Here is a 144,179-nt window from a genome sequence, read left to right on the forward strand (position 1 = left end):
AATAGAAATTAGAAAACGGCCGGGAACTTAAGCTGCATGGGAGTACCAAACATATTATGTCAGCCATATTATGGGTTATATGCTATGAGCCAAGTGCATTGCTATGTGAACGCATAAATTATGTTTTGTTAGGCATACTTAAAGCCCCCCCCCCCCCCAGTTTGAAATTACCATTAAAAAACAGTTCCCAAACCGAATTGGTATATATACCTGGAAAAAAAAATCACAAAGATTTGATGCTATTGGGGAAAAGGACTCACAAAGCATTAAATTCACATTGCACTTTTGTTTCATCGAAACTTCGTTCCCAGGTATATACTCATTTATCACAATACTATTCTAATTCTAGGCAAACAATAACATGCTTAGAGTTTCCATGACAACATGTCATATTGCCCACCCTTCTTGTTATTGTAAATATTATCCATTGTGATATTCATTGCACCACAACTCAGTATGGGTCGTTTCGCATCCTCCAGTATTCATTTTTCATTTTACTTCATTTTACACAAGACGTTCGAGGACAATATTTATGAGTCATATCATCGAGATTCATTGTCTGTATTATAACATCGCCATCAGCGAAAATCGATTAACATTGAGAGTAAGTGGCACAACGACACTAGGGATAGAATAGGAAAATACTAGATGATAATAATTTGAAGGTCTCCTTTGGCCTTGCTTTCGGCCTTCATTTCAGATTCTTTTGATATGTCTTCTAAATTGTTTTTCCTTCTCAGTTTTTCATGAAGACGAAAACAAATCGGCCAGTGAATCTAGGGATGAGATAAATGTGAAATACGTGTTTCAGTCAACGACAAAATGTGTGAATGGTTTGATGTATTTGTTAGATCAGCTCCATTTAACATCTTTTGAAGAGTATTCAAATCTTTTCCCATTTATTGTCATCAAAGAAATCAATGTATAATACAATTGACATTCTCATTTGCTCTGTTTGTATAAGTCTATCATGTCCTGTGGCATTATGTCATATTCCCACTTTTTTAAAGCGATACATGGTCTGTGATGTCAAGTAGTAATGTCTGAGGGAACCTTTGTTTATTCTCGTTTATAATAAATTATCCGTAGTATTCCTTTAAAAACAACGACATCCACTTTCTTCTACTCACCTTGGTTTCACGAGTTAGTTGTTTGGAGAAAATCTCATATTTTCCATCATCATCTGCTTTCTCTTTTTGATATAGCAAATTTTTATTTTTATTTTCATAAGTGTCGTTTCTCACCCCCAAATTATTTTTAGTTATGATTATCATATCAATTGTTGGTTATCACAACAACAATCATGAAAACCTCGATCGAGAAAAAAAATATAATGTCAGAGATTGTAGTACCAGTTTTTAGGGACACCTTTAAGCATCCCTTGATTTGGGGTGCCACCAAAATTATAAATTCCTTCTCCATTTCTGTCGATGTTATTCTTCATCACTTGATTAATTTCATTTACAAAGAATGTTTACTTCCATACCACTTTTAAAAATCAAATGGCTTATATACATTCATCACGTTCTCGCTTTGACCGTGCACATTTTTTTTTTTGAAGTATTGAATGATAAAATTATGTGTACAAATCATTTCTGACTACTTTTTGTTGGCCTTGGGTGTACTGTACAGTGAAATAAATATCAATTTATTCTCATTTTATCCGTTCGATCAGAGAAATGTTTTCTTTTCATATACGATGTATATGGGATTTATATTCAATTTGGAGATTTAATCTATAAAAGCTTTCAGTAAAAATATCTAAATCGTTATCGTACACACGGAGGTGCTACTATAAGAATAACTGTCGCAATTTTCATTTGACCTTAAAGGTCCACATGAAAGTTGATTTCATTCATTCATTCATTCATTCGTTCGTTCGTTCATTCGTTCATTCGTTCATTCGTTCATTCATTCATTCATTTCATTCATTTCATTCATTTCATTCATTTCATTCATTTCATTCATTCATTCATTCATTCGTTCATTCGTTCATTCGTTCATTCGTTCATTCATTTCATTCATTTCATTCATTTCATTCATTTCATTCATTTCATTCATTTCATTCATTTCATTCATTTCATTCATTTCATTCATTTCATTCATTTCATTCATTCATTCATTCATTCATTCGTTCGTTCGTTCGTTCATTCATTTCATTCATTTCATTCATTTCATTCATTTCATTCATTTCATTCATTTCATTCATTTCATTCATTCATTCATTCATTCATTCGTTCGTTCGTTCATTCGTTCATTCGTTCATTCGTTCATTCATTTCATTCATTTCATTCATTTCATTCATTTCATTCATTTCATTCATTCATTCGTTCATTCGTTCATTCGTTCATTCGTTCATTCGTTCATTCATTTCATTCATTTCATTCATTTCATTCATTTCATTCATTTCATTCATTTCATTCATTTCATTCCTTTCATTCATTTCATTCCTTTCATTCATTTAATTTCATTCATTTCATTCCTTTCATTCATTTAATTTCATTCATTTCATTCCTTTCATCCATTTAATTTCATTCATTTCATTCATTTCATTCCTTTCATTCATTTGATTTCATTCATTCATTCACTTTCCTTCTTTCTGTTTTTCTCCCTCTTCTTATATTGCTTCCCCTGCCCCCATTCGATTCTGCCCCAAAGGCACATTTTTATGCATCCCCATATGTATTTCTTTTTCTGTCAGCTGGGTTTCATTGGTCTATCGCTATTTATTTTATAAATTGTATATTTTTTTTTCATGTATATAAGCAGATTTCTATGCAGTTTGTATGGATGTAAGCTGTAATAGCGAATACTTTTAATTGTGTCTTGAATAAATTGAATTAAGATACACAACATAACTTCATGCATTATCGTCACGATCATGAACATTGAACCTAATGAAATGAACTTGCACTTTTCGTCCATCAGGGGTACATACCAAAGTTATTATGAACCCCATTACCCTATCCTTGTTCATGTGTATGCAATATTAATTATAGGCAAATACGTCGTTGAGGGTGCGTGTAGAATATATATCAACATTAAATACAAAGCATTTCATTATCCACCCGTAAAAGCATTCGTTTACATTCATTATTCCCTCCATTAATCAACCTCACTGGAAATGTTGACATGAATAACTCCTGAACTAATGATAGAAGTGATGACATGGATTCCCGGTGTGTCATTAACCTGTAAACTCTATGTGAACTTATATCCTCATCGTAGCCTACCCTTCATTCCATTCAAGTCAACTAAAAATTAATTTTACACAGTGCACAGATTACTAAAAGCAAATTCTACCTTTTCAAACTATTATAATGTCAGTCTATTAGAATTAATATTCCAAAACTTAAAATGGCAATTTTTTTTTCATATTTACTCTCCAGTTACTTGAATTATCGTTCTTTTTTAATGAAAATCATGAATTGTTCGGTATTTTACCAAAACCAGACAGTCTCACATTTAATTACATTCTAAAGTTGCAATATGATTTTTTTTTTTCTCGAACCACAATTACATCTTTCGTTCCAAAGGTTATTATAGATACCCTTCTCTTTCCCTATATCTTTGTGATTAAAATGAAAAGAGATAAACTAAATAAACTTCATTGGAGAGGAACTATATGTCCTGGATTAAATCCCATACAGAGCGCGTGAGGCGTGCTCCCTATAGGGGGGGGGGGGGTACAGGGAGGGGGAGTTTCCCCAGGCCTCCCGAGCGAAGTTTTCGATGCCTCATCAAATTCAAATCAAAAGGAGACGTCTCTTGCGTCTCTAGTATTCCAAATTTAATTAAAATGCTGAGATAAAAAAAAAAAAAAAATTGAAAGAAATACGGGAAAAGATTAATGAATTTGAAATAATTCCTCTTCCCGCGCGAAGCACGGAACGTAAAACGTTTTATAGAAATTGAGAACAAAAGTTGTGTAAAATGCCTTCCTTGATTAGATCTGATTTGATAAAAAAAATATTTAGCCACATTACACTTTCAGAAGACACGTATGCAGGGAGGAAAGAGTCCCTCGAAATTTCTGAATTTTTTCTAAAAATTCAGAGAAATTCCGAAGTTTCGCAGGAAGGAATATTTGCAGCGGAGTTGTCGCCGGAGCAAATGTCATATGGAACCAAAGTTTCTCCGTTTATACTTTTGCATTATAGCACGGCGCGAATTTAATGCCTGTCCCCTTGAGCAGATAGTTTGCCAAAAATTGGTTGCTGAAAAGCAGAAATTGCATATGCGGACTCGGAGAGTGGCGGTAGTGTTTACCCGCTCTGACCAGAAGAGCGGAAATTAAATAAATACTTATCATAATATTTTAAACCAAAGTATACTTCATAATTTCTGGCAAGAAAATACACGAATCCCATTGCCGAGGAGTTGAAAAACGGAGTAGAAAAAGTTGTGGGAAACAAAGGGGTAAGGCAATTTTTATATTTATCCCGCGAAATTTTGCATGAAGAGAGAGAAGAGCATCTCGTTTAGGTTTTTATACATTTGACAAAATACAAAAAGGAAAAACAATAAAGCTACACCCTTCTTCTCTTTTCTCGCTTCGCTTTTTCTTTTTCTCCTTCCCACTTTCCCCCTTTTTTCTCTCTTTTATTTTTTTTATTAATTTTTTTTCTTGAATATCTAATGAGGGGCAGTTACCCCGTTGCCCCTATCCCTTTGAAGTCTCCCCTGGTCCATATGGATGGAAACCTATGAAGTGTGTCTTTGTTTTTGTTTTAGATGAAATGACAACGCAACTTCGAGGCTTTTTATTGAGGGGGGGGGGGGTGCCCGGGTAGTGGTCGTGTAGGCCTTTACCATATAAGCAGAGAGCACGCAGGCACAGGTTGTATGTAAAGAAAGCAGGTAATTTGTCCATCTGCATTCTTTCTAACCCCAAAATGATCTACCCACGAACTTGTATAAAAGAAAACCAAAACTGACAAAAATAGAAGAGAAGAGCCCCCACATAGATCTCTTGACCCCCACCACACCACGCGCGATTCAGATCTGAGATAGACTGAGCTGAGAGCGTCGTATCGCGAGCGACGTGCATATGCATACTATACTAGTACCGGTACGTATACCGGTACCGGTAATTATGCGGCTAGCTAGCTAGCCAGCTCAATGCTCTTGCGCAATCATTTGAATCGCTGGTACTAGGGCTGAGAAGGCATCCACGCCTCAATTTATTTGTAAATTCACAGCAAATACATTTTTTTTGGATTCATACTATCTGGCAATTATATTTTGGATCATCATATATTATTGGATCAGCCGCGGAATTAGAGAGGATAAGTGAGTAGTACTTCTGTTCTGGATCTGTGTTGATTTGAGACGTGATCGTGACTGAGCTGAACGGAGCCCCGAACATAGCCGGCCAGGCCGACCGCGACGGGGATAGGAATCCACTGGCATCGTACTGCCACACACTCTAGTAAGTATTGGGCCTTGAATGCCAATGGCAATGGCACAGTGCACCAGCCATGGCATTACTGGTGCACACATTGTCATTGATAATAGACCCTTCTCCATAATTTGATGAAAAACCCTCCATTATTCTCGACATATCACAATCAGATGGTCATTTTGTAAATTGTTTTACAGTTTGGAAAAACAAAGTGAGGGGGGGGGGGGGGGGAGGTAGCCACTTATTAAACTGACGTGCTTAAAGGTCAAGTCCACCCCAGAAAAATGTTTATGTGAATAAATAGAGAAAAATTATATACTAACATAATGCTGAAAATTTCATCAAAATTGGATGTAAAATAAGAAAGTTATGACTTTTTAAAGTTTCGCTTATTTTTCACAAAACAGTGATATGCACAATTCAGTGACATGCAAATGAGACAGTTGATGATGACCCTAACTCACCATTTCTTTTGTTTTGTATTGTTTGAATTATACAATATTTTAAAGATTTGGCAATTAGGACCAACTTGACTGATCCATATATTGTCAAACAATACTAATTCCACATGTTCGGAGAGGAATTAATCGTTTCACTTAAAAATGAAGAGAAAATTAGAATATTTCATGTAATAAAATACAAAGAATTAGTGAGTGGATGACGTCATCAGTCTCCTCATTTGTATACCGACCAGGATGTGCATATAACTGTTTTGTGAAATTAAGCGAAACTTTAAAATGCCACAAATTTTTTATTTTACTTTCGATTTGATGAAATTTTCAGTGTTTTGCTTGTTGGATTTTCTCTTATTATTCAAATCAACTTTTTGTTGGGGTGGACTTGTCCTTTAATCTTCACAAAGCCAGGGATTCCTTATCATTCACCTACACACATGGTTGTTTTTTCATGGGTAGACTAAAAAACTATCAAATCTTTATCACCATTTGCGTGTGGGGGGTAAATATACTTGTAGCCCATTTACATATAAAGTTAGGCTAGAAAAGTTAAAGACTTTATATTTTTTTACTAGAGTCTATAAACCATGGGAAAAACGACTGTTTGTGGAGATGAATGCTATGGAATCCCTGGCTCCGTGGAGATTAAACATGCAGTGGAATGACTTTAATATCTAGGAGCCTCCTGGCAAGGGGGGGGGGAGGAGTGTACTAGAGGCTGAAGCCCTGCAAGCCTCCCCCCCTCTTCAGCTCCCTCCCCAGTCCTGGGGCCCCTGCATATGTAAGTATGTACATTTCCTTGGCCTTGCTAAAGTAAATGATTGTTAATAAAGGATAGGTTCACTTGGATGTAAAAGCAGAAAAAATAATGGTGATGGCCAAGGTAATACATGTAAGTAGTGAAAGTCCTAACAAAGAATCAGAGGGTTATGGATTTTTGTATTTTTTTTATATTGATGTCATATACAACCAGCTTCCCCATGTATCATGTGATATAAATTCTATAAATGTAATACAAAATTCCATAACTTGCAAATGTTTATGGAATATGATTATACCATATATGAGAATTTTTTTATGGCTAATGTGACAAATGTTCAAGAAGGTGGTATATAATGATTTAAAACTTCCCCTTTAACTTTGTAGCTTCATGTAGGCCTACATGTCTAATAAATTATTTCCTTTTCCATTAGCTTTTTGAAATTTTATTGGAGGGTAAATATGACAGACTTGCTAATGAGGAAATGTTCACTTTTTCGTGAACGATGTGAATTTACACTCTCAACTTCATTTCATAATAGTGTGCTGTGTGAGTGACATATAACATTGTAACGTCATATACGTGGATTGTTAAGAACTGGCGAGTGTTTCCTGAGACAAGAAATCTGTGAATTTCACTTACCGGTACTGGTTTGTTTCTAGTTAGATGCCAGTGAAAATTAATGACTCTTTACATGTAATGCTCTCCTTGTGTCATGGCTTATTGAATGGTTTTACTTTATTGAATGAATAGAAAATGTTCAGTCCTGAAAATTCATAATCTTTCAGAAAAAAGATTGAGTAGTGGTAACTCGGATAATTAAACTAATTAAAAGTGATCTCATGAATTATATAAATTGATTTTTCCTTGGACGCAGTACTGCTGTTATTAAAACTTTACAAAGTGCTTTACCCAGGGAATCATCTCGCATGCGGTGCTCGCGTTTGACAATTTTGGGAGGGCTTGGGAACTGAGATGTCTCGTAACGGCCTAACGGGGGTCTTGCGAGAGGGGCTGGGCGGCTTCTTAACTGAACTTTTGTCATTCGGAGTATCTAGAGAACTGAAAATTAGGTTTGAAAAAGGGGGTCATCAAAGCGGCACGGCCCCGTACTCCAATATATGTGAGTGCCCCCCCCCCGGGGGAACTACCCTCACATGCACATTCATGAAATCCATTTTAAAAAAAGAAAGTGGAATTCAATCAGTTGTTGTCACAATCTGACCTAGAATTATGAGTTCATGATGACAGCTCATATTAAACCACCCACGTTCACTGGAATTCAAATCTCACTAAACTATTTGTCAGGGATGGCTAATTCAATTTAGAATTTCATCAGATATTTTAGCATGCAATAGAGGATGTAATTGTTTTTACCCATAAACAAAGTCAACAGGAATTCTACATGTACGTGGGTATGAACTATGAAATGTCATTAGCAGTTCTTGAGGCCACTCAAAGGGTTTGTGAACTGCTGCTTTTTGGTAAAAATTTGACAAGCATTACTAATTCTTTGTGTGCTTCAAGATTTTGGAGAGAACACAAATACTTTGAACAACAACTTTTGTTTCAAAGGTGTGTTGTAAGACAAAAATACTGCTGATTATTATCCTCATAGATCTCATATTTACAAAACAAAGGAGGAGTTATAAAAATGTGATGATTGATTACATGTGATGGTGTGTACACTGATATTAAGAGAATGAATTTTGGTACTAGTATTTGGATAGCGTATTGCAAACTTTTGCAATTTCCTTCCAAATATTGTAATAAACCCTGAATAGTAAAAACACTTTCCAAAGATTTTGACATTCTGTCTTTTGCAAACTGTATCTGTCATTTATAAATAGTAGAATTATTTCAATTCAATTCTCATATTTTACTGTTTTATCTGTCATACATGTTTGAAAATTACATGTAGATCTGAGACTTCTTTTATTCTGAAATTATATTTTTAGCAGTGTTGGAATGAAAATTTTCCATTAACTAACTCGTACATGTATCCTACACATAAGATATTTTAGGTATCATCATGTGCAACCCGTAAAACCCTTGATCGATCTTTCACTTCATAGTGTTTACACTTCAGTGGTGTCAAATTTGTCAAATATTTGTGATTATTCATTCACCTATTGTTTGTGTAATACATCATTGAATAAAAATGAGCTCATCATGCTGGAAAGCCCTTTCCTAGCACTAAGAGTGACAAAATTCTTGACATACCAAATATTGATCCAACCAGACAGAAGGTGATCTAGATAAAGGCAGTCATCCTTTGCAAAGTTGTCTATTCAAGATTAATGGATGTATACAGATTTAATCCCCTTTCAAATGTCTCTGCTTTGAACATCAGGGATTGAAGATGTTTATAATGGGATCAGTGAACTATCTATCACACTCAATCTCTTTGATCCTGTACAGTTAGATGGAAATGATGTTTGGGTTTGCGTTATGCAATCTAACAAAGCATTCTAAAAGTAAAAGTGCTTTATGACCAATTTGCTATTCAACCATTCTACTCCAAGCTTCAAAAGTACAGTACCGGGGAGTTAAGCCACTGAAAGAGGGTTTTCAAAATAAAAACTGTGACAATTTTTGCACCATTTGCTTAAATTACAATTGAGCCTACATGTTTTGCAAAGGTTACAAATAGTCATATAAGACAAGCCCCTTTATATATAAAGTGCTCTCTGTAAACATGATATTAAAACGATATGAATGTACATGTACATGTAAACCAGCACAGAGAATCGCAACCCAATTGTCTCATGGAGTTTAATTTAATGTAGCTCAATGCCAACTGGTGTTATTGTTTTAAACATTACTTGTACCGTATTTGGTTATACACTGTACATGTATTCAAATGTAATGAGGTATACATGTGTACTGCAGTCCTCGATTAGCATTGACCTGTGTTTATTTGAAGTGTGCCAAAGTAAATCAAGAGTAGACCATGGGCATGAAGTAGTCTGTCCAAGTATTTGTTAAGGTTATAAGGTCATGATAATTTGATGGAGGAAATGTTTTCAGGTTGTACATGTCATGGCTACATGATGTGTAGGAAATAAGCTCCAGCAGGGGTTTGTACAATTGTAGTCGGTACATGTAAGCCTACTCACTACTGAGTACCTAGGCCTATATATTTTCTTCCTTATTGTATAGTCCACATTCCCTCATTTGAGTAGGCCTCGGTATAACAAAAAATAGTGATCAATAGGGCCTAATATTTCTTTGTACAACCATATACCATGAATCCCTGGTAAACTACAAGTAGGCTCTACATTTTTATTCCCATTCCACACACACACACATGGTCTAAGAAAAAAAATCCTATTGCTCAAAGGTTCTTGACATTTTGTATGAACTGGTTTACAGTATTTGTTAATTCTAATTAAATTATGTTTTTTCCTTGATATCTTGTACCCCCTTCCTGTGAGAAGCCATGCTAATTAGATTGAAATGTCTTGACATTTAGATTACCTAGTCTAGTAATTTTTCTATCTGTCTTTTAGAGTAAATATCCACTTTCCTGCCCCCTCGGTGTATTTCATTATTCCTTCTAATTATCCCATATATTGCTGCCTTCTTGTACCATTTTCCTTTTCTGATTTTACTCTCAGTGGATTAGAAAGTCAGTGAAAGTCTAGCTTTCACTGAAAGCAAGACTTTAAAAACTAAATCACAAGAATACCCATAATTTACAAGAACTTAATTTACTACCCATAATACCTGATAATTCATTTTGTGTGTTCCAGCGTTGGGGGTACCCTCCTCATTACCCGGTATGTACCCCGTGTTCAGAAAAATCTAGCCTTTATACAAGGCCCCATGTCTGATATATATAGCACGCATTTCAGAAACTGAGTGACTAGTAAAACCCCCATTCCACAGAGAACAAGACCGCTGAAAGACCATGAATTCAGTGGTCTTTGTGGTCTTCATGAGCCCAAAAACTTTTGAAACGGTTCAAAACAGTCTTACAATGGTCTTACAGGAAAATGGTCTTTCAGTGGTCTTTCAGCAGTCTTTCAGCGGTCTTCCGATGAACTTTCAAAGGTCTTAATATTCTTTCAATGATGTTTCGGCAGTCTCTCAAGATTTTTGCGGAGATCACTGTAAGACTCATGAGAGATCATTGAAAGATCATTCAAAGATCATTGAAAGACTAGGCAAAGTCCATAGAAAGAATTCTGAAAGATCACTTGTTGCATAAAAGATCTCTGAAAGACCATTGAAAGATCTCTAGAGGACTAGTCTAAGACCAGTAAGACAAGAAATATCCATCAGTCTTTCAGAGTTCTTTGAGGGGTCTTTCTGAGCCATTCCACAGAGATGACAAATTTCAGTGATCTTGAAGACCACTGTAAGACCTCACCAATTGTAAGTCTTTCAGTGGTCTTTCAATGGTCTCCGTAATCGCTCAAACCTGGGTGAATGAGCCATACACTGGGCCTTTAGCAACCCAATTTGGATTTCTTATGTTTAACACAGTTCTTGTATAGCGCATATCACGTAACAACATCCCTACATGCTTCCAAAGGACTTGGATATTATTTATACCTTAGCTTTAGCCCCGCAGCTTTTTACAGCACGATGGCATCTTGAAGGAATAAATTCCTGCCAGGTACCCATTTACCTCACCTGGGTTGAGTGCAGCACAATTATGGATCTGTTTCAAAGTCAGAAGACTAATCCACTGGGCCACAACGCTCCACAACCATTGTTCCCAGCTTGAATCCGTTAGGCCTACCTTAGAGGTGGCCAATCAGCAAATGTTTGCATCCATGAACCCTGTATGACCCCTTACCGTAGAAGCAAACTAACATGTCCCATTACATCATCATCAGGCATCGAAAGTGCAGAATGGTGCATCCGCATGCTCATAACCCATAGCAAGCAGTGAAGGCCAGGTTCCAAAAGGCCTCGCAACTGAAGTTGCTCGATTCCGCATTCATCCTGGTTTCGCCAGCTATCTTCTTCGACTGCTACACATGTAGTCTGGTTTCCGCTACTACTTGACAAAGATATATAGCCAAGTCACAAGGCCTTGGCTGAGAAAAAGCTGCCTCATTTTAGGCACCCAGGCATTGTTGACCTATATTTCTGGGAAAAAAAGGGTTACTTTTTCAGTACAACATAGTAGGAGTTGCCAAAATCTCCCTTTCTACCCCATCACACAATCACCATAATTTAGGTTTGCTATCAAAATTTTGTTTTTGTGTTTGTTCATAAGGGAAATTATTTGTGAATTATAAAGCATTTTACTTGAGCCTCTAGCCTTGTTAACGCTGATGCATTAATCACTACATTACTTCAGCCATGTCTTTGTGGATTCTTTGTGAAAGGATATTTCATTCTATTTGGAAAGAAAATACACATCTTCATTGGGGAATGTAAAATAATTGAAATTATATCATGGGCTACGTGTAGGGTATGGCAGAATTGCAACAAAATATGTGAATGGATGTACTTTTCAACAACTGGCATTAGTGAGGTGTGAGAAGGGTGCCCAACAATAATATTTTTGTTCTCTTGGTACCCTGAACATTTTGTTAGGATCACCAGCAATGATTGTAACAATTCCCATAGTCCTTACTCTGCATTGTTTATGTTTATTCTTTTAAACACAAATGCCAATGAATGGAATGAATTGTTATGAGATGTATTTGTCTGAAATATGATTTATGAATGAACTCTCCAAGCATTGAAGAATTATTATGGTGAAGGAGAGTACAGATGGTGTAACAATAAGCACAGTCTGCAGCTGGTTTATCAATGATTACAGCTGACTGGTCTGAAGTCTGTTAATTGAAGGGAGAAGTTCAAACCCCATGATGATATGCTTCAGTGAGGAATTTATCATGTTTTCTCTTACTCAGAGATCTTCCAATTAAAATTAAAGGGGCAAATCAGGCTGGAAATGCTTGCTGTCTGAAATTTGACCATGCATACACTCTAAAAACAAATCAGTCAAAAATGACTAGTTAATAGGGTCAGCTGGGTGCAGCTGTTATTCTAGTCATATTTGACTATTTTCGAGTCAGAACAGAGTTACTTCTGACAAGAATATATGTCAGAAATGTGACTATCAGTCAATTTGACTGATAGTCATGATTTGTTTTAAGAGTGTAGGCCTACATTTTACATGTACGACAGGCATTAATTTTTTTTCTTATTTTCGGGGAGTACAGTACTTTTCACAAACTAGTAGTACTCACTGTCCTATCGGATAGCTTTAAAGGACAAGTCCACCCCAACAAAAAGTTGATTCAAATAAAAAGAGAAAAATCCAACAAGCATAACGCTGAAAATTTCATGAAATCGGATGTAAAATAAGAAAGTTATGACATTTTAAAGTTTCGCTTAATTTAACAAAACAGTTATATTCGCATCCTTGTCGGTATGCCAATGAGGAGACTGATGACATCACTCAGTATTTCTTTTGTATTTTATTAATATTATGTGAAATATGAAATATTCCCATTTCTCCCTGTTGTCGTGTGAAACGATGATTAATTCCTCCCTGAATTAACATGTGCAATTAGCTTTGTTTAATACTATATGGTTCAATCAAGTTGGTCCTTATTGTCAAATCTGTAAAAAATGAAATATTTTATATTTCAAACAATAGAAAACAAAAGAAATAGTGAGTGAGGGACATCATCTACCGTCTCATTTGCATGTCACTGAGATGTGCATATCACTGTTTTGTGAAAAATAAGCGAAACTTTAAAATATCATAACTTTCTTATTTTACATCCGATTTTGATGAAATTTTCAGCGTTATGCTAGTTTGATTTTTCTCTATTTATTCAAATCAACATTTTTCTGGGGTGGACTTGACCTTTAATAGTACATGTAAGTTCCCCGGAAAAGTTACTACCTATATCTCTTCATGATGCATACTTTTTGCTAGACATTATTTGTATACTGTTTTGTGAGATAAATCTGGTCTACATCTTATTCATCTGAAGAAGTGATTGCTGTACAGTATGAAAAAAAGATTATACAGGTCAAAAGAATTAACTGATTAATCAATGACAGGGTCTACAGTACCGTATCTTGTTCCTTCAAGAACCATACAAACAAACTATAACAAAAGATCAATGTCATTGAATGAGTATTTGTGCATCAAATCTTGTTAAAGTTTATCGGATATTAATATGGGATTATGTGCATTTGATTGGAGATGTCTTCAGATTTTCTTTGAAAATACAATATCCTACTTGTCTTCAGCATTGGCTGCTTGCTGAACCTAGATTTGATATTTTACACAAGTAATGAATAGCTGTATTCCTTTTAAATAAAATTAATTACTATTCATAAAATGTCACTAATCCTGATAGATCTTCCATGACAACCTTCACGAGTATGATCTAAATGTTTTTAATTGCTTGTCTTTATTCCCACCTTGGTCATTTTCTTATCACAGAACCAACAGAACTATCTAAAGTCAATAGTGTTTAGGACACTCATTACAAGGCTATGAACGATTCTAATAAAGTTCAGTTCACACAACATATTAGACACAATATTGTGCGGGGAATACTGTAGTTCTCTTTGCCCAAAACTTGTATGAATCAAAACAGATTGTTATATTTCTGGTCAGGGCAGTGGCGTACAAATGAGGGGGCTTGAGAGGTGCTTGCCCCCCCCCCTCAATTTTTCACGACCAAGAAAAAAAAGAGAAAAGGAAACAAAAGAAAAGAGAGAAGGGTGAAATTGGATACTGTGTTCTGAATATGATGTCAAAATTTATCACAAAATTTGATTTTTCTAATAATTTTTTTGAATTTTTTGCCTGATACACCATATCAGACTCCCTCAAATCTTGACTCATTATGACACTGGGTCAAGGGATGTATTGCCTGTGTACTGGGCTCTTGTGAAGCTCTATGTTGTACCGTGGCATGCAGACATACATGTACTTAATTTTGAAGTTAGATATTTACATACATGTACTTTATAGACCATATATTTTGTGCTTATATTTTGCATATTTACATGAAATCCCAGATTGGAAATTCCAGAGAGTTGTATCAATATTTCAATGCGCAATTCAATTTCTTTGTTTTACAAGGAAGTGAACATTTTGTTGTTGTTTTGTAAATTTTGCATAAATGAAAGCATTGTGAATTGTCTTATTTCATGATACATGGTGACAATATATTAAAACATTGTTCTTAATAGTGTAAATCACTGTGAACCCCTTCTTTTATAGATGTGAATGGATTTTTGCATAATTTCAATTTAAAACTAGACTATGTTACATTTAGTTCCATGTGAACATAACTTGGAGCAACTAGGAAGTGGAGCTTTTGATGGTCACTTAATTAAAATTTATTTGAGATGTCAAAGAGTGTTAAAGGGATGGTCAGGTTGAAAATATTTATATCTTCATACATAGAGTAGAGTTCACTGAGAAAAATGCCGAAAATTTCATCAAAATCGGATAACAAATAATAAAGTTATTGAAGTTTAAAGTTTAGCAATATTTTGTGAAAACAGTCGTCATGAATATCCATTAGGTGAGCTGATGATGTCACATCCCCACTTTCCGTTGTCTTATGTTATTACATAAAATCATATTTTTTTCCATTATTTCATACTTGTGTGAATAATATGTCTCCCTTATATTTTTTATAATGAAATAAGTTGCAGCATTAAATATCTAATGCACTTAATCAGTTGTCAATCCAATTTTTCTAGTTCTTGGAGCAAAAAATTTGAATAAACCTAATTTCATATAATAAAATACAAAAGAACAAGTGGGGATGTGACATCATCAGCCCACCTAATGAATATTCATGACGACTGTTCACAAAATGTTGCTAAACTTTAAAATTCAATAACTTTGTTATTTGTTATCCGATCAGTGAACTCTACTCTATTTATTTAGCTATAAATACTTTCAGCCTGGACCATTTCTTTAAACGTTTTTTTGTCAGATTTAATTGTTTTATTATAGTCCCCATTTGAATAAAGCTCTGGTCGGTCAGTGCCTGTCATAAAATTATTGAATTACTACATGTATATGGCTCGATGTGATCATAAGCCCTGGCATTTTTTCTTTCAGCAAGAAAATTACCCACATTGTGCTGCACTTAACCCAGGTGATGTGAATGGGTACCTGGTAGGAATTTATTCCTTGAAATCATAATCAGCTGCTCTGCTAAAGACTGGATCCTACTACATTGTAGTAGTATCCATGGCAAAAGCCAGGGTAATTTAACTGTATGCTGCATTACTAGCCCTTAATAGAGACAGGCAAGTAAATATACATGTAGAAGCACTGATGCTGTGAATTTCTCAAAGCAAAATTAATGTTACTGCTTTGTGCGGACTATTTCAGTGTGCAGGAAAAACAAAATGAATCACTGAAAGGGAATTTAGAAGTAGATTTACAAAAATTTATGTCAGTTAGGAAGTTGTTTGAGCAGGGAATATTGGTTTGTATTAACAAATCTTCACCTCTGATATAAAAGAAATACCTCAGTTTTGATGAACTTGAAAACTTTGCATTATAAATTCTTCTGATACTCTATCACTCCATAGTGTAGTGGACTTTTGTCTTCATTGTGCTTTTCAAAAGCTATAAATGTACAGATGTCTATAGTTTTTAGTATACTGGTATCTTTTAATACCCATAGTATAGATAGTGTACATACTACATACATGTATACATGTATTAATTACCTGTAAGTAAACTATGGTAATGATTATTATTCCAAACATGGCTACATGTATGCAAGATTTTTTTTCCTGGGGGGGGGGATGGAGATGGGCAAAAAATTTGAAATAATATTCAAGCGTATAGTGGGGAAGTAGAGCCACCAAGCTGATTACCAGGAGAGCTGTTGCTCATTTCATTTTCAGGTGGAAAATTTTTGAAATATGATTTAGATTTGGAAATTATTGTGGGGTGAAGGGGGGGGGGGGGGGCAAGAGCCCTCCTTCCTCCTACCCACTGCATATACATGTATGGCAATGATTCCAAAATATCAGACAAGAAATAGACTTTACTACTTTACATGTACCTAGTATCATTTCAGATCAGTACAGTGTTGTCATAGGGACTTTTAGTAGAATTTTGTCTCTCCAAGGGGCTTGTGTTATGATTCCAAAGTACAAAAAGTAATAATAATTCAACATTGTGACTTCTTTTTGTATAATTCATAAACATAAATGGCATAAATACACGTAGGTGAACTATGCATCATGCTGATGGAGCTACTATTTTTTGGTTTACATGTACTTGTACGATGGTTGTAGATGTATTAACCGTTTCTGGATGGTAGTCTTGCAATAGCATCATGCTAAATAATTTGTTGATCTAGTCTCTGCATCATTTGCATTTAATGAGACAATTCTGATGGGACTCTAAATAATCAAGGATGTGGCATGCCCGAATCCATGTGGGTGTTTGGATTGTGCTAGCCATGCATGCGTGAGAGTAGTCAAGACATCTCTAACCCCAAGAGGATTGGGATGGAAGTTGAAGAGATGGTAATGTAATTCCTTTGACCTTTCTTTAAAGGTTCTTATGTCTTGTCTGTCTGCAAGAAAATCCTATTATGCTACATGTACATGGATTCAAAGAAAAGACCATGTCCAGATCATGTATTTTCTGTTGTATGCTTTGATATGAGGGAGGGAATATACATGTAGTGATAATGTCTTTTCTCAGTCAGTTTCGTAAAAATGAGTTGTTCTATTCAATATTCACTTGAAACATAAGTTCATTTGAATTTATATTCAAAGTGGAATACAAAGTTTGAATTATCTTGCTCTGCATAATTATACAAAGTTACAAAAATATCAAAATTTAGATATATGTACAAAATCACAGAATTATGTCCTGTACATCCTGTGCTATGAAACCTGTAATGCAGGCCCAAATTTATTATTATTCATCCAGGAACATTTTTCCCAATGCTTTTTTTTATCACTCCAACCCAATTGTGCGACAGTACATTTATGTTTGATCCTATTCTTATGGAAGTTTCAGGGGCTAGTTTTCCAGTGCTCTATTAGGTGTTTCTTGGGGCAAATTTCCCCTTTATTATTTAATTTTCCAGTTATACATGGAACTCTTATGTGGACTCATTAACTTTGACTTTATTTTTGTAAAGAAGAACAGAGACTAGTACATGTATCACTGTACCTCATAGATGAGATATGCATGACTGTACACTTTTTTGCTGTATAATGGAAAAAAGGTGTCAGTAATTATTACATTATACAGGTATACCAATTTTCCATGGCACCTGTGTATAGTGAGAAGTGTGCTATTAAGACTTTATGCAGTGTTCAATGAAGCTTATTTTTGCTCTTAATTATTCATGGTACATGTAAGTAACAGTCACACCAATAAAATTGAGTCATAACCAACCAATTTGCATAATAATCATTGGAAATAATGTACCCTGTAATACATTAAGTGGATTAGGGCCCATTGCACAAAAGCTACTAAAGTATTTGCTATCGAGTATCCAATGGTAATGTACCATGGTAACAGTGCTCATCAGCCAATCAAAATCAACGATTCCATGAAAGTTACCATAATAGTAACTTTTATGCAACTGGGCCCTGGAGTTTATTTTGTGGGTGTGACAGTGGCATGAGTCAAGAATCTGAGAGGAAATTGATGAAAGCCTGTTCCGTGAAACCTGTCACATTTTGGCAAAGAGTTTTAACAACTAGAAGCATCAGTTGTGTTCATTGTAGTACCTCAACCCACTTCCGTTTTATACCCAAGTATTAATTTCCTTCCATGCAAGAATGTAAAAAAATGTTAGAGTATTAAAAAGATGAAATTTACTATTGCCATTAATCATTGAAAAGGTATTCTTGGAAGTATGTTGACTTGCTTTATTAGTTGCTTTTTTTCCGTTTCTTGAAATGGTAATGAAGGTTCTAGCTTTTTCATTTGTAGAGAGGTAGCCTATAAATCTAGACAGAGGCATCACTTTGCTGTTCAGAGCTGTTACACAAAATTTAAGCCATACATGTACGTCTGCACAGCGCTACAACAAACTAACTTTCCTCTTTTTAATGAGATTTTTTTATTTACTGATGGAGGTCTGGTGGCATTTTGCTATATGAAAACTCTGCCTGTGACTGATATGACGTGTATTTCAGACTCCGAGCGACTATAAAGTAAGAAATACTAATCGCTCAAACCCGGATGAACGAGACTGTCCACTGGGCCTTTAGGAACCTGACGTGGATTTAACCATTGTTCCAGGCTTGAATCAGCTACCAGAGAGGAAGCGACCAATCAGCGAACGATTTGTTTGCATTCATGAACCATGTATGATCCCGTACCATGGAAGCGAAGGTACAGGTCCCATTACATCATCAGGCATCGAAAGTGCGGATTGGTGCATCAGCCTGCTGATAATTCGGTGGATTCAGAAGTATGGTGCGCCATCTTTTAGTTGCAGTGAACTGACCAAAATTCTAACTTTGGGGTCGACATCGCGCCCAGGCAGCGCACAGTGCTAGTGCTTAAAAAATGAAAACCAAATTGCAGAAACGGTCTAAATTTTGCAAAGAAATATATGCAGGCAAATTTCTCTCCTACCTCCTGGACCCTAGTAAACGGCATATCCGATCAAGCCGCGTCGGCCAGTGCTTAATTATCGCATGCATGTATTCACTATTAGTACTAGCACGCGCAACAGATATCAAAATTTTTCTATAATGCATTGCGAATTTCGTCCTGTCCGCTGCAACCAATAGATGGCTCACCATATTGCGAATACACTGAATTCATAGCAAGAAGTGAAAGCCAGGTTCCAAGAGGCCTTGTGACTGAAGTCGCTTGATCTCGCGATCACACGGGTTTCGCTGGTTCTCTTCTACAACCGCTAGTCTTGTTTCAGTCACTACTTGATGAAGGTTATATCAAAGTCACGAGGCCTTGTCAAAAGGCCTGGCATAGGTTATACCTGGACTAGTGGTTCAGTCTGACACCTTGTGTACTACAATTTTTAGGCAGATGTGTCAGTTGTACCAGCATACAGCTACCAGCATCAACCTCCTGTTAAAATACATGAAGGCTTTTATTTACATGCATTATGAGATCTTGATTACATAATCATCCTGTCATAAATGTCTTTCTTTACTTTTCACAAACTCGAAAACAGAAAGTTCTGAGGTATGGGGGGGGGGGGTAGATTTTGGGCCGATGCTCATCCATTTATTTTCAAAACGGAATAAGGATCCTAAAGTAATCTTGCTTTGATCTCAGAATACCCTAAACAATATTTTCCATGTATTTTTTTGATAACTCTTCACTGAACCCACATAAATCGCCAACTCATGAAAATAACCCTTTTGTCCAGTTTTTGTGGATGAGCATGCTCATTAAGACCGAATGTCTTGTTCCCTTTTATATAGGGAAAGCTTACCCTGATTGTTAAAGTTTGAAGAAATTTATCAAAGATGAAAAAAAAGTTATTAGAATTTTATTTTTTTTATTTGTGACTTCATGTTATGCGAGCAGCTTCCCCACATGTATGTCTCGTAATAAAAAAATCAATGATAATATAATTTTCTCAAAAAATCGCTTTCTTTTTTATAAACTTAGTTTCAGTATATCAACAGACAAATCATTTCACACCCGCTCCTTAGAGGAAATAGATTGTTTGTCCTCATGAGCCATTAAAAATATGAAATTGATACATTTTAGATTACATGACATAGGGGGCAGCTGCTCATGTAACTTCATATATCAAAAACTTAAAATTCAAATAACCTCCTTAATCTTTTATGGATAATTTTCCTCAAACATTCACCAATTCTTTTTATTATTTAGTTCTTGTATTTTTACAACATAATTTTCATCAGGGTGAACTCCCCTTTTTATAATATAGTACATGTATGTACTCCCAAATACTCCTTGGACCTATTTTTTTGTGGGGACATTTTCCCTTTGATATTGGATTTTGAAAGCACTTTGAATGAACCTTGAGAATAGTAATGATGACCTTTGCTCAGGATTGATCAGTTCTTCTATTAGCATAGTATTGATTTAATTTGTCTGGCCCATAGTCTGTTCTCTACACATGGCAGACAGCAAGGATCTTATGGCCATGTTGCTTATTGAATTGTTAAAGGGATATATCAACTTTGTCAAAACTATTTAAATTTGCTTCTTATGGAACAAGAGGTTGACAGTTTCTTTTCGAAGTGGTTAATCACAGTGTAAAGATAAAGATTTCATTCATGAGGGCCGTTTTAAGAGGTTCAACTAAATACATGTAGGCCTACGTTCAGATGACCCATAGGCAAACAATTGCACTATGGGTGTGTTTATGCTTCCATTGCGAGGACAGAATCAAACGTTGTTTCAAAACGCCGATGGTAAACCTGGTTTTGGGAGTGCTGTTTATGCTTAACTTTTCAGAGGCGAAATCACGAACTCCAGCTGGCTTCGCATCGTAATATTCGTTGAGCAGGAAAGCGAGGTCATATTGGGCGCGCCCTTTTTCGAAAGTTTTTTTTTCCGAGTGTTGTTGTGGGGAAGGTAATTGACTGTTATTTAAACATCGAACAATTTCCGATATTTTAGTCATTGCATGGAGCTACATGTACTTGACATAGCCATATAATTTCCACCATGGTGAGGATAATAGTGAGAAAAAAATAAAGAATATTAAAGTATACATAATAAAATAATAAAACATTTATTTGTTTATGCTACTGGGGCATCTGGCGATGTCTCCTCATTATAACTCATGTTCCAGGTTTTTTTTTAAATCCCTCAACAATCATCGTAATGACAAATTGGAAGAGTAATACTAGTGATAGTACTTAAATTAATTATCACACATGCACATGCAAATGTAACAAGGGAGATGAGAGGTAATTCCGTGGAGGTAACATGCGACCATGGAGCAATGCGACTTTATTTGCCTGCGGATTTTCATCTCACCGGAAGCATGCATCAAATGATGTCATTTAAACACGTTTACGATTGTGGTTCTGTTTTTACTTCCCCAGAAAGCCTGATTCTGGTCAAACGACTTTAACAAACGCACCTTTTTGTGAGTTTACGATCAGCAATTTGAAACGTCGTTTAAATGAAAGTAAGCATGGACGCAACCGTGTTTTGGACTAATCATGTATGGAAACGCTGATTCTGGCCTGAAAAGTGGAAGCATAAACACGGCCTATGACCCATAGACAAACAATATGTTTTTTTTTCTGTCATTGGCGGTAGCCCACTTTTGCATAAAAAAAACCAAACAACCTCAGAAAGTACAGAAATCGGGCTAAGGCTAAATTGGTACTATCGGTATAGCTCAGTCCTCGTTAGAGGGGCAGTGGAACATTGGGTACAATAATGTGAAGATGACCATCAAAATTGTGATTTTAATGCATTTTCAGCCTCCCTTCGGTCAGCTTAGCCCTTTAAAATTTGTTTTGCAGCCCCTTTGACATGGAAGTTAGGCCTTCGCTGCTGAAAATAATTTAAACAAAGCTGTTTACTATGTGCATCGCACAGTAGTTTAAAAAGTTGAAACAAGTGTTTAAAATGCTTAAATTATTGATAATTAAATATTGAATTTAAACTTTGTTGTTTAAGATTTTAAACACTTGTTTAAAATGATTAAACAACTACTGTTTGATTCACATAGTAAACAACGTTGTTTAAATTATTTCTAACAGTGTTCTGTGAAATACTGTAGAATCCAGATCATCCAGTCCCAAAGAGTTTCACTGTTCAATCAAACATGTTTCCCAACCAGGACATTTTACAACAGACATCTCACAACATACCATGGAGTACCATTATATCCATGCCAGCTTATTCAAATATTTGTTGATGATGAGAAGACATTATGTAACATTTTAACAAGGTTGAAGTCATAAAATGTGGTTTCATGACTGGGATAAAATTTGTTTAAAAATGTATCATTAATTACGGACACATTAATGATTAACTAAAATTAAGGCTGGATAGATGTTGAAAGGAACTCTTATTTTTTTTGTTCAATTTGTGCTTTGGAAGAGTGGCCTTTGCCTATGATATTTAAGGCCTGGGCCTGCCTTCAGTTCCACCTGCTCAGGGGTTTCATTGGTCCCAATTTAGGCTCCATACCAATACCCCTTTCCCAAGGCAGCTCGCATGCAAGGTTGACTTCACCCCTGTGCAGGCGCGTAGCCTGGGGGGGGGGGGGTGGTGGGGGCGGTCGCCCCCCCCAAAAAAAACGTCCCCAAAAAGAAGAGACAAAAAGAGAGGAGAAAAGGAAAAGCGAAGGGAGGAAAGGGAAGAAGGGTAGCTTTGTGGGTGTTTTCTTTTTATTCTTTATTTGTTTTCTCAAAAGAGAAACTCCTTCACTCTTGCTCTAAATTCATATGTGAATTTTGCTTCCGCGCTGTGCGCGGTTAAATGACAATATTGCAGTTCTCCATTGTTTCCCCCACCCTTTCTTTAACCCTATTTTTCACCTCAGCTATATGTGTTTTTTGCCAGTTAAAGTTCAAATGTATACATTAGGACATGGAATTAGAGTAAGGTTAGGCCGAAGTATATGAAGTTATCTTTTTTTTTAATCAATCGCGCAACTTCTGGTCAGGTCGGCTCCGGGCAGGTAAAATCTTTATATCAATTTCTGCAGTCACCTCCATATAGGCAACTTCTCCTGCTTTTCAGCTCATTACTAAACAACCATAATTTTGGGGCAAACAGGTTCCTAATTTAAAAAGAGGAAGGTATAAATTTGTGTCGTATTAAATAAAAAAGTACAATATTTTTTTCAAATTCTTCATGTCAAAAAATGTCAAACTTCATGTCATTTCCCTGCACATTCATCTCCTGTCCTTTTTTGCGCCCTCAGTTTGAAATTTTGAATGACACTTACGTTTCTCTATCATTCAAAATGAAGCGCTTCAGGATAAGTCAAAGAAATTATACATCATCCTTTTTTATATAATTTCAATAAATCACAGAAGTTTCAACTTTTTGCGCACTATTTTCCTTGTAATGAACTTTATTAATCTTAGAAAATCAATTGAATTAGAGCCGATGGGGTATTAGAGATATCTGCATTTGATGAAACGTCCGCCCTTTGAAATTTCAGAGTTTCATTGCTCTGCGCGGGGAGGAATATCTTCCTCCCGGCATATACACTTCTTCTCCTCTGTTTTGGGAGTTAAAGATATGCACTATCGCTAAATTGTTTGTAATCAAATCTGATCTTTCCAAGGGAAGTATTCAATATATCTTAGAGAATACCATTTTCTCGGGACCCTTTTCTTTGCAAAAAAATTGATAAAACTCTGTAGCTTCCGCGCTTCGCGCAGGGTTATTATTATTTTAATTTCCGCCATTGTATTCCTTTTTTGTGCGTTCACAATCACTGTTGAAAACAAGGTTCAAAATCACAATATAGTCAACTGAATTGGAGCTGATATAGGTACTAGAGACAAGAGAGATGGCTCCTTTTCATTTTAATTCATGAAACACCGAAAGCTGCGCGCTTTGCGCGGGAGGGGGACCACCCCCTAGGGAGCGCGCTTTGCGCGCTCTGTAAGTGTTGGCACACTTCGCGTGCATTTACCGCCCCCTCCAAAATGAAATCCTGGCTACGCGGTTGCCCCTGTGCATTCATGCTTTCCAGCAAGAAACTACTATATGCCACTGCCCTCAACCCAGGTGAGGTAAATGGGTATCTGTCAGGATTGATTCCTTGAGTTAACAGCAGCTTGAGCTAAAGCTGGGGTGATAGTAAATAACAATGGAATCTGGTGGGCTAACCCCCCCCCCCCCAGCCAACATTAGTTAATCAAGAAATACATGTATTTGTGCGATGGCTACTAGATTTTCCTTCATTGTGATTTGTTTTCACCCAGTCTTTAAGCATTTTAAGGCCCTGTGACATCGTTGTGTGCAAGCCTTGCGGGCATTCATCCGTAACTCGCCTGCAAAAAAGTTTTGAGCATGTTCAAAACTTTTCTGCATGCAAATCAGCGCTTCTGCTGGCAACTGCGTGTGAGATACGTGCAAGTTACTGACAATGCAGGCAACCTGCGGGTAGAAAAAATAGTCATACGCAAGGCTTGTATGGAACGATGTAACAGGGCCTTCCGTATTTAGAATCACACCAGGATCATTTGTCTGAAAGCCCACTTTAATAGCGTCTTTGTTTTTAAGTGTTGGTAAACAAAAGAAGAGCTTTTAACCAAACGGTACTTTATGATGTCTCCCTGTTCATTGACTTTGTTATTATCTGTGTGAATGATTAATAATAGTCAGCCAGAGTATATATTTGAATAACTGGGATCCGCTAACACTCAGACACATGATTCACTAATACTCAGACCCATGAAGAGTAAAGACAAGCACAAGTAGCAACAGATGATTGTTAAAATAATAATGGTAAATCATTTTGATATTGCACTACGCCTTTCGTAGGTGAATCTGTATCTCACACAGTGCAATTAAAGAGCAAAATCGAATGACGAGAGTCAAGAGCTGTACAGGGGAGGGTAGAATCCCTCTCGCATAGCCTGGCGTAAATCATCAGAGATATCGATGGGATAGCACCATCAACTCTTAGACCCCTGTTACACCGGATTTCCTGCCCGAGACTAGTTTCTAAAAAGTTGACCTAAATTTTTGACCCCCTAATACACCGGAATAGTAACAAGTCTCAGGGCGCCCCGAGACAGCGTTCTGTGCATCTACAACGAATTACCAAAGCTGTCCGAGATAGTTTGGTAAGGGGCCAAGTGGGTGCTGTGTTTGTTGTTTGGATAATCGTTCCACCTTGTGGTTTGCGTTTACACCGAATCCAAAGCAGTCTCGGGGTGCCCCGAGACCGGTCTCGGAACACATCACGAGGTGGTCCGAGATAGGTTTGCTCAGAAGGGGTCTACTCTCGTGTAGGTTTGTGCATTTACACCAGATTAGAAACCTGTCCGAGACTAGTCTCGGAGAGCCCCGAGACTACTTAGGAAATCCGGTGTAACAGGCCTGAAATGAACCAACCAACCACAACCATCTTGTACAGGCTTTTTAACCCCAAGAATCAGGAAATGCTTTAATTACCCACAATCCACTTCACCCCTCTTCGCACATAAAACCAATAGAATAGACACTGATAATGAGGTGCATTGCACAATAGACACTATCATAGATACCTGCACTGCATACGTTGATTGCAAATATTTCTCACATAAAGGGTAAATTAAAGTCTACCCTGGTATGAAGAAGAATAATCAAAGGAAAATATTAAAGATCAATTTTCCACAAAAATCCATCCAAGAATAAAAACAGAAGTATGAAGTATGTTTTGATCTTGTGACATCACATCCAAACTGCTCTGCAATAAGTCCCATATTTCCATAAATTCATTTTTTGTAATGGTTCATGATAACTACAAAGATATCTGAGATATAAGTATGAAGTATGAATGAACTCCATCACCGACAAGGATCTCGTTCTGTGAAATAAACATATTTCTTATAAATGCTGTAAGTTTCGTTATTTTGCATCCAATTTTAATGGAAGTTTGTTATGTGTTTGTCATTTTTGTTTCATTTATTCAAATACTTATTTTGTTAGGGGTGATCTTGGCCTTTAAACAGAGACAAACACAGATGCTTGGGTTCCTGGCAACTGAATTGATTATTAATATGAATTGTGCAAATACGAAGAGAATGATATCTCACATTTTGTTCGAAGTTCATTCACATCCAAACTTAGTTATTACTCCAGGTATATTACATGAATGACTCATTCTGTTGAAATCTTTCAGACACAGTCACACAAGCAAAATTGACTCCAGGGCCCCGTTTCATAAAGAGTTACAACTGTTGTAACTTTGCCATTATGGCAGCTACCATGGCGACAGGGCTCAGCAGCCAATCAAAATCAAGGTTACCATGGTAGTTGCCATAATGGCAAAGTTACAACAGTTGTAACTCTTTATGAAACAGGCCCCAGATTGACTGAAGCTATCATTTATTACCACTGACATACCATAAGTCTGTTTGCAATGGGTTTTGTTGGCGTGTGACTGTAGCATTAGGGGGAATGATGGAACAGAAAGGCTTTAAGGCGATATTTCAGCTATGATGATCGTGTTTTGCACAATATATTTTGCGAAACTCTTTTAAATTTAGTTCAGATTTTTAAATAGATTACACAAAATAGCTCCCTAACTGTCTGGATTGCAGATAGTCTTGATCTTGTTCTTATTAGGATGGTATGCCAGGGGTTTAACAAAGAAATACCATCATAAATAATATTTACAAATGATTCAAAAATAAAATTTAGTACGATTGATGGCAACAGTTTGTACATGGTTTGCCATAAGATGTAGGGGAAGGCGGGGTAAGTTGTGACACTTTTTGCATTTTGCATGTTTGAATTGATATGACTAATAATATTGTAGAAATAAGTACCTTGCCTTTAAATTTGATTCTTGGGAAATATTTTTCACCTATATATAACTTTCTACCCCTACACCAAAATTCATTATGACCTTTGAAAAAAAACAATGTCAAATGGCTCAACTTGCCCCATATGTGGGGTATTAAGTTGTGCCACCGTCTGGGGTAAGTTGAGCCACAAAAACTATGTAAAAAATGTATGCGGGAAGAAGCAGCATGTTATTTTCTCATTTCAAGTCTTTTCACTTGCTAATTATCTATAAATACTAACATCCTCTAAAAGTAAAAGAACTGTCATGTGAATTTACACCTTTCTGCCTGTATATCAATGGCTTTCAAGTTAATTTTTAGGTGGTCTGTCATTAAGATGACAGATCACCTATTATATTCGTCAGAATTTTCTTTATTTTTATTGCCAAATCTTTGTCCACCTCTATCTCAAAATCGGGCCTGTCAATTTCCTTGATTTTCATGTCATGTATGGGCATCATTATGGACATGGGAATGGAAGCTTTTCAAGGTTATCAAATCATGATGACGTCATCTAGGCGCCATTTTGTAAAATTAAATGATTGATCATATCATCGCAACTAATCATCAAAAATCATCCATATTTGCATCATATCAAGTTCAGGTGACAGGTCATCAGGACATATCATCAGAGGTCATGCAAAGGTCACGACGCGCACGTATGCGCGCGTCAAAATTTTAAATTTCCCCAAATCGACCGTGGTCAAGTTTGGGTACGTTTCTGGTCATTTTGAGCATGTCAAGAATTTGCGCGCGCACAGGTATGCGTGCGCGTTCTTGCACCTACCATCGTTATGCATCTTCGAGTCATCATTTCTTTCATGTCTTTCCATTGTCCATTATCTTCTGATTAATTTGATACCTCATTCAGCCTCTTACGACCAATAATACGGGAATGCGCGTCCATTCAAATTTGCATTACGCGCGCGTAAATGGGCTAAAATATGCCTATATAAAATTCACTGTAGCTCTTCAGGGAGTCCGTTGACCCCAATTTTTCTTTTCATATTCGAATAGAGTATGAATAGGAGATATGATTTCATGCCACATTTGACTCTTAATTACATCGTGACGTCATCAAAATGGCGTCGGAACTAAGAACAAGTGTTTTCTGTTTCATGATGTCACCACAGTCATTTAAATTGATTTTAATTCCGTAAATCTTGGTCTGTTCTCGCCAAATTTTCAATATGTTTTAGCTTAGAATGTATCCTTTAGACAATATCTCCACTGTTTCATTTTAAAGCTTGTACTATTCTCAAAACTAGAATTTGTAGAGTTTTGTCATCATGCCAATTTGGAATTGCAAGAATGTACATTCAATGTCAAGTTGACAATATGTTTCCTATTTTGCTCTCTGTGCTTGTCGAACACACTGTGGCCGACTGGATAACACACCTGACTGGTATACCAGGGTTCGGTGGTTCAAACCTCGCTGGACCCCCTTTTTTTTTTTTTTTTTTTTTTGGTCCTTTTTAGGTGGTCTGTCATTAAGATGACAGATCACCTATTATATTCGTCAGAATTTTCTTTATTTTTATTGCCAAATCTTTGTCCACCTCTATCTCAAAATCGGGCCTGTCAATTTCCTTGATTTTCATGTCATGTATGGGCATCATTATGGACATGGGAATGGAAGCTTTTCAAGGTTATCAAATCATGATGACGTCATCTAGGCGCCATTTTGTAAAATTAAATGATTGATCATATCATCGCAACTAATCATCAAAAATCATCCATATTTGCATCATATCAAGTTCAGGTGACAGGTCATCAGGACATATCATCAGAGGTCATGCAAAGGTCACGACGCGCACGTATGCGCGCGTCAAAATTTTAAATTTCCCCAAATCGACCGTGGTCAAGTTTGGGTACGTTTCTGGTCATTTTGAGCATGTCAAGAATTTGCGCGCGCACAGGTATGCGTGCGCGTTCTTGCACCTACCATCGTTATGCATCTTCGAGTCATCATTTCTTTCATGTCTTTCCATTGTCCATTATCTTCTGATTAATTTGATACCTCATTCAGCCTCTTACGACCAATAATACGGGAATGCGCGTCCATTCAAATTTGCATTACGCGCGCGTAAATGGGCTAAAATATGCCTATATAAAATTCACTGTAGCTCTTCAGGGAGTCCGTTGACCCCAATTTTTCTTTTCATATTCGAATAGAGTATGAATAGGAGATATGATTTCATGCCACATTTGACTCTTAATTACATCGTGACGTCATCAAAATGGCGTCGGAACTAAGAACAAGTGTTTTCTGTTTCATGATGTCACCACAGTCATTTAAATTGATTTTAATTCCGTAAATCTTGGTCTGTTCTCGCCAAATTTTCAATATGTTTTAGCTTAGAATGTATCCTTTAGACAATATCTCCACTGTTTCATTTTAAAGCTTGTACTATTCTCAAAACTAGAATTTGTAGAGTTTTGTCATCATGCCAATTTGGAATTGCAAGAATGTACATTCAATGTCAAGTTGACAATATGTTTCCTATTTTGCTCTCTGTGCTTGTCGAACACACTGTGGCCGACTGGATAACACACCTGACTGGTATACCAGGGTTCGGTGGTTCAAACCTCGCTGGACCCCCTTTTTTTTTTTTTTTTTTTTTTGGTCCTTTTTAGGTGGTCTGTCATTAAGATGACAGATCACCTATTATATTCGTCAGAATTTTCTTTATTTTTATTGCCAAATCTTTGTCCACCTCTATCTCAAAATCGGGCCTGTCAATTTCCTTGATTTTCATGTCATGTATGGGCATCATTATGGACATGGGAATGGAAGCTTTTCAAGGTTATCAAATCATGATGACGTCATCTAGGCGCCATTTTGTAAAATTAAATGATTGATCATATCATCGCAACTAATCATCAAAAATCATCCATATTTGCATCATATCAAGTTCAGGTGACAGGTCATCAGGACATATCATCAGAGGTCATGCAAAGGTCACGACGCGCACGTATGCGCGCGTCAAAATTTTAAATTTCCCCAAATCGACCGTGGTCAAGTTTGGGTACGTTTCTGGTCATTTTGAGCATGTCAAGAATTTGCGCGCGCACAGGTATGCGTGCGCGTTCTTGCACCTACCATCGTTATGCATCTTCGAGTCATCATTTCTTTCATGTCTTTCCATTGTCCATTATCTTCTGATTAATTTGATACCTCATTCAGCCTCTTACGACCAATAATACGGGAATGCGCGTCCATTCAAATTTGCATTACGCGCGCGTAAATGGGCTAAAATATGCCTATATAAAATTCACTGTAGCTCTTCAGGGAGTCCGTTGACCCCAAATTTTTTCTCACTCTTTGATATAATCAATATCTCATTTGTAGATTTCGTAATTACGTTAATATTAAGTTATCAGTGAAAATTACATATTTTCGCAACATACGTCAACGTACTTGACTGTATCTTCTTTATTACTGGTCAGTTTTCTCTCAAATTTTGATATCATGTAGTGAAGATAATTCTCTACAAATAACGTGTGAATAATTTTGACTTTTGACCACAGCATCAATGTGTTATGATGTGTTTAATTTTTGGCAATTTTTTTCTGGACGTAATTTTTGCGAAATTCTTTGGAGAAATGTTTTATTAACCAATTGTACAGTCTTCCTGAAAATTTCAAGCCCACTTGCCTTGCATTTTTTTATGTAGGACAATTTTTGTAATTTTGCCGGAATTTTTTAAGGGGCAATTTTAACATTGTAAAACATCATTTATGTATTTTTTAGTAAACGCTGCAATATTTAAACGCTATTGGGTTGAAAATTTTCATTCCGGACATTTTGCGGAAATTCCTGGATTTTTTCCGTTTGTTCATTTTTACTTAATATAACATATAACAAATTTTCAGGTACCTTCTGTGAAATGAAAAAAATTGTGCAATTTAGTTAATTACACATGTTCCCGAAATTTTGCGGGAAAATTGCCAGTATTTGAATCTTTTACCTGACTTTTTTCAGTAAAAATCATCAAGAAATAATTTTCAAGTAAATGTCAAAGTCATACACAATTAAATGGATATTGAAAATTTTTGACGGAAAATATTATTTGAAATGTTTAAAAATTTTCAGAAATTTGGCAAAGATTTACAAAAAAATCTGGTTCTTTTATCAAATACATCACTGATGAATTTTGATGTGAATGCTGTGAAATTATAGCATTATGAAACTTCTCATTAAAATCTATTGAAATGTAGCAGAAAATTTGAACAAAAATATTTAAGATATTTTAGCTTTTAAAAAGTATCACCTATGAATTTTCAAGTATTCTGTGAAATTAATACCCACTGACATTGTGAAATGTCAGTGGGTGAAATTTAAAAAAAAATGCTAAAAGTACAAAGAATTTTTACAAGATTTTGCATAAAAAACATCAAACTGTCGATTAAAAATTAGCTGCTGTGAAAATTAAGGCGCCTTTCATTGCGCAATTTTGGAAAGCAAATTACGGTTAAAATCGTCTGAGATTTTTGGAGAGTTTTTAAGCCGGCATTTTACGTGCTCCTAACTTTATTTCGTATTTAACATATTGCATTATCACCACCATCATTATAATCATCACGATTGTCATCACTATATTTATAATCACATTCAGCAATGGTCAAAATTTATTCCTTTGATGTCTATGATCAAGATTATCAATCATATCTGAATGATTCATTCCCGGGATTCATTTTATACAACATTAGCCGACAATGAATGAAAAATCATGACAGACCACCTAATTCGTCCGCATGACGAATTAAAATCTAGTTTATGTTTTATTCTTATTACCATAAGAATTGCCATGGCTCAACTTGCCCCATGTTGGCTGGCTCAAAGTACCCCAGTCCGAACTTAATGCGATATTTTCACATCCACACATTTCTTATGCATCCATCATTTAAAAGACTATGACAAGAATGAAGATCTATACCTGGACTAACAATATTCTTATTTCTTTATTATATTTAAAGACGTGTGTGGGTAAAAAGCACTCCTCGATTTTACACCCTTTTTTACTTTTTTTGCTGAAATTTGTATTTTTCGGTCTAAAAAAGTACTTTATGTTTCAAAGTCGAAAACAATGTGGTTTGGTAAAGGGTTATGTAATGGGTCATCAATACATGACACCACCACAATGTCTGACTCATTCATTATTGGCCTGGGGGTGGTGGCTCAACTTGCCCCTATGCTCAACTTACCCCGCCTTCCCCTACAGCTATGCTAAATTGAACGATTGTGGTCCTGGGATGAATACACTTCTTTGTTTCACTTAATTTTAACGATCTATTTCAAATATATATATATATATATATATATGTACATGATTATTCATGAAACTTTTCTCTCCAGTCTTTTCTGAAATAGTATTCAATTTGCGTAATCAGGATTTTACAAACATTTGAATAGTCACATGACTTTTCATCAGGGACCGACATTCATTGAATGTGACTATTTAAAAGATGTGATTCAGGGCTTGGAACCATGGATGTGTGAATCAGTTTTTATATTCCATGCAGGTACATACAAATGTGTAGGCTATATATGACCAGATTGCCACCATCCACCCAGGAAATCAACAGAGCTTGTGTGTGCTCCCCCTTACAATTCAATAGAATATACACTCAAGATAACTTCTTGATTCTATAAAGTAGATGCTTCACATTACGAGAAGAAATAGGGTAGTGGAGGGTTGTCCATGGTATATAGAGCCTGCTTCAGAACTCAGAACTTCAAAACTTAGATTTCAGAATTCAGAACTCATACCTCTGTTGCAATAAAAAGGCTTTGTGCTTTATATTTTCGACACTGAACAGTGCACAGAGTTTGTAGAGTTTTCAATCATAATTCATGTTGCTGTTTAAATTTGAAAATGGACATTGAACATACTTTTAGTCTACCAGGGTCTATATGATTGTCTGTAATTTGTTTAGCATATTGTAACTTGTGCTAGACTTATCTCCACACCCACTTCTTTGTGGAAAGAGCCAGTAAGGGTTTGTACCTTCGGACTAGGGTTAGAGGTAAAATCAAGTTGAAGTCTAGATGATTTCAGTAAATATACATGTCAGTATGGCGATTCCAGAGAAGATTCCCAACAGGATATAGATTGTGTGTACATGTACTTCCCCTTGCAGTAAATAGAATACACTCAAGATAACTTCTTGATTCTTTAGAGTAGATGCTTCGCATTGCCAGAAGAAATAAGTCTTGCTTGTTTTAGGCTGCGTTTATGCGACCTCAAGCCAGAATCATGATTCGAATCATGATTTGAATCATGATTCAAAACACAAACATGAATCACAATACCACAGAATCAGCGTTCAGACGACCTTCATTTTAAAGCTGTTTTTCCTCGGATTCGGACCGATCCAGTGCGCATCACAGTGCGCAGTTTGACAGAGGAAGCTAGGTCAACTTTTTTCGCACGTGTTTTGGCTCCCGAAAAATCAATCCTGTACCTTCCGAATTCAGTCTATTATACCACAATTTGTTTACCTATTATTCTTCTTGTCGGTTTATCGAAAATTTGTGTTCGGATGTAAATTTTAGCGTAGATCCAATTTCATATTGACACTTGTTAACTCAACAACAATTGGTATCATTGTCTGTTCAGTTAGTTCATTTACTAGTTCACTTGAAGTTGAAGACATGACCAAAAAAAAGATGAAAAGAAGTGGACGATGCGATGCCCAACACAGAAAGCATGCATATCATATTATGTATAAATGCACTGAGCATATAGCGCGTCTTGAGCTTGGCAAGAGTCAAACCTAAAGTAGCCCGACACAATGACGTCATATAATCATGATTGTAATCACGATATCGTTTATTCGAACATTTTCGTACGTGATTCTGCAGAAACGTCTTTCCAAACGCCCCTTTTTTCGTGTTTCATGTTTGTGATTCTAATCATGATTATATTCAATTTCGACTAAACGCAATCGTGATTCTGCAGAATCATGATTTGAATCATGATTCAGATCATGATTCTAGGGTAAAAAAGTGGCGGATAAACGCACCCTAAGTCTGGTGTATATATACATGTATAAGGATGTGTTCACTGTTGGTTTCCAATTTAAATGGCAACATGCATCATGATTGTAAACGTGATTACAAAACGCAGATATAATGAGAAACAAAGGGCGTGTTCAATGCCCACTATTCCCGGTCGTAAAAGTAAACGTCTTTCAAATCATGATATGGATAAAGTTTAAACGTCAAAAAAGATGCGTTTGTAAATGCGATCAGCTCAAATTTACAACCTTGAGCATCGTGAATGTGACATTGAACACAATTGCGTTTTGAAACGTCTTTAAATACCTGGTATGCTCTTGCAGTGGAAGCCTACACAAACGGGTGCCAGAACTGACCTTTCTTGTGATGGGTCAAACTGAGCACTAAAGCTGCGCTAACGAAAGCGGGAAATTTAAAGACGATGAACATATAAATGGCTTTATATTTTCAACACTGAATGGTGCACCACTGATCGTGTTTGTGTTTGGTGTTTTGGCATCGAATTTTCAATCATGATTCATGTTGCTGTTTAAATTTGAAAATCGACATTGAATGCATCCTTATACTTGGTATTTGTAGGAAATTGTTGCTTGGTTGTTATTGTTCGTACGATATACAGGTTTTTTAGAGGTGTTGTGGCTCAGTGGATAAGTCTCGGGACTTTGAACTGCAACGTCTGAGGTTTAAATCCCACACTCGCGTCCTTTGGCTAGGCATTTATCTACATTTGCCACTCTCCAACCAGGTGTGTAGTAAATTGTACCTGGTAGGAAGGAATACTCGAGCGTCCGATCAGGGTAGCAGTGCTAAAGCCGGGGTAATGTTCAGTATGCAGCACTTAGAAAAATGTGCTATGTAAATGTTACATATTATTATCATTATACAGCAAAAAGAAAAGTGAAAACAAATAGAAAGCCAGATAATACTGGGGCTTGATGACCTTTGATTATTTCATCAATTTATCATTTTGACAGGCACATGATATCAATTTAGTGTAGAGCTGTGCCTTGTGCTGCTAGCTTGATAGCTTCCACAGTAGCACACTAAATTGTGGATGGGCACCTTGGACAAGGATACAGGTGCTTGTAAGTTGTAATTCCTTCAAACGTACTGTCTTGGCCTTTACTTGGCTTATGATTTCTACAGAACATACGTGTCTAAATATAAACACAGATGATGAAATTGTGATGTAACACTTTCCTAACATATTCTTTTCAGTCGAATTTTGTTATTTTTCTTGCATCATCAGTATATAGTGATGTTGGGTATGAGATAGTCTGCAAGCACAGATTCATTTTTGACACTTTAACTAATAACAGGTGTAGAGTAAAGACTACATTAGACACCAAGGGCTCTGTCTGTAGCCAGTCACAGTAGTGAATCTAGTCTCACTACTTCAGACTCTGCATTATGCACTATGCGAATTGCAAAAACCAAGGGTCTGTGTCTGCAGACTATGAGATAGTTGTGATCAGAAGGGCCTAAATATTTCAGTTGTCTTTACGATAACGGAGGGTTTGAACGTTATATCAGCAGCAGTGTGAACAGTATGTCTGAATTGATGAGTGTAAGATCAAAAGGTTATCTCTTTCTTCCTGGGATGATATGGGTATGATGAAGAAGTAGTCAATCTAGGGAGCTATAGTTGAACGGATCGGATAGATTAAAGGCCAAGTCCACCTCAAAATGAGTTTAAATAAATAGTATAATGATGATATCAATAAGCCACTTTCATATAGCGCTTGTACAATCATGTAGGGAATATGTGAATGTCTTGAATGGTGTTACAGAACTATTATTTCCCTGGTCATCACATTCTGGCTTGCCTATTCATATTGTATACAATTATTCATTTTCTTCACTCCTTGGGGAACATCCTGACAAGAGTTCTTCAGCTGTAGTTCTAATGCATCAATTCAGAAAAGAAAAATAAACAGAAAACAGTGTGAGTTAATGTTAACAAAAAATCTTGTTAGTTAGAAAATAATAATATCATGAAAGTTGCAAGCATTTTGAAGTTGTGAATTGCTTCGTCTTCTTTAAGATATTTGAAACGTAGTATACAAAGTTGTAAATTTTTTTTTTTAATTAATGGACATCCTTTGTTGTTGACTACCTGTGGACAAATTTCTTCATTCCATCCAGTAGATGTATTAGAAAAACAAAGAAATTTTGGTTGCAATGTGAATGACTATCTTGTTTTATATTATCTGATGTTCAGTCAATGCAGATACTGGTAACGGTACCTTTAGGTAATTAGAATGTTAATTAGAAAATAAACCTTGATCCGTTCATGGACCCAAAGAGGGATTATATGGCTTTAATAATAAGCTCAAATTATTGTGTATGACATTGAATGATCTTTGTTATGATGGATGTCTCTGTGGCAGAACTATCATTCATGTAGGTTTTTTGACAATCAAATTGTGTACAATTTGAAACATTAGAAGCTGTTAAATTCAAATATAATCGGTTTATTTCAATATGTTTTGCAACATAAGATAAGATCGTACAAATTCACAATGAAATGTCCATGTGTAAAATTAAATGCAAGGCTTTTCCATGAAGGTCACAAAATTTTAGGATTACCCAATTTGTTGTTCTTACTTCTTATTGTTAAGTATGCAGAGGGGCAAGATTTTTTTTGCAAACATACATGTAGAAAGTTTGGAAATATTTACATTTCATAGTAAATATAATTTATAATTTTGTATTTATTTTTTTTCAAACAGAGCTTTGATTGATAATTCCTACTCAAGATGCAGTGAGGTTAGAGGAGAATGAATCGTGTAATCAGACGTTCAAATGCAATACACTGAGGAGGTAAGAATGCACATTCTCAGAATTTTCTTAACCAACCCCAAAGTTGGTTAAAATGTGCACTTACCAACTGTTGGTTTAAAAAAAATCCCAAGTCAATTTGAATGCAATTTGTTTTTTACCCAACATTTGGGTGGTTCATATTGAGACCAACTTTAGGTTGGTTAAAAAAGAGGGCATTGCATTTAATTTTTAGTCCAATATTATTTTGTCCATTACTTTAAGATGAACTTTATTCCCTTTGATATTAACATGCAGTTTTACATCGCGGATGCAAGGGATTATTAAAAAAATTAAGAGAAAAATAACAAGGAAATATTTAAAAAAAAATTGGTTGGGGGGAGGGGCATGATTCCATTTCATTCCTGGCATCAGATGATGAAAGGGGGGCTGAGATTTTGTGTTTGCTCATATAAGTTCAGTTTTTCTGCTTGGATGTGAAGGATGTGTACTTACAAATTACTCTGCCCTTTGATCAGAGGAACATGGTTAGAATTTCATGAATACCACAGTGGGGTTTGAACCCTGGACCCTGTTGTTCAAAGGACGCATTGATGCTTCACTGTGAAGGAAGAATGAGTGTTTTCAAAAACGTGTCCTCAGATTCCATCTTTTTTAGAAACACAAATCTTAATCATCTACTTGTGAGTTTATGATCATAGTTTACTCTTGGCATTAAAATTCAAGTGAGGACGGACACAGCCTTATATTTAAAGTTCTATTAAATTGCATTACTTGGCGCTTCATTTAAAATGGCTTATTGACAAATTGGACATTGTTCATTGCCACGAGGCTGAATTACAGATACATGTATTTATCATAAAAAGTTGCATCAATGTGATAGAATTCCATAATTTCTAAAATACAACTCTATAATCTCTACATTTGACACCTCATGATGTCCAAATACCCCGAAATTCATCTCCAATATGAACATTATGTTTGGCCTGCAGACTATCAGTATTATGCCATCTTTTTTGATTATTTCTGCTTTTTTCTCCGTTTATCTCTGAGTATCATTTCCTGTTACAAGGTTTTGATCTTTTCATCCAGTCTGGTATTTACAGTTTCCTTTATGCAAGCTTTGTGTTATTGTTTGCTGGTTTACATACACCTTGTCTGCATTATATGATTGAAGGGATTGTATTGAATAATACTACTTACTACCTGTATTTCCTAGAATATATACTACTGGTACCTGGGGAAATAATACATGGTCAAAATGTTGATTTGCACAATGTACATAATTCATGTTCTCTCCTCAGTATGAAAGGATTGAAATTTTATTGACTTGAGTTCTAGGAACTTTATTTCTATTTTTTTACTTTGAGACGTGGAGACAATCATCTTTGGGATAAGCCTTCTGAAATACCTTCTGAAACTAGGCTTCTTTTTACCAAGGTACATTTCAATACCAGGTAGAGACTAGACGGGGGGGGGGGGGGGGATGCAGCTGACACCCCCTCGCAGGAAAAGTCACAATTGAATGTGATCTTTGTTTTTATCATGGTAACCCTTGAAAATCATCCTTCATGTAGAAGAATGTTGAACACATTTTCTTGTACCTGCAGAGTGTTGTGAATATGATTGATTTTTAAATTGATAGCGACCATATGCCTTGTGTTTATAACAATTTGTGAAAAAACAAGTGGAATGAATTTTTGTATGTTAGTTTTCTCAATCGGTTTTGCTTTTATACATTTCAGGCAGTAGCCTATGCAAAATTTTGATATTTGCTTGTAGTTGGTTTTCAAGTCATGCTGATTTCTCTATGTGTGAACCCCCCTATTGGTTTTTCATTGTTGGAAGAGTCAAGTGTACTTCTGAGCATTAAGCCACATTGTGATTGTGGGAACCAAAAGACGGCTTTTAAAATGTCCCATGGCAGAAGATTGTCTATTTGTTCAGGAAGACGATATTCTCAGATCTTCTGCTCAGCGACGGCACTGAATAGAATCCTGTTTGAAAGGGTTTAATGTGTAAATCAAATAGAACATGCTGTCAATACTCTCAAAACTATATGCCTTTCCGGAGTAAGTTTTGTCACGTCTTCATCAGTATCACATTCGTATGGTATTCTGAAAAGTGAAAAGGAAAGAAAAACAGCAAAATTGAAATCTGAGTCATAGTGATTCTCATGCACATTCATACGGTATTAAATTAACATTAAAGGTCCACATGTACATGGAGTATTGTGGACAAATGAAATGTGATGAAATGATACCTTTACAAACTGAAGTTTATAATGTTTTGTTAATGATCAGATCAATTTTCAATCATTACTTTACTCTTAAGTATTACTTAGCTAGGGAGGGGATCCCATAACAAATGCTATAGCAAGAGACTGCGCCGATTTTTTGAAACCACACATAGAATAGATCTTCCACAGCACTGTACATACTCATGCACAATTCTACAAGTACGATGATACAACAACCTGGTGGACTGTACTTTAACGGATGATGATGATGATGAGAGTTTTTAGTAGGGATTTAAAAGAAATTTGCTCAAATGAAGATGATAATGGTTAAATACTAGTGCTTTCAAATAATGGAATACATGTAGCAAAAATGATTTGGAAATTGATGAAAAAGAACCAATTCACAGAAGAAAATGAACAGTTAATGCATTTTCCTTGAAGGGTAAGATCACTTCCTTGATAAGATAAGATAAAATGAAAGCGTGTGACACATGTGCCCTGAAAGTGATCTGAATTAAGAATGCCATGGGGAATATGTGTAAAATGAGATGCAAATGTGGAAGAAATAGGAGAAAGGAACAAGTGAAGGAGAAATCAAAGCTCTCTATCAGACAGCTATAACTAGGGCATGGGTATCAGGTTTACCTTCTCTCCTGTATTGATAATATCCAGAAGCAGGTACATGTACAATGCATGCAGTAGGCCTGCTTTTATAATAGTGGCTCAATGCATGTTCTGGATGTACATTGAATTGAATAGAATGGAATTTACTTGTAACATTAAAATCAACATCAAAATAATAATGTTGGTGATGGTGAAAGTAATGACAGTGATGACTACGATGATGAAGATGATGATGTCGATAATGATTTGTAGAGAGCATACACACCGTCCAAAGATGATCATGGCACTAGGTCAGCAACCGTTCTCATGCAAGATGTAGGCCTACTAAAACGATTAACAAAATAATGGGCCAGGACCTCTAAATGAATAAAAAGTAGCTTATGGTTGGTAATATCACCAAGCAACATAACAGGTAGGCGCAAAAGAAGAAGTCAAGTTTTCCAAGAACTATAGGGCTTTCAATTATGATGGAAGGAATGTAGGTTATAGCACCTTCAAGGCACCACAGTGAATTCAACTACCTATCGAATTGTCATATTAACATCAGCTCTAAGAATAGAAATTATCAAGAGAGGCTGTGACCTGATCTTGACCCCCTATGGTGAGGGCAAAACCAAGGTCTCTGGGAAAGACATGGTTTCCTGTGTTTCTGGACTACATCTGAAATAATGGCTGTGTTCATTTGGCACATCCAAAGACCTAGGCCCTGTTGCATAATTTAAAGGTCAAGTCCACCCCAGAAAAAAAGTTGATTTGAATAACTAGAGAAAAAAATCAAACTAGCATATCGCTGAAAATTTCATCAAAATCGGATGTAAAATAAGAAACTTATGACATTTTAAAGTTTCGATTATTTTTCACAAAACAGTGATACATGTATGCTCAACTCAGTGACATGCAAATGACACAGTCGATGATGTCCCTCACTCACCATTTCTTTTGTTTTTATTGCTTGAATTATACCATATTTAAGTTTTTACAGATTTGACAATAAGGACCAACTTGATAGAACCATATAGTATTAAACAAAGCTAATTGCACATGTTAATTCAGGGAGAAATTAATCGTTGTTTTGATTGGCTGTTGATCATCTTCATCAAGGCAGTTACCATTGCATGACAAAGCTATCATAATAGTAACTTTTATGCAATGGGGCCCAGGGGATGTGGAAAGATTTTGAAGGGGAGCGGAGTATTGTGCTGACCATGCAAGAAATCACAATATGATGGTCATTTTCACGTAGGCCTATTTGTGTATGTTTGCTGAAAAAAGGTAAGACATAAAATTCCCCAATACCCCCGCCGGTTTCTCGATCCCAGAACAATATTTCAAAGATGTGTATTTCAAATTGCTCTATCCAAGTAATTTTTTGAAAATGGAAATTCTGAAAAAAGGTGTGCTTTGATTTGATTCTGCATAATCACGGATGTTCAAAGTCGATTGAGTGCAGGAGAGATTTCAATTATGCTTCAACAAGCTTTCTTCTTTGTTATATCCTATCATGATATTCCTCATGCTTTACACAGACCAATTATTCATGATTTACTGTCAATTAGTAATCTGTTAATTATTTCTTAGTTATTTTAAATCAGTCCTTTGCTTGAAACTGAGAGTGGAAAGTAAGACACAGAAATTACCAAGAGTGACCATCTTATACCCTTTTTACACACGCTAAAATTTCCTTAACCCCGTACTATAGGTGGGGCTAAATTGCCATTTAGCCCCACCTATAGTACGGGGTTAAGCTTAGCCCACTTTCTTTTTACACAGCATTTTTGCAAAGTGGGCTAACCCCACCTTTAGTACGGGATTATTTGGCCCTGCAAAAAAGCAGGGTTATCCCAGCAATTGCGGTGCTAAGAGCGATAGTACGGGGTTAAGATCGCTAGTGTAAAACGAAAGTGGGCTAAGCTTAACCCCGTACTATAGGTGGGGCTAAATGGCAATTTATAGTACGGGGTTAAGGAAATTTTAGCGTGTGTAAAAAGGGTACGAGTGAATGAGCTACCACTAGTCCGGGGTTAGTGAGTTTCGTGTGTGAAAAGCAAGCATTCCTTATCCGGGGTTAGCAATAACAATTTGGCATGTGTGAAAAGGAAAAAAAATAGTACGGGGTTAAGGATAGTACGGGGTTAGCGATAGTCCGGGGCTAAGAAAATCCTGTGTAAAAAGGGTAAAAGAAAAGTCACTTTTGAAAATAATTAATTTCAAGGAAATACTGTGCATGTGTATGTCAGGGCTGCCTAGTCTGCAGATACAGACCTGATTGAAACTTTGATTGAAGAGGAAGTTCACCCAGACAATAAGTTGGTTTTGATAAAACTAGAAAAATTAGAGAAAATTAATGGCAAAGGATTGATGGAAATTCATCAAAGAACGAGTTTCGTTAACATTTTTAAAAGATTTTAATTTGTGACACTTATGTGAGCTAAATACTATTTTCTTAATGAAACATGATGAATAAAAACACGTTGTGTCTGATGATTATCCCCCCTGAACAAAAATTTAATCTCTTTCATTTTTTTGTCTCGCCTGCATAGCAGAGCGAGACTATAGGCGCCGCTTTTCCGACGGCGGCGTCGTCAACATTAAAATCTTAATCAAGGTTAATTTTTTGAAATGTCATCATAACTTAGAAAGTATATGGACCTAGTTCATGAAACTTGAACATAAGGATAATCAAGTATTACTGAACCTCCTGGCTGAGTTTCAGGTTACATGACCAAGGTCAAAGGTCATTTAGGGTCAATGAACTTAGACCATGTTGGGGGAATTAATATCGAAAGCTTAACCAAGGTTAAGTTTTTGAAATGCTGTCATAACTTCAAAATTATATGGACCTAGTTCATAAAACTTAGACATAAGGGTAATAATGTATCATTGAAGATCCTGCCTAAGTTTCAGGTCACATGATTACGGTCAAAGGTCACTTAGGGTCAATGAACTTTGGCCATATTAGGTTTTTTTTAGGAATTGTCATCATAACTTAAAAAGTTTATGGATCTAGTCCATGAAACTTGGACATAAGAGCATGTATGTATTCCTGAATATCATAAGCGAGTTTCAGGTCACATGACCAAGGTCAAAGGTCACTAGGGGTCAACAAACTTTAGCCATGTTAGGGGTATTTGAGGAATTGTCAACATAACTTTGAAAGTTTATGGATTTTGTTCATGAAACTTGGACATAAATAAGAGCAATCAAGTATCCCTGAATATCATATGCAAGTTTCAGGTCACATGACCAAGGTCAAAGGTCACTTAGGTTCAACAAACTTTAGCCATGTTAGGGGTATTTGAGGAATTGTCATCATAACTTTGAAACTTTATGGATCTAGTTAATGAAACTTGGACATAAGAGCAATCAAGTATCCTTGAACATCCTGTGCGAGTTTCAGGTCATATGACCAAGGTCAAAGGTCATTTAGGGTCAACAAACTTTGGTAATGTTGGGGGTATTTGCGGAATTGTCATCATAACTTTCAAAGTTCATGGATCTAGTTCATGAAACTTGGACATAAGAGCAGCAATGTATCCCTGAATACCCTTTGCGCGTTTCACAAGCATGGCCAAGATCAAAGGTCATTTAAAGGTTAATGGCCTCTGGTCGTATTGGGAGTATGTGGTGAATTGGCATCATAACTTAGAAAGTTTATGGATCTAGCTCATGAAACATTGACATATTAAGAGGGTAATCAAGTATGAATGATTGTTTTGCACATGTCTTAGGTCACATGATCATGGTCAAAGGTCATTTGGGTGAATGGACACATTTTATTATCATATTATTGTTTTCTTCTATGAATAATTATTCATTAGCTGTTTTCAGAGGCAGCACTGCTGCTATATCGAATTGCGTAATGCAGGCGAGACTGCCAGAGGCGTTCCACTTGTTTACATAAGTCGTCTTTGAGACATTTTGAGTGATTTTCAGCTTGAACAGATTCTTTCAAACCTTTCTATGATATTTATGCCTTTATCAAAACCAAATTACTGTTGGTAAACTTCCCCTTTCATTTGATCTTGAGACAGGCCTATCATAAATACAACTTGTTGTCAATACATGAGTCAAAATCATGGCCATTAGGCTGCAAAATCAGACCAGTTTCCTATCAAAGTGAAAGGTTATGTGCAACAAACTAAACTGCCTCCTGCCATGCACAGCAAAAACGCTGTTTAAAATTCTATGCAGCGTTGTTTACAATATGAACCTTGCATTATGTTTAATAGTTTAAACAACCTTGTTTAATTTATTGAGAATTGATATTAAAAATTGTGCTGTTTAAGATTTTAAGCACTTGTTTAACAGCACTGTTTTAAACAGCATTATTACTGTGTAGTAGATTAAATTTTCAACTTGATCTTGAACCGTGGATTTAAACAATAGACTGGTTGAATAAGCTGAGAGGTTAATGATGTTATCAGACAGACATTAGGTGGTTTCAGACCGCCTCGAAGTTCGTCAGTTCCAGGTATTCTCTGATCAGGAAATTTACCCCGATCAGAAAATACCAGGTATTTTGGTAATGTGAAAGCAAACTACGCGTAATTTCCCCGAAAGAAAATACCCGCTAAATAGTAGGTACTTGGCGAAATTACGAGAACTTTCGCGGGGATTTTTCCAAGGTCGCAGGTATTTTGGCAGTGTGAAAGCAAATTACGGGAACTTTTAGCCCAGCGTGTCGTTGGGCGCAGGCGCCGTGGGTGGCTGCTGGGCTAGTGGTTTTGAATCTCGCGCCTTGCCTGCTTATTAGACCATACTGCGCATGCTCCTAACTTCGGGAATTTATCCCGAAGTGTACGTTTCGGGGCGGTGTGAATGCAGGAATAATTAATGGGTATTTTTTAGCCTAAAAATGTTCTCGTAATTTAACGGGGATTCTTGTGATCGAGGCGGTTTGAAACCACCTAAGGTGTTTGATATGAAACCTGAGAAATCAAACCGTCACAGGTGTGAAGAAGAATAATTGCCTGCTGTGATGGGGCATAACAAGTCAGTTAAGCAGCGTGGGGGACGTAAAGAAATATAATTTTTTTCCCTCATAAATTCCGATCTAGAGAACTATACATGCTATGTAGATGTAAAAATGTAAGATTTCCAATCAAATGCAACCTGCATTGAAAAAAAATATGATCTTGAGAATCGTTCCCTTCTCAAATTATAAAGATTTGAAAATTATATAATTTTCTTTCAAATGCATCCAGTGCTTGCAGAGATTCACTTTAGTTTTAGGGTTGAATTAAATGTTAATACTTGAGTTTATGAATATTTTGTCTGGTTGATGCATTTGCCAGAAAATTAGTCTGTAAATTTAATATTGTCTTGTGGCAAATAAAAAAAAAACGAGCGGTTAAAATGAAAATAATGTTTATATTAATGTGCTTTGGCTAACTTTTACAGGAGATATCAAGAGTACACTCCTGTTATGAAGCTTTGGCCCCCATCATCCCTTTCTGTTTTCTGTTTGAATACCCTGTACTGACATTGTCACTTTATAAACCAGGATGTCATCAGAGGTCATGTGAGGTCAGAGGTCAAGTGAAACTGATCTCTGATTCTCACAGGAATCCAGTTACACAACCTATCTCACTTCTTTCTCACCCTTTATTTATCTTTCACTTCTCTTTCTCTCACATCCTTTCATCAGGGAAGTGGGAGTTTTGCTTTTATGAATCCTTCTCTCTTTCTCCCCCTCTCTCTCTTTCCATCTTTCTGCTTCCTCTGTCTTTAGTTTGTTGTTTGTATATGGGGGGGGGGGGGGGTTAGCTATCTAGGCGAAGACACTATCTTGTAGGGGTAAATTGCCAATTCATCTATTACCAACTCGTCCACTAATCACATGGTCTACCTTCGTTTAGTCTAATGTCATTCCGTCCATCAACATTTCATCCTATCAACCATTTTGTCCAATAGCCATTTGACCCAATCTTCACTTTGTGTAATTACTAGTTCGTCTGTGACCATTTCGTCTCATAACCAGTTGGTTTATTCCCCAGTTTATTTCTTATCATTTCGCCCAAGTAACACTTAATCCATTTAGACAAAATGGTATATGGACCAAATGGCTATTGGACCAACTGGTTATAAGATGCCATGGTGAGAGGTTGAAATGGCAATTAGACCATGTGGATAGTGGACAAACTGATGTTAGACCAAATGATAGTAGAGGAGTTGGTAATTGGACGGATTGGTATTAGACCAATTGATAATAAACCTCTTGTTGGTATAGGCCTACATGTATTTCAGTAGTAGGCCTATACTCGTAAAACATAATTGTAAGAAATATACATTGTCCCGAATGGACCTCTAGGAAAACAGACCCTTTAATATCAATGTTCTGATTAATTAGCAAGATCCATTAGGCCTATATTGTGTTAACATTCTCATTATAATTCTTCATATTTGCACTGTGTATAATTGTGATATAAGGTAAATGAACAAATCAAACCAAAGGTCAGTTTAAGTATTCAAATAATTTTGCAAAACAACATTGGTAACGATGGTGATTGTGGTTGCAGTTTTTTAAAGTATATTCTAAAAATGCTATTTACTTTCTGGTGGTGGAGCCATTAACAAACGTTTAGGGTGATTATTTTATTTTTAGGAGCTATCAATTCATTTTGAACATTGGGCAATTAGGAAGATGTAGGCAATTGATTGTAGTATAAAGCCAATCAATTGAACAATATATTACATTTTTGTTGGAACGGTAGTGAGTAATAATTGGGTATAGTAGTGATTAGAGAATTAAAAAAAAACAGTTTCAATAGAGTGTTCAAAATTTGAGGGTGGGTTTTAAGTTAATGCACTATTGTGTTATTAAAGGGTACAATCTTCTGTCTCCCATGGATTATTTATTAATAATAATAGACAGTTCTTGTATAGCGCATAACACATTTAATATCCCTCATGAAAAATTTGTTGCTATTTGATTGGTCGTGAGCCCTTCAAGTGACTAATCATAATTTCACCAGAAAAATGAAATTCATCGGAGATCAAAATAGTTTGTGACGTCAGAGTAGAATAGTTTTTTTTTACTATTTTGCGTCCGACTGAAAACCCATAGACAAGTGAAAACCATGTGATCACTCAGGCACAGCGCACGGTGGACTACCTCCACCGGGTAAGTCTAGTGATGCAACCGCGCAGACGCTTTATCTGGGGTCCGCTGAGCAAAGCGCAAACAACACAGATAACAATGCAATGCTAGCTCAATCACAAACTCTCTGATATAACTGTCAATGTGAAATCGCGTAGATCTAATTGCTTGTTTACAATGAATCTGTATGCTGAAAATAAAATTAATGATGGCCATCATTCGATCATCGACTGCCTGATTTTAGTTCAGCAGGGTTAGTTCACAACCGGGAAGTGGAATTATTAGAAGATCGATCTCACCAATACAGCACGTACAACCGCCGCGCATCGCAACACGAACCACCCTCACCCTGAGTGATGCTTGGGAGAGTCTATTCAGAAACCGGCTAGCTGACAATGATAGGGCCTTAGCCAATTTTGCTTAAATTAGAGCTAAGCAGATCTAAAATTTGTTCTAATTTTCGTTCTAACTTTAATTATAAAAGGGATATAAAACAAATATACTGGGCATTTCTTTCGAAAGTGTAGTGGAAATATTTTATCCTTGGTTGTTTCGGCAATGTTACTAAATAATAATTGCCCAACCAACCTCGGACAAAAATATTTTCACTATACTTTCTCAAACCCGGTATATTTGTATAATGAATAACGTCTTGGATAGTATTACCCCGGCTGTAGCTCAAGCAGCCTTCCTGTGCTCAGTGCATTTCATGGAATAAATTCCTGCCAGGTACCCATTCACCTCACCTGGGTTGAGTGCAGCACAATGTGGATAAATTTCTTGCTGAAGGAAACTACGCCATGGCTAGGATTTGAACCCACGACCCTCTGTTTCAAAGTCCGAAGACAAATCCACTGGGCAACAACGCTCCATTTCTGGGGAGTTTTTCATGAAACATCTTATCAGTGTTCTTCACTGACTAAATTACCCGTAAGCCAATCAGATTGCAAGGATTACAGTAGCTTATAACAATTGTCAGTGAAAAATCACTATTTTGTGAATACATGCAATACCCCTTTGATGCTGCCTGGTATGATATAGACCATCAAATCAAATGGATGCCACCATCACACTTTACAAGGCCTCCCCATCACAACTCTCATCAGGTTGCTATATGAATCATGATCAAAGTACCCTCCTTTCTCACCTATATTCAATCATGGCTCATCTTCACATCATATATCCCATCAAAATGGGTTAGAGAGTAGTGCAGACAGATTGCTCCTTATGGAATGAGTTCATGAGTACATTGAACAAATGTATTATCCTTCCCCTTCTCTTTCATGTTTCCTTCTCCTTTAATAATCTTCTTGTTTTTGCTTCTTCTATCTCACTTTTTCTTGTTAGGTGGTCTGTCTCTGACAGATCACCTCTTAATTTCGTCAGAATTTTCTTTATTATTTCTTTATTTATTTATTTTTCGCACCTATGTTTGTCGCCAACTTTTCTCCAAAATGTCCTCTATCCTTCTCCTCTCCCCTCCCTCCTCCAACCTTTTAGTCAGTGTTAATAAAAAAGGGCTCTCAATTATTTATTATGAAAAATGAGAATATTCATGTTTTTTTATAACCTTTGTTCATGTAGATTTGATGTGTATGATGATGATGTTATGTTAGGGGAACTCTCCTAAATCTCAGACCGTCTATCTTCTCATAACTTCACCCATCAATTTAATAGGATAGAGGAGTTGACATATCTAGTCTGACGTCTTGATGATGGGTGCCGTTTACATGTACACTGCTTTCAGACTATACCACAACTCGTGTAACTGTAAAGGGTCTTGTCTAAATGTATTTTAAAAGAAACATGTGGAACAAAGCAGGGGGGGGGGGAATTACACGGGGACTGGGGGCTATATAGCCCTGAAATGTTCTAAAGAGCACTGGAAACTAAAAAAAAGCCCTGGAAAATCCCCGTTCATTGCAACGTTAAAGCTCATCCAATGTTGCAGATTTAGGCAGTAAGTTGTGAAAAGTAGCCCCTGAAAATAAAAAAAATTGGAAATTTTTTGCCTGCAGCAAAGATGTGTATAGCTTTAAGCAATGTGTTTAAAAAAAGAAAAAAAAACATTATCAAAAGAAAACCTATTCTAGGCCCTGTAACATAAAGCTTCGCGATTGATCTTGATGCTGATTTTTACAATTGATCATATATACAATAATCAATGGAATAAATTGTCGGGACCGACACTACAATCGACCGCTAAGTTTAATGTTAGGGGCCCACGTATGAAAAATTTCACAATCTAGCGTGTGACATCTCAGATTTATTCTGATGTCAAGATTATTCTTTACAGTGTAAATGGGCCTTTAGTGCTTTTATCCAATCCCGCAATGAGTACACAACCTAAGGCAGACTACTATGTTCTCAGCTTTTACCGTCTGGATGTGGGCTGATGAGTTCTTTTCCTTCCGGGTTTGCTGTTTCTAGGCTAGCATATTCATATCTCCAAGATGTTTTCTATCATGGAGAAAAACTGTTTTGTCGGGGGTGGGAGGGGGGGGGGGGGCTGTTGCCTGTATACACATGCACGGTCACAGATTTTCAAATGCACCCCAAATGCTTATCTTTCATTAAAAAATTAAAAAAATTAATGATTTGTGTGTACACTTCATCCCCTAAATAGTGTGTATACCCCTCAAAAGATGCCTATTAGGGATTTTAGATCAGCCCAAGATCAGAACAAAGTATAAAAAGAGATTCTTTAAAGTGTGAGTGAATATAAAATGGAAAAGCATGCCCTTTTTTTTGGGGGGGGGGCATTTTAACCATAAAATGGCATACATTATGTCAGGTCTTTAACAGCTAGATAAAACTTCACTATTTACACCTTTTCCTGGTCATCTGTTTAGAGATAGTGAGTGTGTAATATAGTTGAGGGCCAACCCCCATTTCCCAATAAGATGGGTTTTAAAAGTGATTGTTTAGGAAATCTCACAATTGCAATCCTTTAGCGGAACATGAACTTTCCCACAAGAGGGCAGCATTCAACATACTGCTTGTCACAGGAAGATCAACCTCTCAAAATTTTACAACACAAAGTTTTTACCTTGGATTGCAAACGAAAGAACAATTCTGGTTGGTTATGGATCAGTGATTTGATCCAAATGCGCATACAAAATTAATTTTGATTGGCCTTTGTCATTTAATGACTGACTGTAAATCTTTGTGTTATTGAGCCCAGGGCCCTTAAACACAAAGGTTAGTGATTGATTGCTGAATAAAACAGGCCAATCTAGACCATCGGTGTATGCACATTTTGCTCAGTAGAGTGACTAGGAACCAATCAGAATTGTTCTTTCAAATTAGTGATCGATCTCTAAAATACTTATTTATTTGTTGATTGATTTTGATTATTTTTGTTCCATCTGAGAGGTTCCAGAGGTTCACCAAGGTTCTACACAGAGTTAAGAGATTTTTACTAGAAAATTATTAATGCTTAATTCATATGAAATTTATTCATAGATCACAAAAAATGCTTCTATGTCATTTCTTCATCAATTTCAATTCTATATCCTCAATTTATGTCACCAATATAATTCACTACAGTGTCAACTGGGTGTTAAATTTCGTTGTGAGATGCAGGATGAGCTCCACATCATTGATGTGCTAGTTCTCTATTTATTCAAGTCAACATTTCTCTGGGGTGGACTTGACCATTAAGTTTATCTTCAAATCTTAAATCTAACACTCCACGAATGAGCCAATGCAAAGCAGAACTTCAGTTGAGACAATAACAATATTTTCAATTTAGATGTTTTCTGATGGAAATCATAGGTACTACTGTCATTTCATAAAACATTAAAAAAAAGAAGTTTTCTTGTGCATATTTTATTTTTTCATAGGAAAACAGAAAACAGCGCTCTTAGAAACACCCATATTAAGCACCCTGTATGTTTTGTAGTATATACTATAAGTGATTGGGCTTTGAACTATATAGCAGTGATTTTTCATTTGAATTCTGTATTTTTATCGGTAAGATGTATGCAAAATTTCATGTTCAATTTTTTTTTAATTGATAAGATCAAAATTTCTTCATGAATCATATGATTGTTTAATTCATCTACTTCACTCTTACTTTAATTTTATTTATGAAGAACTTATACTTTCCTTTTTGGGTTGAAAAGTTCAAAATATAACTCGAAAAGAAAAAAAAATGGTCATGGAACACATTTGGAGTGCAACTTTGCCCCTTTCAGACCAGAGATTTCCAAAATTACACCCAAAAACTATTCCTTCAATGTGGCATTGCTAAAAATGTTGAAACATCACCGTAAAATTTATATTGAGAATAAAATCTGAATTTGAAACAATCTGGTTGTTGACTGTGGTCATATAGTTGAGCTATTTTATCAAAATATATGCCAAGTACATGTATGCATATTAGATTTCATTCAGTCTAGCAGTTACTACATTGAAGTCACTTTGGACATCATAATATACATCATTTTTTTTCTTTCTTTCGATTTCATTTGTAGATTTTGAGATTGAATTTAGATGTAATATGAACGTGACTTGTAAATAATGTGAATGATAAAGTATAAATATTGTAATAAAAATGATACTGTATTGAAAGTTGAAAATATAGATTTATATGAATTGAATGGAAAAATCCATATTTTAACATGAAGTTTACACTAACTGGGTATAAACAGATTGCTAAAATGAATTATTTTTTATTGAAAAATCATTTTTAAGAAATATTTTTGTTCTTAATTTCTTTTCCCCTAATAATATATATAAAAAAGAACTCACTAAAAACATTCCAATTGTAGATGCCCTCAATAAATTCCAATCTTGCTTCCTAATAACATCAGTACAATACAAATTCTCCACTTTAATTTGATCACACTTTGGCTACACTTCTACAGAATCATCAATTTGATTTGTGTAAACATAGCCCTCACACATCATGTGTCACTGTGGACTCATTTTGATTATGAATTCATCAGCTATAGTATGGGGGGCCTTCTCCAAGCATCGTTATGCATGGTAGTGTGCGAGAGCCCGGCACTCATCATTAACGTCAGTCCTAAAGTAGGGGGAGACAGAGATGAGATGAGAGGTTTGCTACGTCATACATAGAATTCATTAGCTCTGCCCGGTACATTCCATTTTCATATTGAGGGGTTATTTGATTCTGTCTCTGCATGCTTAAAAAAAAGATAAATATATAGTGAAATAAATTTTTCCAAGAGCTGAACAATGTTGGTCACTCATATTTGGTAAAGGATTGTATATTAAAGTGAAATAAATTGGCTATGAGGCGGTCGTAGCTTCTATATCCTCCTTCATTAGTCTAGCTTTCGATCATCAATGATCTTCAAATGTACCTCGAAGAAGACAGCACTTGGGAGAAAAATTAGAAGGGATAAAAATGATTGACTTTGGATAAACTATAAAGCATGTATATGATGGACTATTGTATTGTGTAAAATAAACATAAAGTGAAGAATTAAAAAAAAACATATAGTATTCTGGTCACAAACGAATTGAATGAAAATGACTTATGAAGTAAACTCACTTTAAAGGTAATCCTTCTCTTCGTTTCACTATAATCAGCTGGTCAATTAACATGCATATTGCATAATGCTTTTTGATAGATGTAAATTCAATACACGTTTAATACCAAAATAAAGGTAATAATATACAGTGAGAACTGGGCCCTGCCTTACACCAAGATAGATTAATCTGATCACTCAGCCACAAGTATCGAATGCCAGCAACCCCAACATTTAAAAAGCATACATCATTACATCTGTTCAATTTTTGTTCTAAATACATGTACAGTATGTTGTATATTCATGCTTGCATCATTGTCTTGACAATCTAAAGGTGATTATCTATATTTCCAAAGAGAGATTGTGCCAATTTCATGCATGATAATTTATGGCATTGTCACATTGATGGCTTTTGATATAGCTGAGGTTGATCAGATCAAAAGGACCAAGGTATTCAGATCTGATATCTGTAATGGTAAAGCCATCTTATGCAGATGTGAATGTACCACCATGTGAGTTTTCATTTTGAGTGTAATAACAGGTTTAGGATTTTCGGCAGGAATATGAATGTGTCTTCTTACACTGAATACATTTTTTGATATATTGATGTGAACTCATTGATAGTTAATCCTTGTATAGTTTAGAGTGAGGTTGTTATAATAATGATATGTTATTTCATAAAATTTCAATGGAATTTGACACTCTAAAAAGGAATGGGTTAAAGTAACGGATGTTTTGTTGCATAATTATGTGCTGATCTCCCCCCCAAAAAAAAAAATATATATAAAAAATGGGCAAACTTAACCAAATCATTGGTTTGAATCTCCCAATCCCATGTTCATTCATTATCAAAAGAGGTTAAGCAAAACATGCCAAGTGTAAGTTGACCACTTTTTCCTAAGACACACAAAATAGCAATGTCTTAAGCGAGAATTGAAAAATTAAACCGAACAATGAATCCCATGCCAGCACCAGAAAGAAAGAAGATTATAAATAGAACTACATGTATAAATCAGACCCCAGGAAAGATGTAAATGAGGTTTGAATTTACATTGAAAGAATAATGCATGGTATTGAGTATACCGTGGTTGATGGATTCATGTGAATCAGTGATGATGTGAAAACAAGGGCACAACTTGTGCACATGTATTGTGAAATGTACAAATTTAATATTTATGAGTGTGAGTATGAATTCAACCAACTACATCTATATGAAACTACAAAACCATGTATTGCATTCAAAACGTTGCATTCCAACAACGTTTGATCTATAGTGAGACAACTGATTATTTCTTCTATTCCATACATATACTGTTTGTATTCTAGCTTTGATAACCCAGCTTGTGTGAACAGGGCATACATCTGGTCATTGAGGTTATGATTAACAGTGATAACAGATCAATAATCTGTAGACTGCTCAGACCTCTTTGTCCCTGAAACAAATTAATCAATATGATATTTATCTAGCTATGCTTCCTAGTAGTTTTAAATGAAAATTAGTAATTGATATCTTCTCTCCTACTCTTTTTATGTCTCTTTCTTTCTCTTTATTTGTCTCTTATTTTGTGTGTCTTCCTAGGCATACATTTACATGCATCCCTGTGTCTCCTGTGCTGTTTGTCTTTGTTTCCTGCTATCTGGTTATTGCAATACATATACATGTATTGATTGTGATTGAAAGAAGAGTATTGCCAAAACTACTAGTCTCAAAATTGCCCAGAGTCATGCACAGACAAGGGAATATGCATCTTGTACGGGCAATTTGTATGTGGTATCTCCCCCTGTTACTGGCCATGCAGTATATTTCTCTAAATTCAAATTTAGAAAAACCACCATTTTTCATTCTATATTCAAGTCTGCATTCATTCCTTCTAACTTTGCTTAATATGTGATGAACATTTTCACATGCAAAAACAAGGAATAAACAATAAAAAAAAAAAGGTCTATGAACAAGGCTTTAACTGTATGAGGGAACCAACGTGATGGGAAGTGAAATTATGAGGTAACAAATGAAGGACAGTATTACTGTCATAGCACTAATTAGTTTTTATAACCGGGTGGTTAATTACATCCAACTGAACTCATGTTCTCATTGATCAAACTCAGACATTGTATTGGGAAAAAAAATCATTTGATTATAAAGCAAGACTGATAATCATTTATTTATCAATGAGACTATATAAATGTATATATTGTCGGTGGTCATCCGAAGTGTCGTATCACACATACGATGGTGCAAACCCATTTCAGATAAAATCAACTTCAAAGTTTACTATAATTGTAACACTTCGTTCCCCATCCTTACAGCATATTCATTGCTAGAAAATTGATTGGAAAGACCAAGACAATTGCTTGACATTGATTGGTATCCTTATTTTTACACAAAACCAAGGATCAGAGAAAATATCGCAAAAGAGCTCCATGCTTGTAATTTCGGTTTGAGCATTTGAGATTTCCCCTCTACCAAAACGTCATAGGGGATACAACAACTCTGACCACGATTTCAATGCGCGCAGTCAAAATGTCGTATCGCTTTCCACATGCAATGTCAATGCAGTGCCGATTGCCGGTTTTGCTGACCGCGCGCATTGAAATCGTGGTCAGTCAAAACATGGTATCGCTCTAATACAGTACTCGTTTCCAATGAGATTTGCGCATTTTATTAAAAATTTGTATGGCATCGCCGTGAAAATCCCCTCATATCTCAGAAGCTAAAATAAATTACTGCTTAGACATTTAGTTTTGAATAGAATAGGACTTGTACTTTCATTTTCTGGAAAAATCTCAAAATCAATTTTTTTAAAAACCAAAATTGCCTGATACGACGGTTTGGATAAACACCGACGATATTTCAGAATTTATTATTTAGCATTTGACTAATTTTAAAATCACTTTTGCTGCTATATTCTAGCATTTTTTATTTAGCGTTTGACTGATTTTTGTTGGTACTCGGTAGATGCAAGAAGATCTATTACTTTTTCCACTCTAATGGTTTATCTTACTTCTCTTTTTCTGATAAATTCAGAGGTCTAAAGTCTTATTTCAAAACTTCATTTTGACAGAACAAAAGAGAGTTGATCATTTGATAACATGCATAATGCCTATTCTCTCAAGTTAAGATTTTCTTCACCAATCTAGCCCACCACATCCCTCATATGACACAACCCCCTATAGAATGAGTGGTAGATTCCAGTCGAATTATTCCCACATAATTAGAGAGAGCGGTGTAGTGGGGAGAGTAATAACACAAGACCATCTGATGGTGTTTCTCCTATAGTATACCCTCATCTGCTTCCCGCATCTTATGAATTTAAAATCACATGCATCCATCCATCCATAAGGGAGGGAGTGATGCCGGTATATGTATACAGATCAGTTTGTGAGGTATGACAGATTGTGTGTGGAGGAGGAAAGCCGGAAATAGCGATTCATTTATGATCACATTTTAGCCATGGTGTCCAGGTATGTGTTGTAATATTTGAATGATATACGTTGTAGTGTCAAAGAGAAATTTATGAATTTCAGGTGAAAATATGGTCAATACATTGGTTGCCTATTTTATTGGTTGTGTATGATAAACATGGCATATGTAAGTTACAAGCTAGAGTGATTGCTGTATTGCCATCATGGTTTCTTTTTTTTACTGTAAATTGTGAAACACTTGGGGAGAATATTTCACAGGGATGCCTTTTTTCAGACTAATGTCTGAAGCCAGTTGTTTTCAACATAGTATCTGCCAAAGAAAACATATTTTTCATGTTGGAAAGGGGTTATTCTAGATGATTCAGACTCAGTTTCTGACCAATAGGTTATTCCCTGACTACATGTTATGTTGGCTCCCTTGGAGATGATCGCCTAATGTCAGAAATTGATAAATAAAAACTAAGAACAGATTATAATCCCTGTCATGAATGCTCCTGTAGTATTCAGATGTTAGGCAATAGGTTGGGATTTTTTTTAAACTTTACTTATGAATATGGTATCTTGTTTCATAGGAGTTCCATATCTTCATAAGATAGTTGAAAGTTTTTACACCATTAGGTTTTGTATGTCAGTTTTCATAAAATGAAATAAAGTAATACAAAACTTTCTGCAATGAAATTATAGTGTAAATGTGGCTCTTTGTGTTAATGAAGTATACATGTACATGTATATTTGTAACTTTTTTATACAAATAATGCACATTGTTTTGGCGATGCAGCGCACTCGAGGGTATTACATTGTACAATATGTTACAAGCACAAGGCTCTTGCGCTGAGTACTTTTGCATAATGATATGAATAACCAAAATGCCTGCATTGCCACTAACATCACAAATTAAAAAAATTGCATCAATTGCTTTATAAAACAGGTTGGTGAAATTACTTTTTAGTGGAAAGTTTGTCTGAAACCCCTTTCAAGTTTTCTAGGATCCTAAAGACAAGAGGTTATATCTGCTTTCTAAATTTATTATGAAATCACAACATTATCTTTTATGCCTGCAAAAATAAGCACATCAAAATTAAATGGACATTGATATGATGTTGAATTCTAACCAATTGATATAGCCAATATATACATTCACTTTCACAGCTCAAATTCACAACTGCTTTGTTGAATTTCAAGGTCTCCTTGATAAATTCAATCAATTTAGATTTTGAATGTCTATTGTTTTCTTGCCTATGGGTATACACCCTAATAATAAAACATCCCTGGTAGGCATATTGAGATTAATATAGAGGTGTATTGGAAGTGAAGTTGCTTTTTTTTCATACATGGTACATATAGATACATTGTAGGAAGTTTTAAAGAGATACCATAATTCCTTCATGTCATGAATATTTTCATCACTCTCTTTTACACCGGTAATTCAGATTTTATTGAAACAAGTGAACAAATATTTCAAACAATTAACAATATTTACTAATGATTGATGCATCTTAAATTGTAAAATGTTTAAATTTAATGGTACCTTGGAATTTTCATTAGATAATTAAATCAATATTGTGGTGTACATTAGATAAAAATGCAAGCTTTATTGTATAAGAAAAGCACAATTCATGTTTATTAGACACCACATTGAAGCATAAATTCGCAAAGATCATCTCATGATACTTGTTGTTCTTTGTTGATTACCATAAAGCCAAATGCTGAATTTTTTTAAATTTTATTTTAATTTATGAAATGTTGGAAGAGTATAGTCCAATAAAGGTTTCATAGTCCATTGGCAATTGTTGTTTTTATCACTCTTCATTTGCATGTACATTTAATCATATTTAATTTCTATTTTGATTAAAATTTTGTTTGATTAATAGTATTCAAGTGAATGTAGATTTTACTATCAATACAATAGAATTTCCCATTTCACCAGTATTCTTTCTTTGAACCCCGGTGTATTGGTCCACCTGCATTCCCCAACCAGTTATCGGGAGGAAAGACCCGCGGGTCACAGTTCTGTGTGCGCGCCCTTCTTGGCAACCCAGATTGGCTGGCTCCTCCAATGCGCCTTTGAATGTCTTTGACAGATATATGGCACTATACAAATGCTGTGCATCATCATCATCATCAATTAAATATACATGTCACATGTTCAGCACATTGCATGAAGTAAAACAATAATTGCAATATTATCGGAGGTTATATTCTGTGAATTTGTCTGTTTCTATGTTATTCTTCAGGTAAAGTAAGTCATGGATCCTATTTTGATACTTGCAAATGTAGGGCTAATATAAAGTATTTCAGTGTCAGAAAATAAATGAATCACAAGAGTCTCCATGAAAACCAAACATTCTTTCAACTTCTGAAAATATAGTATTTTTTACAGTGTATGTGTACATGTATACTGTTGAAATACAGTAGAATTTGGAGGTAAATCATATATGAAGAATTTAGCCAACTTGGTCAAATTTCATATTAGTATATTGTACATGTATGCTATGCTTTCATTGTACCGACCCATGCCTAGAGCAACACGTGTGATCAACCAAGCCAACGCCGTTCAGTGTGTGCTGGATCCACCATGACTCATCCGGCATGCTATGGAATAAATTAAAATGGCCTCATATACTATATCACTATCTGCATGACAATTGTTGCCATGACTACATGATGATTCCCCTTATCCATTGCCCTATATATACCCTAAGCTATGCTCTCAAATAACATGTGTCCTGTATATTTGTATGAGATATACATGTATGTATATTGATTATGTGTATTCATAAACTCTGTGTGCTTGCCTTGTTCCTTTAATTAGCTGTGTCAATAGATATCTTAAGATCTATGAGTCATCAATATCCCAATATATGCTTTGATTATTATTACATCACATTGGTAAGGTTAGAAATGTGAATGTGATTGATTTTGATCATTTCATTAAAAATTATTTCCTTCAAAATTTGAATATAATACTACAGTATTTATTTATTGGTAAACAGATAGAAAATAGAATGAAAAGTGATGAGGTAAGACAATAGAATTGCTCTTTCTATTATCATGCAATATCCAGATAGAGTAGTCATACTTATCATTTATTAAACAAAAAAATTACAGAAAATATGTTGACAAGAGTAGTAGGCAGGCTTATGTGATGAAGAAGGCATGGGTGATAGTGAGAGCAATAATGCGATTAAAGACAAACACATTTTTGTCTTGAATGCAAACATGGTCTCCTCAGTCCATAACACAATCCCTTTTCTCATCTAAAAATTATTTACTGCAATCACATACATCCCCTATGACGTCAATATAAGAGGGTGGAGTAATCGAGGAAGCATTTCATTCTTTCACTCGCCTCATTTACACCAACATAAAAATCATGCATTCTATTGTATGTACTTACATGTACCGGTAGTTAATTTTCACTCTCTAAATTTCAAGGATTTAAAATAAATCCATATTGGCTGTGAATAGATATGAGCAGTATATTGGATTTATTTTTAATTTTAAGGATTAACTTTTAAATAGGAAAAGATTTAAATTCATATCTTCTAGCTTTATATATTGTTTCATGTATATAATTACATGGAGGGATTAGGCTACATGGAAGTGTTAAGCCATTGCTGATTTTCATTTATATTTTTAGGAATTTGTTTTCTTCATTGTCTGGATTGTGACAGTTTTTATGCAATTGAATTTTGTGCCTGGCTAAATCAAACACAGCTGCACATTCTAACATTTCTCAGAAAAGTTTATTGTATTCATGCAAAATGTTTGAACTTTGTGTAAGAAAATGCTCAATTAAGTACAAAAAAATAATTAAATTTGTTTTTCGTAAAGTACAGTTTTACTACAATACATGTATCTTCAAATCATTCTGTTTTGCAAGGTGACTGAAATAACAATGAATGAATTCAAGGTGAATTACAGAAGTTCATTTATTGCATTTATTGCAGTCTGTATAACATTAAGATTGTATTGGCCTTGACTTGATGGCATAGAGAAGGAGGGTAGGATGCAGGTGGTTTAATCAATGAAGATGCATGTGTCATGGACTCTGACTACCCTGTTTCCATGGTAACATGACCAATGACTCATCCGCCTCCAACCAAAAAGAATGGAGATGATGTCATGTAAAGATCCATAGATAGAGAAAAAAATTAGGGGAATTTATTGCTTACTGTAGTGGAAAATATAAGAATTTATTCTTCAAATAAACATTTGACTGAATTTTATAGGTGCTCAGGAATTATTACCATTATTGAAAACAATAATGAATTTAGTTTGTAATTTTGTAAATAAAGTTAGAATCAGATGCTGAAGTCAGACTTGTAGAATTAAATGTAGAATTAGAACTGGACTATGTCCTTAAAGCATCTGGATTATCAAAAAAGAAGCAGATAAAAAGCAGTGATCAAATTTCTGTAATTGCACAAAAATTAAAAATTAATCTGGTGAAATGTTTTTTGGAACCTATCAAGCAGAAGCGCTCAATAAACAATCCCCAAATAATAACAAGGTTTAATCAGAAGCGATTCAAATTTTGATGATAATAATAATGACTTTCATTTTTAGTATCGCTTTTTACCTGGTCTTGGGATTTTGACATGTCCATATGCAATATTAAGTATGCACACCATCTACTCCTTGGGGAACATTCCAACCTAATTGCATGCATTGGCTTTTTATAATCAAATGTCTAGAATGCGGTTAGGACAGAAAAGACTACATTGTGGAAGGGATTGTAATGGCTAATAAGTATTGATTTAATGGAGACATTGGTGCTTTCAATTGGCTAGACAATCAAATAGAATACCCTCCATTGCTTTCAAGTGACATATCAAGCAATATCAATATGTTAAACTTTGTCTATTTCTAATTTGATTGTCATAGATGAAATTGCAACCAGTAGCAAATACAAAAAATGTTCAATGGAAAAGGATGAAAGGAGTAAAAAAAAGGATAGGCCTATGTATTCTTTAATCTACATTGCTTCGCACCTCTTGAACATTTACTTTTATTTTCAATTATGGACTCTTTATTAACAAACTAAGAAATCAAAGTCATTTAATGCCTGTAAGAGGTACAATCAATTTTATAATTGATTGTTCTGTTAGTCTATAAAAAAGTATGTAAAAAAATACAAATTGGATTGTGATAATCAGCCAGGATCTGAGAAGCTGCCTAATTTCATAAAGCTTCTCAAGTTCTTATGAATAAATAATAAATACAAAAATTATGTAACAATATTGCTCTTAACCAATCAAAGTGCAAGATTTCAGTAGCTTGTAACATGAGCTTGTAACTCACCATCAAGGACAGTTTGTATGAAACTGGGTCCCAAGCTGTGCTAGCCAGCTGGTTGTATACAATGTATTGATCGTGTCATCTACTCTAGATGGGGACATGTTATCAGTGAGCTGTTAAAACCTCGCATCTCAAAAATAAAATAAATTGAGGACTACCCAGAATAAGAGCTCTCTTTCCTAGAGTTATGACTTAATTAGCAACCTTCTTTTTCTTTGAAAGACTTCTTGATAAGAATTCGAAAGCTGTTTTCAGACAATATGAGGTTGCCACAATTGCCACATTTCTAGAGTTCAGCTTTCTCTGAGATGGAGCTGTCTTCAAAATCGTTAAGTTTTGAGATAAGAGGTTTTAGCAGCCCACCAACCATGCTGTGTGTCTGTATGCAAAGAGCTTTCTAGCCAGGATACATCCATTAGCCTTTGCATGCTCTGCATCTACTGTGCACACAACATTTAACGGAACAAACAGACATTCCGCTGGTCAAGAGATAAACCAGGAAGAATCCATTTATGAGATGACTATTTGTAGTTTCTTTCCAAATATCATTCTTAAAGTGTTGTAGTCAAATCAAGGAATGGAATGGCATGTTGTACCAAAAATAGCAAAGAAAGCTATAACCATATTTTTTTCTTTCCACATATTCTTCCTTGGTGACATCTCCTTGGACTTGACATACTTTGACAAAAATTGGGTCTACCAAAGTGAGAGGATCCTCGGGCTTTAAATACATGTACATGTGGACATTTTTGTTGCTGATGTATTAGATAGGTCCTTCACCACCACATATGTTTGCAAATGGCTTTCTTATTTGTGTCAGGTGTTTAAAACATACTTTTTGTATAAAGGTTCAAGATACTTTTTATGGCACTGTCAGTCAAGTAGTTCTTTAATGTTGTGAACATTTGTTGTTTGGAATTTTCCATTGTTATGCGCGCAGTTTTCAGCATACAAGATGTTTCCACTTATGGAAACTATACTAGCTTACAATCACTTGTTAGTAGGTAAGTGTATTTCAATGGTTACAATGTGAATGGTTGTTGCCATATCAGGCAAAGACAGTTTGCTATTCATTATATTACATTTTATAATTCCTCTCTGATTTTATAGTAAAAAATGAAAATAAATATTAGGTGTCTCCTGTATCCTGCTATCTACTGAAGATTCAAGTGTTCATGTATTAGTTTGTCAGTACAGTGTACAACTGTGCACAATTACTTCAATTTTTGCTTGGATCATGCCTGGACATGAGTATTCATTAAAGGCAGATTGATATGTGTGTGTGTGTGAAGGGGGAAGAGGTGTTCCCATTCCAAATACTTAAAGTGATTATTAACCAGGATAAAGAGTTAATTTCTCTTTCCATATGAAAAAAAAAATAATCCCCTGACTCCTCTTATATATTATATGTCTTATTGATAGTTGTTATGCAGTGTATTAAAATGCAAATAGTAGGCCTACAATTACATTTTTTTTCCCAAATGTATTTGGGGATGCCTAAAGGCCACTGCACACCTATGACTTGATTTTGCAATAAAACTCAATATTTGATGCAAATATTTAGCCCAGTTCCACCAATCAAATTCGTCGCTGTTTAGTGGGAATGTGCTAGCTACATGTACATTGACAGTGTGTGATGAGCATTTTTTCAGGTTTGCTGACTTGAATGTGTTATTCACAGTGTTCTAACTTCAAAGTGATCCTATTTTTTTTTACAAATCATTATATATCATACTTATTGTATAGCCCCATACACTGTAGCTCAGATCCCAGATCTTGCTGTTACTTCAGTGGGAATGTGCTCGTCGCAACGACAGTATGTGATGAGCATGTTTTGAGATTTGCAGGTCGACATGAATGTGTTATTCTAATGCTCACTTGGTTGATACCGTCATTCAACATTCACATACCAACATACATTCTTGAAATATACATCTCCATCCTACTGCATTCAATGGTCTTGTAAAATAGTGTATTTTGGAATGGCACTGTCACCCACCTCCACCAATAGATACTAGGTGGGGGTTTCATATAGCTGTTCGTAAGTTATGAGTTAGTGACTTTACGAACGACTGGTGATCCTTTCTTAGGAACAGGGGTGTGAGAGTTCAGATTTTTATCTGATTTTAGATTTTTTTGTTTTGATTTTCAGCTTATTTTTGGCCTTCCTCTGTACAAAAAGTATGGGAGCTCTTTCTATTTAAGACTCTTTCAACACTCTTCAGTTTTTTTCAGATCTTTTTATTTGTGACCACTCACACCCCTGCTTAGGAACTAATTCAACACCATTGAAAATCTTGTGTATATCATTTTCCACAAGAAAGGATCACCAGTTGTGCGTAAAGTCGTTTAGAACTTACAAACAACTTTATGAAAGACCACCCTTGCCCCCAGTATTCAGTTTGGAGGTCCTCATCGTTAGAAGAATGATTGTCTGAACTTGAACAACTTTAATCGCTAGAGGGTATTCATTTGTCTCGCAATCTACTATGGTCAACAAGGAAATTCGTGATCACTCTCGCAAAAAGTGTTCACTAGCTTTTTAGGAAATTCGTGATCACTCTCGCAAAAAGTGTTCACTAGCTTACAAGTTCACAAGCTTTCGAGTGCCGCTGCAACTCTTAATCAATTGACGAAAATTTTCTGATACGGTAGTCAATCTACCGTATCAGATAATTTTTGTCACTTGATAAAGAGTTGCAGCGGCACTCGAAAGCTCGTGAACTTGTAAGCTAGTGAACACTTTTTGCGAGAGTGATCACGAATTTCCTTGTTGACCATAGTAGATTGCGAGACAAATGAATACCCTCTAGCGATTATTTCATTCCGCAATAATGGACCTATTTAGTATTATTGAACAACTTTCTTCACCAATTCACTGTGGAAGATGCCTTCATGATTATAGAGAAGAGGGCAATATTTCTCCTAAACTGAACTTTGCAGATCAGATTCCTTGGAATATAATAAGAAATATTTATATATATTTGGCTTTAATTTAGTTACTCATTGGTTTTGTAGTTTCTATCTCTTGACTTTTTGAAAAAAATTGTATCTGGAAATTGGAGGGGAAAATGACACAAATTCTCTCATAGAACCCCTACCAATGATACCAAATTTTGCCATTTATAGAGTTTAATTATTTTAGTTATTTTTTTACAAATATTTTTCAAGAATAGAGTGTTATGTTTGATAAAAAAATATATATTTGAATAGCAGAAATATTTGTAAATTAAAATGTTCATAGAGAAAAAACAGGGCTCTGCATTGAGTATGGGCTACTTTATGACTGCAACAGTACCTCTGAAATATCGATGAATTTTGAATGGCTGTGAATGTTTCATGTCAGGATTACTATAAATACTCTGTGACAGGTTGTTTATCTAGCAGTAACAGTATTCAGCCTTTTTTTTTTGGGGGGGGGTTAGTTTGTAAACAAATAATTCACATTTATGAGTGCGCTAGTGCATGTGTACTGTTACATACAATCACTGGCATATAACATGGGAATGGGGGGGGGGGGCTTGTGGGAAGGGGCAAAAGTTTACAACCAAGAAAAAAAAAACTAGAAAAAAGAAAGAAATAGAGGGGAAAATGTAATGTTATTTTCTGAATAGGACCTATAACTAGTATGTCAAAATCTATTACATTTTCATTTTAAAAAGGCCAAACATTTGGCTCACTTGCTTCGCTCACTCTGGGCTTTTAAGGGACTTTGTTACAGATGCTATGTTGTGCCCCCTCAATTTTTTTTCATGGTGGGGGGAGGGGGTGCGGCTACACCACTATATTTAATTCACAATAATAAAAGAGACCTTGCAGACTTTTAACTACATGTAGTATGGTAATGCCTGTAATAATATTTTTGTAAGATATGGACTCGGGGAAGATGAATTTAAAGTAAAAACATAGTAAACTTGGGTGATATGTCGGGAATTTAACTCTGAAAGCTGCCATTTTCTTTCTGTAGTACAAATTGTACATGTATTATGTTCTCTAAACTTCACCTATTTTTAAGTGTTGTTCTATTAACACTGTATTGGCACAGGTAGATCATACAAAAAAGAAGAAGAAAAATAGCATGAGAAATTAAGAATTTGATTTTCCAGTGCCTTACAATTTTTCGATTTGAATTCCTCTTTCAATTAATACAGTTGAGTTGAGTATTAAAAATTAATAGAAAAATTGATAAATCTGTAGGTTCTTTCTGTCTCAATTCCATATAAATCAACAACCTGTTATATTCAGTCCTCACATTTAAGTTTACTTACCAAATATGTTTAACTGAAGTTGGCCAGAGTTTAAACCTTGTCATGTTTGGATCTATGTACACAGGAGCACAAGGGGCAAGTGCCCTTCACTTATTGCCTCTAATTTGTATCGTGCCCTACAATATTTCAGAAAATGTCACCTCTTTTGGAAAACCCCCCATTTTGTAGACTTTCAGACAATTCAGTGCCCCCTTCCCCACTTTTATATAATTTAGTCTGGACTTTGCCCCTTTGTCCACACTTTGCTGGGAAATGATTTCTCTCTTGGAAGTGATATTTAAAAAAAAAATCGTTTTTCTAGAGAAAATTTTTAAGAATCTACCCACATTTTGTAGAATTTCAGGGAATCCCTAGGGAATCCCTCCCTTTCCTCACTTTTCTAAAATCATGGCTCCTCCTGTTTTCCCTCACTTTAAAAAAAAAAATCTCCCTCTATTAATGGAAGTTATATTAAAAAAAAGTTTGTTTGATAATTTAAAAAAAATCAACCAACTGTTTTCTAGAGAATTTCAGAAAATTTAGCCCCAACCCCACCCCCGATTTTCTTAAATCCTTGCTCTGCCACAATCATGAGCAAAGCAGACAAACCCTCCACTCCTTTCCTTTCTTTCTGTCAAATGTATTTTTTGAAATTCTCTTGTGTAAATGATGAGGGTGTTGTCACATGACCAGGTCAACAATCAAATCAAACAGCATACAAGGTCACAACAATTGTCTTCTATAAAAGAAAATATAAAAGAGAGGAGTTCACACATCCAACCATGTTCAGAAAAAGTAAATTATCATCAAGAACATTAATTTCAGGAAAGTTTTGTTGCAAACATTATTTCCTGGAAGTAATGATGATTTCCTGAAAGTTTCGGTTCAAGCATGATTTCCTGAAAGTTTTTGTTACAATCATATCTTTCTAAAAGTTGTTAATATAAGCATAAATTCAGTGATTTTACGAACCAGCCTAAAACCTGATCCTTTATCATTTGTCAAAGATTTGTCAAAGAGTATCTACTCAAATTAAATGATTCTAATAAGTTTTATAGTAGATTTTATTTATCTTTCATTATATTTTAATAACTCAGCAGAATCTTGTGAGTGATGACTATATATATGCTATTCAAAATGTAAATATGGTTTCAGTAATTCTGTTGTTAAATTTTGGTAAGATATCACTTTCAAGTTTATATTGTACACACTGCATCTTTCTTTTTGGTATTCCTATAGAAATTTTTTTATTTTTGTTATTTTGGGGGCTGCTAAGAAGTTCTGACAGAAATAAAAACTTTTCAGTGTGAACATACCTTCTGAAATTGTATCCTCAATAGAAGCGGTGACATGAAATATTAGAAAGGTATATATTTGCAGAGTGATTTGCTTGAGATACCAGTCCAATGACAGACCTTACTGAGAGTGGATTACTTGTTCTAAGACTCATTTGATTTTCCATGAATCTAATGCAGATTTGATTCTTGAAGAGTTGATTCTTAATCATAGTTATTGTGTCTTATATTTGAGTTTGTAAAATGGAGACTTTTGTGGATAACATTGACAGGTACGTCAAGTATTTCTTGAATTTCCTGTGGCACTCTCATATTTTCTTCTCATTTGATAGGTATTCATATGTCTTGACACCCAATAAACTCAGTATATCCTTTTCAGCTTTTGTCGTCATCCTGATCATAGCAATATGAATATTTTTGCTTTGCAATATTGTTCCAAGTTTTGTCTGTTTTATGTATAAAATATGTTCATAACATTTCTGCAAGTTGCTTGTGAACTTCTGCATAACATTGTCTTGAATGTATGTACAACCTGTACAGACAAACAAGTGGCTATTTTTAACTTTTGCACTGAGATAGAAATGTATGAGCATGTAACTTGATTGAATCTTGACTACTTTAAGAAAGATAACTTTTTGAGTTTAAACGATGTGTATTATCCTTAAGACAGTGAATGCTGATCTCTGCAAAAAGTACCTTTTCTTGAAGCAATAGTTTCTTTTTTTTACCAGAAAATATATGGATCAATACTAACATAACATACCTGTATACACTTCCGCCTGCTAAAGTTCACTTATTATACATGTAGACTAGCCTATTTTCTTTTTTTTTGGGTTGTCATTGTAGACAATAAGATTCCATATTGATGTCTGTTCCTTGAAAATTGACAATAATCTAAGGAACCAAAACTAACTGTATCAAGGTCTGATTTCTACTCATATTTGGTTCAAGCAAGTTTTGTTGGTGTTAGAAATATATATCCTTCCAATTTAGACCTTAAAAATTAAGTAAAAAGAAAAAATATTTTGAAACACAGATTTGCAAAACAATGGTTGTTGAAGATCTATTGAGACGTCGATCAGACGTCGATCATGATTCTGACGTTATTAATAGTAGCCTTCTTTTGGTCTCTCTGGCATTAATGTTATGATTATGTTACTACCCTATCAATTCTTAGCAGCCAATTAAAATCAAGAATTTCATGGAAGTCAGACCATTGGATGACAAAGTTACTATACTCTGATACAGCTGAGTCCTGATTTTGGATGAACTCATACATTCTAAACTGACCACTGCTTCATGGCACAAACTGTGCAGTGGCATGTCATGAAATAAGGGATAATTATATGGATTTTCATGTCATTTTTATGAAAAATGCTTGAATGCTCTCCCTTGATAAGCATATTTTAATTTGTTATTATGTTGATATTTTGATTTGTGATTCTCGATAGTGATTCTATATGTAGCTTTAAGGAATCACTTGAAAACACCCAATAGGAGATACAGAATCATGTATGGAAGAGACTAGGGGTCTGAAATTATTTGTGTATTTAGATGTCACATATTATTTACCTTCATGACAAGGTGATTGATCATTCGTAGACTTCTTTCATGGCTACTATATATGTGCTCATTCTCTTTTGATGAAGTAATCAATTGTACAGATATATTATTGTATGGTTGATTGCATGTAATGTTCAATGTACTCAAGCATAACAACCAGACCTGAAATCAGTTTTGCGTTATAGGACTGAGGTTTTTTTTTTTTGCATCTTACAACTGCAAAATGAAAATGCGTAAAGTGGCGGGTAGTTTTTTTTTCCAATAAATTCAGACTTTTTGTGTTTTGCTGTCTTGCTGAATATGTTTGTCTATTGTATTAATACTTTTTGAGAGAAAAATTGACAAGGCAGCAGCTGTTTGGACCAAGTGGCTGTTTACTTTCAAGACAATGAGAAGTCGAGAACAATCAAAATTTACTTTAAAAAAATCTTTGATAAACAGATTTTATTCCCCTGTTTGTATTCTATCTGTGATTCTTTCTATAAAATTGCATTTTCATTTTCGTTATATGCACACGTTTGGCCAGAATCAATAGGCATTTCGTGCTTCCCCCACCTCTGCAAAATTTTGGTGAAAATTGGCGAAGTGGATTATCAGACAGTTACCAATGTAGAAGGTGGCAAAGCATAGCCTTTAAGCTCAACACATATTTGAGTTACAGGGACTAAGCAAACTGACCATGTGGGTACAATAGATTAGTCTGGTTTCCTCCATTTAAAAGAAAGAAACATGAAAAAGGGTTCAGACCCTGGGTCAGACCTCATGAGAGGAGAGAACCTTGAAGTCTCTTCATGGATAGTTGCAATATTTGTCAGAACATAGTTGAGACCTGGATGGTAATGTCCCTTATGCATTGATAGCCAATGATCATGTGAATGGAAGTCATTATGGGAATTCAAACTATGTAGGTCAAACCTTTATGTATGTTTAAGGATTATAATCAGGAACTAAAAGTCACATTTCAAGAAGTTTGCAATGATCCGCTTCTACTTTTTCCAGCTGAACAGTTCTCTTCAGCATGCACTTCAAAATGATGTATCCTGTTTTGTAAAAGGTTCACCATCTTAACATATTCTTTCTGATAAGTTCTGAAGAACTGCCATGTAAGCCACTTTCAGCAAAGATACTTGTATTGTGATTTTACTTGAAAAGTTCAGTTTATTCAAAAGTTATTATTTTACTATGCTTTTATGTGTGGCAAGAGCTATATACATTTGTGGAGATTTTTCTTTTGCTTTTAGTCATGAATAATGCGAAAACGGAATCATCAAGAATTTCTAACCTGAAAGTGTTATGATTAGAGAATAGAAGGTATGATGTATCCTTCTTCTATGTTCTTCCCTATACAGATCACGAGAGGGAGGTGCTTTCTGCAAGGTTCTGAAGACACTGCCATCAAAATGGCATCTCAGAGCCCTGTCGTCAAGCAGATAGACAAGCAGTTCCTGGTGTGTGGTATCTGCCTGGATCGCTACAAGATACCCAAAGTCCTTCCATGCCTTCACACCTTCTGCCAGAATTGTCTGGAGAATTACGTCCCTTCGGAATCCCTGACCCTGACCTGTCCACTCTGCAGGCAGCAGTCCATCGTACCAGAGAGAGGTGTTGCAGGTTTACAGTCCAATTTCTTCATCACGAACCTGATGGAAGTTCTGGAGAGACCAGAGAGCAATGGGGGAGGAGACTCACCTATTGGAGATCAGATGCTCTCTTGTGCTAGCCATGAAGGGGAGCCCTTGACATACTATTGTGATAACTGTGAGACGGCTATATGTGAAGAGTGCACAGTGACGGAACATTGCGATCACAGTACAGTATTACTAGCTAATGTCATAGAGGAACACAAAGAGACACTACGCAAGATCCTTGAGGAAGCCAAAACTCAGATACCCCAACTCAAAGATGCAATAGCGAAGGTGACTTCAATATCATCAAGGTTGTCAGAGAAGAAGGTGAAAGCAGAAACCCAGATCACTGAATCCTTTGAGAACCTTGAAGAGGAAGTTCGAGAAAGAAAGACAGAGATGATCAAGGAACTTGATACCGTTCATAGTGCAAAACAAAGTGTGCTACAAAGACAACGTAGTCTTCTGCAGGAGAGCTTGAATAGTATAGAGAATAACTGTGACTTTACTAAGCAAGCTCTTGCTAGTGACAATGAAACTCATGTACTGTTAGTAAAGAAGCAAATGCTGAGTAGGTTACAGGAATTGTCACAGCTTACTATGCAACTCAAACCAGAGGAGAATGACTACATCAATGTGTCCTGCGACATTGATTCCATTCAGAAAAGCATTGCTAATATTGGGCTTGTGCAGTCAAACAGTGCCGTTCCACATGAGTCTGTGGCCAGTGGTGAGGGCCTGAAGCGTGCAGTGATTGGTGATCAAACGGCTGTCACTATCACCACTAAGAATAGCCGAGGTATTCTGGTCAAAACTGGCAATGCTCCTCTTTCAGCACAACTAAGAACTCCTGATTCAAAAGTAGATGATCTGCCAATTCTGGACAACCGAAATGGTACCTATGATGTAATCTTCACTGTACAAAAAGAGGGTAGCCATAGTCTTGTCATAAAGCTCTTTGATGAGCATATAAGAGGAAGTCCATTCAAGCTCAAAGGTTGTAAAGATGATGGTTCAACTACTCCAAAGTCACCCTCGGGTAAGATTCCAGTCAGGACTAGTGTTAGGCAGAAAGCCACCCGCAGACCTCAAAGTGCCAGCGGAAATATCAGAACATTCCGAAGCAATAATCCCATTGAGGATGATTTGATTTTGACTATTGGAACACATGGGCGCAACAAAGGTGAATTCACCAACCCTCAAGGTATAACTTCAACTGCATCAGGACGTATTCTGGTGACGGACAGTAACAATCAGTGTATTCAAGGATTCAACTCCAGTGGGGAAGTCAAACAGCGGTTTGGTGTCAGGGGTCGTAGCAATGGACAACTCCAACGTCCAACTGGAATAGCCGTCAGTCACAATGGCAACTACATCGTTGCTGACTATGAAAACAAATGGATAAGCATCTTTAGTCCTGATGGGAAATTCATTAGTAAGATCGGCACAGGAAAACTAGTGGCTCCAAAAGGAGTTGCAGTGGATAATAATAATAACATCATTGTTGTTGACAACAGAGCAAGTACCATCTTCATATTTTCTCCATCTGGGAAAGTCCTGAATAAGATTGGATCAAGAGGAGCACAGGATCAACAGCTATGTGGCCCTCACTTTGTGGCTGTTAACAAAGACAACCACATAGTAGTCTCAGACTTCCACAACCATTGCATCAAGGTCTTTGGTATTGAAGGTCAGCTGATTACATCTTTTGGTTCCAGAGGGGAGGGTAATGGTCAGTTCAACGCTCCAACGGGGGTCGCTGTGGACAACCTTGGAAACATCATAGTGGCTGACTGGGGCAACAGTAGATTACAGGTTAGTGTCAACTAATATCCAAAACAAATATCTTATGAAGTAACTGCATGCACAAATTCTTAATTGTTCAGAAACTTTAGATACTAGCAAGGAGCTTTAGATATTGGCAATTCTGAGGTGTACTTTTCTTTATCATTTTTGTCTCACCTGCATAGCAGAGTGAGACTATAGGCGCCGCTTTTCCGACGGCGACGGCGGCGGCGGCGTCAACACCAAATCTTAACCTGAGGTTAAGTTTTTGAAATGACAGCATAACTTAGAAAGTATATGGACCTAGTTCATGAAACTTGGCCATAAGGTTAATCAAGTATTACTATACATCCTGCCTGAGTTTCATGTCACATGACCAAGGTCAAAGGTCATTTAGGGTCAATGAACTTAGACCATGTTGGGGGAATCAACATCAAAATCTTAACCTAAGGTTAAGTTTTTGAAATGTCATCATAACTTAGAAAATATATGGACCTAGTTCATGAAACTTATACATAAGGTTAATCAAGTATCACTGAACATCCTGCATGAGTTTCACGTCACATGACCAAGGTCAAAGGTCATTTAGGGTCAATGAACTTTGGCCGAATTGGGGGTATCTGTTGAATTACCATCATAACTTTGAAAGTTTATGGATCTGATTCATGAAACTTGGACATAATAGTAATCAAGTATTACTGAACATCCTGTGCAAGTTTCAGGTCACATGATCAAGGTCAAAGGTCATTTAGGGTCAATGAACTTTGGCCAAATTGGGGTATTTGTTGAATTACAGCCATAAATTTGAAAGTGTGTTGGTCTAGTTCATAAAACTTGGACATAATAGTAATCAAGTATCACTGAACATCCTGTGCGAGTTTCAGGTCACATGATCAAGGTCAAAGGTCATGTAAGGTCAAAGAACTTTGGCCACGTTGGGGGTATTTGTTGAATTGCCATCATATCTCTATAAGTGTATTGGTCTAGTTCATAAAACGTGGAAATAAGAGTAACCAAGTATCACTGAACATCTTGTGCGAGTTATAGTAGTTTTCAAAATCAGCACTGCTGCTATATTGAATCGCGTGATGCAGGTGAGACGGCCAGAGGCATTCCACTTGTTCTACTTTATTTATTCTTTTACTGTCTTTTGGAGTTTTGGGTTACAAGGTTTGGTATGTTCCTGTGATCTATGGACATACTCAGTCTTCCTATATTCATGCTCTTTCCTTGTCTCTCCTTTAATTTATTGTCCCTTGACTGCCTGTCCCTCTCCTTTGTTCAGTTAGAGCTTGAAGGTTTTAATACGTTATGAAAAGGTTCATTCATCTGAAAGGTTTATTTATTCCAAAGGTTTGTTAATCAGAAAACAAAAAATATTTGTTATTTGGAAGGATAGAAAGTCTGAAAATCAAGTAAGGATTTTATACTGATGAATCTAATTTTATTTCTGAATTACCAAATCTATGGAATTATGAACCTTGTTTCATTTTCAAACTATTTACTAACAAATCAAATAAAGAACATCTTGATATAAATGAATTGTTTTTTTTTTAATAACGTATGTTCGGGATAGTCAACCTTGAGAATAGTAAACCTTCGGAGTTATGAGCGTTAACCCTTTGATTACCTTTTCATCCCCCCTTCCTCTCCTTCTGCATCTGCCTTTTTGATCTCTTGAGTTTATGCATTTTTAATTTTAACACAATACATACATTCTTACCTAATATAGGTTTTTGATTCCAGTGGTTCCTTTGTGTCATACATTAACACCATGGGTGATCCGCTGTACGGTCCTCAAGACATCTGTATCACCAGCGATGGCCACGTAGCTGTTGCCGACTCGGGCAATCACTGCGTCAAAGTCTACAAGTACTTACAGTAGGAGGTAAAGGAATGTCCTTATGTTGAATGCCGTGGGCTTCTTGACGAATTGTTTAATGTGGCCCCAGGGTCAGAGAGACACAGCTGGAAATACTAGGAAAGTTAATAGGTGGGACTGAGGGATGGTGTTAAGTTGCTAGTGCTTCATTAATCACGCGTCTGCGCATGAATGCAGTACATTTTATAGGATAAATCAAATAAGTTTAGTGTGGCATGGTTCAGAGGGAATTTGATCGGGAGATTAGGGTAGGTGGAAGAGAAGAATATGTTGAAACAGCTAAGCAGTAGATAGTTGAAGGTTTAGTGTTAGGGTATGAAATAGCTCTTGTTGATATGACATGTCTGCTGACAGGTTTTATTGTTGTTGCATTTGTGATACATGTTGCACTCTTGCATGCTTATTATCTGTGCAAGCCATGCATGTTATTGTATAATCTAATCATCCCACCTAATCAAGCAATTAATCCTAATGCTTCAATAATTGCATGCTGCATTATACCCACAATTGCAATATTTACTGTCTATGATCAAGTAGTGGTACCACCTTGCCTAAATAGTTTTATGTGCAATGTATAGAAAAATAATATAGAAATTAGTAGACAGAAATTTGTGTTAAATGTTACCATGTGTGTAAGTGATATGTAGTTGGTGTGAGTAGTGCAGTTATAACCTTGAAATAGTAAAAAATGAAAAGTTGATTGAATGTAGATTATCATGTGATTGGATCAGTAAATTGATTGGTAGATCAATGATTACATCATCAATTTGATAGCTTCTTAGAAGATCACATGATTTGAAATAAGTTGACATCGTTTTTAGAATCACTATCACTCGGTGTCTTAACCCACAATCTCAGGAGGTCATTGAGTGAGATGTGAGGTCACTCATCAGTGTGATTAGGAATGATTGTGGTGTTTGTGCATACGTCAGTGTAATTATATGTGACTATGTGAGATTGAATGGTGTGAGGGTGCTAGACTGTAAAAAACTTGGGTGTTAAAACTTACACCAGTTTGGTGTTTATATCGAGGACAACACAATGAGGTGTTAAAATTGCACCAAAGAGTGGAGTAAATATGTGTTATCTAACACTAAAAATTTAACCCCAGAGTCAAATGTCTAGAGTGTCCTCTGGACACCAATTGACACCACAGATTTTGCTGTAGAAGGGACTTTTCAGTTGCACTTCAAGGAGTCTCTCTTTATGTTTCAGGTAATTGGCTAATTTAAGTTCGGTGATTTTTTAAGATATCGTTGACTCAGTTTGTACTGGTTGATGGATAGTTGCTCTTAATAACATCAAAGACCAAACACTGCACTAATACTGAGGATGATATAGATTTTCTTTCAGCTGCTTCATCATCATTCATGAGCAGCTGACGACTATGCCAATGTTCTAGAACAAGGTAGTGTCATTACTTGCTCACCACATCTTGGGTTAAGTTCAGATAAAAAGTCCCTACAGGACCCTGTTGTATTATAGTAACTGTGCTATCAATCGTAACTACTATGGTAACATAGCTCAGCAGCCAATCAAATTGAAGGTTTCCCTGGTAGTTACCAATAATAGCAAAGTTATAACTGAAGTGTGTTTTCATGCGATAGGACCCTGTACAAGATTCAGTCACACCGACTCCAAATCTACCAATGTTAGATCATTGGTTATGATGGATTAGCATTTGCCAGTCTTGAGTCAGTTTCAGCGGTGTGACTGTAACATATGTCCTCTTATAATCGTCTGTGGTGATTGTTGGTGATTAAATGACTACAGTGACTAAATAGGCTTTATATACTTATGACTGTAAATAAAAACATGCCTTGAAAGATATAGGAAGCATCATATACGTGCCATATTGCTTATTGCTAGATGCAAAGTTTGAAAACTTTTATGTAGCCTGTGGTGCATAAGCGGAAATAATGTAGGTTTGAGGAATTATTGCAAAAAAAACCTTATGGAAACATCTTTTTAATCTGTTTTGCGATTGAGTCATATATGCTAATTGAGTGTGAAAAATCATATTTAAACGCTTGAGTAAACAAACTTAAAAAAAAAAAATGTTTAGAAAATAATTAAGAATCTTGTATCTCAACTCTCACAGTTTTTAGGACAGTCCATTAAAAAAATTATGTTTTACTGTTATGATGACATACATTCAGTGGCAACCTTCCTTTGCCTCGAAAGAGTATGCTCCACATACATATTATGAGACGGTTTTCAGACAATATCTGGTTTGGTTACCATTGCAATAATTTTAAAATACAGCTTCTTTTTGAGCTGTCCTAAAATGCTTTAAACTCCTAATTTTTTTTAGATAAGCCATTTGACAAAATGCCATCTTGTTGCTCTTGTGTGTATGGTTAGTCGTGATGACATGGCGGGGGGGGGGGGGATGGGGGTGCCTGGTCTGATTATTGTCATTATTGTGAGACTTGAATTTATCAATTATATTGTCGTTATAAAGTGCACTGCCTGTGTATATTAAATTAACTATGTATAGTATATATATGTAGTAAGTGAAATTGTGTAATTATTAGTGGAGCTTTGTGATTGACCTGCTATTTCATGCTGTGATATTAAATTCATGACCATTATATAGGCCTATTTGTATGGCTGCATAGTATTATGTGAATAGCTGAAATATATGTGCATTATAGATTTCCTCGTGTATAATCAATGTTTTTGTTTTTAGTTTGTATAACTTTCATGCTGTTTTTCAGTTCTTTCTTATTCCTTGTACCAATTATTATTGCCAAAACGAAAAAATTGCCACAACAAAACAACTACCATTTTATACTTCTTACTTATTAATGTGTTGTAAGAGTAAAATCCAGCTTCTAAAGTGAGATTGTACCTTCATACATACATGTATTCACATTCATCTGTTGCAGGTATTTTAACCTATAATCAAGTATTAATCGAAAAGAAAGAAAACTACCCTTTTTATATATTATTCATTATTTATTATTAATTAGGATGCCTTTTGTCAATAATATTCAACTCAGAATTAGTGTAATTTTAGATGCACCCAACTAATTTACCAACACAAAACCAATATTTGTCTTATAATTTGTTTTTATAAATGAATAATGAAATTTAATACAAATTTCAAGAACCAATTATACACCCTTCTGTTTACTTCAGTATCAGACAATGTCATTCAACCCACAACGGAATACAAACCATCAAAAATTCATGCTTGTTTGTTTTCGCTATATACAGCCAAAATATTTTATGGCCATTTCTGCATGTAAACAAAAATCAAAACAATAACTGCTGTGTATGTCCATCACAACATATGTACGTATGCTAAAATTGACTTCCAATAGTTAAATGCAGTAGATTTATTTGTCATTTTTAACTTTGAAATGGTTATCTTAGAAAAAAAAAATCTGTATTTATCATAGGATAGGATGTTGCAGCATTGTATTCATGTCTAATTTGAACTTGAAAGAGGATTCACCACAAAGAAATTATGAATATTAAAAAGCATAAATCTGTATTAACACTCCATTGTCAATGAAATTATGGACAAAATTTTCATTAATAATAAGTAACTTATTCTGTGTCACACATGAAAATGTCTATCTTGATGGAAAGAGTAGAGAAATAAGGTGCTTATTTGTGTTATTGTGAGCTAGGAATATATTTTGGAAAGTGTGGATTCCTGTTAATAATTCATTTCATCATTCAGGATAAACAAAAATGCTTTAGATATAGTCCATGAAAGTTGTCTTTACCCAGAAATGTATGATGGATAGTGAAACAAAAGAATCTTGTATGGGGAGAAATTCAAAATTCATTGACTTCAACAAACCAAGTACATAAATGATGGAGTAGTGCTATTAACCTTTCTGAATTACAAATAGATGTTACCATGTGAATAATGAAGGGTTTTAGAGTATGACAGAAAAGATAACTTTAATAATAATAATTCTTATAACATCCTGCTTTAATATAATGCTTATCAGATCAGAATTTCTCTTCATTATTAATTGCCCCCCATACAGTGTGTATGCATCTTATGAAGACAACATGTAGGAATATTTTAATATTGTTTGAAAAAGTATAATGATAATAATAATTAGCATTTATGTAGCGCTTTATCAATCTACGACTGTTCAAAGCGCTTCACAATTAATTATTTTTACCCGGTCACTGGATTCATAGCATTTCAAGCAGCCTGTTAGGCACACACTTGCTAAACCAACCACTATGACAGTTGTTTCCTAACGGTACCCAATAAGCACCTGGGTGAGAGTGGCAAAGTGTGGATTGACGCCTTGCCAAAGGGCGCTAGGCCATGGTGGGATTCGAACACACGACCCTCTGATTACAAGGCGAGAGTCAGAACCGCTACACCAAGGCGCTTCCACAAAGTATTAAAGATTCCATCCAAATTGCCACCCTTTTTAAAGTTTGAGTCATAGATAACTTAATGATTCATTTGATTAGATTGAGATAGGACATTATTTACTTATTATTTCTTTAGCATTAATAAGTAGACAGGAATGTCACAATATCTGTTTGTGCATTTGTGGTGCTAAATAGATCCCATCAGAATTTCTTCCACAAATTCTACGACCACCATTTACAAATATTTTACACCAATCAATCTACTTGTATTTTATGTTCTTCCTCTCAAAATCTCTTTCATCATGAATTTCATTCTATTATTTCTATTGCTTTGATTTCTAAAAAATGCTTTCATTTCAGTTTCTTATTTCAATTTTCAGTACATACTTGATATTTGGAATTCATGATTATTTGAAAAAATTATATAATTTTTGTTTGTCGCATGGCAAATATTTATTTTTTATAGCAGTACTGTGATTTATTTACCAAATTTACAAAATTGTCAGTCCTATTGCATTGCATATATATGTACTATTATATATTACCACCATGCTTTAATGTACATGTAAAGATGTGTGTTTTGTGTGTGTGTGAAGTGTTAATATTGAAACATAAATTTATGTTATATGTTATTTTGCTATATAGAGTATATTAGTGTGTGAAGATTAAAGGACAAGTCCACCCCAACAAAAACTTGATTTGAATAAAAAGAGAAAAATTCAACAAGCATAACACTGAAAATTTCTTAAAAATCGGATGTAAAATAAGAAAGTTATGACATTTTAAAGTTTCGCTTCATTTCACAAAACAGTTATATGCGCATCCCGGTTGGTATGCAAATGAGGGAACCGATGACATCACTCACTCACTATTTCTTTTGTATTTTATTATATGAAATATAAAATATTTTGATTTTCTCGTCATTGTCATGTGAAATGAAGTTTCATTCCTCCCTGAACACGTAGAATTCCATTATTTTAACATTTTGTGGTTCAGGCATTGAGGTCCTAATCGTCAAATTCATAAAAATTGAAATATTGTATTATTCAAACAATAAAAAACAAAAGAAATAGTGAGTGAGTGACATCATCGACTCTCTAATTTGGATGTAACTGGCTCGTTCATATAACTATTTTGTTAAAAATAAGCGAAACTTTGAAATGTCATAACTTTCTTATTTTACATCCGATTTTGATGAAATTTTTAGCATTGTGCTTATCTGATTTTTCTCTATTGATTCAAACCAACATTTTTCTGAGGTGGACTTGACCTTTAAGTATAGGAATTTAAAATGAAAGTTTTATCTAATTTTATGGTACATTATATTGTCTTTTATGAGTGATCTTTTCTTGTTTTTGAAATTTAGGTTGTTAAGTTCAGCTTTAATTATATGGAATTACAATGTTTGATTCCTAGTTGTGTCTCTCTGATACTGTGATTGACTTTATTATTTTTTTTAAATATGAATATATAATCATAATGTTTATCATTACACATCATATTCATCATTAACATTACTTATCAACAAGCATTTCATTCAATATATCATATTTAGTTTTATTTTACATATTCACTTTCATTTAGTTATAATTCACATTATTTTATTTCATCAGATAATATCAGTAACTGTAATGTAAATATATATCATTCAGAAATATTATTAATTAAGTTCATGAATCACAACGAGTATATTTCACCTAGCAGTATAAGGAAATCACATTCAAAACATTTCTCATGACAGTCAATTATGCCATAATAGTCATTTCATTTCGTCAAGGGGTTCACCATTTCATGAACATTTGATTGGAAAATAACTGCAATATTCATGTTAGATGTCTCATCATCCCTTGGTGCTTCCAATAAGTGTCCCATTCTGTGCAAAGTCAATGAGGCTTTTATTATCCCATCATAGAAACGTGGTTTACACTACTACAAAAACAATGGTGTTAACACTGTACCAGACGGTGTTCTGAGATAGAGGACTTACACACCAAGCATTTTACGCCAGTGTTCATTCATGGTGTTAGGTTTAACACTCATAGGTGTTATTGTAACATATTCTTTTTGTAACACTATATGGTGTTGTGTTTAACCTCCATGGTGTATGTTTAACACCTTAGGATATTCCTTACAGAGCATTGATCACTTTTCATAGAGAATGATGATCCTGAAAACAAACATTTAGATTGATTTAAAAATTTCATCAAGTAAAACAAAATAATATAAATGCTACATTTTCAGAACTCAATGATGTATGTTCTGCTGCAGTGTCAGACTAGTTGATTTAAAATTCAAGAATCTAAACCATCTCTTTGATATGGAAATAAAAGTCATCCCTACTTGCTACCGAGTCCAATGCAAACATTGCTATTGGCACTAAATTTTTCATATCTAAAGGTACCCTACTTAGGTCATATCTGAACATACCAGACGTTATGATGGCGCCAATATTTATAATGGTCATACAGTTTAATAATGACAGGGGGTATATATGTGGGGCTATGGAATGGGTTCGATGTAATTGCATTCTATGTTTAGAGGGAGGGAGTGCAAAGAATATCAATTGGTTCATTTCTCCAGAGGGATTGAGAGAGTGAATAGATGTCTCTGAGAGGGAATAAATTATTCTGATCAAGATGCACAAACTGCTTCCTTTATTATCTACAGATGAACTCATGATTATTCATAGTAGTCTTAGGATATCTATGAAAAAATAATTTGTCTTTTTGGAGCTGACAACATTATTGTTCGTCAGTGATGTGCCTGGAAAACCATGTCAGAAGGGGGAAATTTGACAAGCAAAAAAAAAGGAGAAGAAAAAAATCATCAAGTTTCCAGCCCCTAGTGGGTCTCCCCCAGATTCTTCCAGACTGAGTGTGTGGAATATCCAGAACTGTCACATAGAAATGCATTAGACATAGGTTGAAATGATAAATCTATCATGATTGCCATGCAGGCGCACTATTAACTTCAGAATAATGACCTTGAACGGGCCTCTATTTTGCACGTGAAAATCTAACCAAATTGTGCATATATGGAGAAACTGAAGGGCGTCAGGTGGGAAATGAGATATTTGCCATGAATATTGCAGTTCATTTTATATTCATCCAATCACGTCTGGGCTTAGCTCTGGTTCATCTGTCACTCTTGAATGTACGGACTGTTGCATCATGGGATTGGTGGTGTGATTTCTCACTGTTTACTTTCTGTATGTACTATAAAGCCATTATGTTAAGTGAAGAACGTAATGTAGAATATGATTTGTGACTTGTTCATAAACTACAAAACTTTCGCCAACTTAACACAAATTTGCAATATTGGTGCAAGAAGGTCCTTAATGTAAATTTCAGTGTTTGCTATGATAAAATATCTTCTTAGCACAAACATGTATAATATTCAAATTCTATTTCCTAACATGATTCAGGATTAAATTGTGTTTTCAAGAGGTGATTAAACTGTATTCTAGTTCACTCGCAAAAATGAAATATTTAATCAACATTTAAAAGGTTTGCTGGATTGACAACCTTTTCTTAGTGATGCATTTACCACTTTAAATGGTTCGACTGCACAATTAAAATGTTGGATTCAGCTTTATGCAAGGTTGGATAACATTAGGAAAACGTTGTCACTCCTCCAGCCTTTCATATGTTGATTTAACATTTCATTTTTCAGAGTGTTATTTGTAATGGATCACCTTGAAGGAGTTATTTTCTATAGCAGGGCTTAAATGGTTTCAGTGCTTTTACTAATAAGTTCTTTCTTGCATTGCTTATGCTAACCTTTGACCTTTGACCTGGCAATGCTGGTGATGGGAATAACTTGCATGTGGTGAAATTATGCTTCTTGGTGGGTTGACCTTTTTTTCTTCATCTCATCACAGAATTAATTGCCCAAACCCCACTTTTAATTATCGTAATATAATTCACTGTTTTTTTTTTAAATATATAACATCCATTTAGAAATAGATCCAATTCAGATATTTAGTTGGGTTCAGTTTGGGGAATTTAATGTGCTAACTTTAAAAATCTAGCAAATGCCTGCCTATAGATTTTCATTTTTTAACATTTTAACTTTCCTTGAACCCTGGAATTAATTTTTTGTATTTAGATATTTTCAAATTGTGAATTCTTATATAGTAAGCAACCAGTCCTAAAATTGCTTTAAGTGGTTGCAATTAACAACTGTCATGGCAAAGTCGTGTCATCCATCAACATGACATAGTTTTTTTAGTTGTTTTTCTCATTGGGGAAAGCAACATGCATGGCATGCAAACAAAATGATCCTTTACAGATCTGAAGCAAGAGCTAAGCTATTCAGACACACCCTAACTGCAATCTTATTCTTTATTTCTTATATTTTTTTTGCTCAAAACAGGCACAAAAGTTCTGAGACCCTGACAAAATGATCCCTACCAAGGCAATCCAAGCCATGAGACAGCGCCCCAGCATAGATAGGTCGCAAGGTCAAAGGTTATGGGATGAAGGTCAAGGGTGAGAGGTCACACCAGGTCAAGTGAACTGAGCAAGCTCCAGATGGGGACATATCTGTAAACCTACCCACTGTTTGTAACTTGTACATTGTTTCTATTTTATGGTAACAACATATCATGTCATCTGTGCTGTATCTCCAACTAATTCACAATATTGTTCATAGTAATATTGGAAATCAGAGCAAAATATTTGTGCTCTATGACTTAAATTTAAGAATTTAAGGAATTACAAAGAGAATGAATGATATAATTTCCATATCATGGATGAAATCAAATTTGATCAATGTCTGGATTATTTTGCTTAAACACCAATAATGGTATAATGTATTTATGTCATGCTGCTTTTGTATCAATGTTATAACTTAAATCTCAGGATTAATTTCTATAGTAGGTTGACTATATCCTATAATACAGTGTTACTGAATATAACTACTCAGTTTCTGTTTCCAACTCAAATCCATTAATCTCTTGCAATGGAATGGCCCAATTTTTTTTCTTATTTCATATTCATTGAGCTGTGAAATTTTATTTTATAAAAATAATGTAAAGAAATTATCTCAATGTTAAAAGGTAAATGATATTTTTTACCTGAGAAACTTTGTTTTCAAGACATTTTATTTAAATACAGAAGTGTTATCAAATAAATTTAAATCGAAATCGAAACATGAAACATTGGAAGGCAATTCTGCATTTCCATGGATGTTTGAAGTTGATTAAACACAATGGATATCCCGATCAGGGTTCTATGGGCCCTCTCCCACCTTCAGACAGGGGCCATCAAACAGTCAGGCTGGGAGAGGGGCTTCAGACCCCACTTTTTCCCCAAAATGTGTACAAAAATATAAAAATTACCATGATTGTTTCGAAAATTGAAACCGATCCGCTGCCCCTGTTAGGGAGATCTTTACTCCCTTTGTCAAAGTCACTGATCTATGATGCGTAGTGGGTTGGCTTAAAAAAGGGGGAAGGTGTAATTGAATGATCTGAAGCAACTGTGGTTTGTGTTTCGATTTGTGATATTAGCCAAAGAAATTTTATTGAACAGATCTTTAGACAACTCCTTTGGTAAGTTGGTAAGTTGTTCTCAAAGGAGTAGTCTACAGAAGAGACCAAGTAGATGTGCTTCAGACTATTTTCAATTTTTTTTTTGGTGGGGGGGGGGTTATTGACGGAAGTTTGTACCATTCACACTCTATATTACATGGATTTGAAATAAATACAGAGTGGCTGTGATTATTAACCAGTCAAATTCTTTTTTTTTAATTGAATCTTACAATTAATTTTCAGGTCTCAAAAGAGTTAAATTCAAATCTTTGAAATTGAATACAAATCTCAAAGGATTTAGATTCAAATATCCAAGCATATTAATTCAAATCAGATTTTACTCTAGTGTTTGGCTGCTGGGGTCATCATTCAAATCTGCCCAGGGTTAATTTCTAAATCCTTATGATATAGTATGTTAAGCTTTCAAAATACTTGAAAAAAAAACTATTCTTTTTTTTGTGCAACCCTATATCAAGCATGTATTAACCTTAGATTGCTAAATAAAAATGATGTATTAATATGTCCATAGTTAAAAAGGAGTAAAATTTAATCTGAGAAGTGGTCCTGTCAGATTTGTTTCAATTACTTTATTTGTTAATTTTTGTCTAGTGCTAAAATGCTACAGATTTGCAATTAAGATTCCTTATTCAATGTGCAATTTTTATTGTATAATGATAAACTTTGATTCTGTAAATTAAGGTAAAAGTTTTTACCAAATAAAAACCAGCCTTAGTCATTCCATTACTGGTATACATTTACCATGATTATTCCCAAAAATGTTTATTCTGATTTAAGAAAATTTGGAGATAAGTGATGGGTTTACATCATGGTAATACAGTTTAAATCCGCTGTTATTTCAAATCATGTGATATTTATATGGAGTGATCTGTTTCTTTGACCTCTGCATTTTTAATCGTTAAATAGGCCAGTAAATTAGTAACCCGGGGGGGGGGGGGGCCACTTACATTGACGAGTGGATACCATGAGCGACCAAAAAAACATGTAAAAAGGATGTCTTTTTCAAGATAGGGCACGTTACGTACGTAACGTGATAAGGGTGTCAAAAACACAAAAATAATGAAAAAGAGGTATCTATTTCGCTAGGAAAGCTACGTGTTTAGGGTCAAATTTGCGGGGATGATAAAAAAAAATTTAAATGTTTTATAAAGGATGTCTTTTTGCCCCAACACTATGTGTTTAGAGTCCGATTTGCGCGAGGTGTGGAAGCTGGGGCCGTACTAAACCAAGTGGTGTGTAAACTGTAAAGGTAAAACCGAAGACCGACCGTGGACCCTGACAACAATAAGATATCGTTGTACTTGTTTAGGGGTTCATTTAAGGGAATACTTGCCAAGAGTATCGTTTTGTTTCCAATACTTGTTAAGGGTAGGGTTTCAGACGCCAATACTTGATAAGGGGTGCATTTTCAGAATATTGAAAATACGTGTTTAGTGTGCTTTTCAAGACCCCATGGTCGCGCATGGTATCCACTCGTCAATGGAAGTGCCCCCCCCCCCCCACCCCCCGGATTAGTAATCAAATAATCAGTAAATATCTGGAGCATCAGTATTATTCAGATACAGTACGTGAGATTGTAGCAAATTAAAAAAAATGTGTATCATATTTGAAACTTTTTATCTTAGACATTTATTTCAGAAACAGCCTGATTTATCTACAGCATGTTGCATTATTGGCAAGGGGTTATATTGAATTTATTACACTGCACTGTTAGTACTCCAGATTTGTGTTGTAAGAGTAATACACCTTTAGGTGTTGGATTCACACCCTATCATTTAAATATAACACCAAATGCCCCCTGAAATGTGTAATTTGTACAGCAACCCATGGGAGAGTGGATCGCCCACCCCCCTCCCAAATGACCTCCCCCCCCAAAAAAAAAGCCCTCATAAAATTGCTCTGCATACTTTGAAGTGAACTTTTCTGACTGAAATCCTTTCCAAATTCTAATACACTGCATGTTATTTAAGGGTTGTCTAATTATTGTCCAAATTATTCTTAACAAGATTTTTAAATTTGGATATAGAGGCAAACTGCAGAAGGAACAGAGGCAAAACAACTCACATGTACATCCCTAAAAAGAAGAGAATAATGAAAATCAGGGTGTGAATAATTACTGTACCCCCCTCAACAACTATATATTATATACAGCAATTTGTCTTGCAGGTATAAACTGCTTTGTGCAATAGTGATAGTATATAAAAAGTGATAATTAAACAAATGATTATAATCATGTGATTATGATTGGTTAAAACTTATGAATACGTCTAATTATAGGAACATGAATAAGATGGTAAAAGTTTTTTTTTAATCCTACAAATGATTATAAAAGTTAAAGTCCCTATTTCCCAATTTATCTGTAATGCTTCCTGTGTTAGTGTTTCTTTTTAAGAAAACAGAAGAAGAGTTCTGGAAAAGAAAATCTCATGCTGAAATACTGACTGTACATTTTGAGCAATACATCAATTTTTTTTTCTATTTGTACATAGGGTACTTCACTTATATACATTCTTCAATATCATGCAAATCCTTGATCTTCGCATCCAAGCTATTAAAAGATGTACCAAATACAATAAGTACGTTATTGCCATGTGAAATTGTACAAATGCTATGATTGTTGCAATTTGAGATATTATTTATTATTACCATAGTCCTGGTATGCAATTTTTTTTTCAAACTATGTGTTTATTTTAAAGAGAATGTTCTATGAGAGATGTATTGTTTTATTCTTCTTTATTTGTTGTACGTTCCATGACTGATGTAATACATCAGAAGATTGCATCGCAGCAGTAAGAGAAAACATGCTTTTACAACTTGTAAGATTTCTGTGAGATTTTGATGACTTCCTGCGTAACGATGTGCAAGCTATGATTAATGATGACTTTTCATGTTCCAGGGGATTGTAAGAATTGGTCATTGGTCCCCCATTTGTAATGTCTGCATATTTTGGGGATTGGACTTTGTTTTGGGGGGAGATTAGTCATTCATCTATATCCAGCCAAGTTTAATTACAATTATACATTCTTACTTCGTTATCTTTTAATACCCAAATCATTCTTTTTTATCAAGAGCTTAATCAAGAAAAGGGTTTGAGTAGAAATTTTTATTATGGCTTCTTTAAGAACCCTATGTTATTCCTTTTTTTTTTAATGAAGGGGAAAGAAAAGGATTTTTATCAGCAACTTTTTATTATTTAAACAAAAAAATACTTTTGAAAGTCCTGAGGCAAATTTTAATAATTGTAAACATAAAAATAAATATTGTTAATATTTGACTTTTTCGTTTGGAGTAAAGAAAAAAAAAACATTGTAGAGTCATCATTACTGAAAATGATGTTTAATGTTATTCACCCCTCCAAAGGTATTTTTTTCATTGCTTCTAATGTATTATTGAGTAATTGTCTTGCCTTATGTTCAGACAACATAAAAAGTGTTTATACCAAATGTAATAACTATACATTGATTTGTTTGTGTGTGAATGCATACCAAAATGTAACAGTGTAACCCATTTCCCTTATTTCGTTGTAAAATTGGGATATGATCATCACTCTTAACTTCAATTCAATAAGAACAAATTTTGTCCATATCATTTTTCATTGCATTGGACAATAATTATAAATACTTTGATAAAAAGTTAAATATGATGCAATTGCGTTGGCAGGGTGTCTGTGTATTTGAAAGACACATTTTTCTGTTTTACAGGAAAATAATTACAATTTTGTTACTTGCTTTTGTCAAAGTAGGGTTGAATACAAAATGACCTGGGGTTCGTTTCTAAAGCTGTTCACAAGTTAAGAGTGACTTTAAGAACGACTGGTGATCCTTTCTTGTGGTAAATGATACACACCATTAAATGTTCATTGGTGATTATTTAGAACATAAGAAAGGTTCACCAGTCGTTCGTAAAGTCACTCTTAATTTACGAACAGCTTTATGAAACACCCCCTAGGTGCCACTGAATAAATGATCTTGATAGAAAATTAAGGTAAATTGTAACTTCTGCGTACATTACATTCACTTAAATTACAATATTGCTTAGTCAAAAAAGGTAGAAACAAAATGCACTGTATAAAAATTTAATTATACGTGATTGAATGTCATCTTTATTTGATATGTGATGTTCTGAAATGCAGGTTTCTCTGTCATGTATCAAGATTTCTTTTATAATTTTTGGAGGTATGAACAGTCCTTAGATCTCTCATTATTAAGTGTCAGAATAGATGGGCTGAGTTGGATAGGTGACTGCTGAGGAAATTGCAATCAAAATCCAGTGTGGCTCTATCATAAATCATCTTCAACCAGTAAATATGCTCTCCTGTGAGTGACTCCTAACACTTTCATAAAATGTTTGTGGATACCTTACAATCCAGGAATGTCAGTGAATAAACACTGTCAATTGTTATATGCTAATGAAATCCTTGCAAAAAATAAAATGGTTGAGAGCAAATTTGGCAAGACACTTTATGGGTCCTTTCCTTAATGACTTAATTGATGAACGTTCCACTAAATCATTTATTCATTCCTTATTTTGTGTCTCCTTGTATATTGTGGCAATAGAATATGAATGTCTGTCTTGGAAATTATAATATAAAAGGAAGAGAATGAGTTTCATGGAAATTTGATTACAGGTCATTTGTCAACATCATTTGGTGTATACATTTGCCACATCCATTACTGGCAGTTGGGGGGGGGGGGGTGTAAACCTGTAATATTTTTTATTGTGGTAAATATCACTATTTAAAAGTTGGGGCAGGGTCAATGGCATCCACGGAAAAGTTCCAAGACAAAGAAGAAAAAGAAATGAAGGGAAAATATTTAAAGAATAATATAAGATGAAATATTTGTTGAATATAATGTTAAAATCTATAACAAATTTTTAAATTTATTTTAAAAAAGCATGTTTTTACTTGCTCGCTCACAAATTTTGTGCCCCTGCATGTTTGCCTCGATACACCATTGGTTTCGATGAACACATAGTGTTAAAATCCATTCTCATTGCATTGATAATGGATTTTGACTTTTAATTGGTATAAACTATGGATGTATTTGATTGTGATAAGGAGTCCAGATACTTTGTTTGTACTTGTTGCTGCTTATGAACTTTTCAAAGATTTTTTTATCATATCATTTGAGATGCGTTATAGCAGTATAAACCTAGCTGCAATAACAAATGATACATAATATGACATATCTTAGGTAATTATTTTGCTCTATTTAATTAAATATACATGTATAGACTAAGAATATGATTGATAACTATGGTTAAGGTATGAATTGTTATGTGAAATTCCATCTCATTTAATGTAACTTATGCTACTAACGTGATCTATGTTTGATCAAACTTGCCATGTCAGTGCAGATTTTAGTGTTTATTAATCATGTATTTTACAGGATGTAAATTGTAATGTTATGATCTGAAGGTAAATATTTATTGGACCAAGTAATTGAACAATGAGGGTATTTGAATATCAAGTCACGTAATCTGATATTTGCAATTTTCAGTGCATATTGCATAATAGATTATTGAAATTGGCTGTTGATTTTCAAATGTGTTTTCGATCATGTTTTTGAGCATAAAAAAGAATGAAAATAACTTGCATCTCAAACACTAGTATTACGAGACAATTTAAAAATCAAATACTCATCAGATAATTTGGAGATTTACAGCCATTTTTATATTGTAGTGAAATAAGCTAACAATTATAAATCATTTGTTCCTTCCATTAATTTCATTTAAATGCTAGTTATATTTAAAGTGGGTTAAAGTGTAGTCCTTGTTTAAAAATAATGCTCCTTGCAGCTTGTGTTAAAGCTAAACTGGGATAAATCTATTAAATTTTATTATCATTTAATTCATTTGCCCTCCTTCCATATTGATATTATTTGATGCTTAAATTACATTAAGTACAGAATATGGATCCATGCGCTGATGGCATAAGAAATATGTTTGGAGTATTTTGAGAGTTCTGAATTATTCTCGATGTAAACACAAACAAGTTGAAATGAATAGATGGCCTATACAACTAATATGTCTGGGGCGCATTGCGGAAAGAGTTGTATTGTGTATTTCATTAGTTGATCATCAAATTGGATTTGATTTTTGAGGTTGCTTTTGGTCACAACTCTCTATGCAACTGCCCCCCTGGTCGAATATCTTACTTAATATATGACTCCTAGATAGATCCTTGTCATTTGATTGGTTGTTTGATATTGATCATTCGGCCCATTTTACAATGAGTCGTCATTCATGCAATTTTGGATCTATATGATTTTGTCAATTGCACGCTTGCCGAGACCACCGGTACTTGTGGTGTTTGCAGCGTGCTACTGTTATGTGTATGTACGCGACAATCAACAGACTGCGCTCGCACCGCATGCACTTATGCATCCAAAGTCATACATTTTAAGTGACAAGGATCTATTTTTAGGTGTCATATAAAACAAAGAATGAATGTTCTTTTCATTCGTGCAGTGGACAGAATACTTCATTTGGTGAAAGATGAAATGATCCATTCACCTCTTGAAGTATTCTGTCCATTGCATTCATAAACATTCATTATTTGTATAATATTGTATTCTGAAATGATCTTGACCTTGCATTTTGAGAGTTTAGGAATCATTCTCATTGATGCCGTTATGTTATTTGACCAAGTCACATTCACATTGTCAAGGCAATAGTCAAATATGACTAAATTAATAGTTTTAATCAGCTGACCCTATCCCTTTAGTCATTCTAACTAACTAACTTGTATTAAGAGTGTTATAATATTTAAAGGTTACTAGAATCAAAGGATGTACATACACTAAGAATGTTTTGAACCAACGTATTGGTTTAAATATGAATTGACCAACTGTTGGTTAAAAAAACTTGCATGCAATTTTTTTTCTTCATTTTAACCAAGAGTTAGTCAGTTCATATTTTTAATCAACTTTTGGGTGGATGAAAAAAACTTCTGAGTGTTTGTTTTAGTTAAGGGACTGTCATAGTTCCAATTATCCTCTGTGAGCATTCGTCACCTTATTGGAAGAAAGGATTTTGGGTTTTGTTTCACGTCATCTGTTTTTGTCCCTGTTCTGTGTGTAAATGTGGTGCCTGAAAATAAATGGCTTCAATTTCATGTTCAAAGCTTATTCCAATCTTAATGTTGTATTAATTGAGTATGAGATTGATTCCAGAATATTGAGAGAAAAGGAATTAATAAATAATGAGGAAGGGGAATGTAGATTGATGAGAGAGTAATTAGAAAGGAAGAAAGAGAATGTGGTATGTAGAAAGTGCTTTCATTGGATCATGGAGGGAAAAATTACAAGTTTATTATCTTAAATTAAAAGAAATGAAAATGAGGATTAAAAGTAAAGAAAATAAATGAATACAGTGATTATATGATTTTCTTTAGTCAATTATTGATGTTAATAATGTTGGGTTCAATAGCAAGTTACAGATGAGATGTAATGATCAGCATCTCAATCCAGCTAACACGTTTCTGGAAAAGGTAAGATATAATTATGGGTTTGGGGTGACTTCAAATTGATACAGGCCAGATAAGAACATGAGAAACATTCCACTTAAATGGAGAGACTTTATCTACCATAAAAACAAGATTCTTTGAAATATAAAGGAGCATCCACAGCTGCAATTCTTTATTTGATATTAGAAGTTAATAGGGACTGAATGCAGAGAGACACAGTGACATTTGGAAAGGAGATCCCTCTGTTTCAACTGTAGAAGCAGAGGTCGATCTCCCATTGAATTTTCAAGTAGTTAAAAAAGGGGGAAAAGGGGAAATTGAATGAAAGGGAAGTAGGTGTTGTTATATCTTGAGATGAAATGATGTAGGCCTACCTTTGGGGGCATTTTAACATCCTACCAAGCACCCTTGTGCTTTCAATTGTGCTGAAAAGGACAAAGAAGAATTTTGTTGGTCAAAATAGAAATAACATACCATCGATATTTTCTTTATCGTTTGTAAAAATATACTATATGTATATTTGGTATGTAGGCCTAATGTGGTCAAACATTAAAGTGATTACACATGATAATTCAGAGACATCCACTAATTAGGTTCATAATATCTCCCAATTCATAAAATTTTACAAAGTTTCATAAACAACAAATTTGTTGCGCACTTCAGTTTTAAATACACGGGCACAATTTCACTATTCTGCTTTTGAGTTGAAAGAAAGGATGGAAGGAAGGAACACGAGAGATAAAATGAAAGATAGAAATACTCTACTGAAAGAAAATAATTTGGGAAGTGCAAATGTAAAGAGATGGAACAATAAAGCATTTTTTTTTTTTGGAAATGGGTATTTTGTCAATACTGAACGCTCACCTCACCCCTTATACCTTGGTCACATTTGCTCTACGGCGGCCATAAGGCGAGTCAAAAACAGCCGTTTTAACATTTTTTGTACCAGCTAGATATAGGTGGTTTGAATAAAACGGGCTGTTTTTGACTCACCGTAGAGCAACCCAGGACCAAAATCCAATTGAAACCAGTTGGATTTCCAACTGGTTTCAATTGGTTTTAACTGGTTTCAATTGGTTTTAACTGGAATTTAACAATTTCCAGTTGAAACCAATTGAAACCAGTTGGGCAACTGGAAATCCTAACTGGAACCAGTTGGGTAACTGGAAATGACTTCCAATTGGAAATGATTTCTAACTGGAACCAATTGAGTAACTGGAAATCCCAACTGGAACCAGTTGGGCAACTGGAAATCCCAACTGGAACCAGTTGGGCAACTGGAAATCCTAACTGGAACCACTCCCCAGTTGGGTAACTGGAAATGACTTCCAACTGGAAATGATTTCTAACTGGAACCAGTTGGGTAACTGGAAATCCTAACTGGAACCAGTTGGGTAACTGGAAATGACTTCCAATTGGAAATTATTTCTAACTGGAACCAGTCGAGTAACTGGAAATCCCAACTGGAACCAGTTGGGCAACTGGAAATCCTAACTGGAACCAGTTGGGTAACTGGAAATGACTTCCAACTGGAAATGATTTCTAACTGGAACCAGTTGGGTAACTGGAAATCCTAACTTGAACCATGCAGTTGTGTAACTGGAAATCCTAACTGGTACCAATTGGGTAACTGGAGATGACTTCTAACTGGAAAGTTGGGTAACTGGAAATGAATTCTAATTGGAACCAGTTGGGTAACTGGAAATAAAACTGGAACCAGTTGGGTAACTGGAAATGATTTCCAATTGGTTTCCAATTGGAAATTTTCCAGTTACCCAACTGGATCCAATTGAAACCAGTTAATTTGCATATTATCTGCCAGTGTGCACAGATTAATGTTTTATGAGATTCATCATCATTAACAATGTATCTATTTAATTCTTTTCAATTTCAAGTGTCACACTTTTTAAAGATAAGTATTTAGAATACTTAGCAGTGAAAACCATGTTCATAAATGTTATAGATTATAATTAAAACAGATTAAAGGATAATTAGTACACCACTAACTGTTACCAAATTACATCAAATAAAAATGCATATATTTGAAGATCTTCCATATAATATATACATATGAAAGTCTGTATTTTATCAATGCCCTTTACATTGGTATTAATAGACATATAATACTGCTTCTGTGTTGGCATATGAGGAATAGTTAGTGCAAATGCTAATTAAATTGTAACTAATTAAGTTCATTCCAATTAGTTCCAATTGGATCCAGTTGGAAACCAATTGGTTTCAACTGGTTCCAGTTGAAACCAGTTGCCTCCAATTGGTTTCAACTGGAACCAATTGAAACCAGTTGCCTCCAATTGGATTTAATTGGTTTTAATAGGGAAATTGGAACAACTGGAACCAATTGACACCAATTGCCAACTGGTTCCAGTTGCCCAATTGGTTTTAACTGGAACCAATTGGCAACTGGTTTTCAATTGGAACCAATTGGCAACTGGTTTTCAATTGGAACCAGTTGTTCCAATTTACCTATTGAAACCAGTTGGCCAACTGGTTTCAATTGGTTTTGCCCTTATTGGTTTTAACTGGATTTTGGTCCTGGGAAATGTGACCGAGGTATTAATCCTGCTCCCAAATGCAGTGCAATGTGATTTTTCTAACTGACGTCATAAAGTCAGTGTATTCGAATATTAACTCCATTTTGGTGGGCCAGTAAGCCCAGGGGGTGCAAGGGAGCCAACCCCCCCCCCCCCCGCGGGAGCCCATGGCATACTTTCTTCCCAAATTCTTTGAAAAGCCCCCCCACTAATAGGCATCCACTTAACACCAGGGGCAGATATTTTGCTATAGTATACTCTTAATTTTATTGCAGATTATGATCTCCAATATTTTCAAATTTCACCCTCTAGGATGGGGGCGGATTTCCCAGCCTCTGTATTCGCCACTACAATGAATATGTGTGCCATTCACTTGAGAGCATTTTTGTTAAGGGCTATTATAATATGTGGGCCTTTCTAAAGATTAGGTGGTGAAAAATACAATGCAACCGATTTTAAGCCAATAATACAAGTTTTGTGAAAATATATGCCTTTCAGCCCCTTACCCCTCCTACCAGTTCATGTGTACACCAATGCTGTCATTGATTGGAGAGGGGGAAAATGGGCACTGCCCCCACTGACTCGTCGTCATGACTTTGACCGATTTCTTTACCCATCCCGTTAAAGGGGAATCCAGCCTTGGCCATAAAATGTTGTGTTGGGAAAGAGAAAAATAAATTAAACAGAATGGTGAAAGTTTGAAAGAAATCTGTCAAGCAATAAGAAAGTTATAGCTGCTTTAAAATTGAGACCATGTAGATTTCAAATTGGCAACTGGGTAAGTAAATTATGACAAGGGGCAAGGACAACTTTCCCATAGGCCATATACTTTATTATCAGGCCTGGATTTGTGGTTTTCTCCTAAGTACCCATTCCCCTGGGACAGTAATCTAAATATAACCCAGGTAGTATATTATTTTATGTCCTCATGAAAGAAAAATATAATTTGAAATAAAACTTTTGGGGAAAATGACATTTTAGCCATAATATGTATTGGAGTACATGGAAGAGTAGTCCTTCCTTGCCTTACATCACTATGTCTATGCCATCCCATATGCGGCGAATTTGAAGTCTCCATGGGTATAGTAATTACCAATATTTACAACTTTTAAAAATTTATAATTTTCTTGTTGTTTGTCCAATATTGTTCAAACTTTCACCTATCAACTTGTCTGATTTTTTTTTTCCTTATAAAAACAAGTTTTTATTTGGGTTGGATTCCCCTTTAACAGTGCCCCAACCTCACATTTGCTTTTAGATTTATAGCGCCATCTTGTGGTAAAATTATAGACAATCGACGCTTATGACGTCACAGTTGCTACAACACATATTTCAATCGAGCCCCTGAAAGAACTGTCAATCTGACGATTGATGTGAAGAATTTCAGGCAATTTGGAGGTTTCGAATTAAACTTTGGACGGCAGGATGGACCACAATGGTAGCTCAGAGCCGATAGACTTTGACTTTTTCGATGAAGGTCCATCAACAAAACGCAGTTCAAGATTAGATCCTCCGGATCCAAAACCCAACCGACCACAGAGCGGTAAGCGAAGTGGCAGTGCACGGGGATACGACGGGGACTATGACAGGGAGTCGGTGCGTAGCGTGGCAAGCAGCCGCAGCAGTGTGAGTGTTCGAATTCCAACAGCAACTCCAACTCACGATGATGGTAATGAAGCAGATTATTATTCGGATGACTTTGATGATAGTGATAGAGATGAACATAAGGCAAAGAATGGTAGTGAATCATTTCGTTTTAAAGACGATATTGATGCCTTGAATTCAAAAGGAAATCGGCGTGAGAGAGATGTTCGAAATGGAAAGGCCACCTCAAAAACTGGTTCAAAGTCTCGTCCAAAAACCTCAGTTGGTAGAAGAAGATCATATAGTTCAAGTTCAAATGCATCAACCGAAAGCTCAAGATCAAGCTCTAGTTTTACTTCTGAGTCGAGTGAAAGATCTAGCCACAGAGACAATGACAGTGTGACGGATGTTTCACCTTTGCAAAGTCCGCCTAGTTCGCCTATTCCCAAGCTTGAATATGATGAACAAGAAATGGAGAGGGAATCGGAGAGAATGAGAAGTGTTCACTTTGAAGGAGATGATGTAGACAGTTATAGAGATCCCAATGAAAGACATGCGAAGCCGAAGGGCAGACCCAAATCGTCAAAGCCGAGAGATAGTCGCAAAGTGCCTAAAACTCCTGGTTACTCACATTACAATGAGGATCCTCGTGTGCGAGAAACAGAAGCAAAAGAACTGAGCATGCTGCTACGAGCAGTCCTTGAATTGGATGAAACGCCAAAGGAATCTGATTTGTCAATGCTTCACAAGAATTTAAAGAGACCTGTTTCAGGGAAGAGGAAGAATCGACCGCAGTCAGCTCCTATGCCCCACCAGAGAATGAACATGTCATTCAGTAATGATGAAGTGAAACGTATTGATAGAGATAATAGGAGACTCCTGGATAAGATCATTGGGAAGTCCTCCGAGCCGCCCGCTGCTAACAGAGCAGGTCGAGTCAATAGACCAAGCAGTGCTAAGCGCTATACTCAGTCTACTGGCACTGGTACCCCAGAGAAACCAGTCAGCCATTCAGCAGTTAGGAGGCAGAGAGACCAACGCAAGATTGAAATAGAAAACATGGTTTGTATCTAGATTTTTCCTTTTTAAATGTTAACAATTCGAAATTTGTTTTTTAAAACAAAATTTCCATTCTTGTTTTTTTTTTATAGCTCTATTCAAGCCTTTTGTTGGCAAACCGTTTTCGTTCAGGTAATTCATGTACATGTATATATAAAAGTTACATTTTTCAGATTGGATGGTATGAGTTTTGCATTCAAATGGACAAATCTACACTAACAAAAAAAACATTTGCAATAAACAGATCAACATGCATCATCCAAATGGGATGGAAAAGTGAAAGATTCTGACAATTTGAATTTTTGCTTGTATACACTGATCACATCATAGGCAGTACACAAATGAGGGAACCTATCAAATAATTCTATTTCATTTTGAAGGATGATATTGTTGTTGCTTCTTCTTCTTCTTCAGGTTAAATCTGCCTCCTTCAGGATTGAAGATTCTTGCAGATGGTTTATTTGGCATGTGTGTATGTCCAGGTTTAGGTGTGCAGTGCAAAATATATACAGGTGCAAGTAAAAAGTCCCATCTGATTTAGCTCTGGCCTTCCGCCAGTCTCAGGCGGAAGGCTTTTGGAGAAGAGGCATTGATTTTATTGGGAGGGAGAGTATTCCATGCCTTGATCGTCCTTGGAAAGAAGGATTGACGATGATGCTCTGTCCTGCAGTGTGGTAGCTGGTAGCCGTTCCCTTGTTGCTGTGATCGAGTTCTTGTTGATCCAGTGAGTGGTGTGATGTATTCTTCCACTGGGAAGCTGACAAGATTGTGATGCAGCTTGTACATAAGGACCAGTCTAGAATCCTCCCTACGTTTCTGCAGTGTGGGCCATTCCAGTTCTTCGAGCATAGATGTAACGCTAGAGGTGTTGTGGTATCTGTTAAGCACGAATCTAGCTGCCCGCCTTTGGATCATCTCAATCTGGTGGATAAGACGATTGGTTGATGGATCCCATATCGAAGAACAGTATTCAACGAGGGGCCGTACTAGTACTTTGTAGGCAGTGGCTTTAAGTTCAGGCAGGTTGATGCGGAGGTTTCTGCGTAGGAAGGCAAGGGTGGAATTTGCTTTGCGGCAGATATTATTAACATGCTGGTTCCATTTCAGATCCGATGTTATTGTGACACCTAGATACTTGGAGGCAGCAGTTACTCTCAGTACCGAGTTGTTCAAGGTGTAGATTTGATTGGCCGCATTCCTCTTCCTCGTGACTCTGATGACCTCACATTTCTGGGTGTTTAGTTCCATCATCCAATTTGATGCCCATTCACTGATTTTGTCAAGGTCATCTTGGAGCTGTTGTGTATCTTGCTGGTTCTTGATAGCAAGATAAGTGATTGCGTCATCAGCGAAGAGTCTTACTGGGGATGAGAGTCTATCAGGCAGATCATTGATATAGTGGATGAACAGGCAGGGTCCGAGGACTGAGCCCTGGGGGACGCCTGATATCACATCAATGGTTGATGAATGGTACCCGTCAAGGACTACTTGTTGTTTCCTATGATGTAGGAAGCTTGAAATCCATCCATTGTTCTTATCTCGGATGCCATAGTATTCCAGCTTATGGAGCAGTCTTTGATGCCCGACCTTGTCGAATGCCTTGCTAAAATCCATGACAAGGACATCAGTCTGGAGGCTTTGATCAAGGTTCTTGTGAAGGTCAGAGATAAATCCCAGCAGTTGTAGCTCGCAGGACTTGTTTTGTTGGAAGCCGTGTTGCAGAGGATGAAGGATGTTGTTTGCACTGCTATGTTTCATTATGTTGCTGGCTATAATATGTTCAAGCAGCTTACAACAGATACATGTGAGTGAGATGGGTCTGTAGTTTGATGGGTCTGTTCTGTCGCCTTTCTTGTAGATAGGCACTACATTGGCCTCTCGCCAATCGTGTGGTATCTGACCAGTGTTGTAAGAGATCCTGAAGATAGTGGTCAGAATTGGGGCGATGACATTGGAAAGCTTCTTTAGAACTTGAGGTGATATGCCATCAGGTCCTGGTGCCTTGTGAATCTTGAGGCTCTTCAGAAGTTTCTCCACACCATTGGTTGTTATGATGATCTCTGGCATGTCTGGGTATGGCGATGCATCAGGCAAGAGATGTGGCGGGACTGGCATTTCATTGGTGAAAACCTTCTGGAATTGCTGATTGATAATATCAGCTTTGGCAGTGGAGTCCGTCACTCTCCGTCCCTCAGATTTCAGCTCAGCTATCCCAGTGTTGTCCGTCTGGTTGTGCTTGATAAAACGCCAGAAGCGTTTCATAGAGTTAAACTCGGCTGATTCCTCATCCTCTTCATCCACAGTGAAGATTGACTCAAGGTAATTCCAGTATGCTTTCCTGAGTTCAGCTTGGAGTGTACGCTTGGTGTTCTGCAGCTCTACCTCCATGTTGTGTGGGATGGGACCCTGGTTGTTATTTCTGTGGTGCCTGAATTTCTTCCATACTCTGTCTTTCTTTTTGATGAGTCGTCTGACATGGTTGGTGACCCAGGGTAGGCTGCCTTTAGGGTGTGTCATTTTGTGGGGAATGAAGTTTTCTACTCCCTCCTTGATTGCGTTCTTGAAGGTCATCCACAAATCATTCAGTGTTGAAGTGTTGATTTTGCTATCAATCTCCTCCCATGCAGATATCATGACTTTTTCGAACTCCTTCCAGTCTGCCTTTCCGTAGAGCAGGACTTTTCTCTGCTTTGAATTGCGTCTTGTTGCTTTCAAGTCGACGATGATGAGAGGACAGTCATGATCAGACACTCCAGGCACCACTTGGCTATCAAGGACTAACGTAGGGTTGTTCGTGAGAATGAGGTCCAGCACATTTCGTCCTCTGGTTGGCTCTCTGACGATTTGCGTGAGGCCGCGATCCTCGATGATTGTGCCGAACTTCTGATGTAGGGCTGGATTCCTACAGTTGCCAATCACATGATCCTCCCAGTTCCAACCAGGCAGATTGAAGTCTCCAGCAACAATCACCGAGTGAGTCGGAGGAAGTCTGTTTAGTGACCTCTCAAGTTCAGTAAGGCTGTCTGCATCTCTTTCATGTGGTCTGTAAAACGCTGCAACATGCAGAGTCTTTGCTCCAGCCAGATCAATTCTACACCACAGAATCTCACAGTCTGTCTCAAGTTCAACTTCCCTTACAGCCATGAATTCTTTTTTGGTTGCAATGAAAACTCCTCCATGTGCATCGCCGGGTCTGTCTCGACGTTCGATGTTATACGTATTAGTAGGGAACACCTCACTGCTGCAAATATCTGGCTTCAGCCAGGACTCAGTCCCGACAATGATATCTGGCTCATGTTCCTGGATAAGGAGTAGAAATGCCTGCTTCTTCGCTCTGATACTCTGGCAGTTTACATTAAGTATCTTGAGTGCCCTTGGTCGAGGCTTCTTTGCAGTAGTGGGTTTCTCCTTCGGTCTAATGGGAGTAGAGGTTGACGCTGGAGGACCAATACTCAGAATTGACGTCTCTGAAGCTCTATCCTGTTCATTTTCATCCTTATCGGTAGGCAAAGATATATCTTCATCTCCAATGGTTAAGTGGTTGAAGGGGTTGTAGCTATCAGTGTCAGCTTTGAGTTCAAGGTTAGACATGCTGATATTGTGCATGCCGCACATGTTGCAGATCCACACAACAGAGCTGTTCCCAACTGCGATGTACTCCGCTGTGTTGAAGTGTACGCAATGTGCGTGAAACCACTGATTGCATACCCCGTCGCATTGGATTGCCTTTGTTTTCCATGTTACTGCTCTTTTGCATGCCCCACATGGGAATTTTGGCTTTCTAGGCATGTTTCATCTCAGCTTCTAGGTTTGCAGAAGGCTGTGAACTGCGAGTTTACTTGAGCTCCGGTCAGTTTACATGATGATAAAGCCGCAAGTCCACCTAAGTCAGAGTCTATATCTAGGAATTTACTTTAAATAGCAGAGTAGGGAAGGGTGACAAAATCCTTCATAAGCAGGCAAGTCTTACATTTATGCTAGCTATGTTGTGATTTAGATGCAGGCAGGGTCTAATTCACAGGTCCTCTTGACTGCTAACAATACATCCACTCAGGTAGTGTGCTGACTCCTAAGTTATAACTGCAGACACCAGTGCCAGTAAATACTGAGAAGACAATCAGTATTTCTCCTGGAAATACACCTTAAAGGCTTAAGCTTCACACTATCCAACAAAATTTGCTGAATCAATGATTTGAATCTCTGTTTATTGAATCTAATGAGTAAAAAACCATACCTAGTAACTCCAGAAGAGATTTTGATGAAGGGTGATTTCAATCCAATTGCTTCAGTTCTCTTGACTGCTAACATGAAACTCAGGTAGTGGGACTATGCTTAGACTATGCAGATATGCTGAGAAGACATCCCATGTTTCACCTGGAAATACACCTTCTGAAACTTCACATTTCCCAACAAAATTGGCTAAATCAATGGTTTAAATATCTGATTATCCAATCTAATGAGCAGAAACCAGTAAATTCTCCAGAATATAACGATGAAGGGTGATTTCTATGGAGAGATTGCAGCACACATCCTAGCCCAGCCACACACACACACACTCTTTGCTTTTGGGCCTATTTACAATGTAACACTTAGTAGTCTAGGTCCTCAGTAGAAATTGGTGTTGAGTGAGAACCAAAAGTTAAAGAACTAGTAGGTTGTAATATTACATGTACATTGTACTTATGTATAAGGATCATAAAGTTCAGTTTTCATCTCCACATTGCTTTGATTCCTCATGGAGAATGGAAAATCATTATGAGTTGATCTGGAGATCCTCATCGTCAAAGAAATAGAATATTTGATAGTTTATATTTAAAGGGCAAAAGAAATGCAGTGTGGATTTCATCATTGGCTCGGGCCTCATTTTGCATTCTGTAGACTAGGATTTAGCTGTTTTGTGAAAAGGTACATGTAATTGTAAAATAGCCACTAATGACCACCAATATTGAATTTTGCAACAGAGACATACTGAAGACATTAATGATCATCTCTATAGTGGAAGATCATAAAATTTGATTGAAAATGGTTTGACTGGCATCAATTGCTTTTACCAAATCCAACAAAATAACTGTGACATGCGAGACTTGATAGATAAAACTTTATATGAATGCCACATGCTCGTTAACAAAATATCATATCATTGATAACATTTGCTAAATATCTACATGTAGTTGCACCGTAATAAAGACTCATGAGGAATCAAAGGTTTGAAAAATATCTGGTCAAATTAAGATACATGTATGTAACAAATTCCTGTCATTATTTGGAGTTGAATATATAAATGTTTTCGTTGCAGGCCTTAAAGTCAAATTTGAATTTTTAAAGCCAAATCCACTTTCCGATGGGGCACATTTTAATACTGCAGCACCATTGGGGGAAAAAAAAGGCAACAGTACCCAAGGTTGGGGCATTGAAGCAAATCAAGAGGACATCCATGGTATTGGTATTGCTTGGCTTTAGAGCAATTTAAGCCCTGTTGTTAGCTTTGAAATTTAATTCAATTGACCCGAACAAATAATCCATTGACCAGATTATAGGGATTTACATGAGGTTTGTGGAGATGAGGGGGGGATATGATGTGCACAGAGATGGGAGTTCACTTAAGACTACCTCCATGCTTAAGATGAGGTATTTCATTAACAAGCAGTATAGCAGATTGACGTCTTTTTAAGGCTGGAAAAGCTGCAAAAGTAAAAAATCTGGTAATGAGGGCTCAGAAATTTGGGGATTAAGAAAAATGTGTTGTATGAATTCATGGGAATGCAATTAAAATGAAAAAATCAAGTCCTCATCTTAATGTCCTCATTTTCAATGCCAATAAATTTAGTCAGAATATGCAGCCTCTAATTAATGTGATGATAATTGGAAGTATGACTGAAGCTTTAACCTTTTCATTAATCAAAGTAACCTACATGTAGAGGCCATATCACATACATGTAGCATACGGTTCAATGAATATAACGATATGGAGGGAAGCTGCTCACATATATGTATGACATCACAAATCAAATAATTAAAATTCTAATAACTTTTTTATTCTTCTATGGACTTTTCTCAAACATTTGGCAATACATGTATATTTTAGTATTATTGTATGCACACCTCACATCCCAAGGTCACATCAGGCAAAAAAATATTTTTCATTTTTCAAGGGGGCTACACTACTTTTCACAAATTAACTAGTGCCTTAATCTGCAACATAGGATAACATTAAAATGGATGGTGACCTCCAGGGCTCCTCTTTTTGGTATCCAATTTTCTTTTGAGCATTTCAGGGGCAAAATCACCCCCAGCCAATTTTTCCCTGGATCACATTGGGGGGGGGGGGGAATCATCCCCTGCCCCACCCCTGTAGTACTCCACCTGGATGCACTTGTGTACACTGTTTGCTAATGAATTAGATTTTAGGTACTTTACTGCACTGTTTGAGAAAAAGGATAGATGCTCTTCCAATGAAGCATTATTGTAATGAAGGTCAAGTTTATACTGCACAGTCTTTGATTGTGTGGTTTCTAGGCAACCGTATACCATGTCTGGTGCACAACAATCACTGCATGACAATCAATCAATTCAATACTGCTCAGCTGATATCATTTCATTAATTTTCATTAATTCGATGATACAATAAATGTACACCATTGTACATATCTACATTGGACAATGAAACAAAAAGAAAGAAAAGAAATCAAAATTTAAATTAGTACTGTATTTATTCTCTCCCACTTTTTGTCTCACCTGCATAGCAAAGTGAGACTATAGGCGCCGCTTTTCCGACGGCGGCGGCGTCAACACCAAATCTTAACCAAAGGTTAAGTTTTTGAAATGACAGCATAACTTAGAAATTATATGGACCTAGTTCATGAAACTTGGCCATAAGGTTAATCAAGTATTACTGAACATCCTGCCTGAGTTTCATGTCACATGACCAAGGTCAAAGGTCATTTAGGGTCAATGAACTTACATGTAGACCATGTTGGGGGAATCAACATCAAAATCTTAACCCAAGGTTAAGTTTTTGAAATGTCATCATAACTTAGAAAATATATGGACCTAGTTCATGAAACTTGGACATAAGGTTAATCAAGTATTACTGAACATCCTGCATGAGTTTCACGTCACATAACCAAGGTCAAAGGTCATTTAGGGTCAATGAACTATGGCCAAATTGGGGGTATCTGTTGAATTACCATCATAACTTTGAAAGTTTATGGAGCTGATTCATGAAACTTAGACATGATAGTAATCAAGTATCACTAAACATCCTGTGCAAGTTTTAGGTCACATGATTAAGGTCAAAGGTCATTTAGGGTCAATGAACTTTGGCCAAATTGGGGGTATTTGTTGAATTACCATCATAATAACTTTGAAAGTATATTGGTCTAGTTCATAAAACTTGGACATAAGAGTCGTCAAGTATCACTGAACATCTCATGCGAGTTTCAGGTCACATGACCAAAGTCAAAGGTCATTTAAGGTCATTGAACTTTGGCCATTTTAGAGGTAATTATTGGATTGCTGTCATAACTTTCAAAGTTTATTGATATAGTGTATAAAATGTGGATATAGGGGTAATCAAGTATCACAGACAAGTTTTAGGTCACATTATCAAGGGCAAATGTCAACGAACGTAGTATTGTATCATATGAATGGTGTTTTTTTGTGAATAATTATTTAAAAAAAGGTTGTTTTTCAAAGTCAGCACAGCTGCTATATTGAATTGCGTGATGCAGGTGAGACCGCCAGAGGCATTCCACTTGTTATTTATAGTTTTTAATCAACATTTTTTTTTATATTTATAAGTTGAAGTTCATAATGATTCTTATTATCCATTAATAATCCATAGGAAAATCACATCTGTACTGCACATAGAATAATTTTTATGTGCAGTGTGGATGGTTATTGAATTAAAAATGCAAGGTAATGGAGAGGCATACATTAGATGCAAGGTACAGATCTCATGTTTTACCTGAATGAGATCAGAGACCATGATGTTGCTGTGAATAATTGAGTTGGGTTGAACACAAAAGTCCACCCTCGGTTGTATGATTGATGAAAGGAACTCCAACTCCATTAGGACATCAAACCAAAGTGTCATTACTATTGTTACTATGGTTACCTGTCTAAACAGACATCCACTTACATGTAGATTGGTACTGCATGATGTCAGAGACCTGGTTGAATTCAAATGAGGAATTAATCCAATTACTGGTGGTGGTGGTGGTGTTAATGGCTAATAACATGTTAATTACCTTCACGTTCGATCGTTTACTAGTAAACATATTAGAATCATATTCCTTGACCTCTTGACCTCTTCTGCTTTTTTTTCCACCCCGATGAACTCTTGTCTTTTTTCTTCATTTTTGTCTCGCCTGCATAGCAGAGCGAGACTATAGGCGCCGCTTTTCCGACGAAGGTTAAGTTTTTGAAATGACATCATAACTTAGAAAGTATATGGACCTAGTTCATGAAACTTGGGCATAAGGTTAATCAAGTATTAGTAACCATCCTGCGTGAGTTTCAGGTCACATGACCAAGGTCAAAGGTCATTTAGGGTCAATGAACTTTGGTCAAGTTGGGGGTATTTGTTGAATTACTATCATAACTTTGAAAATTTATGGATCTAGTTCATGAAACTTGGACATAAGAGTAATCGAGTATCACTGAACATCTTGTACGAGTTTCAGGTCACATGACCATGGTCAAAGGTCATTTAAGGTCAATGAACTTTGGCTGTGTTGGGGTATTTGTTGAATTACCATCCTAACTCTGAAGTTTATGGATCTATTTCATAAAACTTGGGATATAAGAGTAATCAAGTATCACTAAACATCCCCTGTGAGTTTCAGGTCACAAAACCAAGGTCAAAGGTCAGTTAAGGTCAATAAACTTAGGCCATATGTTGGGGTAATTGTTGAATTGCCATCATAACTTTGAAAGTTTATGGATAGAGTGAATGAAATGTGGACATGGGTGTATTTGACCATATGAATGGTGTTTTTGTGAATGATTATTTTATAGTAGTTTTCAAAGCTAGCACTGCTGCTATATTAAATTGCGTAATGCAGGCGAGACTGCCGAGGCGTTCCACTTGTTATTTTCTTCTCCCCTTTTTGTTCTTTCTTTATCTTATTACTCGTGAACACTACACATCCCCAACTTGATTCTCCTTTTATGTACATTCTTCGAGTTACTAGTATGTACTTCATTTGGGTTTGTTGCTCGGATGATCGTGAATGTGAGTGCCCATAATTCATATGCGCATATTTGGCTGTAATGCATTAATTCTATGGGATCCAAAATTGAGGCTTGCTATCTCTCTCTCTACTTTCTATGCATCATTAATAATTTCTGCTCACATGTGCGGTCTGTTTGTACTGTATACAGGTTTAACTTTTTGTTAAAAAAAAGAATTATTTTACTCTCTGTTTCTTTTATTATGCATCCCTATTTTATTCATGTTCTCTCCCCCCATGAGAACTTAATAAATACATGGAGCTGAAATGATGTGAAGTATTAATGATGATGATAATGGTAATAATGATAATAATTATAGTAATAATGATAAAAGTGGCAATAATAATGATAATAATAATAGCACTCGTACTTTATCCTCTTAACAGAATGGTGAAGTCACAATTTCTCTGGCTTCATTAAAATAAAAACTAAATCAAAAATAAATCTATACAAGTAGAAATACAGAATTAATATGAATTTCGTCAAAATATTGTTTAATTTGTTTCTAAAATGTAAATATTGGATAAAATAATAATTCATTACACTGCTAATCTGCAACAGATTTCTGTGCTTGTAAGAGTTTCAATTTCAGCGGTCTGACCTAAACCGGAATTAATTTGGTTTCTTCTTGTAGCAAATCTTGAAGCGTATTGAGGCAGCGAGGGCTACTCCTCAAGTGAAGAAGGACGCACTAATGAAAGATTATCATCAGCAGATGCAGTATGCTACACAGGTCTCCAAGACCCCTGGAGGACCTCCTAGATCGAGACCATCCAGTGCCAAGCGATCAGGTATTAAACACACAACTCTTAAATTTGATTACAATTGTGTAGGAAAATCAAAATTAGAATTTAAACTTTGCCTACATGTCAGTGAAGGTAGAACCCCAGGTGGTGGTTTCATAAAGCTGTTCATAAATGACAACTGGGGACTGTTTCATGAAAGTTGTCAGCACTGACAAGTTGTCTTTCTCTGACAGTTACCATAGTAACAGTCAGAGGCCAGTGCCTTTCAGCCAATCAGAACCAAGGATTTCACTGAAATTGTCAGCACTGACAAGTTTGCTGACAACTTTCATGAAACACCCACCTGGCTTTACCTCAGACTGGTGACCCTTTTTTGTGTGTTTAATGATATCTAACTATGATAACTAATTATGTAGTTGACATTCTAAGAACAGGTTTCAGTGCTTAAAGTTGTGCTTAACTTTACGAACAGCTTTATGAAACTCATCCTGGACCCCGTCTTACAAAGAGTTACGATTGGAGTTACGATTGATCCAATCAATCGTAACTCTATGGAAATCCATCAGTGTCATAATTTTTTCAACAGCAAATGTGCACAATGTCCTTTGTAAACAAAGAGAAGCACAGTGAATTTTCAAGACAACGATGAATGCATGAATATACATAATACCTAGAAATATTTTGAACAAACATGCATAAATAGATGTTGACATTGCTGGCTGTCCATAGTTGCGATATATCGGATCAACCGCAACTCTTTGTAAGACGGGGCCCTGGTGTAGTGATCACGCATACCCAATAAATCAGCGAAATATTGGGAGTGACCTGTGGTGGTTTGAGTGACTCACTTTTTGCTTCTCATGCATAGGTGATGCCAAATTAATGATATTATGATAATATTAATGATTATCTCTTTTGTTTATGTTAAAGCTCGTCTTCAGTTTTGGTAAATCCCCCCACAAGTGCATGTCGCTATTTCATTACAAGTTTACATTCATGCATGTGCCCCAAAACGGTTGTGGTGTGAAGGTTATAAAATAGAGATGTGTGTTATTGGATATATCTATTGATTTTACATCATAACTTAATTTGATCGAATGGCTGATCAAAATAGAATATCTGCCTGTTTTGTCTTCTTTAACACCTTTTCAAGCATGGTATGATTATAATCTTTTTATAAGTAGCCTTCTGATATCTAATTATTAAAGATGTAAACTAGTGCTCACATGGTTATTTTAAATAAAAATAAAACCATTACAGAGAGGGGGGGGGGCTAGATTAAAATTTAAATCTTAAACCACCATGTTCTAATTCTAATTAAAGTGCATTTGACGACTACTACGGTAACATAAAATTGTAATGTTCGATGATACTTGAGTTTTGTTCACATTACTGCCCCTTTAGCTAAGCCAAAGACAAGCTTTAAAGTAGAACATATTCCATTAGTTCTATCAGAACCAACTTTTGCATGATTGACTATATATTATTACATGTACTCAGATTGTACTGTACATGTAGTTGTATTGGACATTTTTGGACTCCACAAGGCACAACAAAATAATTTTGTCTGGAGAGATTGCCAACTTAAATACATCTTCTTTGGCCAAACCTAATGACTTTTTCCCAACCACCCGATTTTGCTGAGTTTGTCTTCATTTCCTTTGAGAGAAAAAACAAAACAATGAACTTTTGACATTTCATTTAAAAAATCAAATTATTTGGGGGATATTCTTTGAGCAGACAGTTTGTTCTTTACATTTTGTGCAAAAAGTTGCATATCTCTTGGCTGTCAGTATACTCTTTGATCACTGTAAACAAAATAAAATTTTCTTTTGTCTTTAATTGGGGGGGGGGGGGGTCCAAGTTGACAACAAATGAATTGACAATTATGCTATATTTGTTTGATTTTTCTGAAATTTGTCACTTCATTTCTCCTGTGTGTTTAACATAGGTAAAGCATACAGCACCAGTGGGATGAACAGGGCATCAAGTATGTCTAGTCTTGGTACAGAGTTCAGTGCAGACACCTTTACTTCATCAAGTACTAGCCGCTCTCGACCCAGGAGTGCAAAATGGTCTGGATATAAAGCTGGTAGACCTGCGTGGGATGAACGCTTCTACCTTGATGATTAAATGTAAAAGGATGTGTTTCATATCAAAGTGTGAATGTTTGATTGGGAATTTAGCCCCTGGTTGGAATCAGCACCGCTTGAATTTCATTTGTGTGATTGAGAGGAGACCTCAATGAAACAGTCCATATTTAAAAATGAGCCCTATGGGAATTTTTGCCTCAACATGTATGGCAATTGCCGTCAGTGGCAGATCCAGAATTTCTAAGGGGAGGTGGCCTAAACAGTCACCCCCTTAGAAATTAAATGACAAGCATGGTTAAAGATTTGTTAACAATTTTCGGCATTAGTCCTATTTGTTTAAGATCGCTATGCTCGATCTGTAGTGAAAATTTGTTAATTATAATTTCCTCCTATTAAAGCCTCTTTATTTACAAGGTTACTTGCTACTTTCCTGTCATTTTTTGTCAAGCGCCCCCCCCCCCAAAAAAAAAAGTCACTTTAATTACACCCCCTGAGTCAATGTGGATGGAGGGGAATGTACTCAGAATTATTGGGGGAATTTTCATACACTCTTTTCTATTGTATTTTTAAACAATATCAACCCCCCCTTCCCGATCTGCCACTGATTGCTCATGCCCTATTATGTTGTAGTACAACTTACATGGAAGGTTGATTTTGTGGTTCAAAATATGCGGGGGTTGGGATTAGTGTTTTGGTTTTGTTTAGCGTTACTTGGCGTAACATTTACACATACACAAAAATAAATGTCAGTCCCTTTAACAAATGCACAGGGATCATTTCCAATTTCCTGAAATCAATGTGTGAGGGAGTGAAGCAACCGAGGGGTGTCACCCATTTTACAGCATGGATTTTTTTTCTTTTTGGTTTTTTCGAGAGGATCATGGATTCTGAATGAACTGCATGTACACACACACAAGTGTGTACATTATGGATAGAGAGAATGGAAGCATTCCTATATTTGCACACTTGCAGAGATGAGAAAATATATATTTTTTTTTGAAATGCGGCATCCATGATTATCAGTCTTTTGAAGTTTGTTACTCTGCTTCATTTTGGTGTTCTATACATGTATTCATCACTTCCTAAAAGGCAACAAAAATAATCTCCAAAACTGCACATTAACTCAAAATGTATTCATACGTTTATAGGGACCTGATAACATACCACATATCATTTGGCTAATACTCAACTTGTCTTTCAAATAAGTTCTACAAGTCTCGACTCTATTGTATTAATCATTGTGCCTTTTTGTGTGGAGCCATTCAAAGTAATTTCAGTAAAATCAGATCAGTTATTGCATACCTGCTTTAGATTTAAGTATATGTTCTTGTAATGTGCAACAAGTAAAATATGTCTAAATAGTAAATGTGACATCTCAGAAAAGTTTGAGATTATTCTTTGTCTCTGAATAAAACCAGTAATAGTCATTTCAAAGTCATATTCATATGAATACTGTAAGATTTTTTTTTTCACTAGGTAGGGGCATTCTCGAGAAATTGTTTTTGATATAGGGCCACGTAAGACAAAAATTAGTATTGTAATTAAATGGATGATTACGCATATTAATTGATTTTATCAATCATAAAAATTGATCTAACAATCAAAAAGTTTTGTCTTGCAGAGCATCAGTGTCTTGTGGAAACCTTTGTATTGTGATATTGTTGAATGGTTTTAATTGTGTTGAACTTTATTTAAGACAGGACTATTATATAAGTAGCAAAAAGTAAAACTTGGCATTGTTTAGCAATATTCATCTGCAATAGTATTGTGATAGCTCGGTATTTCAATTTTTGCATCTAGCCATTTGAATAGAAACATGTTTTGTTCCTGATTTCCATTTGAAAATGAACAGTACATTTACGTTTGTTTAATAAATTCACAGTACAATTGAATAAATAGAGCAGATTCCTTGTATATTTAGATATTCTTAACTTTATTAACAAATCACATGTACATTATATGACAAATTCTTCCATATAAATGATGATCTTTGATATATTTCTTTTCAATCCTACAGTCACACCCCCCCTGCAACTGCTTAAATAAATCCCATTGTATGAAAATTAAGGCTCTGTCACAACGTTCCGTGCAAGCCATGTGGGTGATTGCCCGCATCAAAGCTTTGAACATGTTCAAAACTTTTCTGTGTGCAAATCAGACTCGCGTGCACTTCTGAAGGCAACTGCATGTCACATACGTGCGAGATACTGTCAATGCGGGCAACCTGTGGGTAGCAAAAATATTTTCGCAAGTCACACGCAATGCTTGCACGGAATGATGTAACAGAGCCTTTAGTAATTATTATTTCTATCAATAATACTTGATTTTTACCCTCTTACTGAGCTATGATGCCATTGGTGGTAGAGTTTAATCATAAAGATATGTATTATACAAAATGCCTCTGATACTGTAATTTAATGTTTAGAGTCCAATCTCTTCATTATTGTAAACCATTAGCAACTGCCATAGTGTTATAATAATTATTGTAATGAAAATAAAAATATTTTATCAGCTGTTTCAGTATTAAATGTATATGTCACAGGAAATAAAAGTAAAAGTAGAAAAGGACATAAATATGCAAAATGAAAAAGTTACAATTCCATCTGGGCCCCATTGCACAGAAAATACAAGCATGGTAAACGTTACCATCCATTGGTGACTTCCATTGAATCCTTGTTTTGGATTGACTGTTGAGCTTTGTTACCATGGTAGTTGCAAGTGGATGACAGAGTTATCATGATTTAGAACATTAATTATAAATCAACATTATAAAATTTTATAACCAATGTTACAATGTTTGTAATGTATCTCATGTAAATAAGATCTCTATATGTGCTTGCTTTGCTTGCTGTGTGGATTATACATGTTGCAATCAAAATCAATTCAATGTCCCTGTTGAGTTATTCTTGTCACCTGTCTGTTCCATCCTGCAACAATGAAAGAAAGAAAGAGAGATAAAAAGATAGAAAGACAGATAGTTACATAGACATTGGAAGAGAGAGGAGGGGAAAGATAGAAAAGTGAGAGGGATTGATAAAAAAGATAAAGAGAGAGATGGATGAGACAGAAATGTGAAAGCATTAATAAGCAATATCAATAATTTGAAATGATTAAGGAGAAAGAGAGTACCTAGGTAGAATAAATTCAGAAAGAAATTCCATATTTTCAATTACGAAAAACGCCCTTGATAATAAAATTGCATTTTAAGAGTGAAAGGGCATCAAAAAGTTGAGAAGTAGAAGTGGCAATCACTGATGGCTGTAAGTCCAGACATTGCATTGCACTGAAGGCCTTTGTGTACAGTATGAAGATGCAGAGTACATGATGCTAAACAATTGATATCCAACTGTCAACATTGATTAAAATGACACAGGCTTTGTCAGTGGTACATTGGTATTCCATTATTTCTATTGATCATAACAGTCCAAGTATACAGTAGTGATTTTTTAGATGGGTACACCCTATCCTTTACACGATCATTGTATTTTACTCCACCTTAACTTGTTTTATATCCTTAACTTATAATTCCTTAACTTGTTTTATATCGTATTATGGAAAATCAAAATGATACAAACATTAGCAAACAGGTGACTATTACAATACTGAAGTCATCTCTTGAGACCACAGAGATCTGTTTAATTTAATAGTATGTGTTGCAAGGATATATTTGCAATCAACCGCAGATTCTCAGTTGCAAATTTACAATCAATAGATCAAATCAGATTACACTCCCTGTTGCAAGAATCGGTTCAGAAATCAATCACAAAATTACAATTGATTTAGGGACTGAAAATAGACTTGCAATTGATCGCAAGTTTCTTGCAAAGCCCCATTTGACGAACTCCATCTTAGAAGATGTTATTAACATGTTTTGCATATTCTAGTCTGTGATAATGCTCTTGAGTTTATTGGACTAGAATGAAAAGTGAAATTATGCAGTCTACTCTATGTGGGACTAACAATGTATATCATACCTCTGTTTTCACTTGTTTTGTTTTCTCTACAAATTCCCATGTGGCTGATGCTCCCCGATCCTAAGGAATAAGACAGAAGAAAAGATAATTTAATCAACCCTGGGGGACTGCCATTCTGTGTGGATGAAATGTATTAAAAGCCTCCATTAACAACGACGAGATGCAGTCTTACAATGACAATTAGCATAATAATAATATGCAACATTTACATAGCGCTTAATACCCTAGATTTATCACAGCCACCCTGATCAGGTACTCGAGCATTCAAGGTATTCCTTCCCACAGAGTCCCAATTTACTACACCTGGGAGGAGAGTGATAAATGTTGATAAATGCCTTGCCAAAGGACGTGAGTGCAATGGTGGGATTCGAACCCCAGACCTTTAGGTTCAAAGTCCAGAAACTTACCCACTGAGTCAAGGCACATCTCATTATTTGAGGCGCAATTTTTACAAATTTGAAACGCAACATCTTCAGAAATCAATATCCTCTGAAGTCAATACTTCCTGATACACCTTCACAAAGTAAGTGCATGCAATAGTTAGAATTATGGGTCTCATCAATGAGCATATAGATATTTTGACTATATCGGTTGGCACAACCTGTGTTTGCCGTTTCACAAAATGATACCTTTGAATGTCCACAATAAGACAAACCCAGATCATTTACCTTAATCTGTATACCATTCTGAGCTAGCGTATCTCTAACATGATCGCATGCGTTGAGCAGTGGAGCCCTCTCTTTCATCAGTTTCTTTCTCCTCAGCCTCATTTCCTCAGAATCTCCTAAAAAGTGTAAGGAAAGATGGTATGGAGAAAAAAATTTAACATGCGCCATTATACATCATGACTAAATGCTCACAGTGTAGTTAAGACAAATATGACAGTTCAAGATTCAATATTATTTCAACATTCATCAAACTTTATACCATAAAAAACAATTCCATATTTGAATTGGAATGGACTGAAAAAGATTTGACGACCATAAGAGGGCTAAAATCATTACAAAAACACAAAAATTACCATCTGATTGTGATTTTTTGCATGGTCAGCCCTTCCCTTTTGGCTCAGCCCCCCCCCCCCCCCCCACTTTCAAATCCATTCAGAGGCCCTGTCCTACACTTTTGTAAAATTGGAATGCTTGATGATACTCGGACAAGTATAGTTTACATTACTGACCCTGGTCAATACTTAACCCTATCTTAACTGGGCTATTTCGGACCAGTATATATTGGGGGGGGGGGGGGGGTCAATTTGATCCCCCCTCAGATCTCGGCCGCTGATTGCGCAATCGCCGCGAAAATTTGCAAGCGCGTAGAGCCGGATTTAAACTACAAGAGTGTATAGCAAAATTTTCAAAACAATTAAAAAAAATATTTTTTATTAATTAATTATGCAAATAAGCATATGAAATTTGCCATAAATTTGGTTTTTGTGCATGTATTTGCCTTGAACTCAATTTATATAGCTAGTAGAATGCTAATTTTTGGTGGGAGTATCAATTATTACATTTCTAACAAATATCTACAAAAAAATAGCAAAAATATAATTAATTTCTTATGTATTTTATTGTTTTTAAATTCTTATGTATTTCTTTGTTTTTTTCAAACCTTTTCCCGATGAACTTTGCCGAGGACCCTTTTGCGATCATAAAATAAATCCATTTAAACCAACAAAACAAAAAAAATCATACATTTATGATTTTTGGTTGAAAAACACAATTTGCATTTACTTTTTACACGGAATCACGTTTTTGAGCAATTTCTGGTCTGACTTACAAAACGTTGCATAATTTTGGAACTGCGTACCCGGGCGTCGCAAATTTGGTCTCAAAAGATGCGCAAGACTTGAAAGTAAAAAGTCAGTGATCGGCGCAGTCAAAAAAATTCGTGCGGCGACGTAGTGACAAAATTTGTTGAGGGGGGGTCAAATTGACCCCCCCAGTTTAATAAGGGTTAATGCCGGTTTTATAGGTAGTGAGTACATGTATGTGCTGTTGTTAGCGATTCACAACTAACATAAACAATTCATCCATTACACTTACCATTGCTGCTCTGAATTACACTTGATATCCCATGATCCTCTTGGTCAGTGAGGGCCCATCGACGGACATCCTGTCTAAAGTTGACAAGAGTGTCTAGAGCAGTGTTCATTGCTTGGGATGAATGATCAGAATGAGTACCCTGGAAAAAATACACACACATGGAGCAGTTTTCAATATCATTTATATGTCACTTGAGTCTATAAACCATAACTTTACATTACGTCAAACCCCCGTTTGGAGAAAGACTGCAGTTCAGATTGCAAACTGCGGTGTTATACCCCATTTTCCATTTGGGATCTCCCAAAAATCATTTCCAAGCCCTTATCAACCGCGCTTGGCCAGGTAATCCAGGGGGTAATCCCCGCTGTCTCAATTTCACCTCCACAGGCCAGAGCGTTGAGCAAAGGACGAAAAGATAAACAACAGCTGTGCTATTACGTAAGACTTCTCTGCCTGTAGTAGGACCTTTGGAATGAAATTATTGTATTCGATATTTAATCACGTTTTCAAAGGCATATGTATTCAGTAATCCAATGTTAGTCCATTTTCAATTTCGAACGAAGAAAATCGACCTCGAAATAAGGAAAGTAAGCGAATAAAAATGACGGCATGCTTTGCAGCTAGGACCGCACTCAGCGCTGCGCATGCATCCCATCATGTGTGGCCCCCTGCTGTGACTGTATATGCCGGGCTGTTGTGTTATCTTCGGACCGAAATTGATGAGAAGGGAAACTGGGGTATAGTGTTCTCAATTGGAAGTTTTTCGTCACGAGATCAGTTTTTTACTTTATCAGTTCAGAATATTGGCCAATGTACTTAATTTAGAAACTGACCAACAAGCAGAAACTTACTGATCTTGTAGACATTTGTAATCCTAAGTTAGATAAGACTTGGTTGATATATGTAGCTACAGCTGCAACCGCCCCTGGGCTACGACTTGACGTCTCCTAAAAATAAAAAATCAAAATCAAAACCAACATGTCATTGAATATGGTTGATCATCCTTAATACTTCTCAGCTCAGGATAAATTACAAACTAGGTTTAAGCAAATTTGATCGATGAATTCTTGGTAATACTATAAATATATAGACATTGGATGACCAAAGTACTCAACCCCATGCATTCATCACGATGTTTCTCTTTCAAAGTGTTTTCAAGTTTTTCTAGGATCCCCTTGCTTATTCTGCTGATTCCTTATGCTTCCATGTGCTTGAGATTCATTGTTCAGTTATATACTGGAAGAACTGTGGTGTAGTGGTTCTGACTCTTGCCTTGTAAACAGAGGGTCGTGTGTTCGAATCCCACCGCAGTCTAGCTTCCTATGGCAAGGCGTTAATCCACAGTTTGCCACTCTCGACCCAGGTGCTAAATGGGTATCCGGTAGGAAGCGAAAGTTATTGTATGGTTGAATTTGCCAGCACCATTATGAGGCTGCAATGAATGCAAGGAATGCTTCCCAGGGAGTGGAAACTGTGCACTTTTCGTGCAGGATTGAAATGAATCCTATGACCGGGCTAATAATATGCTGTAAAGCGCTTTGAGCCGTTATGGGAAAAGCGCTATATAAAACTAGCTATTATCATTATTATTAGCTTTTATTAGTTCATTTTTAATCTTCACTCATGGCCGATGCTTTCTTCCCCTAACCCACAAGCCTCTCATGATAACGCACATCATTAAACACACAAATTGTAAGATAATCATATCTAATCCATAGCAAAGGTTGTCCCTGACCATTTTTTCTAATAGGTGAAAATATAATGGCAGGACATTCTACTGCTTGCACAGCACTCTTCATTTGGGCAGTTTCATGGATACACCTATCAACCTTTATATGGGTGCGATTGTTGCAATTATTGTAAACAAATGAAAACAACCAGCATTTTTCAGAAGCGTCCATAATATTATCATCAAAGTAAAATGAAAAAACATATACACAAATAGCAGAAATTGGTCAAAATTCAGATTCTTTCCTCAAAATTTAGAATAGTTTAATCATTTAGAATAAAAAATAGTAGTGAGCTGACATCCGTATGAATGACAAATATATTATGGCCTATATATCATCAATGCTTATCTTTAGCAATGTTAGGCAAAATGTAGGACTTAAAAATATATAAACAAAATAAATGCTGGAAATAACCAAGGAAAATTATCTAACCTCCGATACTTGACTGAAATTTGAGTTGCATGTATGGGCCAGTTTCATAATACAGTCTAGTGCCCTCTTTGTATCAAAATCATCAGCTAATGCCCCAATCACTTCATCTTGAGTATTCTCTAACCTACATCAAGTCATGAAGATTGACAAATATCAAAGAAAAGAGAAAACAATAATATGAATTATTCATTTTCAATTCAACAAAATCATTACCATCTATATTGCTGCTACTACTACTACTGATCCTACTACTACTACTGCTACTACGGTAAATAATTGTTTATATGCTTATATAGTGCAATACTAACTTTACTGGAGTTTCTAAGCACTCTACAACAATGCTACATAACTACATTGTACCATACTTTAGCAGAGCAGCTGTTTCTTCATTTCAAAGAATAAATTCCTGAAAGGTCACTGTTTACCCCACTACCCCGCCTGAGTTGGGTGCAGCACAATATGAATCTTGCTGAAGGAAATAGTACCTGGGGTGGGATTTGAACCCATGATCCTCTGATTAAGAGACAGGAGTCAAAACCACTTAACCATGATGCTATTACATCATCATCATTATTCTTTAAAATTATTAATATTACTATTATTATTTCTACTATTATTACTATTATTATTATTATCATCATTATTATTGTTATTATTAATAATCTTTTCAGCAAAAGATACAAAATACAATTACAAATGAAAACAGAAATAATGCATAAACTTCCCTTGGAACACCGGCGACAGAAAAAGTTATTGTCTTCTTTCGAGGTTTCAATGGAATGTAAAAAATAGCTAGATAATAATTGGCAAGGTACCTTTGCATGAGTTCAGCTTCATTGAATGGTCTACAGCATATTTGACCTTTGACATAGGCATCAGCATCATTGAGGAAAGCTGACATTTGTCTATGAAGTACTACAGCTTGCTGCATTGTACCAGGTCCATACTCTAAATCTGAATCAAAACAGAGCAACACAAAGAATATTAGCATTTCACCATCTTAATGGTACATATATCTATTGTTTGCAATAATTCTCTCTCTGTTTCCATATTTCAATTTTTACATCATGATGCAGTGTAGCATTTTTTATCTATTTATATTGTGCTATCTTTCTAGTAATAATCTATTCCGAGGCGAACTATTATTACCCAACTTTAGCTTGAGCTGCCTTCCAGCGCTTAGCGCATTGAAGAGCATTCCAGGAATTTATTCTGCCGGGTAACCATTCACCTCATCTGGGCACAACAAATATATTAAAATATTATAATATTTGTGAAGATTTCTGTATGTATACCTATCACCTCCCTGCTTCATTTTATATGCCACTTTTTAAATTTAAATGGGAATTCCCATTTGGATAATTTATACTTCTTTATAAAGGATAGAGCAATTAGTTATGACCACTTGTATCCTGATAGGTGCACATTATTTCAGATTTGGGGGACATAACTCAAGAGGAGGTGCATTCGATATGCATGGTGTCATGTACCTGTGCGATTCTTGTCAGCGCATGGGGGCGCCTTTGCGTAATAAAAGAAGTGTCAAGGTAATTTTATGAATTATTGTCTCTATTTCCGTTCTTTTCTGTTTTATATTGTTGATGGAGTTGTTGTGATAGTCATACCAGGAAGGGTATTTTCTAAAGCTTCCCTCCCTGATATGACATATGGGGGCTAGCTTCCCTCCCTGATATGACATATGGGGGCTAAGCCCCCATATGTCATATCAGGGAGGGAAGCTTTAGAAAATACCCTTCCTGGTATGACTATCACAACAACTCCATCAACAATATAAAACAGAAAAGAACGGAAATAGAGACAATAATTCATAAAATTACCTTGACACTTCTTTTATTACGCAAAGGCGCCCCCATGCGCTGACAAGAATCGCACAGGTACATGACATAGGTCACTGAGAAATCTTGCAGCAGAAAAGGCTCTGTCATATCGTTCCGTGCAAGACTTTAGGGTGAGTTGCGGGTGACTGCCTGCAACAAAGTTTAGAGCAGGTTCAACATTTTTCTGCGCGCAAATCAGATTTACATGCACTTCTGCGGGCAACTGCATGCGAGATACTGTCAGCGCAGGCGACCTGCCGCTGCGTGTACCAAAAACAGTAACCCGCAAGTCACACATAAGACTTGAACGGAACGATGTAACAGGGCCTAAGGTTTGGACATTTCGCGATAATATCAATAGTTATCGTTCAAATTTTGCATACAAGGCATCATGACCTGTAAATGTCCAGATTTCTTCTTTCAAGTTCATAATGGTTACTTACCATGATCATATTTGGACATTAGACACAGGAATCTGAACTGGTTTGAGGTATAAGTCTTCAAGAACTCTTGGATGCTCACAACATTCTGAAGGGACTTGGACATCTTATCAACATCATGTTTCCTGTATAAATGACCTAAATGAATCAAAAAGGTTAAAATAAATTACTTTTATCATGGCCTTACCAACAAATTATTACACTGCTTGAGTTGGTTTTTATGCTGGTGGAATCGGGAGAAATTTTATATTACATCAGAATTTAGGTCCAAGTAAATGGGATCTGCCAACAATAGCCATGACCATCATTATCATCACTATTGTAATCATTACCATCATTTATCATCATCCACATCATCATCATCCACATCATCATCATCCATCATCATCATCACCACCATCATCATCATCATCACCATCATCATCAAAATCATCATCATCAACATCATCATCACCATCACCATCATCATCATCATCACCATTATCATCACCACCATCACCTATCACCATAATCATCCTCACAGTCACATCAATAACTATACCCATCATAATTTGATGTCATCATTATCACCAGCAGCACTAGAATTTTGTTACAATCATGACATAATCTATGATGACCACCATATTAAATGATTAGCATCACAATAAACAGGAATCATAATACCATAATTATGATCACAATGATTACCACCACTAATTCATAAGATACACTATACCTGAATGTAAGAAGTAGTTAGCCCACTGACCAGAGTTGAAGCAAGCCTCACATTGTGCTATCTCATTGTTGTGATGAGGGAAAGATAAATCTCGCCCGCCAGTATGAATGTCTAACCGCTCACCAAAGATGGCACTGTCAAAGAATATAACATAAGCATATAGAAATAGTAATATAACAACTTCAAATCAAAGCTCAAAACATACCTATTTTATTAAATAACAAGCATTTTAGAAGCCTTATATAGCGCAGTTGAATATATATTTTAGTGAATAATTTCTGCGCTCTTTAAAACTATATCATTATCATCATCATTGATCATCATCGTCATTATTATTTTTATCATAGAAGTTTCAGTATATCCTGTTTGGCAAATGGCAATTACCTTAAGTCACAGAAGAGGCAGCCAGTTTCACACAAAACAAAGCAATGTACAACAATACAACATGAAATATTTTGTACTAATTAGTACAAAAAACCTTACAGAGATTTGGATATGAGGATTTAGTCTGCAAGAACCTTAAGAGAAGAGCATCATAAGCCGTAGTACACAATTCCCATTCAACTGAGAGTGAGTATACCAGGGGCATCATGGTCTAGTCTGCAACAGACCCTATTAAACTTAAGAGAAGAGCTAAATACTACAGTACACAATTCCCATTCAACTGAGAGTGAGTATACCAGGGGCATCATGGTCTAGTCTGCAACAGACCCTATTAAACTTAAGAGAAGAGCTAAATACTACAGTACACAATTCCCATTCAACTGAGAGTGAGTATACCAGGGGCATCATGGTCTAGTCTGCAACAGACCCTATTAAACTTAAGAGAAGAGCTAAATACTACAGTACACAATTCCCATTCAACTGAGAGTGAGTATACCAGGGGCATCATGGTCTAGTCTGCAACAGACCCTATTAAACTTAAGAGAAGTGCTAAATACTACAGTACACAATTCCCATTTGCCTGATTATGAGTTTACTATGAATAAACAAAGTCAGTCAATCAATCACTTCAAACATTAATCTTCAGTAGACTTAAAATTCAGATGACTTCAATAGACATGCATTAACAGACCAGGGTATTGTACCTGAATTTGAGGAATAGCATTACATATTAAAAACGTAACAATATAGGTGTGACAATTAAAAAAAAAGGACTTATTTTAAAAATGGGGGTAAGTATTCATATTGAGAATACTTTATCATTAAAGGTCAAGTCCACCCCAGGAAAATGCTGACTTGAATAAATAGAGAAAAATCAAACTAGCATAGTGCTGAAAATTTCATCATAATCGGATGTAAAATAAGAAAGTTATGACATTTTAAAGTTTTGCTTATTTTTCACAACAAAACAGTGACATGCACAACTAGGTGACTCAGTCGATGATGTCCATCACTCACTATTTCTTTTGTTTTTTATTGTTTGAATTATACAATATTTCATTTTTTATAGATTTGACAATAAGGACCAACTTGACTGAACCATATAGTATTAAACAATGCTAATTCCACATGTTCAGGGAGGAATTAATCGTTGTATCACTTGACAATGAGGAGAAAATTAAAATATTTCATATTTCATATAATAAAATACAAAAGAAATAGTGAGTGGATGATGTCATAGTCTCCTCATTTGCATATAGTAGAGCGGATTAGCCGAACAATTGTGCAAATTTTGACTAAAGCATGAAACTTTCACAAGTATAAGTATATGCCCTAAGATTTATTTTAAAGGTGGGAGGTAAATTTTAAAATGCCATTTTCGGCCGTTGCCATGGCAACGGATTAATTTATCAAAAATGACATACATTCCCATGTAAATGGTAAATAAACATGATATAGATGACCAAAATGATAATTTTTAAGCTCCCAAATGAATATATATAAAATTTAGAAACATTCAAAATTAACAAGATAGTTCCAATTGGTCCGTTGCCATGGCAACGACTTGTTTTTCCCCAGAAAAATAAAAAAACTGATTAAAAAAACGTTGTAGAATAGGATTTATCTTTAATTTTCCCTAATTTTACAGTGTTGAACAATGATATTTTGGTTGCTCAATGTATAAACTACATCTCAAGCCGTTGCCATGGCAACCAAATAACATCAATTTACAAAAATTAAATGGTTAACAAGACAATGGACAGGTGGAAAATACAACTGGAAATGACTTAATCTGTATGCTTAAGTTTTGACCCCCTCATTTGAACATAAAATACAGAAAGTGTTCTGCAGGAGTTCTTTATAAAGATAAAACATTATGTTGCCTTGGTAATGCTTGAATTAAATTTAAAAAACAAATGTTGCAAAGATCCCGTTGCCATGGCAACAGCATATTTCCCTCTAGAAAGGTAAAAATATTGATAAAAATGTAGAATACGATCATCATTCCATTTTCAATATTTTTAAGGAACTAATAAAAATATATGTTTGTGACTGCATTTATAAATATAACATCTTAAGCCATTGCCATGGCAACCAAATAACATCTAATTAAAAAAAATCAATGACAGGGATGACAGGGTTATGGATAGGTGAAAAATCCAATGAAAATAACTTTTATGCATAAGTTTTGACCTACTCAATTAATTTAGGGGAAACAGTATACAGTGAGTGTTCTTCATGAACTAATTAGAATCATAAACATTGATGTTACCTTAGTAACACTTGAATTCAACGATAAATATCAATGTTGCAAATGACCTGTTGCCATAGCAACGGCTCATTTACGCAAAAAAGTTCTAGTTTTGATTAGAAAAAGGACTTTGGACTCTGATTTTTCTTTCATTTCCCCTAATTTAATGGTAAGAATTGATATGTTTGCTATTAACATACAAACAATATCTGAAGCCATTGTCATGGCAACCAAATTAATCTAATTTGAAAAAAAAAAATAACATGGTTGACAACACAATGGACAGGTGGAAAATACAATTAGAATTGACTTAATCTGTACTCTTAACTTTTGACCCCCTCATTTGAACAAAAAGTACTTAAAATGTTCTGCAGGAGTTCTTTAAAAAGATATGAACTTATGTTGCCTTGGTAACACTTGGATTAAATTCTTTTTAAAATGTTACAAAGGGCTCGTTGCCATGGCAACAGCTTATTTCCCTCTAGAAAGGTAAAAATATTGATAAGAATTTAGAATACAGACATGTATGATCATCTTTCCATTTTCAATAATTTTAAGGTACTAATCGAGATATATATGTGACTAAATTTATAAATATAACATATTAAGCCATTGCCATGGCAACCAGATAACATCTAATTAAAAAAACAACATGGATGACAAGGATATGGACAGGTGAAAAATACAATGAAAATTCACTTGATGTGCATCACTGTATGCATCAGGATTGACCTCAATTAATCTAGGGGAAACAATACAATGAGTGTTCTGCATGAACTAGTTATCATTCTAAGAATGATAAACATTGAAGTTGCCTTGGTAATAATTGAATTCGATAAACATCAACGTTGCAAATGACCTGTTGCCATAGCAACTACTCATTTCCCCAAGAAAAGTACCAGTTTTGATCAGAAAATCTGTAGAATCTGATTTTTTCCTTTCATTTCCCCTAATTTTAGGGTAAGAGTGGATATGTTTCCTGTTAACATTCAAATTATAGCTTAAGCCATTGTCATGTCAACCAAATAACATCTAATTTGAAAAAAATAACATGGTTGACATGATAATGGACAGGTGGAAAATGCAATCCATTAACTCAAGGTTTGACCCAGTCAATTAATTTTGAACAAAGATTACAGTGGTTCGCATTAGTTCATTAGAATGATAAAATTTGAGGTTGCCTTGGTAATGCTTGAATTTAATGATAAATATCACTGTTACATATAGCCCGTTGCCATGGCAATGACTCCTTTTTTTCCCGAATAAAGTACCAAATTTGATCGAAAAACAGTTTAGAATCTGCATTTTGTCATAAATTTCCCCTAATTTTAGAGTGCAAAGCATTATGTTTGCTGTTGATATACAAATAACTTATGCCATTGCCATGACAACCAAATTACATCTAATTCCAGTGGCTTAATGTGGTTTCTATGAAATGGTTTTAAGGGTGAAGTAGTATATTGTGACTAGTTACAAGGACAGCCAGTGGTCTGATGTGTCCAAGACCCTGAGACAGCTTCCAAAAATTGAGTTTGAAATGGCTGTTGATATATAAATGGACATAGCTTATTTCATATCCGTGTGGGATATATGATTTGGTGTCTAGACCATGGTTTCAATGGTCAAGTAATACACTATGACAAGTTACACGGACAGTCAGTTGTCCAGTATATTTAAAAAATCCAAGATGGCTTTGAAAATAGAGTCTAAAATTGTTGTTGCTGCATTAAAAAAACGTAGATTGTTTAATAGCCTGGAATAAGTTTATGCCATGGTGAAATGTGTCAAACTATACATTAGGACAAGTTACAAGAACACTCAGTGGTCAAGTATGTCAAAAATCCAAGGTGGCTTCAAAAAATGGATTATAGAATAGCCCTGTTACTAAAGAATTGACATATTTCGTGTAATATCTGCCAAGGGCATATTATTTTGATATCTAAACCATGGTTTTAAAAGTCAGTAAATACATCATGACATGGAACAAGTTACAAGGACAGTGAGTAATCCAATATGTCTAAACATCTAAGATGGCTTCAAACAATCGGGGTTTAATTGGAGTCTGTTGCTTAAAAATTGACATAGTTCATTGAAAGTCAACCAAGGAAAAATGATTTTGGTGTTCAAACTTTGGTTTAAAGTTTCGAAAAATACGTTTAGACTTGTTACAATGATATCCAGTTGTCCAAATTGCCTAAAAATCCAAGAGGGTGACCAAAATGGAATCTAAAATGACTTCTATCACTCAAAAATTATCAGAGTTCATACAACCTGTGAGAAACATCTTTGGTGTCTACACTGTGGTATGAAGGGTCCACTATTACATTAGGACAAGTAACAAGGATGGTTAGTTTTCAATTTTGTCCAAAATCCAAGGTAGATTCTCACAAGTGGATATCATATCCACTTCAACGTAACAGTCGTCATTTTTTAACCCATTCATTGATGCCATCTTGGATTTTCAGGCAAAATGGACATCTATACATCATTGTAACCAGTCCCAACGTATCATTTGATCCTTGAAATTCTAATGTAGACACCAAAATAACATCCCCAGGAGTATTTTTTTATGTACTATGTCCACTTTTAAGTAACATTAAAACCCCCATTTTTCAAACAATCTTTGAATTTTTGGACACAATATTGACACCTGACTGTCCATTCAACTTGACACAATGTACAGTATTAGTTGACCCCTGAAACACTAGTGTAGACACCAAAATCATACCCCCAATGTGCATTATTAATGAATTATATGTCCATTTCGAAGTAACAACAGTCAATTTAGACCCCATTTTGGAGGCCATCTTGGATTTTTTAACATACCAGTCCATTGGTTGTCCTTGTAACTTGTTCTAATGCATTAAACCATGGTTTTATGATGATGGTTTAGACATCAAAATCATATTCCCCAGACAGATATTGAACAAACTATGTCCTAATTTATTATTTCACTTTTGAAACTATGGTTTAGACACCAAAATCATATCTCACAGGTGAATATAAAAGGAGTTATTCCACTTTTAAGTATCAGCAGCCATTTTAGAATAGTTTTTGGAAGCCATATTGGATTTTCGAATACTGTCATTGTAACTTGTACTAATATTGTTAGACTCTTGAAACCAATGATTTACTCTTGAAACCAATGATTTAGACACCAAAATATTATCCTCCAGGCCAATATGAAATGAGCTATGTCCGCTTTAGGTATAAGCAACCATTTTAGATTCAATTTTTTGAAGCCATCTTGGATTTTTGGACATTCCAGACCACTGGCTTTCCCTGTAACTTGGTCCAATGTACTACTTGATCCTTAAAACCAATGAATAGAAACCAAATTAAAGCCATTTTATCAAGTAATGGATGAATTGTGGATTTTTAGCCTATGGCACCCACTGAGGGCACCATCTTGGAATACCCTTGCTTAAATTATTTTTAACCTTTCAACCAGTAAAGGTATTTTTTATTTTATTTGACGAGTCTACTTTTCATGTAAAATAACCAGTGAATAGATTACACTTGGCGTTGAATAGATTCATATGTTATTTTAAAAATTATCACAGTATTACAAAATTTTCTTCTTCAAAATCAGCAGTGCAATTTTGAGGGGGCCAGATATGACATATCAAGCAAAATTTACTTTAAAATGTTCTCACCGAGCCAGCGACAGAGCAAAAATTTCCAAATTTTTCCTTTTTGGTATATTATTCGTAAAATAATCATATTTTATCCATCTCTCTTTCACTTTCTCTGTATTCTTTCTTGATAATGATTTTCTTTCTTTTTTGGGAGGGGGGGGGAGACGGGTTGCAAATTCCCGGGAATTTTCTTGATGGAAACTTTCCATGGGAATAAACGTGACTTTTGTGGGAATTTTTTTTTAATTTTCGGCAATTTTCATGATTTTTTAAAGAAATTATGGGAATTTTCACAAAGTAACGATTTTCTGACATTTGTATGCAGGAATTAAAAGGTGTATCCTGGCAGATGATGCCTAATAGTGCTTTGCTATCATATTTCAAGCCAAGTATGCTAAAACAGTCGAACAAGGAAGGATTTCATGATTTCATGATCTCCATGTAAAAGTTGATTTACTGTATTTACCTTGATTAGGATATCAAGACCATGTCTACTCCTCAAATAGACTTAAGATTTTGATTCATCAACCCCTATAATCCCCTTAGATATTGATATGATGAACAGCTTTAAAACACAAATCACCCCAAAACGCTTTCTTCAAAATGGCCGCCTGCGAATACTTTGAACGTAATTGTCCAGCATCAAAATTAGAGTTTCGGGAATTTATTTGAGCCCAAAAAAGTCTGATGTGATTTTTGTAGGTCTTATTTCGATGCCATGTATAATGAAATAAGATGGTGCTTATCATGTAGCATATTTATGTTCAGCAACCTCCTATAAGGGAAAAGGAAATAAATAAACATATTTTTATCAAAATTTGTACTTTTCTGGAGCCATTTGTAACATTGATATTCATCATTATGTTCAAGCATTACCAAAACAAAAGTAATTTTTGTCATCCTAATGAAATCATGCATAACACTTAATGTAACTTTTGTTCAAAATTAAAAGAGTAGGTCAAACCTTACGCATATTCAGTTAATTTTATTGTATTTTCCTTCGGTCCATTATCTTGTCAGCTATGTTTTTTTGTAAATGAAATGTTATGTTATTGCCATTTCAACGCCTTAAAATGTTATTTATACATTTAACAACAAACATGTACGTGTATGTTTGACACCCTAACCTTAGTGGAAATGAATGAAAAATAAGATTCTACTAGGTATTTTTTTTATCAAAGATGGTATTTTCTGGGGGAAAAACGATCCGTTACACATTTGCAAAAAAAATGATATTAAATTCAACCATTACCAAGGCAGCATCAGTTTTTATCATGCTATTGTACTCATGCAGAACACTAACTGTAATTTTTGTTCAAAACTTAAAGGAGAATGAAACCTTTGGAACAAGATAGCTTGTGTGAAAACAGAAAAATCTAAGAAACAGATCAATGAAAGTTTGAGAAAAATCGGACAAATAATGAGAAAGTTATGAGCTTTTGAATATTGCGATCACTAATGCTATGGAGATCCTCACATTGGCAATGCGACAAAGATGTGTGATGTCACTCTTGAACAACTCTCCCCATTACTTTAGTATATATTTCACTTAAATTGCCTCTTTTATTTCATCTATCAGTAGAACATGTATTCTTTCTATAGGAGGGCATGTAATACAGATTTTTAAAGAATACATCATGGATAAAGAGTTTGTATCACCATACGAAAAAGCAAAAAGACACATTTTCAGGGTCCATCAAAGGGAAAGTTGTTCATGTGTGACATCACACATCCTTGTAGCGTTGCCAATGGGAGGATCTCCATAGCATTAGAGATTGCAATATTCAAATGCTCATAACTTTCTTATTATTTGTCTGATTTTTCTCAAACTTTCTTTGTTCTTATTCTTTGATTTTTCTGTTTCGACACAAGCCTACTTGTTCCAAAGGTTTCATTCCCCTTTAATGACTGGTCAAACATTATGTAGCTTTTAAAAGTAAACCTTTATTTTACATCCCACCTGACCATTATCATTTCAACACTAATTTTTTTTTGTATTTACAAATTACATCTTGATTGGTTGCCAAGGCAATGGCTGAAGATGTTATCTACATATTAACCGCAAACATATATTTTCTAACACCCTTAACTTAAGGGAAATGAAAGAAAAATCAGATTTTATCATGTTTTTATTTATCAAAGCTGCTGATACTTTTCTGGGGGAAATGAGCTGTTGCCATGGCAACAGAACATTTGAATTATTAATATTTATCATTTAATTCAAGAATTACCAAGGCAACATCAATTTATTATTCTAATGAACTCATGCAGAATACTTAGTGAATTTTTTGTTTAAAATTAAATGACTAGCCAAACCTTTCGCATATTGAGTTATATTTGTATTTCCACCTGTCCATGATCTTGTCATCCAAATTATTATTTTTTTGTGAATTAGATATTATTTGGTTGCCATGGCAATAGCTTTAGATTTTATTTAAACAATTTGCATCAAACATATCTATGTTTAACACACTAAGATTGGGGGAAATGCAAGAAAAACCAGATTCTATAGTCCTTTTTAATAAAAACTGGTACTAAATGATCCGTTGCTATGGCAACAGGCAATTTGCAACATTGATATTTATCGTTGAATTCAAGTATTACCAAGGCAACATCAATCTGTATCATTCCAATTAGTTCATGCAGAACACTCACTGTATTATTTCCCCAAAATTAATTGAGTAGGTCAAACCTTATGCATTTACATAAGTTAATTTTCATTGTACTTTTCACCTATCCATAACCTTGTCATCCCTGCTGTTGTTTTTTAAATTAGATGTTATCTGGTTGCCATGGCAATGGCTTAAGATGTTATATTTATAAATGTAGTCACAATCATATTTTGATTAGTTCCTTAAAAATATTGAAAATGGAATGATGATCATACATGTATTCTATATTTTTATCAATATTTTTACCTTTCTAGAGGGAAATAAACTGTTGCCATGGCAACGGGATCTTTGCAACATTCGTTTTTTTTTATTCAATTCAAGCATTACCAAGGCAACATAATGTTTTATCTTTATAAAGAACTCCTGCAGAACACATTCTGTATTTTTTGTTCAAATGAGGGGGTCAAAACTTAAGCATACAGATTAAGTCATTTCCAGTTGTATTTTCCACCTGTCCATTGTCTAGTTTACCATGTTATTTTTGTAAATTAGATGTTATTTGGTTGCCATGGCAATGGCTTGAGATGTAGTTTATACATTGAGCAACCAAAATATCGTTGTTTAACACTGTAAAATTAGGGGAAATTAAAGATAAATCCTATTCTACAACGTTTTTTTTATCAGTTTTTTTATTTTCTGGAGAAAAACAAGCCGTTGCCATGGCAACGGACCAATTGGAACTATCTTGTTAATTTTGAATGATTCTAAATTTTATATATATTCAATTGGGAACTTGAAAATTATCATTTTGGTCATCTATGTCATGTTTATTTACCATTTACATGGGAATGTATGTCATTTTTGAGAAATTAATCCGTTGCCATGGCAACGGCCGAAAATGGCATTTTAAAATTTACCTCCCACCTTTAAAATAAATCTTACGGCATATACTAATACTTGTGAAAGTTTCATGCTTTAGTCAAAATTTGCACAATTGTTGTGATTTTTGGAGCTAATCCGCTCTACTAATACCAGCCAGGATGTGCATATAACTGCTTTTTGAAATTAAGCAAAACTTTAAAATGTCATAACTTTCTTATTTTACATCCGGTTTGATGAAATTTTCAGTGTTATGCTTGTTGGATTTTCTCTTTTTATTCAAATCAACTTTTTGTTGGGGTGGACTTGTCCTTTAAATGCACAATAAATGTTGTAGATCTCTATATGCTTTAATACATTAGATATGATATAATTAATTGAGCAAATGTGTAAAAAGGAACTAATTGTAAACAGAGTAGAAATTATTGGAAGTTAAGTCACGGTGCATGTTCCATCTCATAGTGAGCAAGTCCTCTTCTGCCAGTCATAATTTCCTAGCTGTTTGCTCTTTCTCTCTCTCTCTCTAAAAGTCTGGGTGAAGAAACTAAACAACAGACCTGCTATCTGGAGCTAAACAAGGCAAACGCCAAGCGTTGTCTCGCCTGCATATTGCAGTCCTGAAGAGACTGCATGTCAAAACTATGCTATATGACTTCTGAGGCTGCAACTTCAAGAGATGGACCTCTGTTACGAGTTTGGCGATCCCACCTCGAAGCTATAGAAAGTTATTGTGTGTACAATACAGCACAGTGCCAGTCATGGAAAGGTAATTGACCTTTGACCTTAATCAAATTCAACTCACATTCGAACTTGACCTGCACCTTCAAGAGATGGACCTCTTATATGAATTTGGCGATCCTACCTCGAAGATATAAAAAGTTATTATGTGTACAACACAGCACCGTGCCAGTCATGGAAAGTTCATTGACCTTTGACCTTTATCAAATTCAACTCATATTCGAACTTGACCTGCATCTTCAAAAGATGGACCCCTTGTATGAATTTGGCAATCCTACCTCGAAGATATAGAAAGTTATAGTGTGTAGAGCACAGCACAGTGCCAGTCATGGAAAGTTCATTGACCTTTGACCTTTTTCAACTTCGGCTCACATTTGAACTTGACCTGCACCTTCAAGAGATGGACCTCTGTTATGAATTTGGCGATCTCGCCTCGAAGCTATAGAAAGTTATTGTGTGTACAACACAGCACAGTGCTAGTCATGGAAAGTTCATTGACCTTTGACCTTATTCAAAATCGACTCATATTCGAACTTGACCTGTGCCTTCAGGAGTTGGACCTCTGGTATGAATTTGGTGATCCCACCTCGAAGATATAGAAAGTTATTATGTGTACAACATAGCACAGTGCCAGTCATGGAAAGTTCACTGACCTTTGACCTTAATCAAATTCGACTCATATTCAAACTTGACCTGTGCCTTCAGGAGATGGACCTCTGTTATGAATTTGGCGATCTCACTTCGAAGCTATATAAAGTTATTGTGTGTACAACACAGCACAGTGCCAGTCATGGAAAGTTCATTGACTTTTGACCTTTGACCTTATTCAAATTCAACTCATATTCAAACTTGACCTGTGCCTTCAAGAGATGGACCTCTGGTATGAATTTGGTGATCCCACCTCGAAGATATAGAAAGTTATTATGTGTACAACATAGCACAGTGCCAGTCATGGAAAGTTCACTGACCTTTGACCTTCATCAAATTCGACTCATATTCGAACTTGACCAGTGCCTTCAGGAGATGGACCTCTTGTATGAATTTGGTGATCCTACCTCAAAGCTATAGAAAGTTATTGGGTGTACAACATAGTACAGTGCCAGTCATGGAAAGTTCATTGACCTTTGACCTTAATCAAATTCGACTCATATTCGAACTTGACCTGTGCCTTCAGGAGATGGACCTCTGGTATGAATTTGGTGATCCTACCTCGAAGCTATAGAAAGTTATTGGGTGTACAACACAATTGTTGACGACGACGACGCCGGAAATAGTGATACCTATGTCTCGCTCCGCTACGCAGGCGAGACAAAAATCTCCCTTTTATCTCTGTTTTATTGCTGTTTTGAGCCTTTATGAAAATAGCAACTTATTTGCTGAGTATTTTTCCATGTGATTTGGAAGACGAAACAGCACCAAAACAGAAATATATTATTTTTCATTTGTGTATGATGACCACTCTACCCCTTTCAAACTCACTGTGACATAGCAGAACATTCAATATGCCATCCTGGCCTTCCTTTTCCCCATGGTGCTTCCCACCATGGTTCTCCAGGCTTGACTCCTTTCCACAGAGCAAAGTCTCTTGGGTGTCTCTTCTCAGGATCAATCGTCTCTTTACCATCATCATGTTGAACATCCAAGTCTTGACTGGCAAGCTTGTTGTATCTCTCTACGGTGAACGCATCCACGTTGAAGTACACACTACCTGCAGAATGAAAATCATTCATTCAATGTGAAATAAGGGGTCATGTAGTTACAGCATCGGACTCATGTGGAAGCATCATGGTGCAGTGGTTCTGACCCCCGCCTTGTAAACAGAGGGTCACCTGTTTGAATCCTACTGTGGCCTAGCAACCTTTGGCAAGGCCTCAATCCACATTTTGCCACTCTCCACCCAGGTGCTAAATGGGTACCTGCTAGGATGCAAAAATCTGTGTAATGTGCCTAGCAATTGAGTCTTGGAAACTTTTGTTGCAATACTCCCCAGGGAGTGGAGAAAGTGCACATATTGTATGTGGGAATGCCAGGATCTAATGACCAGTGTAATATTATATCTGTATAGAGCTTGGAGACATTGTTCCAATGTATTGACTACGATATAAAAGAGGATTATTATTATTAATGATCACGAGGTTGCGATTTCAAAATCCTTTGCTCGGCCATTATCTCCACTTAAATCAAATTGGCCCAGGAGTAATTTCTTTCGTCTATAAGGTCGGCCACTACGATCGATTAACTTATATGTAAAATATCACCTATGTTCTTGGTTATACCAGCTTGGCGCTATGCAGTAGAAAGCTGTCCTGCCGATTTCTCTTTGGAGTTACATTAAGATAAAAAAATGCTAAGTTATGTCTGTCATTTTAGAATTGGTCCTTAAAGCCCATCTAAAGCTTGGTATAGTTTCATTTATATAAATTAGAGTACAGTAATCAAATCATATGCGGTTATTTCCACAAAGTCTTTCCTTACCATTACTTGTTGTATATCCAAAGCCATTTGTGATGATTTTACCAATGAAAGCAATTATGTCTGGTATATGATCTGATACTCGGGTGTACACAGTCGCTGGTAAGACCTACAAAAATAAGAGTTATCGGTTATATCTGCAAATTCGAAAAACATTTAATCTTGTAGAGCTGATAAAACAAAGCCATCTGTAATTGTAATAGAGATGTATTACAGGTATAATTTGGCAATATAAATGATAGATTTACACATACGTCGGTCATTAGAAATGTAATTATCTTTGATCATGAGGTCTTAGTAATAATGAAAATTAATTAAGTTCCTTGAAATGCATTCCAAATTGCTAATTACCTAACATTAAAAAAATGAAGTGATTTATTTATTTAATATCATAACTATTATTATTATCTTAGTTTTTTATCAACATCAATTCACCATCATCACCATCATCATCATCATCATTATTATTTTCATCATTATTTTCATCATCAACATCACCATCATCTTTTTTTTCATTATTTTTTTTTTTCAGGGGGTGGGGTGGGGGAATGATATAAGGAATCTGATATTTGAAAACTTTTTAAAATTCATCAAACATAAAAACCATGATAGAAACCATGGATTGGTAGCACATATGGTATGAGATATAATTTGTTTTCATTATTTCACAGTGAATGAATGAGAATTGAAAAAAAAATTGGGACGAGATATATATGTTTTTATTATTTCATAGTGAATGAATAAGAATTCAATTTAAAAAAACCCAACAGCAACGTACAGCACAAGACACAATGTTAAATGATACTTGCATTGAGGTATTGCATATCTTGATAGAATTCTCTTTCATAAAATCTAGCTAATTCTCTGAAGTCCTCTATCTTCTGCTCCTGTGAGCGTTTTATGATCTTATCATCGATGTCAGTGATACCCATCACCATGACAACGCTCGTCTGGAAGAACTCTGCTAAGATGCGACGGATGATATCAAATCTGACATAAGAGCTGCAAATAGAGAATGTAAATAATTATATTTGTTCTACCAAAAATAACCCCGACATAATGTAATTTTTATGAAGACACCACCTACTTTATTTTTCTTTTAGTGACTGCATAATGGGCTAAATCCTCTCATAGAAAATAGAAAATACAGACTCAAAACAGATTTTTCATTATTCTGTGAATCACAATTTCTAATTTCGTTTTTTTGTCATAACTTAAAAAAATGTTTACTAGTAGTAGCATACTATAAAGTATATTAAATATTTAAAAATAAAGAATTGGTAAAATGATTAACTTTCAGACTGCCCAAGTCAGAAACTCCTTTGAAATGCATGTAATGAATTTCCACAAAGATAGATTACACATCAAATCAAAAATTTGTAATTTGTTCTGTAAGTGGATATAAGGAAATAAAAAATTGATCAGAATTTAAAAAGAACAAAATCGTCAGCTATTCAAAAAGACACAATTATCAAATGATACTTACCATAATGAAGATATGTGCCTACTTCGAAACTACAGAACTGTTTTTTTTTTAAGTACCGGTACGCAAATATTATATTTATGTAGGAAATCATCACCAAAAATATCATAAGGAAAACATAACACAAAAAATGATAAGAGACGAAATCTGAATTTTCCAGTCCCCTCCTGTCTTAGATGCCTCTTGTTTTTATTTTTGGTCACCTCAGATGGTACTAGTATCAAGAGGCAGAACAAGAGATGATTCATTTCAAAACCTTATTCAAGAATCAAGACTCAACTGCATCAAGCAGAGAATCAAGTTCACAGAACACTTGTAAATAAAATGGAGGAACTAAAAATACTACTAGAAAAAAAAAGGGAAAATTATAAACTAGTCTAAGATGTTCGGTATCATTACCTTGCATGCCCAATGTGGGCAGAATCATAAACAGTAGGACCACAAGCATACCTGAAAACAAATGAAATAAGGAAATTCAGCCAGGGAAATAGTAAACTTTATCTCAAGCATTTATCCTAAATCATTACTAAGTCAAATAACTAACCAACAGCCCAGTCCACAAACTTCATATTATTATCTATTAAATAATGCTTGCCTTTTATGGTATAAAGTATTCTTCTAAGCTTCTGCCACTGGCAAAGTAAATAAACATATAGACAAATAAATATTTAATTAAATGAGAAATAATTGCTGTTTAGCAATTTTTAATTCATTGTGGTTGGTCTAGATTCATTTTGATAAAAACACCACCCTGACTTCTCAATGTCATGCTGGTTTTAATGAGCCAGAATAATGAAAGGATATGTTGTTGTACACAAATCAAAGTGTATTATCAATATCAGCGATTCTAACTTGCATGCAAGTTGTGATATCACACACAAAAACAAACTTATCATGAATCATGAGATTTGATATAGACTCTAGATTCCAGTTTTGATTGATTGTCTCTGTTTTTGATGGATTTGAATTCATTGTCTGATTTTTTTTTTTTTTTTTTGGGGGGGATAGCATCTACTTCTCAACCTTAACATTATAGAGTCATAACAGTAACTTATTAAGTTCATTTCATAATCATAGAATGTAAGAATGTTTGTAGGCATAGCATGGGCATGGCTAACCCAGGGAGCTCCGGCCCGCTTTGCGGGCCGGAGCCCACCGTGCATTTAGACATAGACGCGGGACTAGGGTAGATTGTGGTCTCAATAACTTGGAAAGAAAATTGTCAAAACAGTCAGAAATTATGCACTTACCTGACATATGGATGAAGGTCTATCGTGTGGCAGTATCCTGACTTCAAGGCACAGACTGGAACATAAAAAAAACGAAAAGTTCTGTCGCGATACCTCTCCTAATTCTTTCAAAATTCATATCAAAATGGCCGATTGAGACTGGGGTAGGAGAACTTTCGTTTTTTTGAGGTTCCAGTCTGTGCTTCAATGTCACTTGTCAGGATACTGCCACACGATAGACCTTCTTCATCCATATAATCGTGGTAAGTGCATAATTTCTGTTTTCACAATTTTCTTTCCAAGTTATTGAGACCACAATCTATCCTAGTCCCGTGTCTATGTGTAAATGCACGGTGGACTCCTGGGCTCCGGCCCGTTTTGCGGGCCGGAGCTCCCTGGCCCGGGTTAGGGCATGGGCATGGCATAGAAGTTTTAGAACCTAACGTTAGGCTATAAAATTTATTTTATAAATGAATAGGCCCCTAATCTAAATGAATTTTAATACCATGTTGCAACATTTTTGTTCATCAGTAGCAGAGGCTCTTTCTTTGCACTTTTCCGTTCTTGTGCTGCTGTTAATGAGTTCAAGACATGGATAGTACTAGTACTACTACTAGTAGTGTTCTTTCCATCTCTCTCCACTGGATACCTGGCTTGAGAGAATTGGGAATGGCAGGTAGCCATGGTAGCAGATGATGGGAAGCAGACATCTCTTCTCAAATACAAACTCCTCCGGCTCCGATATCCAGAAGTTAGACCTAAACTGCAAATTATGCCATGTCGGCCGAATAATTCACTTGCAATTCTCAAACCCATTTTGACGGAGTTTAGAAGAGCTCTTCTTGAGCATGATCACTTGTTTCAATACTAGGAGAATGAGTCTAGTCGGATACGGGGTTTAGCCTGACTTGGCCGGCCGGCCGGCCGAAGCAGCTCCGGGCCGGCCGGGGGCGGCGGGGAGCGTGTCTTTCTAGCTGCGCTGGACTGGTCTGCGCTGGTTGTGGTGCAGCGGTCTGGCTCAGCTCATCAGCGGCGGATAATAGTGGTCGCGATAATTAATTCTGCGGCGATCGTATACTCTTATCTGTCGAAAGATGGCGCTATTGCGCAACAGTCAAGGCCCTATATAAACAAGGTTGCGACACCGGAAGTTGCCGTCATTTGCTCATGGAGCTTTTGAATAGTTCCAAACTCACCGAAGTTTGTGTACAAAGTCAATGGGGGAGATTTTTCGACAGCAAATTTCAGGTAATTACAATTGTTATAAAGAAAAACAAAATGATAGTTTTTAACGAGAATTTTATGTGCTTCATTTCTATGTGATCGGTTTGCAATAATTTTGAATTTTAACATGCTTTTTTACTATTTTTTAATAGTTCCAAGGCGTAAACATGACAGTAAAGATACGGTATGGGACTAGCAACCGTAGCCGGCAGTGGGGCTGGCTCAGTAGGCCGATAGACGCTGTGACTGGTTGTGTTTCCTGACGGGTTGGGCGTCCGGACTCATGAGTTTTTCCTTTCGATTTTGAAAAGTTTACAAGCAATGTCTTTGATTTTTTTAGCACAGAATGTAAGAAAATATTATAAAGAACAAATAATGATGGTGATAAGCATTATTCAAGCTATATTTTTTGCTTAATTTTCCTGAGAAGTGAGATTTAAAAAAAAAAAAAAAAACAGCAAGCCTAGACTCGGGCTAGAGTTAGACTTCTACATAGGATGGGGGTCAGGGGTCCGGACACTTTATATTTTTGAAGCCTTCTTTTTTGTCTTTATATGAATTTAATAGTTGTAATCATCTTCTATTTTGTTCTCTGTAATATATTCCCTAACATTTTGTACTAAAAATTTATGAAACTTCGCTTGTAAATTTTTCCAGACGACTTTGTCGGACGATCAATTTTAGTAAAATTGATCGTCCGGACACACAACAACTGGGTATACAAATTACAAGGCTTCATTTTTCAGTGTCCAGACACCCAACCCCTCATCGATGTTTCCACAGATCCAAAACAAATTTCCTGAAAATGAATCGCAAATTTTCTGAAATTCATAGACAATTCCTGGAATTTTCAATTTTTATTTTCAATGAAAATCTGGCAATAATAAATAATAATTAATACAGTGAGCTTAAATTTGGTCCAAGAAGTGACCAAAATCAAGAAATTTAACATTTTTTGTTCATCATGTCCTCTTGAAAAATAGGAACAAAATTAGGAAATAACGAGCGCAGAAAATTATGAGCTGCGATGATGGAGCCTACGTCTGGATCCAGAGGAAGATCTAATGTTAGATCTAAATCTTTATAAAATATTACATGAATATTTTAAAGTTGCTACGGTTAATTGTTCATTTTGTTGTTTAATTGTAATCATGGGCGGATCCAGTATTTTCCAAAACGGGAGGCACATTTTTCTGAGGAAAAATTTAACACGCTAAAAGAAAAGGGTCTTCACTTTCAAGGGGGGGGGGCAGGGGCACACTTCTGCATTTCTACATTACAATTTTTAGTTTTGCTTCTCAAGGGGTCTTGGGGGGCACAAGCTGGCTTTGCCACCCCTCCCCCTTGCAATTTTTGGATTTCCTGAATTTCCTGGAATTTTTTTCATTTCTGGAACCTTTCCTGGAAAAATTTAAAAAAATTCTCAAATTTCAGGAAGAGTGGAAGCACCCCATCCACTTGCACTCTTCAACCACCAACCACCCTGTCTGTCTTGAGTCAATGCAACATACATGTACAATGCACACTCAAAAAGTCTTCAAAATATCACTTTTTTTTACATTAAAAAAACTCAGATCCATTCAGTTATTTGTTTTCATTCTAAACTTAGAAGAAAAAAAATTTATTCACCAGAGCGCTCAAAAACTTTTAATTTTGAGCATATTTTTGTGAGGCCTTCTGAGATTGATGCAGATCTTCATCTCCACAGACTCTCTTTTTAATCCCTTTTTTATTAGAAAAAAATAATAATTTCAAGAATTTAGTTTTGTGCCAAGGCATTTTTTTATGATGATGAATTCACTGTATAGTCAAAATTGACTGTTCCAAAATATCAAGCATTCATCCAGTCTAGATCAAGAGAAAATCAACAATCTTGTTTACAATCTTGTTCACCACACAGGTTACTAACTGCGGACAAGGACAGGTTATCACAACCTTGTGATAAAAGTGGTGTTAGCTTAGGACTGCATTTTTTAAAAGTGGTGTTAGACCACATGGATGTTATCACAACCTTGTAATATTGGAAAAGTGCCCCCATCATACCACTAGTTGCATGTCCGGACAGGTTGGGTATCTAGACCGAAAATTTCTTCCACTAGGCCAAGTAATTTGAAATGGTTTGGAATTAAAATCAATTCTTTGTAGTTTTTCAAAGAAACTTTTAGAATTTAAAGGCCTAATGTAGCATACATGTACATGTAGACCTCTACTCTGTTGATATGTATGGTGTGATAAGTAATTACAAAAGCCAATGACAATACATGCTTAGTTGACTAGATAATCACTGATGCACGATCATGCACCAAACTTATCTAAGTTAGATCTAAATGTAGATTTTTTTTTCAATTTGATTGTGGACAATAAAATAGGCCCTAATTGCTGCCGATTGATCTGTTTTGGATGAGAGGAACTACTGGATAAGCCTGTAAGCTGTGAAAGTATGATTGTTTGATTTCCATCATTATAGTAATAAGATGTGATTATATTACATACATGTAGGGCTACATTGTGCAATCAATCTTTCTTATTTCCTTTAAATCTTCTCCTTTAAATCTTGCATCATGTATCAGTCCGCCTGTCTTCTGACCGCATTTTGTGCAATGTTGGATGAGTTCGACTCTCATGAAGTTCCAAATTTAAATTAAGAACTTTCATTGGTGGCAACAGCATAAAATGAGGGTCAATCTCTCACTCTCTACCTCTTGTTTCTTTTATTTCATATTTAGTGGACATGTAACGATAATATAGTTGGATCATGCGTTAATTTAGATAGTTGTAAAGAGGTTGTTTTATTAAGCAAATACATTTTAATGCCAATATGAACTTTATATGGCATTGGATGGGTGAGGAGGTGCCATGGCCGCATTAGTTTAGTCTGCAGGCACAGACCGATTGAAACTTGTTCTAAGTGTGGCTCCACGTAAGGACTAGCACATACAAAACTTGCTGTCTGAGCGAGAGGGCTTTCAGTACACAAGGCATGAGTAGGACGACAAGAACACACTTGTTGAAACGTCAAGATTGGGTGGTCCTTTTCAGGACCAACATTTGCCCAAGAAAGATACAAGATGACCATGAAACCTACTACACTATCTCAGATGTTTTTTGCTACACTATTCTTTTTCGCCATGGAAACTTCCAGAACAACATCTGAGATGGTACAGAGATTTAAGATTTTTGGTCTAGAAAATGTGCAAAGTATTGGCAGTGCAGAAATGAAAGTAATATTTAAAAAAAAAGGAAGCTACATGCAAACCAAGTGGATTACTAAACTCATTTGTCCATGTACTGACACCATGAAAGCATTTAGGGTTATCATAGACTTGGTGGTCAATGATGTTCGAATATGCCTCGTGAGAATTGAACTCACCCAGTACACAACAAAGAGTTTGTAGCCAAATTGGTACTAGGCTAGACAGGAATAACCATTTCTGGGGATTTATTTAACAATTTCTGACACTCTACTAAGTGAGAGAAGCCAACGCAGTTCAGCAAAACAACCAAATACAGATACTAAAGCTTTTGGTCTAGTACTGTACTAGGCCTACTTGGGTATTTCACTTTCCTTCGGAATAGTTTTACATCACGTTGGCAACTATAAGGATAACACTGGCCTCGCCTGTATCATATATGAAAATAAAATAAAGCATGTTGATCTCTAGAGCACCGAGGTACATGAAGTGGTATAAAATCCAAAGAACACCATGGTATGTTTTTTTGTTTTTGACAACTGACAAGACCACTTATCCAATGTAAAATTTTATATAAGTAACCTAACGTTATCCTGTAAACCTTGTGCTGTGTGGTGATTGAAATGAATAAATATTTACTTTCTTTTTTTATGTTCTTTTGATCTAAACTGGATAAAGCACTTCACTATTTGGTACAGTCCTGGTGGTAAATTCATTTTATGCATTGGCCCCAAGCCCCCAAAATGAATTGAATTCTTGAAATTAATTTTGTTCTTATTAAAAATAAGGTTAGTACTAATAGTAGAATTGAATATCTGCATTCTGCACAGCACTTATCTCACTTTCCATCAATTAATAGGCAATATATGTTTCATCTTCAAAATCTAAATTCACAAGCTTGATTCAAATTGTCATAGGCCCTAGTTGATTTTATTATTAAATGAACATAATTCCCAATTAAGGATACCAATCATCTTTCCTATAACATGTTCGCATACATTTTTGCCTACATTTTGTCATGTTTATTTTAACTCACTGCAGCTGCATGTACTACTATGTAGATCTAGATCTAACGTTAGATCTATTTGGTATTATTAATAATAGATCTAGTAACATTTTCTGCTGTACTTTTTGTTAATAGGGCCACATGGAAAACCACCAAGTTGATGATATGTGCCGCCCTGTGGCCTATTTAAATATCAGAAATCAAAAATAAATAAATCATTAATTAATGATTAAGGGACCACTCAGTCAAACTCAAACTAAAGACAGGCACAAATATATGCTCAAATCATTCATGTTTTTGAGTGCTCTGGTAAAAAAAAATCACATTCAGCTAAATTTACAACGGCAAAAAATCTACAATAAGAATTTAGGACATGAAACTAGTATTTATGGCACCACATGACATTCCGGTACATACTCACCTCTCGCTCTCCAAACGACCCGTGGGGGGCCAGCAGAACCTTACATCCAGCCCGACAGTTCCGGGGAAAATTAGTGCAGCGTCCCGCTCGCTACCAGCAGCAGTGAGCATTTGCGGCTTGCGACGAACTCGGTTGCCATTTTTCAAATCAACGATATTTCACGATTTTTGTTATAAGATTGTACAAATTTGATAAATATAGGTGGTCGCTAATATATTGATATGGATGTGCAGTGTGAAAATAAATTTCTAACGTCGATTTCCGATATAATTATAAAAAATTATTCAAAATTTTACACGCATTTCCAATGGTAGCAGTCGACAAAAAGGCCCGGTTGGAACTATTCGAGATCCTTCAAATTTGACCTTTGACCCCTGTTGTCGCAACCTTGTTTATATAGGGCCTTGGCAACAGTCAAGGCCCTATATAGGGCCTTGACAGCAGTCAGAGTAGTAAATAAAGAATTCAAAGAATTTTTTCTGTGATTAAAAAAGAATGGATACAAAGTGATTTTATAGTTATAGATAGTGAAAATTTTCAAATAGAACTAAAGATCTTTGGTTACCTACATAAATTTATGGATTTAAAAGTCAGGGGCGGTATTCTGAGGTCATTTTATCTTTAAAATATTTTATTTTATCTCTTAAAATGAAATTGGTATTCTGAGATGACATTTTATCTCTCAGATAAAATTTAAAATTTTATCTTGAGTATAAATTTTATCTTGCGTATCTATGATGATACGCAACAGAGCAGTGGCTGCGTAGACATACCCATCGCGTATCTGGCCATTGCAACGCGGGTGATGTGCTTGCGCCCAAGTTACTTTGAAGAAAAAAATAAAATAAACTTAAAAGAGGGTAGGGGCTATTTTATCTCCACGACGTTGATTTCGTCAATATTTCTAGATGAATTAACTCCAAATGTTGGCATGGAAATTAAGAAAAATGATATATTCATTGAGAACAGCACCTTAAAGTTATTCCTGTACAATCAGGAAGTATTTCATAAGACTTTTCTTGACTAATATTGTCTTTGAAATGATGCTTGAAAAAATGCGATATAGACTTCGAAAAAAAGATGAGAGTATTGCCATTTTTGTTAAAAAGAAATCTCTGTAAAGACGCGCAGGCGTATAGTGCAAGCGTATTGAAGTCAATGAATTGACGCAATCTCACTCCTTCGCCACACCTCCTAGCGGAATGGATTTCCATTGGTTGAGTGATATGAGAGAGCTATAAAAGCGCGTTTCTAATTGGATATTGATTAAAAAATAGGTGTGTCTTACAGAGATAAAATGAAGATAAAATTGTTCTCAGAATACCAATTCGGAGAGATTTTAAGGGTATTTTATCTCACTGATTTTAACGGAGATAAAATATTTTATTTTATCTGAGATAAAATGGATCTCAGAATACCACCCCAGATATATATGTGTGGCGTCGCGCAAAAACCAGACTATTGGTGAGAGACAATAAATGCGCTAGGACGTCATTTAAATACGCGTGTCATCAAACTTTTGTCTGGCGCGCGTCGCGAGGAAAAACAAAACAAACAACCCGCGGGAAATAAAAAAAATGTCAGGCGCATTTTTATTTTTCAGAACTGTGGATATCGGCTCGATATATTTGGTGGCGGGTTCGGATACATGTTGATTGAATTTAATTCCCTTGGCTGAAATCCATGAAGGTAAGTTAAATTATGTTGCAGATTGAGTTGTTTTGTTAAATTCATTGATAATTGCGATGCGAGGAACATGGCAACTAAACACGTGAATGTGAATTTTGTGTTGCGTGTTTATGTGGATCGATCGAGAGAGAGTTTTTTTAGGAACGACTTTAAACGTCAAATTACATGCGACTGCTGCAGCGATTCGCGGTATTTGTCCGGGACTTTGACGGCCTTTTTAAGATCTAACTTATGTATGCCTAGGCTATCAACTAGATCTAGATCTGCACCTACGTATAGGCCTTCGTTACATACTTGTAACCATTTAAGTTAAATCTATCACATGCAACAAGTTTGTAAAAACTGTATATTAAAAAAAAATCTGAATTGGACAAGGAGTAAAAGAGCTATGATAATTGAAAGATATGGATTTCGGTGAAACAGTTCTATGCATGTTTTTGTAAATTTTCTTGACAAACTGATGCAAAGATGTCTCACCTTGTTACATGAAATTATGTTTGTTCTATCCCCCCCCCCCCCTCTCCAAGACTAGATATTAATTAATGCAAAAAGGTGACATATCATTCACACACGTATGACCAAATAAAATAAGTATGATTTCATGTTTTGTTATACTGAGAAAAGTTAAAGTGGGGTGTCATCATCAGTCCATCTAACGAATATTTATTGAGACGTGCATATAACTGTTTTTATAATGCATGAAAAACCCTTTTAGATCTAGTTGTTATCAGATTTTGATGAAATTTGCAGCATTTGCTAACATTTGATGAAATTATTTTCAGCTCGGAGTACCCTTTTAAATCGGTTAATTATGGACATTTTTCAAATCCCCTCTCCTAACAAATTCTTATTTGTCGGACTTCTGATTTCAAATTTGTTTTTTTTTTCGGAGGGGGTGGGGTCTATTTGGTATGAGCTTCACCAAAGCTGCGCAAATGATATCGAAATTATAACTAGAAAACAGATTGTCACAATTAATAAGAAATTTATTCAAAAATAACAATATATTTTTGGGGGCGGGTGTGGGAGGTATTTCTTATTTTTTCTACAATCTGGTAGAGCTACATTACATGAGGTTTGCCAACTTTCTACACAAAATCATTCAATATTTAAAAAAAAAATGAAAAGACATATTTTTGAAAATAAAAAAAATTATAGTTTTAATTGTTTTATTTTAAGTTTTTTTTCTTAAGTAGTGTTTTTTTAAAAATCAACTTTAACTCTGAAAATTTGTTAACCAATTGGCCTTGTTTTCTTTCTTTGTGTTAAACATGTTAAAGGCACGGGATCTACAGAGCAACTGTATTAGTGCAGTGAGGACAAGACATCTCAGAACCAACATACAGCTGACAGCAGCCCTTCAAGAAGTACTTTAAGACTCTGATATGGGATTCACCATTACCACAGCTTCAGGTAGCTTTCCATGCTTTATCCATATTCTATATGGAAATAGTGTGCCAGTTTTGACTTTATCATGGCAGTTGTAACTGATTTTTCCACGAATTAAATGCCGTTTTATAAGATATTGTTTTAAAATTAATTTTACCACTATTAGTACATGAAATCTAGAATTATGGAAAATATAAAAAATATAAAATGATAAAAACAATAAAAAATGAAGAAAAAAAATGGATAAAGGCTCATGCAGAGAAAGCTTTTTGCAAGTGATATATCAAAATTAAACATTTAGATATGAACATC

At 35.6% G+C, this 144,179-nt stretch overlaps 3 protein-coding genes and 1 long non-coding RNA gene across 8 annotated transcripts in view; 3 read left to right on the forward strand and 1 right to left on the reverse strand.

Moving 5' to 3' along the window:
- The first annotated feature begins 5,059 nt into the window (after positions 1-5,059).
- Positions 5,060-84,478, forward strand: LOC129260916 (tripartite motif-containing protein 2-like). Of its 4 annotated transcripts, XM_054898921.2 has the most exons (4): positions 68,899-69,059; positions 69,505-71,595; positions 73,298-73,453; positions 82,178-84,478. In XM_054898921.2, exons 2-3 carry the CDS (start codon positions 69,556-69,558, stop codon positions 73,448-73,450), a joined length of 2,193 nt encoding a protein of 730 aa, XP_054754896.1. In that variant the 5' UTR covers positions 68,899-69,059; positions 69,505-69,555; the 3' UTR covers positions 73,451-73,453; positions 82,178-84,478. The 4 variants fall into 4 exon arrangements, with proteins under 4 accessions (XP_063970235.1, XP_063970234.1, XP_054754896.1 ...); XM_064114165.1 differs by lacking the exons at positions 68,899-69,059; positions 82,178-84,478 and adding an exon at positions 5,060-5,431 and having other exon boundaries at positions 73,298-76,368; XM_064114164.1 differs by lacking the exons at positions 68,899-69,059; positions 82,178-84,478 and adding an exon at positions 66,695-66,864 and having other exon boundaries at positions 73,298-76,368.
- Positions 84,479-94,670: 10,192 nt separating this feature from the next.
- On the forward strand, positions 94,671-110,972 carry LOC129259971 (cilia- and flagella-associated protein 97-like). Its single transcript, XM_064114640.1, has 3 exons — positions 94,671-96,020; positions 105,886-106,042; positions 107,949-110,972. The coding sequence occupies exons 1-3, from the start codon at positions 94,800-94,802 to the stop codon at positions 108,128-108,130; spliced, it is 1,560 nt and encodes a 519-aa protein (XP_063970710.1). The 5' UTR covers positions 94,671-94,799; the 3' UTR covers positions 108,131-110,972.
- On the reverse strand, positions 110,007-136,141 carry LOC129260915 (probable cysteine--tRNA ligase, mitochondrial). Of its 2 annotated transcripts, XR_010296744.1 has the most exons (15): positions 135,453-136,033; positions 134,118-134,168; positions 133,045-133,237; positions 132,239-132,344; positions 131,243-131,471; positions 119,262-119,395; positions 118,550-118,684; positions 117,084-117,222; positions 116,269-116,392; positions 114,958-115,053; positions 114,107-114,245; positions 112,733-112,848; positions 112,065-112,124; positions 110,490-111,017; positions 110,007-110,159 (listed from the first exon to the last, which is right to left on the reverse strand). XR_010296744.1 is itself a non-coding variant. In XM_054898920.2 (14 exons), exons 1-14 carry the CDS (start codon positions 135,761-135,763, stop codon positions 111,000-111,002), a joined length of 1,851 nt encoding a protein of 616 aa, XP_054754895.2. In that variant the 5' UTR covers positions 135,764-136,141; the 3' UTR covers positions 110,007-110,999. The 2 variants fall into 2 exon arrangements, 1 of the variants encoding a protein (XP_054754895.2); XM_054898920.2 differs by having other exon boundaries at positions 110,007-111,017; positions 135,453-136,141.
- Positions 136,142-142,238: 6,097 nt separating this feature from the next.
- LOC135157718 (uncharacterized) overlaps positions 142,239-144,179 on the forward strand; it is a 4,084-nt gene continuing 2,143 nt past the window's right edge. The window contains exons 1-2 of the long non-coding RNA XR_010296691.1: positions 142,239-142,478; positions 143,759-143,891. This is a non-coding gene — a long non-coding RNA (uncharacterized LOC135157718). The remainder of the gene's footprint in view (positions 142,479-143,758; positions 143,892-144,179) is intronic.

The sequence above is a fragment of the Lytechinus pictus genome, unplaced genomic scaffold, assembly GCF_037042905.1.
Source record: "Lytechinus pictus isolate F3 Inbred unplaced genomic scaffold, Lp3.0 scaffold_19, whole genome shotgun sequence".
In the NCBI taxonomy this organism is placed as follows: domain Eukaryota; kingdom Metazoa; phylum Echinodermata; class Echinoidea; order Temnopleuroida; family Toxopneustidae; genus Lytechinus; species Lytechinus pictus.

Excerpts from the sequence above, each read along its gene's own strand:
- LOC129260916 (XM_064114165.1), top strand. The coding sequence starts at position 69,556 with ATGGCATCTCAGAGCCCTGTCGTCAAGCAGATAGACAAGCAGTTCCTG. Across the intron at positions 71,596-73,297 it reads GGGGCAACAGTAGATTACAG|GTTTTTGATTCCAGTGGTTC; the intron begins GTTAGTGTCAAC and ends TACCTAATATAG.
- LOC129259971 (XM_064114640.1), top strand. The coding sequence starts at position 94,800 with ATGGACCACAATGGTAGCTCAGAGCCGATAGACTTTGACTTTTTCGAT. Across the intron at positions 96,021-105,885 it reads AGATTGAAATAGAAAACATG|CAAATCTTGAAGCGTATTGA; the intron begins GTTTGTATCTAG and ends TTCTTCTTGTAG. Across the intron at positions 106,043-107,948 it reads ATCCAGTGCCAAGCGATCAG|GTAAAGCATACAGCACCAGT; the intron begins GTATTAAACACA and ends TGTTTAACATAG.
- LOC129260915 (XM_054898920.2), bottom strand. The coding sequence starts at position 135,763 with ATGGGTTTGAGAATTGCAAGTGAATTATTCGGCCGACATGGCATAATT. Across the intron at positions 119,396-131,242 it reads GAATGTTCTGCTATGTCACA|TGCCATCTTTGGTGAGCGGT; the intron begins GTGAGTTTGAAA and ends ATTCTTTGACAG. Across the intron at positions 117,223-118,549 it reads AATGTCCAAATATGATCATG|ATTTAGAGTATGGACCTGGT; the intron begins GTAAGTAACCAT and ends GTTTTGATTCAG.